This window comes from Rissa tridactyla, chromosome 6, assembly GCF_028500815.1.
Source record: "Rissa tridactyla isolate bRisTri1 chromosome 6, bRisTri1.patW.cur.20221130, whole genome shotgun sequence".
NCBI lineage: Eukaryota > Metazoa > Chordata > Aves > Charadriiformes > Laridae > Rissa > Rissa tridactyla.
This window is the reverse complement of record NC_071471.1, coordinates 14424546-14563298: the sequence shown is the minus strand read 5'-3', so window position 1 is coordinate 14563298 and position 138753 is coordinate 14424546. Positions and strand designations below refer to the sequence as shown.

At 48.9% G+C, this 138753-nt stretch overlaps 5 protein-coding genes, 1 long non-coding RNA gene and 1 pseudogene across 6 annotated transcripts; all 7 read left to right on the top strand.

Annotated features, from left to right (window-relative positions):
* The first annotated feature begins 22040 nt into the window (after window positions 1-22040).
* LOC128910818 (sentrin-specific protease 2-like) lies at window positions 22041-25601 on the top strand. Its single transcript, XM_054204613.1, has 6 exons — window positions 22041-22169; window positions 22588-22791; window positions 22911-22990; window positions 24097-24181; window positions 24880-24975; window positions 25539-25601. The coding sequence occupies exons 1-6, from the start codon at window positions 22041-22043 to the stop codon at window positions 25599-25601; spliced, it is 657 nt and encodes a 218-aa protein (XP_054060588.1).
* A 4123-nt stretch (window positions 25602-29724) lies between these two features.
* On the top strand, window positions 29725-47458 carry LOC128911069 (sentrin-specific protease 2-like). Its single transcript, XM_054205321.1, has 8 exons — window positions 29725-29736; window positions 35862-35879; window positions 43888-44019; window positions 44438-44641; window positions 44761-44843; window positions 45954-46038; window positions 46737-46832; window positions 47396-47458. Exons 1-8 carry the CDS (start codon window positions 29725-29727, stop codon window positions 47456-47458), a joined length of 693 nt encoding a protein of 230 aa, XP_054061296.1.
* Window positions 47459-57086: 9628 nt separating this feature from the next.
* LOC128911505 (uncharacterized) lies at window positions 57087-58653 on the top strand. Its single transcript, XR_008467105.1, has 3 exons — window positions 57087-57405; window positions 57554-57611; window positions 58608-58653. It is a non-coding gene; the product is annotated as an uncharacterized LOC128911505 (long non-coding RNA).
* Window positions 58654-60109: 1456 nt separating this feature from the next.
* On the top strand, window positions 60110-63297 carry LOC128911498 (sentrin-specific protease 2-like). The gene is made up of 6 exons (XM_054206497.1): window positions 60110-60238; window positions 60662-60865; window positions 60985-61064; window positions 61462-61546; window positions 62250-62345; window positions 62786-63297. Exons 1-6 carry the CDS (start codon window positions 60110-60112, stop codon window positions 62846-62848), a joined length of 657 nt encoding a protein of 218 aa, XP_054062472.1. The 3' UTR covers window positions 62849-63297.
* A 10716-nt stretch (window positions 63298-74013) lies between these two features.
* Window positions 74014-85330, top strand: LOC128911068 (sentrin-specific protease 2-like; the record flags this gene model as incomplete). Its single annotated transcript, XM_054205320.1, has 7 exons — window positions 74014-74028; window positions 81887-82018; window positions 82437-82640; window positions 82760-82834; window positions 83955-84032; window positions 84731-84826; window positions 85268-85330. Coding segments are annotated over 7 exons (663 nt in total), but the record flags the coding sequence as incomplete, so codon positions are not given.
* Window positions 85331-92110: 6780 nt separating this feature from the next.
* Window positions 92111-107343, top strand: LOC128911063 (sentrin-specific protease 2-like; annotated as a pseudogene).
* A 3646-nt stretch (window positions 107344-110989) lies between these two features.
* On the top strand, window positions 110990-129784 carry LOC128911062 (sentrin-specific protease 2-like). Its single transcript, XM_054205308.1, has 8 exons — window positions 110990-111031; window positions 118194-118211; window positions 126221-126352; window positions 126771-126974; window positions 127094-127173; window positions 128280-128364; window positions 129063-129158; window positions 129722-129784. Exons 1-8 carry the CDS (start codon window positions 110990-110992, stop codon window positions 129782-129784), a joined length of 720 nt encoding a protein of 239 aa, XP_054061283.1.
* Window positions 129785-138753: the final 8969 nt, after the last annotated feature.

Here is a 138753-nt window from a genome sequence, read left to right as displayed (position 1 = left end):
CCTCGCAGCGCACGTGGCCGCGTTCTGGACGAATGGGACTCATCTGGTGGTGGTGACATTGCACGAGTGGAACTTCTCTCACAGCACACGTGGTCACGTTATGGACAAATGGGACTCATCTGGTGGTGGCAACAGTTGTGTGAGCTGAACTTCTCTTCCCAACAACAAGGTGCTGAACTACTGTTTCCTCAAAGAGAGTTTTCTTCTGTTTCTGGAATAATCTACCATCTACTTGATGCCTACAAGTGGATTTATGATGACCATCAGAAGAAAGCATTTACCATCTTTTGATTTGCGAGAGAAACCCCTGTGGTTGGGGTTGGTTTGGTTTATTTCTGTCTCCAGGGAGTTTTATAATGTGAAAAGAGAAGTATTTATTTATTTTTATTAAAATAAATATTTAAATTATTTAAAGAGCCTTACTGGAATGAAACTTGATCTGGTAATGAGAGTGATTTAGGGTTTTTTTGTCTTTGAAAATAAGGTTGACATATCAATGTGGGTTTTAGCTCACTGACAGTGTATGGAGGAAGAAGACTCTGGCCAGGCTGGGTATCAGAGCACCAGAACCTCCAAGCGATTGTCCCAAAATGCTGAAGGGACAACCAGGACGTTGTTCAGCAGCGAGAATCCCAGTAACAGCCAAGTAGGAGATTATTGCTGCTCTGCCGCAGGCGCTGCCTCCAGGCGTCTGCCCAATGAAGAGCTTGTGTCGATCCTCGCTCTGTTACGCTCAGACCCAGCTAGATCAGTTTAAACATGGCGTTTCCCCCTTTCTTTCATTTTTTTCCCCCCTCTAGCTTGCACTCCAGAGCTGGAGTGGGATTTCAGGTCTTTCCTTGACCATCGTAGAGGAAAAATTGCCCAAGAGGTGGTTTGGAAGCCCCGTGTTGGAACGCTTGTACAAATGACCATGTGGTGTTGTTTCTGTAATGGCAGTTACCATCATGTGAGGTGATTCCTGCCCGGTGATGCGGTCTCTCCTCTCCTCGTCTTCGGGGGGAAAGCTGGTGATTTTGGGGCCATGCCCTCTGTCGCCGTCGGTGGGATCACCCTTCCGCCTTCCCGGGCTGCTCCTCGCCTGAAGGTCTGCTCTCCTGGGCCGGCTGACGCGGTGGTTTGGCTGTGGTGCGGGTCAGCAGCCGCATCGCTCTCTGCTTTCAAAGTGATGAGCTTAATCTGTCCCCAAATCAGAGGAGATTCTCCAAAGGAAGAACTATTACAAAGGCAATGTGTCGTGGTTTGTCCCTCCATGAGATACTTCATCTTCCCGGGCTCCCGGAGGACGTGGAAGATTTTAGCTGTTTATTACCGCTAGGACGCAGTAGCTGAACGCTTGAAGTGTCCTTTCCCCTTCCCTTGGGTTCTCGCTGTCTGGGGGCTGCAGTTTTGAGGCTGACCCTGTGCTCTGCTGAGTACAAAAGCAGAATTTGTGGGTTTTTTGTGGGAAAAAATCCCAATGAACCAGCAAACAAGCCCTGCAGAGGGGCGAGTGGGGTAAGGACACTGCCCAGGTCCTCCTGGGCCCCCCCCGTTAAGCAGAGGGGGCTCGGGGGTGTGATGGAAGGAGCAGGGTGATGCTGCTGTGAACACCTTACCTGGTGCCTTCTCTGTCCTCTCCGCGACCCGCCAAGGACTTGTGTGGAGTAAACCCCGTCGGGGGACACCTGCTGCTGGTCGCTTGGCAGCGCTTGTGGCTGCTGAAAGCCTCTGTGTATGAGGCGGTGGGGAAATTGTACGCGTAGCAGCCGCCGTCCCCTCTGATCCATGGCTCTGGCCCTTCAGCCGGGGCTCGTGTCCTTGTGCCCCGAGGCGGTTCCCGGAGAGCAGCCCCTGGGGAGCAACAGCCTGTTAACACTGTGCTCTGGGTGAGCAGTTGTGTGGGAGCTGGGCCTCGCTTCTCCTTAGGAAATGGCCTTTTGGAGATGACGAGCTTGCTCTTTTTCGTGCTGATGGGCGAGCGCGTGTGCGGTGTGAGTAATGCCCTGCCGCCCTCGGCGGGGCAGGGGGGACACACGCTCCTCATGGGGCTTCTTCGCACAGTTGTGACGCTGCCGGCTGCCCCGTGAGGTGGTCCTTGCTCACAGGAAGGCCGTGGAGGGGGCTCAGCCCCCAAGGCTGGCTCAGACCTGGCCTCACATGGCCAGTGACCACAGGTCTACCAGGAGCAGAGTCATCCTCGGCTGGGGATGGCGGGGGGACAGCAAAGGTGAAAACTGATGCTCTCTTTGTGATTGCTCATGCTAGAGGCAGGGAGGGGATTTATTTTGTTTCCAAAACACGTGGGCGTGACGAGTGCCCTGATTTGGTGCTTTGAAGTGTTACAGGAGCGGCACCGGAGCCTTCCCCCCTCGGGGGCCACCTCTCCGTGGCACTGTGTCCCTGGTGCCCGATGGGTGGGAGGGAAAGAGCACAGCTCTAGGGACCGTGGGGGTTCCCGTGAGAGCCCGCGTTTGGAGCACTGTATCCAGCTCTGGTGCCACCAAGAGCAGAAGGACACGGAGCTGTTGGAGCGGGGCCAGAGGAGGCCCCGGAGATGCTGGGAGGGCTGGAGCCCCTCTGCTGGGAGGACAGGCTGAGAGAGCTGGGGGGGTTCAGCCTGGAGAAGAGAAGGCTCCAGGGAGACCTTCGAGCCCCTTCCAGTCCCTAAAGGGGCTCCAGGAGAGCTGGGGAGGGACTCTGGATCAGGGAGGGGAGCGACAGAACAAGGGGTGCTGGTTTCAAAGGGACGGAGGGGAGATTTAGATAAGATCTCGGGCAGAAATTCTTTGCTGTGAGGGTGGTGAGCCCCTGGCCCAGGTTGCCCAGAGAAGCTGTGGCTGCCCCATCCCTGGAGGTGTTCAAGGCCAGGTTGGAGGGGGCTTGGAGCAAGCTGGTCTGGTGGCAGGTGTCCCTGCCCATGGGATCTCTCAGATGATCTTTAAGGTCCCTTCCAACCCAAGCCACTCTCTGCTTCTCTGATTCCACGAAAGACAGGATCCTGGCCTTGGCCCCGCTCGGCTGGGCAGGACCACCTTTTTTTCCTCATCAGCCTGTAATTTTTCAACTTATTGCAGCATCAGGAGGAGTTGTGGAGGTGATAAGGAGTTTAAATTTTTAACCTTCCCTGGAGGTGGAAAAAAAAAAAAAATTTAAGAGAACGTAATAATTCTGAGCAGGAAACTGCAGTGTCTGGCTTGGAATATGGCCTTTTCTCTTTCAGAGTCACTGTGAGAAGCTTTAATAGTACAAGTGTTTCTACTTCAGTGGAGATGAGGTTAGGAAAATTTGGTTCCCAGGAGGTTAAAAATGCTACATGGGAATGAATGCTGAAAGACAGGGATGAGAGAATAGACTCGTCCCGCCCCCGGTATCACCTCTCTGTTGATGTCTTCATGTCCTTCCTACAACTGTTATGTTTTTAGGGAGGTACTATTACTTCTGACTTGCTCGAGGTGGATTTCTGTGTGTTAGTTTTTTTATAACAAGTTGATGTAGTTGCTGTTGTGCAAGTCAACTGAAAACCAGTTCAAGACGGCAGCCGAACTTTAGTAAAGGTTTGCCAGGATAACCTGCGCTGTATTTCCAATCAGAAGGAGTGGGAACCTGAAGACCTTTCGAGCAAAGTCTTTTTGAAACACAATTGTGCAGGGTACGACAGGACAGCAATTGCTATCCCACCTGCTTCCCTACTCTCTGCTCTTCTGTTCTTCCTGCTTCCCTACTCTTCCCTTTCCTATACTTTGATTTCAAACAAAAAATAATAAAATCACGTGCGGGCAGTCTTCCCCAAGGCTTCAAATGAGCGATGGCTGAACTTTTGTGAGTCATAACTAGGTAAGGTGTACGCAATGTACGTGTTTGTAAAATTAAGAGAGAAGAGCACAGAGCTACAACCTGCTATTTCAGACTAGATCAGGGAGCGGCTTTTCTAATGCTCTTGCTAGTGTTATTTATGACATTTTTGGCTTACTTAAGGCTTCTATTTTACCGAGTCAATGGCTTTTCTACTTTTTGAAGCGGGAAGCGCTCAAGTCTCTGCAGAGTAGCAGCAGCGTTTGGATAAAGAATCTAGGATATGACTTTCCGACTGTCTGTTGAGCTGCTCCAAGTCCACGCTGCCAACAAGAATTGTGCTCCTGAAAACGTGTTCTGCTTTCTCCCTTATACTAGTGTTTGGACAGCCAGTCGGATCTGGGAATTAAATCAGCTGATTTTTTTCCCTGATTCCGTTTCCAGCTGCGTTGCTTTGCAGGCTTGACTGGATTGTGGAGCCACGAGTCCTAGTGTCAGCATTGGGGATGGAGAAGAAATACCAGGTGCTTTCGCAAGTAATGGGACTTGCTATTTCAGCAGCAAAGCAAACTGAAACTGGTTTATGTCACAGTTTAAAAAGGGAGGGGAAAACAAAAAAGAAGGGAAAAAAATTGGGAGTTCTGGAAGAAGAAGTAAGGAAGCAGTTTGAGAAGGTTCGAAACAATCTGATAGCTGGATGCCACCAAAAGGACAGGTCATTCTTTGTGTTCCTCCTTCATCAGCTGCCCTTGATCTGACTTTTTGTTGGGCTGGTCAGTACCCGAAGCTGTCAGAAAATCCTTTGCTTTTTGCTGCTGGACTAGTCTCCTGCCGGCTTGGTGGCACGGAGTGAGCCCCAGGGCCAGTGCAAGCGGCAGAGGTGGTGGGAGGAAGCTGGGCTTCCGTGCTTCTTGTCTGATAGTCTCATTTTTCAAAACACATTCTTGTCTTTTTTCACTTTTTTTTTTTTTCTTTTTGGTGGAGTGTGGGAACTGTCATGGGAAGGGACTGCTCTGCTTTCCCTCCCAGTGGATTCCCAGCCCCCCCAGCAGTGATCTGGTCTGGTGCTGGTGTGCTTCAGGGGGAGAGAGGCAAAAGCTGTTCCTTCTCTGTTGGATCGGTTGCTAAATTGAGTAGCAGGGGGGTGGAAGGAGTGTGAAGTGAGCGTAATTACACCTTGCGTAAATGTTATCGTAGATTTGATGATGTGTAATGTGGGGCTGCAGCTTTCCTTAAGAAAAAAAGTGGAACTACATAATTGTATAGGAATTTAGGATTTAAAAAATACCTCAATCCCTTTATTTGCCGGTATCTTCCACTAAGGAAGTGAAACCTGTAACTTGGGTCCCCGTGAGGAAAACCTGGATCTCGGAAGCGCAAAGAACACGTGGTCCTCACTTCCATACCTTACGGCTGCTTCTGTCCACGGAACCCTTTTCTGTCTGCTGCCCCCCAAATAATGCTGCTGCCCTGGCATTCCCTGCCTGTGGAGCAGGTGACTGTAACGCACCTTGATGAACGTGCTCCGAAATGTCATCCCTACAGCATTACCCGTTGTTTTCAATATGCTTCAAGGATGGAGAGAATGATTTGGAAACACACAAGCCTGGACTTCAGGGCTTCCACCTCGATGCCAGCAATGCCCAAGGAAGGGGAAGAACTGTTGGTAACCATCAAGGGAGCTGGTGGTTTGTAAAATGGACACGTCACAAATTCAAGGTCAGAACAAAATGGTTATTTAATACCAACACCAGTCCTGATCTGCTTACCAGCAGAGTTTGAATAGAGGGAGGATAAAGAAGTTTGGCTTTTCTTCTTTTTTCTTCCGCATTCATTCCAGGAGCCTGGTTTGGCAAGAGAGCAAGGATTAGGAAGAGAAAATGCCTGAAGAACAACAGAATGAGCTAGTAGAGACTGTGGAATTTGGGTGAGCTGTGGAAGTGGCTTGTACGAAGCCTCAATATGTGTCAGGATGCTGGGGCGTAAACTGCTTTTGGAGGGATGCAGGCTCCTGGTGTTTGACATTTTAGCCAGGGAGGATTTCCTGGGACTTGGTGGGGGGTGAGAGCTTTGCCATTGTAGGGGTTATTACCAGTCTCAGGAATAGCTGGAGCAGGTGAGGTGCCAGGAGTTCCTTGGAGGCTGGAAGTACTAAAGAAGTGGCATAATCCTGTCAAATGGGGGAGATTGAAGAGGGAGGTTTCAAAGAATGATGATCTGGAAACAAAAACGTGGGTGTTTAAAAACTGGACAACGTTGTAAAGTCCAAAAGAGCGGAATGGATCTAAGCCAGCTGTTTAATTTTCTGGTTTAGATACACGTCTCTTTCTTCTCAGATCACAGGTGTCCCGCTTCCACATCCATCTTAACGTGACAGAGCAAAGATTGTTCTAAAAATATAGCAAAGGGATGAAGACTTCAGTCATTTGCTTATGCTCATGGAATTTCTCTACTGATTTCTTCAAAGCTTATTAACTTCTAAACACTAGAAAGGGGTACGGGGTATGTCTGTGGGCAAGATCCTCCCTGCTGCTTCCCTCCGGTTGTGCATTTCTGGTGTCCTTCTCGGTATCAGACCACCCGTATTTCGACAAGGTTCCTTCTGTCTTGCCTGATCCCGCCAAGAGGGTGAAGTTTTATGAACAGAAGTCTTTTTCCCCAAAGGAAGAACAGCCTTAGTTTGGGGTTTGGGCCCTTCTTTAATCTGGCGTTGTCTAACTCTTTTACAAAGAGTTGAAGGCTGCTTACAGCGCTATTAATACATTAACTCAGAACTCATGTCTGTGGATTGTTTCCTTTGGAAGGGAATAACGCGTTGAGGTTAAATTTGTTGTTTGTAACCTAAATTAGTTCTCAGGATTTGCACTGCCCTTTGCAGGGTTAATATGTGAGGTGGCCATAGTTTAGGACACCTCCTCCAATATTTTGACGGAGAAGAATATGGCCTTGATTCTCTTGCTCCTGGAATTCACTGAAAATCTGCTTCATCCTGCGAGTTGTGTCCCACCCCGTCCCCACAGTGTTGGATGGGAGGCAATTGTAAATAGTTCTACTTGAAGTTGTTTGGAAGTGGTTTAAGCACGATCCCATGTTGGTTTAGCAAATGAATTTCGGAATGCTTAATCTGGAATGCCCATTAGGCTGAATATTCAGGTTTAAGAGATGCTACAAAGACAAACCAGGTGATTTTTGAAAAAAATCCGGTACTGCGGTGTCATGGCTGAGCGTTCTTGATCAGAATTGACACAAAATTTAGAACTGTTTGGTTTTAGGAAAAAATAGAATTCTGCTGCTGCTGAACTTGAAATGTTCTTTAATCTCTTGAAAGAAAGAAAACCTTCTGGTGTGGTCAAACCAAGCGTTTAGGCAATGGCACTGAAGTTAAGTTTTATACCGATTAAAAAAAAGTCTCCAATGCTAATGAGGGTCTGTCATTACCAAAGAAGATTGCAAGTAAATAACAGAGTAGAGGGGGTATTATTTGAGAACAGTGTCTGAGCGTGTGACACAGGATTGCATTTTCGGTCGGTGGAAAATGAGGATTTGTTTGGAAGTGTGAAGCCTGCACATGTAATGACACTTGTGCCGGTGTGTGTATATATGGATATATATGCACCACGCGGCAGGGGAGGGAGCAGAGCCCATCTCCAGGAGTGCTGGGCACCTCTCTGGTGACACCGGGAGGACAGAGCAGGGTCTCCGCACGCCTCCCCCAAAGCCATCCTCCCAGCCCAGACCAGATGTGGAGCAGACGCTGCAGCGGGGCTTCGCTGAGCTGATGTGCCACCTCCATGCAAGCCCCTGCCATGGCAATGGTGGCGGGAAGCTGAGGGACCCCTGCCCGGCACTCCTGGTCCTTCTGGGTCCACACAGATGTGGTGATGGTTTTGTATTTGCCTTTAGAAAAATGGGAATTTTTTGCCATATACAGGACAGAGAGGAGAAAAAAACCCAAAACATTTAGTGTAAGGTGCAACAAGAGACTCCACTCCAAAAAGAAAGACTCTCAGTCTAGTGGCATTAATTTAATGAAATGGTAACTTCTTGATGTGTTTGGTTATTGATGTTTAGAGAGCACAGCAGTCTTCCCACCAAACACCACCCACAAAGCAATCACATTGCATAACTCCACAGACGGAGTTCAGCGCTCCGGCTTTCTCTCCACCGTGGAGAGAAACGGGAGTGTTGCAGGTGAGTTTTGGCTTCACAGAGAGAAACCGAGAAAAACCTCGCATCTTTCCTCACCCAGGAACTCAAATGCCCTGCGCCCCCTCCAGCTCTCGGCTGCAGGATTCAGCTAACACCTGCGGGATGGGGAGAGGAGAGGGAGGCAGAAGCCGACTGAAGAGGCATCTCCAAGTCGCAGGCCCTGCGGGGGGCTGCCCTGCCCTCTGCCGGGCTGCTTCCACCGCCCACCCTGCCTGCAGCCTGCCTGCAACGCCTCTGCCATGGCCACTTCTGCCTCCAGCGCTCAGGCATCTTCCTGGGCCAGAGCCCTGAAGCATAAAGTGGAGCGGCAATTAAGTTCCTAAAGCAATGAGGAAGGTCGTTGTCATTAAACCACAGCCCACCACCACTTAAGACTCCCTGCAGGCGTCAAAAGCTAGGGGGACCTCCTGTGACAAGGGCTGTCCCAAAGGGCCATTCCTGCCCTGAGCCCTTTCATCTGCCCCCTTTGCTCCTCTTGGACTTAACCATTCATTTTCATTCCTCATGTGGAAAAGGCTCTCCAGGACGTGGCTGCAGCAGCACGGGCACATTTCCACCCCAGAGGCAACACCTGATAAACCACTAGGAAGAACCCTATTAAACCCCCCACCCCTTAACAGCGGGGCAGGGCAGAGGATGGCCCCCGAGCGCCAGCCAAGGCCACCAGGAGCCAGCTCAGCACTCGCCAGCCCCACAGCGGCCGCTTTAGCCGGGCTCCCTGCAGCGGGCCCTTGGCCGCCGCTACATCACGGTTCGTCACAATGGTCGAACGCAGCGTCCGCGTCCCTAGTTGCAGCGGAGCCATGGCGGAACCGCACGCAGCGCCTGCAGCTCCCCAGCGGAGAGGCACAAAGCGTCGCTTGGGCCGTGAGGCCAGGGCTGGGTAAGCGGGGCCTTGTGGGACCCCCCGGGGCCTGCTTGGGGGTAACAGCAGCCTCGGCCCCATGGCGTCGGCCTGAGGGGCTTGAGCCGTTAGCCGCTCTGCGGGCTGGGGCGCAGTGTGGTGTCCTGCCCCGGGGTCCCCGCCACGCTCCTGGGCTGGGCTCGGCCCCTTGAGGCTTTTCCGTGAGAGAAGGATGAACAATTACGGGCGTGAGTGGTGAAGGTGGTGGGCAAAGGAGATAAGCGTTAGCTACTCTCGTACTGCACTGCTGAAGCGCAGTCTGCGATTTTTTGGGATGGGGGGTTACCCTGTGAAAACTTGAATTTTTTACAAATTCAAATTATAAATCTTAATGAAGTGCCCTCAACGCTGGTGGGGGAGGAGGTTTTGAAAAGAGGAGGGCCTGAGCTTCTGTGGGAGCCTACAGAGTTGTTGAGTTTTCCTAATACCTTCTTTCTTTCCTGTCCTTGCTAAGGAGGCAAGTCAAATGCTGGGCGTAAATAGGTGCTGTCTCCTGTAGAGCGTGGAGAAGGACATGAATGCGTCTCTCCCTGGAGAGCGGTCTCAAGTTGCTTTTATGTTCTGGCCCGTTTTTTCGGCATGTTTCAAATACTACTCAACACTCTGTGCGCTTCCCTGTTTCTGGCGGGTCCTTGGCAAAACCCCAGTTGCAATGACACAGTTTAACCTCCTCCCGGGGTTGTGTATTCCCATGGGAGAGAGAGGTAGCTAGGCTTAGATTGATTTTTTCCTTCCCTTTTGTCCATGCACGTTCCCTGGCCATGCCCGCTTCAGAACAGCAAAGGTTTCCACGTTTATTTCTGAACTGGCAAGAGAGAATTCATCTTTTCTTGTGATCCAAGTAATTCTAGCCCTCCAAGTGTCTGTTAAAGTGAAAAAGGAGAAGACAAGGCTGTCACAGGTGTTGGGTGCTCTGGTAAAGGTGGAGAAAGAGGCACTTGTGTTCACAAACTGTGGTTATGAACCGCAGTCAGGCGTTTAAACCGTGCTTCTCTGAGGAAGTAGCCTTGAGGAGGTTGGATTGTGCCGATCCCTGCAGAAGAATGAGGCTGGAAAGCTTTCACTGAAAAGCAGCCCAGAATGAGCTAGCTCTTGCTGAAGTCGAGCAGGAGGATACCAATATTTTGGGTTCCTTAGTTTTACCTTCTGCCACGTCAAATATGCTGAGTAAGGTTGCATTTTTATTATAGTGTATTTGCCTTTCAGACCTCCCTCCCCGATATTTTCTGCCTGACTTTAACAGCATAGTAAAAGCAAATATTCTTGGTATTGTATGAAAGGTGCCGCTAAGGATATCGGTTCCTTTTTGTGCTCCTGATACAGAGAGAAGATGAGATAGTCCATGAGTGGTGATAGCAGCAGGTTTTGGGGGCCTAACAGTTTAAAAGGAATGATTTTGTGTAAGAAAGACGGAAGAATTCTTCAAAGAATCCTTGGCGTCTGTCATGGCATTTTGTGGGGCAAATAGAGGAAAAAACCAACTAGGAGCAACCTTTGTGCTCCATTCCCAAAGTAAAAATGTGTACTGGATTTTATCGTTGTTATCAAGTGATAGAATATTTGGACATACGCTTAATAAGAAAGGGTGCAGCTAAGAATCCTTTGAAGAACGAGTTCCCGAGCACTGCTTTAGCAGTAAGTTATTGCAGTGGCTGTCTGCATGAGTTGCTTTCCCACCTTTTGTTTCCTGTCCTACTTAGTCTTTTCTTTGCAACTCCGTGTAGTGACTGAGGAACTTGGAAGGCTTAGTAGTGGCTGGTATGTGGCTTTCCTTGAGGAAAGAGGAAAACTTGGCATCGTAACTTCTGCAAGATTTTGGTGATAGGAACAGATGTAAAACATTAGGAAGCATTAAGAGAATGAGGAAAAGAGGCCTAATAGGGTGTAGTGGGATAATGAGCTGTGTGTGAGCGGTCCGTTGCCTGGGAGAGGTTGTGGGGGGTTGATGGGGGATGCTCAGCGGTGTGCTCAGGTTGGGTGTGTGTGCCTGAGATGATCGCAGGGGTGCTCGGAGGGGGAAACCTTTGGGCTATGAAAAGTAACTTTGGAAGTTTGGGTCCTGTGAAGGGAAGTCAGCCTGGTAGAAGCTTCAGGAAGTTTCAAACCACTCTTCTGTGTTTTCTTTCCTCAGCATTTGTACACCTGTGGAGGATCCCGATGAGCCTCCAGCCAAAAAGAGGAGGACAGGTATTGGACGTTACAGAAGTCTTTAATAGGCCTGATTTTTCTTAGGTTTCATCTGCCTTAGAAAACTCTGGCTTTTGTACTTCTTTTTACTTTTCTACTTTTTCTATTTTAGTTTATTACTTTTGTGGTAAACACGTACACGTAATAAACTGCATGCATGTGTGGAGGGGGGAGGAGGATAAATTGCACCCTGTGCTGCTTCTCCGGAAACAGGGAATGTTCCCCAAAGCAGGGTTTTTTTGCAGATCTGGCTGGCAGACTCACGGGTGGGTTAGTCTTTGAGCTGTGGCTCTGAGGGGCTGCTCAGTGAGGCAACTAATACAAAAATTGCCACCAAGTGCTGTTGGCAGAAGGGCGTGAAACTTGAAATGGGTTACACTACTTTAGCTGTGGCTTTGGTGCCAATAGAAATCCTAATCTCCTTTCCTATCATGTTCTTATATGGCCTGTCTTTGCGTTTTTAGATTTCAACGACTCTGAGCCTGGAGAGAAACCTGGAGAAGTTTCCTCTGTGGTGAAGTTGCAACGCAAGGCAACTAAACGCCGGAGAGCGTCAGTCAGGGACGATGCTGCGAGCACAGAGTCTGGGGAAGAGGTTAGCAAGGGTTGGGAAAATAGGGCGAATCAGTGGAAGATGAAAGAGCAAGCGTCTCTCCCTGAAGCGTCCTGAAGTTGGGCCTTCCAGATACTTTCCCATCATCCCAGTTTATGGTTGTCCTGTGTTTGTAAACTGTTGTTACTCTCTTTCTCAAGCTTGTAGTTAAGGAATCAAAATACACTACTTTGCAAGAAAAACTGCGTACTTCCTCTGGATAAACCTCCTTCTGATAGGTTCATAATCCACCGTTCCGGGGGAGGATGGCTGTAGGACTGGGACTCTGTCAAAATGAGTCATGAGCTGCTTGACTTCCCAGTTTGGTTCAAGTAGTAGTGCTATTTTTCTTATTGCCCTATAGGATAAGAGGAATAAGAATCTGTCATGCTCTGACTATTAGTTCGTGAGAGAGTCATTCTCTCTTATTTGTTCAAAATATGTTTTTGAAGGGCTAAACTACCACACTTTGGACTAGTGATAACTGCGTGACAAGCTTATATTGTTTTAATCACTGCAGGTATGAGAGCCTGTATTAAAAGCCTAAAGTGTAGTCATCAGAGATCCTGCAAAGATTGGCATTCTTCCGCAGTCTGAGCGGGCAAATCATGGTCCCCAAGTCATACCAGAGTTGACTAAATTTCAGGACGTTTATGTTTGCTGACATTCACATGGAATTCACGTTTTACTCTCGTTGTTTTCCTTTTTTTTGTTTGCAGTCCACCTTTTCTGAGCCTCCAGCTAAAAGGGCAAGATGGTGTATGGGAGAAGGAGGAACGCTACGGATTGGTAAGGCTGACATGGAGTTATGAACTCGTTTCTTTTTCACCCGCCCTTGTGCACCGTACAGCTGGACCCCTAGAGTTCTGTGGGGCTTATTGCAGGCACAATACTAGGCAGCGTCTGGGAATACTTGAGTGTGAGCTCTGATTCCTGCCTGCATCCTTGCATTGCCTCTGGAGTGGAGCCAGGCGTTGATCTTGTCATCTCAGTAGACGAGCTGCCTTGGATGCAGTCCTTCAGTTCTGATATGTCCACTGTTGGCTTGCCAGAAGTCAGTAGTTTGAAAAGCTGATTTTGGGTAGTAGGTCCTGATAACCCTTTTTTATTTCGGGTTTTGGCTGGCAATCCCTTGTGTGCACAAGTTTCTGTAGTTGCCAGTATGAAACTCTGAAACTCTCCTCAAGTGACATAACACAAATAATATTATGATGTAGGAGAGAAAATGACAAGCTTTCTTTTGTGAAGCTCTTGACTGTAAACTCATAAAACCCTTCAATTTCTTTTTGTAGTTACTTCCGCAGCAGGCCGGCGCGGGGCCTATGTACCACCGGCTGCTGGGGGCCCTCGGCGTCGTCCTCGCCACCGTCGCCCGCCGCCCCGTGCCGCCCGAAGGCCTCGTTGCCCTCCAAGAGGCCACCCCCGAGGTCAGTGAGCCGCCCCACCGCCTGCGGGCCACCCACGGGCCTCTCCCCCTCCCATCGCCCCGTCCCATTGCCAGACCCCGTCCCCCATGGCCTGCCCCGGCTCTGGGGCCTTGCGGGACCCCCCCGGGGCCTGTTTGGGGGTGGCAGGAGCCTCGGCCCGAGGGGCTTGAGCCGTTAGCCGCTCTGCGGGCTGGGGCGCAGTGTGGTGTCTTGCCCTGGGGTCCCCGCCACGCTCCTGGGTTGGGCTCGGCCCCTCTGCCCGCCCAGAGCCCCCCCTGCGGGGCGGCAGGGCTCGGCGTGGGCTCCCAGGTGCCATGCGCCGCCCTCTCCCACCCTGGCACCCCTCCTCCCGGCCCGGCTCTTGCCTTGTGTGGCTGGCCATTGGTCCCGCCGCTGTCGGGTCGCCCTGTGCCCGCGGCCAGAGTTGTTCACTCGTGATGCTGAGATGAGTGTGGGTTCCAGACGTTCCCCCCGACTCGCTTTCCCTCTGCACAGTGTAGGGGTTTGAAAAGAAAGAAAAGGGGAGGAGACTTGGAGTAGGAGTGTTGAAGGAGCAGGGAACAGTCTGTATACATGTAGGGATATCTTGGGTGGAGGAGAGGCATGGCATGGGGATGTGGCAGGCATGTGGGGTGGAAGACAGGGGGATGCCTTCCCAGACGTTAAGCATTGCAGGTGCCCCAGAGCTCCCAGTGACAGATGGCTGAGCCATCTGCGTGCCTGTCACATGTGTCTCTGCAAGGAGAGGGAACATCTGGGAACACGTGCCACGTTTTGGGGAGTGTGGTTGCTCCCTCTGGGAGCAACTTGCTCCAGGAGGCTCTGCTGAGCGTCTCATGTTCCCCGGTGAATGGGAAGAGCGAAGGTCTTCTGGAAGGAGCCACTCGTTGCACAAGCAGTAGTTCACAGCTGCTGTGCAGAGCACAATCCCAAAGTGAAGAATGCGCCTTTGTGGGCGCTGCAGGCTGTCGTGTCACGGCCTGACCAGGAGACCCAGTTTTGCTAAGAGTTCACTGGGAGTGACAGGCGAAGCAATTAGGATGAAAGTGAAGCGAAAGTGTGTTAGACGGCTTGAGAAGCTGTCCTGCTGAAAATAAGTTTTCTAACAATGCTCTCCGAGATATGCAGTAAAATAGCAAAGCTCCCTTGTGTGAGTCTCTTGAAGGCAATCTAAAGCACAGGGTGGTTGTTATTGCTGCCCCTTGAGGTTTTTCCGTGATAGAAAGATGAACAATGATGGGCATGAGTGGTGAAGCTGGTGGGCAAAGGAGATAAGCATTAGCTTATCTACTACTGTAGGTAATAAACTGCATGCGTGTGGATGTATACGTAATAAACACGTACACGTGACAAACTACATGCGTGTGTGGAGGGGGGAGGAGGATGAATTGCACCCTGTGCTGCTTCTCCGGAAACAGGGAATGTTCCCCAAAGCAGGGTTTTTTTGCAGATCTGGCTGGCAGACTCACGGGTGGGTTAGTCTTTGAGCTGTGGCTCTTGAGGGGCTGCTCAGTGAGGCAACTAATACAAAAATTGCCACCAAGTGCTGTTGGCAGAAGGGCGCGTAACATGGAATGGGTTACACTGCTTTAGCTGGGACTAAGAGTAGGGGCTTTGGTGCCAATAGAAATCCTAATCCCCTTTCCTATCATGTTCTTATATGGCCTGTCTTCGGTTTTTTAGGTTATGAGAACTCTGAGCAGAGAGAGAAGGCTGAAGAAGTTGCCACTCTGGTGAAGTTGCAACGCAAGGCAACTAAACGCCCGAGAGCGTCAGCCAGCCATGATGCTACGAGCAGAGAGTCTGGGGAAGAGGTTAGCAAGGGTTGGGAAAATAGGGCGAATCTGTGGAAGATGAAAGAGCAAGCGTCTCTCCCTGAAGCGTCCTGAAGTTGGGCCTGCTCTGAGCCTGTGCAGCAGTAGGTGGTTCTTTTCCATTTCTAGCAGGCAGCTCTTGTGTGCTGGGTTTGCCTTCCTCAGCTCTGCGTCCTCTGCTCTGGCACTTGCGTCCGAGGAAGGAGCAAAGCGTTTGTTGCCTTCCAGATACTTTCCCGTCATCCCAGTTTATGGTTGTCCTGTGTTTGTAAACTGTTGTTACTCTCTCTCTCAAGCTTGTAGTTAAGGAATCAAAATACACTACTTTGCAAGAAAAACTGCGTACTTCCTCTGGATAAACCTCCTTCTGATAGGTTCATAATCCACCATTCCAGGGGAGGATTCCTGTAGATTGCCATTCTTCCGCAGTCTGAGCGGGCAAATCATGGTCCCCAAGTCAGAACAGAGTTGACTAAATTTCAGGAAGTTTATGTTTGCTGGCGTTCACATGGAATTCATGTTTTACTCTCGTTGTTTTCCTTTTTTTTGTTTGCAGTCCACCTTTTCTGAGCCTCCAGCTAAAAGACCGAGATGGTGTATGGAAGAAGGAGGAACGCTACGGATTGGTAAGGCTGACATGGAGTTATGAACTCGTTTCTTTTTCACCCGCCCTTGTGCACCGTACAGCTGGACCCCTAGAGTTCTGTAGGGCTTATTGCAGGCACAATACTAGGCAGCGTCTGGGAATACTTGAGTGTGAGCTCTGATTCCTGCCTGCATCCTTGCATTGCCTCTGGAGTGGAGCCAGGCGTTGATCTTGTCATCTCAGTAGACGAGCTGCCTTGGATGCAGTCCTTCAGTTCTGATATGTCCACTGTTGGCTTGCCAGAAGTCAGTAGTTTGAAAAGCTGATTTTGGGTAGTAGGTCCTGATAACCCTTTTTTATTTCGGGTTTTGGCTGGCAATCCCTTGTGTGCACAACTTTCTGTAGTTGCCAGTATGAAACTCTGAAACTCTCCTCAAGTGACATAACACAAATAATATTATGATGTAGGAGAGAAAATGACAAGCTTTCTTTTGTGAAGCTCTTGACTGTAAACTCATAAAACCCTTCAATTTCTTTTTGTAGTTATTGATGCCTTACGCTCACTGTCCCTTTGTGACAAGACAATTCCGCGTCTGAGGTAAAAATCCTTCCGTTTTCTTGGAGTTCTTCTCCGAAAGGTTTATTGCCTTTCTCTTTCGTTGTTGAACTTCCTCCGTATTGCCTAACATTTGTATTTGTGTCCACAGAGCAATATTCCTCCAAGGTAGCCTGGAACTCCCTCAGGCTGCTGTACTAAGGGAGGTCTCCAGCTGCTTTTTTGGTTTTTTCTCCCCCCACTGATTTTAAGCTTTTTCTTTAAATCCAGATACTTCATAGCCACAGGAGATTAGATAAAGATTAAAGGTCTGTGGTAAGAGGAAGTGTAGAACTTGAGAAGAGGCTGAGGTGACAAACAGCAGTGTATCTTCAAGGCAGTTGTTCCGATTTTCACTTTGACTTCTCTGTACTTTCCCATGAGCTAGTTGAAGACAGCAGGTCTTCATCTAAAGGTTGTAAACATCTCGCGTCTGTCTCCATCATCATCAGCGTACGTGCTTTAACACAACAGCTGTTGGTGAAGCTAGCATCGGGAGCTGCATATTTGAACCTTCTCTTGATACTATTTCTTTTGCCCTTGATGTTTTTAGCACAAGCCAGAGGGGCAAGCAGGACATCAAACCTGCCTCAGGCAGCGTCTTGACACCGAGGCCACCCATTAAGGAGCGCGCTGCGCCAGAACGCAGCACTTTGGAAGCCAGCAAAATGGGGAGGCTTTTCTGTACTGCTGAAGAGGTAACCTGAGCGCGAAATGTGTCTTTTGAATGGAAAGAACTTAGCACTGATAGCAAAACGGTGTGTAAAGGCTGAAGGAGCAGTTTGTAACAGCACAGTGGGTGTAGTGAAAGAAGTTGAAGGGATGCTTCTGGGAAATCAGCATATAGCATTTCATTTGCCTTTACGTGCATCAAGTCTTGGAACAGAGCAGTGGTTTGTTGCCAAAGGATTGAATTTTAAACCATTTTCATGGACCTGGTGTAGTGGGGGAGGACCCTGCAGCCAGTTTCCCTTGTCAGTGGAGCTGTACTGCCTTGTCACTAAGTATGTATTTGTTGCAGAGTTGTTTCACTATGTTGTCCTGAACCTAGCTCAACTCTGCTCTTTAGGTAGCAAGTCTAAAAGGATGGCGGAGGGAAAAAACCCACTGAGTTGCTGCTACTCCTTCCTTACAGGGCTATCTGAGAGGTCTTTCCCTGTCCTTTCCTTCCAATACCTGAAGGAACCATTGGAAAATTCCTGATGAGCTTACATGGGAGAAGAATGTAGGGCAAAGTGCTGGAGAAGCAGGCCATGGCAAGCTGTGGAGCATGATTAGGATACGCCCGGGGACTCATAGCAGCCAATCATGATGTCTATTGGCAGGAATGCCTATTAGCCTGAATTATTAGGCAAGGGGTGCAGACGATAGCTGAAGAGCAGAGGCCCCCAATTGAGGAAACAGTTGCAGAAGGAATTTTGAGCGTTCTGGTGGGACACGAGCTCCTAGAGCAGGGCTAACACAAAAGGAAGGTGGGAATTCCTGCTAAAGTAAATGTGAATAACGTGCCAGTATTTTGGGAGCAGCCTGTGCAGTCCACGCTATATCCGGATGACAAACGTTTGCTTCACATGCAGTGGTTCTAAGCTGTTTGTTTTTCCCTCCATTTTGCTAGGATGTTCAGCGAGGAGAAAAGGTGAAACATCAAAAGCCTTTGGAACCAGTAAAGGAAGAAGATGCTGGAAGCCGTCCTAATCCAGAGCCGACAAGGTTCCGCAAGTAATTATAGGCAAAATTACCTTTAACTTCTTGGTGGTAACTTTGTAGGTGTTGTACATGGAAGCGGAGGGGATGACTGTGTCCTACTGTGGGGGTTCTGGGCAGTGTCCCAGGGCAAGTGTTGGGGCAAAGTAATTTTTAAAAGACCGACCCCCCCGCTTCAGCTCCCTGCAATGAAGCACGAATAGTCCCTGAATGATCTGTTGGGCTCATATCTCAGAGCAGAGCTGGAGCATGTGAAGCAGATTCCTTTCAGGTGAAGCTAAACCAGAGCGTGTTCCCAGGGCACGTGCCTAATGCACTCCGACTGCTAATGAGCATGTAGTCTCTGAGGTCAGGGTAGAGCAGGTCTGAAGTAAAATGTCCTCCTCGGTGGCCTCCTCAGGTTAATCCAGCTATTTGTAGGATGTGCAAAGAATGTTTCTTTCTTTTTAAAGACAAACCAAAAAAGCCACTGATTGACTGGTGAAAAGGTAAAGGGAACAAATACCACGATTGATTGATCTCTCTTGAAATTCTGAAGAGACAGAAAATTGGACTCGTGTATCTTCAGTGTGCCCGAGTTGAAAGTGGCCGAGTTTCTGAACGTAAACTCCCCATGGAAATCCCTTTGCATTTTGTCCGGAAACTAGTGCAGGAGACAGGATGTTTCTGCCAAGGGATTAAACAGCTTAATTTTACGTTACGTATACCTGTTGCTTTACCCATGACTTCCAACTCTAACGTAGACAGTTGCGTCCGTCTGAACTGGATCTGTCCTAGTGAATTGGTATGTACTGACAAGAAATGCCCTAGGTATAAAAATAGTGATTCTCCTCTGTTGTTTTTGCTGCACCAAAGGGTTGAAGCCTATTCCAAGGAACCTGTGATGACTGACCCGGAAGAAACAAAAGGAGGAGATGTTTATCCATATCCAACGCTAAGGACTGGTGAGTATCCCCATGATTCAAATCCCTTCCAGTTTGTAGGTAGACTTCAAATGAAAATAGGGCATTTCCTATACACTCCCACATGATATTCAAAGTTCACACTGCTTGCCAGAGTTCAAACTTCCTAATTTAAATATTTTTTTTTTATTTATTTATTCCTCAGAAACGGAGAGCTACGTACATCTGATGGCAATTGAAAGTTGACTTATTTTTTTAATACTACTGCTTTTCTGTGCAGGTATCAAATTGGTAGGTGTTTGCTGCCCAGAGCTGTCTCAGGGCGATGTTGTGACCAGGTAGAGTCTCTTTTCATCACGGTTCTTGTTTCTTTTGGCTCTGTGCGCGTGTCTCTTTCCGTGCCTGTTCTTCTCCCCGCTTTAAACACTAGCGCTCTCTTTAGCCGTGCGGCACTGTTGTGTGCTTAAATTGTCAGTGGTTCACCTGAGCGTGAGGGGAGAGAAGGAAATAAAGGAACGGATAGAGTATGACGGGTTGAAGTGAAAGGAACATTTTCTTGCCTTTTTTTGTGGATTTAACTACTCAGTCAAGTCATTTGATGAAGCTTGTGAATACCTGCTCTTCCCCTGCTGGACTGAAAGTGGAGAATACTGTGAGAGTCTGCTGTAGGTCTCCCTCCTGAAAAAGGGGGTCTTTGGTGACAAGTCAAATTATCGGTTTTGAGGAAGGCACGTATATACAGACATCTTTACTGTCTGTGTATTTGTTTGCTCTTCAGAGTCTGCGTGGTTTTACTGGTAATCCTCTCCAAATGGGGACAGTCACTCTCTTGACTAGCCTATAGGAGGCAAGTAAATATCCTGTAGGTGTCCCATTTTTCATTCCCTGTGCTGGTCTTAGTTCCCGTAAGCTAACTGTATGTGGCTGCAGGTAGAGTTGCGGGTGTTCCTGTTATACCTTGCAGTATAAGCCCTAGCACGCAGCATTTATCCCCAGTAGATCCCAGAGCACTTGACAGAGGAAGTGCTGGTTGCTTCCCTGTTTTCCAAATAATGAAACTGATCAAGAGAAACCAAAGGAGTCTTGCACAGGGAGATGGGAAGGAATTTACAAAGCTCCAGCGCTTCCTTCTATGCCAGTCTTGCTGCTCCGAAAGAACCGTGCTGGAAGCGGAGACGATGCTGTCACAGGGGTGCAACCGAGGCTGTAGTCAGCATCAGCCTTGAAAAAGCATTTCTTGTCCAGAAGGTGAATTCTTGAGAATTCCGTGGGACAGTACAGGTCCACAGCTCACTGCTCTCTCTCTTTCTCTCTCCCTCTCCTCGCAGGGGCTCCCCACCAGCAGAAGAATGTCTGGAAGAGGACGGAGCGGTGAAACAAGCTGTTGCAGTTGCAGGGGTAAGCTTGTGTTATTCATGATTTCATTTTTTAGGAAAATGTATCTGGTTGTGATCAGAAATTTTTGCGCTCCTCCCTTTCATTACTTCCTCAACAATATCTGTATTCGTCCAGGTCGTTTTTCCCAAGGGAAGCGGGAGCATGATTTGTTGAGTAGCACGATCACAGAGGGTTTCCCGCTGCCGTTCATTTTGTTTCTAGACTATGATGAGCGCACTACCCTATACTATTTTTCTTCTTCCCCTTTGATGTGTTGGGTACAGCCTCAGAGTCTTTACTGCACAGGCTTGGTTGACCTGCAGAGCTGGACTGTGGTATCTTTAGTGGTGTCTTGTTTTGTGAGATAGGAAGTACATCTCTTTGACTTTCGTCTCTGGTCAGGATTGAGATCAAAATTAAATTTTAGTCCTGGAAATCAGAGCTATTAATCTCCATCTCAACCTGATACCTACCTGCGGAGGCTTTTCTGGGGTTCTTAACGCTACTCCAAGCCAAACTAACTTCCTGCCTCTCTTGCCTCCGTTTAGTTTTGAGTGCAGCACTACATGGGTGCGCAGTTGGGATGCAGTCCTCGACAAAAAGTAACTTTGGAGTCGGCTGGTTAGATGCGTGTACAAAAGCCCTTCCAGTTTTAGACATGAGCAAGATTTTCTGTGCTATCCCCTAGCAAAAAAATCTGTGCTGGATTGGTAGCTTAACGTCCTTTTGTCTCACAGGAACAGCGTGGAGCTCAGATCGCAGAAGGTGTGTTATGCCAAGTACCTCTGGCACCCGCCCAGGCCAAAAAGTCACCCGCCCTTGCCGTGAAAGGAAAGAAAGTCATAAGGCTGAGAAGAATAGGAAAAGACTTTACTCCGCTCACAGAGGTACCGTAGCTGACGGGCTGTTTGACAAAAGAGAAGGCTGTGAAACAGCTGCAAGGAACTCCATTTGTTACAGGTGGTTCTTCAGGCTTTTTGAAATCTGAAGAACTTGCATTTAAGCTGTTAGGGAGTGTCTGCAGCTGTGACTTCCCAGTGCAAAGGTCAGCACTAAAGCTGGTTTGAAGGATTGAAAGGATTTAAGCATTTGATGCTCCACGCACTCCTTCAGTTGTGCTAACCTAAGGGTTGGTGGGGCTTCTGTTACTCGGACAAAAAGGAGTCCACGTTTAACAACAGCCTCCCCTGCTTGTCTGAGTGTTGGCCGCTTTTATTCTTGGGAGTTGCAGTCTGATCGAGCGCCCCCTTTTTTGCCTCTTGAGGATTGACTTGGAAAGGGCTAGCAAGTCCAGAGTTTACAACGTCTGCGGGGTGATGCTCAGTACAAGGAAAACCAGGGGTTTTCTTATCCTGCTAGCCCACGTTCAACCGAGAAGAAGATGCTCTGGCAGTTCAGAGTATTTTATACTAACAGACCCAGTGGTTGCTTTGCATTCCCTAAGCAGAATTTCCTTTGCATGGAAACATGCAAATGACAACCAGCTGCATGCACAGCCTGGACTCCCGATTGCCTGACTGCAGTGTAGCTGCCTCGGTTTCTCCCTTTGCTGGTACTTCAGCTCCCTTGAAGTTCCCCCACCTTCCCATTCTTTCAGGCTCCTGACGTAGCTGCCTTGGCATGGAGAATGCCTGCTGCGGTTGCCTTAAACCTCAGCGTTGCGAGGGCTGCAGCATCGCATGGGAAAGGCGTTTGCTGTGTGTTTGCTCGTCCCTGCGTTTTGTCTCAGCTTCCTTGGTGAAAACAAATTGAGGCAAACCTGGGCCCTGAAGTTCCAAGTCAGGATGCTGAAACCAACCAACCAACCAAAAAGGGCGATTGCTAACCTAGCCGAAAGCCGGCAAAGGCAGTTGCTCTGTCACCTGAGCTTCATTTCCAGGCCGTGTTTGAGCTGAAAGGTGCCCACAGGTTGGCATGCTCGATGCTCTGTTTCACAAGTCCTTCCCCATTTAATTGTCCATTTCAGGCCATGGAGAGAGAGGTCGTTGCCGCATTAGGCAAAGGTGAGCCAGAGGAGATCATGAGCAGTGCCTTCAACCTAAAGGTGACTCGTGAGGACATCCACACCTTAAGGAACGGTTGCTGGCTAAATGATGAGGTAAAACTAGCTGCAGCACAGGGATCTTCTAATTGAGCATTTCTTTAAAAATACCCCTTCACCGTGTACTTTTCAAAGTTATTTGATGACCTGCACTGCAGAGGCTAGAAATCTCTGTGCAGTTCTTATTTTAGGTACTTGAGGGTCCAGTGTTCCTGGCAGTTCCTTTACTTGTTGTGTTATGTGCTTCCAGGAGTTAGTCCAGGTTCTTGGAGTGGGTGGCAGGTGTTTTTACCAAAGTGCAGTTTGATAAACAACTGTAACCAAGTGCGAAGTTCTCTCAACAAAAGCTGACAGCTGAGGCTGGAGTTCTCTCAGCTGCGTACTTCAGGGTGGCCAGAAGAGAGATGTGGCTGTATTTTTCGTTTGGTAAGCTAGCGTCTGATTTTACATCTCCAGTTTACTCTTTGTGGTACAGGTCATTAATTTCTACATGGGTCTTGTGATGGAGAGAAGTAAGAAGGCAGGATATCCATCAGTCCACGCTTTTAGTTCCTTGTTTTATGAAAAACTAGCTTCTGGGGGCTACAGGACAGTAAGAAGATTGACCAGACGCGTGGATGTCTTCCACAAGGACGTCATCTTAGTGCCCATTAATTTGAGCTTGCACTGGGCACTAGCGGTGAGTCAAACGGGCTTGTTATTTAGAGTTGGGTGGGGAGAAAAAGCTAGCAAGAAAAGTCATGGAGGTTTGTGCAGCACAAGGTGGTGCTTTGTCTAACAGTCACCTTTGAATAACAGGTCATAGACACCAGAAAGAAGACCGTCAAATACTACGACTCCCTGGGACAAGGAGGGGACAAGATTTGTGAGACTTTGCTGTAAGTAACTGCTCAGTCAGTGCTTTTGTGTTGTGAATTAGGAGAAGGGTTTTGGGTTTTGCCCCTGTGACACGACGGCAAGTTTCCACATTTCCTGTAGATAACAAACCAGAAATCTTGGATTCGCTTGCTGCGAGTTGTCTGACAGTGACTCCTTCCCTAGTCTCACGTCGTCCCCTCCACCCAGCGTCTTGGATGCCTGGGTTCTGCCACCTTCCCCCTATAGCACAGACAAAGACATGGTAGCCCCGTGGCACACGGGCACCAACTTTGTTAGTGATCAATAAAATGGGGCTATTGACGAAAGGGAAGAATTTGAGGGCAGAAGTGTTTGAGGATACCACTGGGTGCTCTTTGTAATTCTGACATTCTCGTTCAAGACAGATACCGTGTAGCCAGCTTTTGCAGCTGTGTCAGCTGGCACGCACACCTCTCCAACGTAACGGGGACAGGTTTTCCTGTTGTGCAAGCAGGCGTCCTTAGAAGTCTCTGCCACTGATGCAGAGGTAGTAAAACCCCTTAATCCAGCAGCTTTGTAGCCCAAGAGCAAGGAGAGCGGCCCCGCAGAGACAAACCAAGCGTTGGTTTAGTCCGGTGCTGTCCTGAACAGTTAAGAGCAGGTGCCTGGGAAAGGCTATAAGAACAGGTCTGCATCCAGTCCTTTTTTCCAGCAACTGGTGGCCTGGAAACTTCCTCAGCCAGAGGTGCTGGCCCAAAAGCTTTTGTATTTGTCCTTCCGGAGGCGCACGCAGTCTGTGGGATTCAGGCACGTGGTGGGCTGACGACATTAGGGTTCCTTGCTTGGTTTTTCTGTTCTTCCTCTGATAACATGGGATTTGGGGTTTTTTGACCTCTGCTAAGCAATGACCTTATTTGGAATTGTCGGAATTGTCGGTCTCATTCCTGATGGTTAGCTCGCAGCCTCTCGCAGCGTTTGTAAATTTAAGATTTGGATTTTTCCTCCAAATGCCTGAAATCAGCTGCTGTGAGGATCCTCTGACATGTTTACTCTCCTGCCATTCATCTTCCTGTGATCTTTCAGCAGCTCTTTTTTTCTCGGCCTAAATTACAGCGATGAAGAGTGGCTTTTCTTTTGTTTTCAACAGCAAATACCTGCAAGAGGAGAGCCGTGAAAAAAGACACGTGAAGCTGAATGTTTCAGAGTGGACTGTTCACAGCATGGAGCCACATGTGAGTGAGCACTGCTTGCACTTGAAATGTGAACTAGAACTCCTTGTCACAAAGCTCTTAACGCTTTCTCATAAGGCCAGGACTTCAGAGAACAGCCATAAGCATCTTCTTCTGGTCCCACATGGGGCTGCAAGTGGACCAGGAAACCGTGCTGGGATGAAATCTTTGAGCAGTGCCTCTCCTTGCTGGCCGAATACTTTGTTGGTTTTTTTTTAATTCCTCTGCCACGTGAAGGTGAATTTGGCTTTGCCCCCATTTCACAAGTCAAATTTCAAGTCTCTTTAGCAGTCGTCAGAGAACGTGGGCTGCTTGTTTGCAGCCCAAATCCTGGCACGTGACAAAGCAAAGGGTTGGGCTGATGTTTCTCAGCAATAGCGAAAAGCAGCACCGAAAGCCTCGATTTAAGGGATGTCACTTCAGAAAGACACTGTAGAAACCTCCAGACACCTTGCAGGGAGGAAGCCTGCTGTCCCTTATCAGCCTGCCAGGAATTTGGCTTGTAACATCCGAGCGTAGGAAGCCGAGGGCAGGGATGATGTGCAGTTCCTGGGGTCTGTTCCTTGTGTTGGGGAGCGGTTACTGGGGATGGTGCAAGTTCAGGAGTGTCTGGTTAGGGTATTTTTGGTAATGGGTGCTGCTTCCAAGTTGCTTTTCCTTGAAGATAGAGGCAAATTCTCCATCTTCTTTGCATTCGTTAGGAAATCCCTCAGCAATCGAATGGAAGCGACTGTGGCGTTTTCACCTGCAAATACGCAGATTACATCTCGAGAGAGAAACCGCTGACCTTTACACAGGTGAGTGAAGGTTCTAAACAGCTCCAGCCCCTTTCGCACAGAGACAAGAGCCAGGGAAGTTACGCAGCGGCTGTTAATTGCATCTGGTGCAGCGGCTGAGGTTTTGTACCTCTCTCCGTTCTTGGGAGATAGTGGCTGGGCTGGAACTTCCAAGTGGCCTCAGCAGGGCAGAGCTGTGTTCTCCATCCTGGCGTCCGGTATCTGCTCCCAGTGAGATTCCTCTTGGGCGAGGTACTGGAGCCAGGGGGTTTGTGAGATCTGGCCTTGGGATCTTTGGGAGAAATGGGTCTCAGCCTTTGACCAGTGAAGACACTGGTTCTTTTCCAAGGCAGTGCTCTTCTGTGAAAGTGCTTGTGAGCTGTTGTGTGGTCAAGGAGATCTGGTTTTGGTGGCATGTCACCCTCTTAGGAGCTGTGCGGGTGAAAGCCAGGTTGTACCGGAAGGGCAAGCGTTGGCGGTTCTTAAAAGGAAGTGTATAATAAGGAAGTAACTGGGCGTTTCTGCGTATTTTGTGTCTCTTTCTGCCATGATGTGTATTTAATGGATTTTTCTTTTCTTTTCAGATCCACATGCCTTATTTCCGCGAGAGGATGGTGTGGGAAATACTCCATCAAGAGCTGCTGTGAGGCATGCTCTACCAGAGTAACACTGTCATCACCTTTGGGTGACTACCTCTTCTTTTAGTTACTTTTCTACTACCTCATTTGAAATAGCAGCAGGCACACAAGTTTTTCTCTTTAGGTTAAGTAGTAGTGGTTAAGATTGTTATTTCCCCCCCTGCCTGCCCCTATTTTGGAGACAGTAACTCTCCTTGAAATTAGCTAACACACCTTAAGCACAAGCTGGAAAGGTTGGCGTCACCTGGGCAAGGAAATGGTTAAGAACGAATGCTGTGAACTTCCATCGCAGAGAGGGCTGCTCACACCTCGCAGCGCACGTGGCCGCGTTCTGGACGAATGGGACTCATCTGGTGGTGGTGACATTGCACGAGTGGAACTTCTCTCACAGCACACGTGGTCACGTTATGGACAAATGGGACTCATCTGGTGGTGGCAACAGTTGTGTGAGCTGACCTTCTCTTCCCAACAAGAAGGTGCTGAACTACTGTTTCCTCAAAGAGAGTTTTCTTCTGTTTCTGGAATAATCTACCATCTACTTGATGCCTACAAGTGGATTTGTGATGACCATCAGAAGAAAGCATTTACCATCTTTTGATTTGCGAGAGAAACCCCTGTGGTTGGGGTTGGTTTGTTTTATTTCTGTCTCCAGGGAGTTTTATAATGTGAAAAGAGAAGTATTTATTTATTTTTATTAAAATAAATATTTAAATTATTTAAAGAGCCTTACTGGAATGAAACTTGATCTGGTAATGAGAGTGATTTAGGGTTTTTTTGTCTTTGAAAATAAGGTTGACATATCAATGTGGGTTTTAGCTCACTGACAGTGTATGGAGGAAGACGACTCTGGCCAGGCTGGGTATCAGAGCACCAGAACCTCCAAGCGATTGTCCCAAAATGCTGAAGGGACAACCAGGACGTTGTTCAGCAGCGAGAATCCCAGTAACAGCCAAGTAGGAGATTATTGCTGCTCTGCCGCAGGCGCTGCCTCCAGGCGTCTGCCCAATGAAGAGCTTGTGTCGATCCTCGCTCTGTTACGCTCAGACCCAGCTAGATCAGTTTAAACATGGCGTTTCCCCCTTTCTTTCATTTTTTTCCCCCCTCTAGCTTGCACTCCAGAGCTGGAGTGGGATTTCAGGTCTTTCCTTGACCATCGTAGAGGAAAAATTGCCCAAGAGGTGGTTTGGAAGCCCCGTGTTGGAACGTTTGTACAAATGACCGTGTGGTGTTGTTTCTGTAATGGCAGTTACCATCGTGTGAGGTGATTCCTGCCCGGTGATGCGGTCTCTCCTCTCCTCGTCTTCGGGGGGAAAGCTGGTGATTTTGGGGCCATGCCCTCTGTCGCCGTGGGTGGGATCAGCCTTCCCGGTGCTGCTCCTCGCCTGAAGGTCTGCTCTCCTGGGCCGGCTGACGCGGTGGTTTGGCTGTGGTGCGGGTCAGCAGCCGCATCGCTCTCTGCTTTCAAAGTGATGAGCTTAATCTGTCCCCAAATCAGAGGAGATTCTCCAAAGGAAGAACTATTACAAAGGCAATGTGTCGTGGTTTGTCCCTCCATGAGATACTTCATCTTCACGGAATCCCGGAGGACGTGGAAGATTTTAGCTGTTTATTACCGCTAGGACGCAGTAGCTGAATGCTCGAAGTGTCCTTTCCCCTTCCCTTGGGTTCTCGCTGTCTGGGGGCTGCAGTTTTGAGGCTGACCCTGTGCTCTGCTGAGTACAAAAGCAGAATTTGTGGGTTTTTTGTGGGAAAAAACCCCAATGAACCAGCAAACAAGCCCTGCAGAGGGGCGAGTGGGGTAAGGACACTGCCCAGGTCCTCCTGGGCCCCCCCCCGTTAAGCAGACGGGGCTCGGGGGTGTGATGGAAGGAGCAGGGTGATGCTGCTGTGAACACCTTACCTGGTGCCTTCTCTGTCCTCTCCGCGACCCGCCAAGGACTTGTGTGGAGTAAACCCCGTCGGGGGACACCTGCTGCTGGTCGCTTGGCAGCGCTTGTGGCTGCTGAAAGCCTCTGTGTATGAGGCGGTGGGGAAATTGTACGCGTAGCAGCCGCCGTCCCCTCTGATCCATGGCTCTGGCCCTTCAGCCGGGGCTCGTGTCCTTGTGCCCCGAGGCGGTTCCCGGAGAGCAGCCCCTGGGGAGCAACAGCCTGTTAACACTGTGCTCTGGGTGAGCAGTTGTGTGGGAGCTGGGCCTCGCTTCTCCTTAGGAAATGGCCTTTTGGAGATGACGAGCTTGCTCTTTTTCGTGCTGATGGGCGAGCGCGTGTGCGGTGTGAGTAATGCCCTGCCGCCCTCGGCGGGGCAGGGGGGACACACGCTCCTCATGGGGCTTCTTCGCACAGTTGTGACGCTGCCGGCTGCCCCGTGAGGTGGTCCTTGCTCACAGGAAGGCCGTGGAGGGGGCTCAGCCCCCAAGGCTGGCTCAGACCTGGCCTCACATGGCCAGTGACCACAGGTCTACCAGGAGCAGAGTCATCCTCGGCTGGGGATGGCGGGGGGACAGCAAAGGTGAAAACTGATGCTCTCTTTGTGATTGCTCATGCTAGAGGCAGGGAGGGGATTTATTTTGTTTCCAAAACACGTGGGCGTGACGAGTGCCCTGATTTGGTGCTTTGAAGTGTTACAGGAGCGGCACCGGAGCCTTCCCCCCTCGGGGGCCACCTCTCCGTGGCACTGTGTCCCTGGTGCCCGATGGGTGGGAGGGAAAGAGCACAGCTCTAGGGACCGTGGGGGTTCCCGTGAGAGCCCGCGTTTGGAGCACTGTATCCAGCTCTGGTGCCACCAAGAGCAGAAGGACACGGAGCTGTTGGAGCGGGGCCAGAGGAGGCCCCGGAGATGCTGGGAGGGCTGGAGCCCCTCTGCTGGGAGGACAGGCTGAGAGAGCTGGGGGGGTTCAGCCTGGAGAAGAGAAGGCTCCGGGGAGACCTTCGAGCCCCTTCCAGTCCCTAAAGGGGCTCCAGGAGAGCTGGGGAGGGACTCTGGATCAGGGAGGGGAGCGACAGAACAAGGGGTGCTGGTTTCAAAGGGACGGAGGGGAGATTTAGATAAGATCTCGGGCAGAAATTCTTTGCTGTGAGGGTGGTGAGCCCCTGGCCCAGGTTGCCCAGAGAAGCTGTGGCTGCCCCATCCCTGGAGGTGTTCAAGGCCAGGTTGGAGGGGGCTTGGAGCAAGCTGGTCTGGTGGCAGGTGTCCCTGCCCATGGGATCTCTCAGATGATCTTTAAGGTCCCTTCCAACCCAAGCCACTCTCTGCTTCTCTGATTCCACGAAAGACAGGATCCTGGCCTTGGCCCCGCTCGGCTGGGCAGGACCACCTTTTTTTCCTCATCAGCCTGTAATTTTTCAACTTATTGCAGCATCAGGAGGAGTTGTGGAGGTGATAAGGAGTTTAAATTTTTAACCTTCCCTGGAGGTGGAAAAAAAAAAAAAATTTAAGAGAACGTAATAATTCTGAGCAGGAAACTGCAGTGTCTGGCTTGGAATATGGCCTTTTCTCTTTCAGAGTCACTGTGAGAAGCTTTAATAGTACAAGTGTTTCTACTTCAGTGGAGATGAGGTTAGGAAAATTTGGTTCCCAGGAGGTTAAAAATGCTACATGGGAATGAATGCTGAAAGACAGGGATGAGAGAATAGACTCGTCCCGCCCCCGGTATCACCTCTCTGTTGATGTCTTCATGTCCTTCCTACAACTGTTATGTTTTTAGGGAGGTACTATTACTTCTGACTTGCTCGAGGTGGATTTCTGTGTGTTAGTTTTTTTATAACAAGTTGATGTAGTTGCTGTTGTGCAAGTCAACTGAAAACCAGTTCAAGACGGCAGCCGAACTTTAGTAAAGGTTTGCCAGGATAACCTGCGCTGTATTTCCAATCAGAAGGAGTGGGAACATGAAGACCTTTCGAGCAAAGTCTTTTTGAAACACAATTGTGCAGGGTACGACAGGACAGCAATTGCTATCCCACCTGCTTCCCTAGTCTCTGCTCTTCTGTTCTTCCTGCTTCCCTACTCTTCCCTTTCCTATACTTTGATTTCAAACAAAAAATAATAAAATCACGTGCGGGCAGTCTTCCCCAAGGCTTCAAATGAGCGATGGCTGAACTTTTGTGAGTCATAACTAGGTAAGGTGTATGCAATGTACGTGTTTGTAAAATTAAGAGAGAAGAGCACAGAGCTACAACCTGCTATTTCAGACTAGATCAGGGAGCGGCTTTTCTAATGCTCTTGCTGGTGTTATTTATGACATTTTTGGCTTACTTAAGGCTTCTATTTTACCGAGTCAATGGCTTTTCTACTTTTTGAAGCGGGAAGCGCTCAAGTCTCTGCAGAGTAGCAGCAGCGTTTGGATAAAGAATCTAGGATATGACTTTCCGACTGTCTGTTGAGCTGCTCCAAGTCCACGCTGCCAACAAGAATTGTGCTCCTGAAAACGTGTTCTGCTTTCTCCCTTATACTAGTGTTTGGACAGCCAGTCGGATCTGGGAATTAAATCAGCTGATTTTTTTCCCTGATTCCGTTTCCAGCTGCGTTGCTTTGCAGGCTTGACTGGATTGTGGAGCCACGAGTCCTAGTGTCAGCATTGGGGATGGAGAAGAAATACCAGGTGCTTTCGCAAGTAATGGGACTTGCTATTTCAGCAGCAAAGCAAACTGAAACTGGTTTATGTCACAGTTTAAAAAGGGAGGGGAAAAAAAAAAAGAAGGGAAAAAAATTGGAAGTTGTGGAAGAAGAACTAAGGAAGCAGTTTGAGAAGGTTCGAAACAATCTGATAGCTGGATGCCACCAAAAGGACAGGTCGTTCTTTGTGTTCCTCCTTCATCAGCTGCCCTTGATCTGACTTTTTGTTGGGCTGGTCGGTACCCAAAGCTGTCAGAAAACCATTTGCTTTTTGCTGCTGGACTAGTCTCCTGCCGGCTTGGTGGCACGGAGTGAGCCCCAGGGCCAGTGCAAGCGGCAGAGGTGGTGGGAGGAAGCTGGGCTTCCGTGCTTCTTGTCTGATAGTCTCATTTTTCAAAACACATTCTTGTCTTTTTTCACTTTTTTTTTTTTTTCTTTTTGGTGGAGTGTGGGAACTGTCATGGGAAGGGACTGCTCTGCTTTCCCTCCCAGTGGATTCCCAGCCCCCCCAGCAGTGATCTGGTCTGGTGATGGTGTGCTTCAGGGGGAGAGAGCCAAAAGCTGTTCCTTCTCTGTTGGATCGGTTGCTAAATTGAGTAGCAGGGGGGTGGAAGGAGTGTGAAGTGAGCGTAATTACACCTTGCGTAAATGTTATCGTAGATTTGATGCTGTGTAATGTGGGGCTGCAGCTTTCCTTAAGAAAAAAAGTGGAACTACATAATTGTATAGGAATTTAGGATTTAAAAAATACCTCAATCCCTTTATTTGCCGGTATCTTCCACTAAGGAAGTGAAACCTGTAACTTGGGTCCCCGTGAGGAAAACCTGGATCTCGGAAGCGCAAAGAACACGTGGTCCTCACTTCCATACCTTACGGCTGCTTCTGTCCACGGAACCCTTTTCTGTCTGCTGCCCCCCAAATAATGCTGCTGCCCTGGCATTCCCTGCCTGTGGAGCAGAGGACTGTAACGCATCTTGATGAACGTGCTCCGAAATGTCATCCCTACAGCATTACCCGTTGTTTTCAATATGCTTCAAGGATGGAGAGAATGATTTGGAAACACACAAGCCTGGACTTCAGGGCTTCCACCTCGATGCCAGCAATGCCCAAGGAAGGGGAAGAACTGTTGGTAACCATCAAGGGAGCTGGTGGTTTGTAAAATGGACACGTCACAAATTCAAGGTCAGAACAAAATGGTTATTTAATACCAACACCAGTCCTGATCTGCTTACCAGCAGAGTTTGAATAGAGGGAGGATAAAGAAGTTTGGCTTTTCTTCTTTTTTCTTCCGCATTCATTCCAGGAGCCTGGTTTGGCAAGAGAGCAAGGATTAGGAAGAGAAAATGCCTGAAGAACAACAGAATGAGCTAGTAGAGACTGTGGAATTTGGGTGAGCTGTGGGAGTGGCTTGTACGAAGCCTCAATATGTGTCAGGATGCTGGGGCGTAAACTGCTTTTGGAGGGATGCAGGCTCCTGGTGTTTGACATTTTAGCCAGGGAGGATTTCCTGGGACTTGGTGGGGGGTGAGAGCTTTGCCATTGTAGGGGTTATTACCAGTCTCAGGAATATCTGGAGCAGGTGAGGTGCCAGGAGTTCCTTGGAGGCTGGAAGTACTAAAGAAGTGGCATAATCCTGTAAAATGGGGGAGATTGAAGAGGGAGGTTTCAAAGAATGATGATCTGGAAACAAAAACGTGGGTGTTTAAAAACTGGACAACGTTGTAAAGTCCAAAAGAGCGGAATGGATCTAAGCCAGCTGTTTAATTTTCTGGTTTAGATACACGTCTCTTTCTTCTCAGATCACAGGTGTCCCGCTTCCACATCCATCTTAACGTGACAGAGCAAAGATTGTTCTAAAAATATAGCAAAGGGATGAAGACTTCAGTCATTTGCTTATGCTCATGGAATTTCTCTACTGATTTCTTCAAAGCTTATTAACTTCTAAACACTAGAAAGGGGTACGGGGTATGTCTGTGGGCAAGATCCTCCCTGCTGCTTCCCTCCGGTTGTGCATTTCTGGTGTCCTTCTCGGTATCAGACCACCCGTATTTCGACAAGGTTCCTTCTGTCTTGCCTGATCCCGCCAAGAGGGTGAAGTTTTATGAACAGAAGTCTTTTTCCCCAAAGGAAGAACAGCCTTAGTTTGGGGTTTGGCCCTTCTTTAATCTGGCGTTGTCTAACTCTTTTACAAAGAGTTGAAGGCTGCTTACAGCGCTATTAATACATTAACTCAGAACTCATGTCTGTGGATTGTTTCCTTTGGAAGGGAATAACGCGTTGAGGTTAAATTTGTTGTTTGTAACCTAAATTAGTTCTCAGGATTTGCACTGCCCTTTGCAGGGTTAATATGTGAGGTGGCCATAGTTTAGGACACTTCCTCCAATATTTTGATGGAGAAGAATATGGCCTTGATTCTCTTGCTCCTGGAATTCACTGAAAATCTGCTTCATCCTGCGAGTTGTGTCCCACCCCGTCCCCACAGTGTTGGATGGGAGGCAATTGTAAATAGTTCAACTTGAAGTTGTTTGGAAGTGGTTTAAGCACGATCCCATGTTGGTTTAGCAAATGAATTTCAGAACGCTTAATCTGGAATGCCCATTAGGCTGAATATTCAGGTTTAAGAGATGCTACAAAGACAAACCAGGTGATTTTTGAAAAAAATCCGGTACTGCGGTGTCATGGCTGAGCGTTCTTGATCAGAATTGACACAAAATTTAGAACTGTTTGGTTTTAGGAAAAAATAGAATTCTGCTGCTGCTGAACTTGAAATGTTCTTTAATCTCTTGAAAGAAAGAAAACCTTCTGGTGTGGTCAAACCAAGCGTTTAGGCAATGGCACTGAAGTTAAGTTTTATACCGATTAAAAAAAAGTCTCCAATGCTAATGAGGGTCTGTCATTACCAAAGAAGATTGCAAGTAAATAACAGAGTAGAGGGGGTATTATTTGAGAACAGTGTCTGAGCGTGTGACACAGGATTGCAGTTTCGGTCGGTGGAAAATGAGGATTTGTTTGGAAGTGTGAAGCCTGCACATGTAATGACACTTGTGCCGGTGTGTGTATATATGGATATATATGCACCACGCGGCAGGGGAGGGAGCAGAGCCCATCTCCAGGAGTGCTGGGCACCTCTCTGGTGACACCGGGAGGACAGAGCAGGGTCTCCGCACGCCTCCCCCAAAGCCATCCTCCCAGCCCAGACCAGATGTGGAGCAGACGCTGCAGCGGGGCTTCGCTGAGCTGATGTGCCACCTCCATGCAAGCCCCTGCCATGGCAATGGTGGCGGGAAGCTGAGGGACCCCTGCCCGGCACCCCTAGTCCTTCTGGGTCCACAAAGAGGTGGTGATGGCCACTAATCTGGCCACTGTTATGCCACTAATTTGAAATATGCTGCTTCAGCATCCAGTTCTATGAAGCTGCTTTCACACTTTTCTCCACCGTGGACAGAAACGGGAGTGTTGCAGGTGAGTTTTGGCTTCACAGAGAGAAACCGAGAAAAACCTCGCATCTTTCTTTACCCAGGAACTCAAATGCCCTGCGCCCCCTCCAGCTCTCGGCTGCAGGATTCAGCTAACACCTGCGGGATGGGGAGAGGAGAGGGAGGCAGAAGCCGACTGAAGAGGCATCTCCAAGTCGCAGGCCCTGCGGGGGGCTGCCCTGCCCTCTGCCGGGCTGCTTCCACCGCCCACCCTGCCTGCAGCCTGCCTGCAACGCCTCTGCCATGGCCACTTCTGCCTCCAGCGCTCAGGCATCTTCCTGGGCCAGAGCCCTGAAGCATAAAGTGGAGCGGCAATTAAGTTCCTAAAGCAATGAGGAAGGTCGTTGTCATTAAACCACAGCCCACCACCACTTAAGACTCCCTGCAGGCGTCAAAAGCTAGGGGGACCTCCTGTGACAAGGGCTGTCCCAAAGGGCCATTCCTGCCCTGAGCCCTTTCATCTGCCCCCTTTGCTCCTCTTGGACTTAACCATTCATTTTCATTCCTCATGTGGAAAAGGCTCTCCAGGACGTGGCTGCAGCAGCACGGGCACATTTCCACCCCAGAGGCAACACCTGATAAACCACTAGGAAGAACCCTATTAAACCCCCCACCCCTTAACAGCGGGGCAGGGCAGAGGATGGCCCCCGAGCGCCAGCCAAGGCCACCAGGAGCCAGCTCAGCACTCGCCAGCCCCACAGCGGCCGCTTTAGCCGGGCTCCCTGCAGCGGGCCCTTGGCCGCCGCTACATCACGGTTCGTCACAATGGTCGAACGCAGCGTCCGCGTCCCTAGTTGCAGCGGAGCCATGGCGGAACCGCACGCAGCGCCTGCAGCTCCCCAGCGGAGAGGCACAAAGCGTCGCTTGGGCCGTGAGGCCAGGGCTGGGTAAGCGGGGCCTTGTGGGACCCCCCGGGGCCTGCTTGGGGGTAACAGGAGCCTCGGCCCCATGGCGTCGGCCTGAGGGGCTTGAGCCGTTAGCCGCTCTGCGGGCTGGGGCGCAGTGTGGTGTCCTGCCCCGGGGTCCCCGCCACGCTCCTGGGCTGGGCTCGGCCCCTTGAGGCTTTTCCGTGAGAGAAGGATGAACAATTACGGGCGTGAGTGGTGAAGGTGGTGGGCAAAGGAGATAAGCGTTAGCTACTCTCGTACTGCACTGCTGAAGCGCAGTCTGCGATTTTTTGGGATGGGGGGTTACCCTGTGAAAACTTGAATTTTTTACAAATTCAAATTATAAATCTTAATGAAGTGCCCTCAACACTGGTGGGGGAGGAGGTTTTGAAAAGAGGAGGGCCTGAGCTTCTGTGGGAGTCTACAGAGTTGTTGAGTTTTCCTAATACCTTCTTTCTTTCCTGTCCTTGCTAAGGAGGCAAGTCAAATGCTGGGCGTAAATAGGTGCTGTCTCCTGTAGAGCGTGGAGAAGGACATGAATGCGTCTGTCATGGCATTTTGTGGGGCAAATAGAGGAAAAAACCAACTAGGAGCAACCTTTGTGCTCCATTCCCAAAGTAAAAATGTGTACTGGATTTTATCGTTGTTATCAAGTGATAGAATATTTGGACATACGCTTAATAAGAAAGGGTGCAGCTAAGAATCCTTTGAAGAACGAGTTCCCGAGCACTGCTTTAGCAGTAAGTTATTGCAGTGGGTGTCTGCATGAGTTGCTTTCCCACCTTTTGTTTCCTGTCCTACTTAGTCTTTTCTTTGCAACTCCGTGTAGTGACTGAGGAACTTGGAAGGCTTAGTAATGGCTGGTATGTGGCTTTCCTTGAGGAAAGAGGAAAACTTGGCATCGTAACTTCTGCAAGTTTTTGGTGATAGGAACAGATGTAAAACATTAGGAAGCATTAAGAGAATGAGGAAAAGAGGCCTAATAGGGTGTAGTGGGATAATGAGCTGTGTGTGAGCGGTCCGTTGCCTGGGAGAGGTTGTGGGGGGTTGATGGGGGATGCTCAGCGGTGTGCTCAGGTTGGGTGTGTGTGCCTGAGATGATCGCAGGGGTGCTCGGAGGAGGAAACCTTTGGGCTATGAAAAGTAACTTTGGAAGTTTGGGTCCTGTGAAGGGAAGTCAGCCTGGTAGAAGCTTCAGGAAGTTTCAAACCACTCTTCTGTGTTTTCTTTCCTCAGCATTTGTACACCTGTGGAGGATCCCGATGAGCCTCCAGCCAAAAAGAGAAGAACAGGTATTGGACGTTACAGAAGTCTTTAATAGGCCTGATTTTTCTTAGGTTTCATCTGCCTTAGAAAACTCTGGCTTTTGTACTTCTTTTGACTTTCCTACTTTCTCTACTTTAGTTTATTACTTTTGTGGTAAACACGTACACGTAATAAACTGCATGCATGTGTGGAGGGGGGAGGAGGATAAATTGCACCCTGTGCTGCTTCTCCGGAAACAGGGAATGTTCCCCAAAGCAGGGTTTTTTTGCAGATCTGGCTGGCAGACTCACGGGTGGGTTAGTCTTTGAGCTGTGGCTCTGAGGGGCTGCTCAGTGAGGCAACTAATACAAAAATTGCCACCAAGTGCTGTTGGCAGAAGGGTGTGAAACTTGAAATGGGTTACACTGCTTTAGCTGTGGCTTTGGTGCCAATAGAAATCCTAATCTCCTTTCCTATCATGTTCTTATATGGCCTGTCTTTGGTTTTTTAGATTTTGACAACTCTGAGCCTGGAGAGAAACCTGAAGAAGTTTCCTCTGTGGTGAAGTTGCAACGCAAGGCAACTAAACGCCCGAGAGCGTCAGTCAGGGACGATGCTGTGAGCAGAGAGTCTGGGGAAGAGGTTAGCAAGGGTTGGGAAAATAGGGTGAATCTGTGGAAGATGAAAGAGCAAGCGTCTCTCCCTGAAGCGTCCTGAAGTTGGGCCTGCTCTGAGCCTGTGCAGCAGTAGGTGGTTCTTTTCCATTTCTAGCAGGCAGCTCTTGTGTGCTGGGTTCGCCTTCCTCAGCTCTGCGTCCTCTGCTCTGGCACTTGCGTCCGAGGAAGGAGCAAAGCGTTTGTTGCCTTCCAGATACTTTCCCGTCATCCCAGTTTATGGTTGTCCTGTGTTTGTAAACTGTTGTTACTCTCTCTCTCAAGCTTGTAGTTAAGGAATCAAAATACACTACTTTGCAAGAAAAACTGCGTACTTCCTCTGGATAAACCTCCTTCTCATAGGTTCATAATCCACCATTCCGGGGGAGGATGGCTGTAGGACTCGGACTCTGTCAAAATGAGTCATGAGCTGCTTGACTTCCCAGTTTGGTTCCAGTAGTAGTGCTATTTTTCTTATTGCCCTATAGGATAAGAGGAATAAGAATCTGTCATGCTCTGACTATTAGTTCGTGAGAGAGTCATTCTCTCTTATTTGTTCAAAATATGTTTCTGAAGGGCTAAACTACCACACTTTGGACTAGTGATAACTGCGTGACAAGTTTATATTGTTTTAATCACTGCAGGTATGAGAGCCTGTATTAAAAGCCTAAAGTGTACTCGTCAGAGATCCTGCAAAGATTGGCATTCTTCCGCAGTCTGAGCGGGCAAATCATGGTCCCCAAGTCAGAACAGAGTTGACTAAATTTCAGGAAGTTTATGTTTGCTGGCATTCACATGGAATTCATGTTTTACTCTCGTTGTTTTCCTTTTTTTTGTTTGCAGTCCATCTTTTCTGAGCCTCCAGCTAAAAGGGCAAGATGGTGTATGGAAGAAGGAGGGATGCTACAAATTGGTAAGGCTGACATGGAGTTATGAACTCGTTTCTTTTTCACCCGCCCTTGTGCACCGTACAGCTGGACCCCTAGAGTTCTGTAGGGCTTATTGCAGGCACAATACTAGGCAGCATCTGGGAATACTTGAGTGTGAGCTCTGATTCCTGCCTGCATCCTTGCATTGCCTCTGGAGTGGAGCCAGGCGTTGATCTTGTCATCTCAGTAGACGAGCTGCCTTGGATGCAGTCCTTCAGTTCTGATATGTCCACTGTTGGCTTGCCAGAAGTCAGTAGTTTGAAAAGCTGATTATGGGTAGCAGGTCCTGATAACCCTTTTTTATTTCGGGTTTTGGCTGGCAATCCCTTGTGTGCACAACTTTCTGTAGTTGCCAGTATGAAACTCTGAAACTCTCCTCAAGTGACATAACACAAATAATATTATGATGTAGGAGAGAAAATGACAAGCTTTCTTTTGTGAAGCTCTTGACTGTAAACTCATAAAACCCTTCAATTTCTTTTTGTAGTTATCGATGCCTTACGCTCACTGTCCCTTTGTGACAAGACAATTCCGCGTCTGAGGTAAAAATCCTTCCATTTTCTTGGAGTTCTTCTCCGAAAGGTTTATTGCCTTTCTCTTTTGTTGTTGAACTTCCTCCGTATTGCCTAACATTTGTATTTGTGTCCACAGAGCAATATTCCTCCAAGGTAGCCTGGAACTCCCTCAGGCTGCTGTACTAAGGGAGGTCTCCAGCTGCTTTTTTGGTTTTTTCTCCCCCGACTGATTTTAAGCTTTTTCTTTAAATCCAGATACTTCATAGACACAGGAGATTAGATAAAGATTAAAGGTCTGTGGTAAGAGGAAGTGTAGAACTTGAGAAGAGGCTGAGGTGACAAACAGCAGTGTATCTTCAAGGCAGTTGTTCTGATTTTCGCTTTGACTTCTCTGTACTTTCCCATGAGCTAGTTGAAGACAGCAGGTCTTCATCTAAAGGTTGTAAACATCTCGCGTCTGTCTCCATCATCATCAGCGTACGTGCTTTAACACAACAGCTGTTGGTGAAGCTAGCATCGGGAGCTGCATATTTGAACCTTCTCTTGATACTATTTCTTTTGCCCTTGATGTTTTTAGCACAAGACAGAGGGGCAAGCAGGACATCAAACCTGCCTCAGGCAGCGTCTTGACACCGAGGCCACCCATTAAGGAGCGCGCTGCGCCAGAACGCAGCACTTTGGAAGCCAGCAAAATGGGGAGGCTTTTCTGTACTGCTGAAGAGGTAACCTGAGCGCGAAATGTGTCTTTTGAACGGAAAGAACTTAGCACTGATAGCAAAACGGCGTGTAAAGGCTGAAGGAGCAGTTTGTAACAGCACAGTGGGTGTAGTGAAAGAAGTTGAAGGGATGCTTCTGGGAAATCAGCATATAGCATTTCATTTGCCTTTACGTGCATCAAGTCTTGGAACAGAGCAGTGGTTTGTTGCCAAAGGATTGAATTTTAAACCATTTTCATGGACCTGGTGTAGTGGGGGAGGACCCTGCAGCCAGTTTCCCTTGTCAGTGGAGCTGTACTGCCTTGTCACTAAGTATGTATTTGTTGCAGAGTTGTTTCACTATGTTGTCCTTAACCTAGCTCAACTCTGCTCTTTAGGTAGCAAGTCTAAAAGGATGGCGGAGGGAAAAAACCCACTGAGTTGCTGCTACTCCTTCCTTACAGGGCTATCTGAGAGGTCTTTCCCTGTCCTTTCCTTCCAATACCTGAAGGAACCATTGGAAAATTCCTGATGAGCTTACATGGGAGAAGAATGTAGGGCAAAGTGCTGGAGAAGCAGGCCATGGCAAGCTGTGGAGCATGATTAGGATACGCCCGGGGACTCATAGCAGCCAATCATGATGTCTATTGGCAGGAATGCCTATTAGCCTGAATTATTAGGCAAGGGGTGCAGACCATAGCTGAAGAGCAGAGGCCCCCAATTGAGGAAACAGTTGCAGAAGGAATTTTGAGCGTTCTGGTGGGACACGAGCTCCTAGAGCAGGGCTAACACAAAAGGAAGGTGGGAATTCCTGCTAAAGTAAATGTGAATAACGTGCCAGTATTTTGGGAGCAGCCTGTGCAGTCCACGCTATATCCGGATGACAAACGTTTGCTTCACATGCAGTGGTTCTAAGCTGTTTGTTTTTCCCTCCATTTTGCTAGGATGTTCAGCGAGGAGAAAAGGTGAAACATCAAAAGCCTTTGGAACCAGTAAAGGAAGAAGATGCTGGAAGCCGTCCTAATACAGAGCCGACAAGGTTCCGCAAGTAATTATAGGCAAAATTACCTTTAACTTCTTGGTGGTAACTTTGTAGGTGTTGTACATGGAAGCGGAGGGGATGACTGTGTCCTACTGTGGGGGTTCTGGGCAGTGTCCCAGGGCAAGTGTTGGGGCAAAGTAATTTTTAAAAGACCGACCCCCCCGCTTCAGCTCCCTGCAATGAAGCACGAATAGTCCCTGAATGATCTGTTGGGCTCATATCTCAGAGCAGAGCTGGAGCATGTGAAGCAGATTCCTTTCAGGTGAAGCTAAACCAGAGCGTGTTCCCAGGGCACGTGCCTAATGCACTCCGACTGCTAATGAGCATGTAGTCTCTGAGGTCAGGGTAGAGCAGGTCTGAAGTAAAATGTCCTCCTCGGTGGCCTCCTCAGGTTAATCCAGGTATTTGTAGGATGTGCAAAGAATGTTTCTTTCTTTTTAAAGACAAACCAAAAAAGCCACTGATTGACTGGTGAAAAGGTAAAGGGAACAAATACCACGATTGATTGATCTCTCTTGAAATTCTGAAGAGACAGAAAATTGGACTCGTGTATCTTCAGTGTGCCCGAGTTGAAAGTGGCCGAGTTTCTGAACGTAAGCTCCCCATGGAAATCCCTTTGCATTTTGTCCGGAAACTAGTGCAGGAGACAGGATGTTTCTGCCAAGGGATTAAACAGCTTAATTTTACGTTACGTATACCTGTTGCTTTACCCATGACTTCCAACTCTAACGTAGACAGTTGCGTCCGTCTGAACTGGATCTGTCCTAGTGAATTGGTATGTACTGACAAGAAATGCCCTAGGTATAAAAATAGTGATTCTCCTCTGTTGTTTTTGCTGCACCAAAGGGTTGAAGCCTATTCCAAGGAACCTGTGATGAGTGACCTGAAAGAAACAAAAGGAGGAGGAGATGTTTATCCATATCCAACGCTAAGGACTGGTGAGTATCCCCATGATTCAAATCCCTTCCAGTTTGTAGGTAGACTTCAAATGAAAATAGGGCATTTCCTATACACTCCCACATGATATTCAAAGTTCACACTGCTTGCCAGAGTTCAAACTTCCTAATTTAAATATATTTTTTATTTATTTATTCCTCAGAAACGGAGAGCTACGTACATCTGATGGCAATCGAAAGTTGACTTATTTTTTTAATACTGCTGCTTTTCTGTGCAGGTATCAAATTGGTAGGTGTTTGCTGCCCAGAGCTGTCTCAGGGAGATGTTGTGACCAGGTAGAGTCTCTTTTCATCACGGTTCTTGTTTCTTTTGGCTCTGTGCGCGTGTCTCTTTCCGTCCCTGTTCTTCTCCCCGCTTTAAAGCCTAGCGCTCTCTTTAGCCGTGCGGCACTGTTGTGTGCTTAAATTGTCAGTGGTTCACCTGAGCGTGAGGGGAGAGAAGGAAATAAAGGAACGGATAGAGTATGACGGGTTGAAGTGAAAGGAACATTTTCTTGCCTTTTTTTGTGGATTTAACTACCAAGGGAAGTCATTTGACAAAGCTTGTGATAGCTACTCTTACCACGCTGGACTGAAAGTGGAGAATACTGTGAGAGTCTGTTGTAGGTCTCCCTCCTGAAAAAGGGGGTCTTTGGTGACAAGGCAAATTCTTGGTTTTGAGGAAGGCACGTATAGACAGACATCTTTACTGTCTGTGTATTTGTTTGCTCTTCAGAGTCTGTGTGGTTTTACTGGTAATCCTCTCCAAATGGGGACAGTCACTCTCTTGACTAGCCTATAGGAGGCAAGTAAATATCCTGTAGGTGTCCCATTTTTCATTCCCTGTGGTGGTCTTAGTTCCCGTAAGCTAACTGTATGTGGCTGCAGGTAGAGTTGCGGGTGTTCATGTTATACCTTGCAGTATAAGCCCTAGCAAGCAGCATTTATCCCCAGTAGATCCCAGAGCACTTGACAGAGGAAGTGCTGGTTGCTTCCCTGTTTTCCAAATAATGAAACTGATCAAGAGAAACCAAAGGAGTCTTGCACAGGGAGATGGGAAGGAATTTACAAAGCTCCAGCGCTTCCTTCTATGCCAGTCTCGCTGCTCCGAAAGAATCGTGCTGGAAGCGGAGACGATGTTGTCACACGTGTGCAACCGAGGCTGTAGTCAGCAGGAGCCTTGAAAAAGCATTTCTTGTCCAGAAGGTGAATTCTTGAGAATTCCGTGGGACAGTACAGGTCCACAGCTCACTGCTCTCTCTCTTTCTCTCTCCCTCTCCTCGCAGGGGCTCCCCACCAGCAGAAGAATGTCTGGAAGAGGACGGAGCGGTGAAACAAGCTGTTGCAGTTGCAGGGGTAAGCTTGTGTTATTCATGATTTCATTTTTTAGGAAAATGTATCTGGCTGTGATCAGAACTTTTTGCGCTCCTCCCTTTCATTACTTCCTCAACAATATCTGTATTCATCCAGGTCATTTTTCCCAAGGGAAGCGGGAGCATGATTTGTTGAGTAGCACGATCACAGAGGGTTTCCCGCTGCCGTTCATTTTGTTTCTGGACTATGATGAGCGCACTACCCTATACTATTTTTCTTCTTCCCCTTTGATGTGTTGGGTACAGCCTCAGAGTCTTTACTGCACAGGCTTGGTTGACCTGCAGAGCTGGACTGTGGTATCTTTAGTGGTGTCTTGTTTTGTGAGATAGGAAGTACATCTCTTTGACTTTCGTCTCTGGTCAGGATTGAGATCAAAATTAAATTTTAGTCCTGGAAATCAGAGCTATTAATCTCCATCTCAACCTGATACCTACCTGCGGAGGCTTTTCTGGGGTTCTTAACGCTACTCCAAGCCAAACTAACTTCCTGCCTCTCTTGCCTCCGTTTAGTTTTGAGTGCAGCACTACATGGGTGCGCAGTTGGGATGCAGTCCTCGACAAAAAGTAACTTTGGAGTCGGCTGGTTAGATGTGTGTACAAAAGCCCTTCCAGTTTTAGACATGAGCAAGATTTTCTGTGCTATCCCCTAGCAAAAAAATCTGTGCTGGATTGGTAGCTTGACGTCCTTTTGTCTCACAGGAACAGCGTGGAGCTCAGATCGCAGAAGGTGTGTTATGCCAAGTACCTCTGGCACCCGCCCAGGCCAAAAAGTCACCCGCCCTTGCCGTGAAAGGAAAGAAAGTCATAAGGCTGAGAAGAATAGGAAAAGACTTTACTCCACTCACAGAGGTACCGTAGCTGACAGGCTGTTTGACAAAAGAGAAGGCTGTGAAACAGCTGCAAGGAACTCCATTTGTTACAGGTGGTTCTTCAGGCTTTTTGAAATCTGAAGAACTTGCACTTAACCTGTTAGGGAGTGTCTGCAGCTGTGACTTCCCAGTGCAAAGGTCAGCACTAAAGCTGGTTTGAAGGATTGAAAGGATTTAAGCATTTGATGCTCCACGCACTCCTTCAGTTGTGCTAACCTAAGGGTTGGTGGGGCTTCTGTTACTCGGACAAAAAGGAGTCCACGTTTAACAACAGCCTCCCCTGCTTGTCTGAGTGTTGGCCGCTTTTATTCTTGGGAGTTGCAGTCTGATCGAGCGCCCCCTTTTTTGCCTCTTGAGGATTGACTTGGAAAGGGCTAGCAAGTCCAGAGTTTACAACGTCTGCGGGGTGATGCTCAGTACAAGGAAAACCAGGGGTTTTCTTATCCTGCTAGCCCACGTTCAACCGAGAAGAAGATGCTCTGGCAGTTCAGAGTATTTTATACTAAAGACCCAGTGGTTGCTTTGCATTCCCTAAGCAGAATTTCCTTTGCATGGAAACCTGCAAATGACAACCAGCTGCATGCACAGCCTGGACTCCCGATTGCCTGACTGCAGTGTAGCTGCCTCGGTTTCCCCCTTTGCTGGTACTTCAGCTCCCTTGAAGTTCCCCCACCTTCCCATTCTTTCAGGCTCCTGACGTAGCTGCCTTGGCATGGAGAATGCCTGCTGCGGTTGCCTTAAACCTCAGCGTTGCGAGGGCTGCAGCATCGCATGGGAAAGGCGTTTGCTGTGTGTTTGCTCGTCCCTGCGTTTTGTCTCAGCTTCCTTGGTGAAAACAAATTGAGGCAAACCTGGACCCTGAAGATCCAAGTCAGGATGCTGAAACCAACCAACCAACCAACCAAAAAGGGCGATTGCTAACCTAGCCGAAAGCCGGCAAAGGCAGTTGCTCTGTCACCTGAGCTTCATTTCCAGGCCGTGTTTGAGCTGAAAGCTGCCCACAGGTTGGCATGCTCGATGCTCTGTTGCACAAGTCCTTCCCCATTTAATTGTTCATTTCAGGCCATGGAGAGAGAGGTCGTTGCCGCATTAGGCAAAGGTGAGCCAGAGGAGATCATGAGCAGTGCCTTCAACCTAAAGGTGACTCGTGAGGACATCCACACCTTAAGGAACGGTTGCTGGCTAAATGATGAGGTAAAACTAGCTGCAGCACAGGGATCTTCTAATTGAGCATTTCTTTAAAAATACCCCTTCACCGTGTACTTTTCGAAGTTATTTGATAACCTGCACTGCAGAGGCTAGAAATCTCTGTGCAGTTCTTATTTTAGGTACTTGAGGGTCCAGTGTTCCTGACAGTTCCTTTACTTGTTGTGTTATGTGCTTCCAGGAGTTAGTCCAGGTTCTTGGAGTGGGTGGCAGGTGTTTTTATCAAAGTGCAGTTTGATAACCAACTGTAACCAAGTGCGAAGTTCTCTCAACAAAAGCTGACAGCTGAGGCTGGAGTTCTCTCAGCTGCGTACTTCAGGGTGGCCAGAAAAGAGATGTGGCTGTATTTTTCGTTTGGTAAGCTAGCGTCTGATTTTACATCTCCAGTTTACTCTTTGTGGTACAGGTCATTAATTTCTACATGGGTCTTGTGATGGAGAGAAGTAAGAAGGCAGGATATCCATCAGTCCACGCTTTTAGTTCCTTGTTTTATGAAAAACTAGCTTCTGGGGGCTACAGGACAGTAAGAAGATTGACCAGACGCGTGGATGTCTTCCAGAAGGACATCATCTTTGTGCCCATTAACTTGAGCTTGCACTGGGCACTAGCGGTGAGTCAAACGGGCTTGTTATTTAGAGTTGGGTGGGGAGAAAAAGCTAGCAAGAAAAGTCATGGAGGTTTGTGCAGCACAAGGTGGTGCTTTGTCTAACAGTCACCTTTGAATAACAGGTCATAGACACCAGAAAGAAGACCGTCAAATACTTTGACTCCCGAGGACAAGAAGGAGGGGACAAGATTTGTGAGACTTTGCTGTAAGTAACTGCTCAGTCAGTGCTTTTGTGTTGTGAATGAGGAGAACGTTTTGGGTTTTGCCCCTGTGACACGACGGCAAGTTTCCACATGTCTTGTAGATAACAAACCAGAAATCTTGGATTCGCTTGCTGCGAGTTGTCTGACAGTGACTCCTTCCCTAGTCTCACGTCGTCCCCTCCACCCAGCGTCTTGGGTGCCTGGGTTCTGCCACCTTCCCCCTATAGCACAGACAAAGACATGGTAGCCCCGTGGCACACGGGCACCAACTTTGTTAGTGATCAATAAAATGGGGCTATTGACGAAAGGGGCAGAAGTTTTTTGAGGGCAGAAGTGTTTGAGGATACCGCTGGGTGCTCTTTGTAATTCTGACATTCTCGTTCAAGACAGATACCGTGTAGCCAGCTTTTGCAGCTGTGTCAGCTGGCACGCACACCTCTCCAACGTAACGGGGACAGGTTTTCCTGTTGTGCAAGCAGGCGTCCTTAGAAGTCTCTGCCACTGATGCAGAGGTAGTAAAACCCCTTAATCCAGCAGCTTTGTAGCCCAAGAGCAAGGAGAGCGGCCCCGCAGAGACAAACCAAGCGTTGGTTTAGTCCGGTGCTGTCCTGAACAGTTAAGAGCAGGTGCCTGGGAAAGGCTATAAGAACAGGTCTGCATCCAGTCCTTTTTTCCAGCAACTGGTGGCCTGGAAACTTCCTCAGCCAGAGGTGCTGGCCCAAAAGCTTTTGTATTTGTCCTTCCGGAGGCGCACGCAGTCTGTGGGATTCAGGCACGTGGTGGGCTGACGACATTAGGGTTCCTTGCTTGGTTTTTCTGTTCTTCCTCTGATAACATGGGATTTGGGGTTTTTTGACCTCTGCTAAGCAATGACCTTATTTGGAATTGTCGGAATTGTCGGTCTCATTCCTGATGGTTAGCTCGCAGCCTCTCGCAGCGTTTGTAAATTTAAGATTTGGATTTTTCCTCCAAATGCCTGAAATCAGCTGCTGTGAGGATCCTCTGACATGTTTACTCTCCTGCCATTCATCTTCCTGTGATCTTTCAGCAGCTCTTTTTTTCTCGGCCTAAATTACAGCGATGAAGAGTGGTTTTTCTTTTGTTTTCAACAGCAAATACCTGCAAGAGGAGAGCCGTGAAAAAAGACACGTGAAGCTGAGTGTTTCGGAGTGGACTGTTCACAGCATGGAGCCACATGTGAGTGAGCACTGCTTGCACTTGAAATGTGAACTAGAACTCCTTGTCACAAAGCTCTTAACGCTTTCTCATAAGGCCAGGACTTCAGAGAACAGCCATAAGCATCTTCTTCTGGTACCACATGGGGCTGCAAGTGGCCCAGGAAACCATGCTGGGATGAAATCTTTGAGCAGTGCCTCTCCTTGCTGGCCGAATACTTTGTTGGGTTTTTTTTAATTCCTCTGCCACGTGAAGGTGAATTTGGCTTTGCCCCCATTTCACAAGTCAAATTCCAAGTCTCTTTAGCAGTTGTCAGAGAACGTGGGCTGCTTGTTTGCAGCCCAGATCCTGGTACGTGACAAAGCAAAGGGTTGGGCTGATGTTTCTCAGCAATAGTGAAAAGCAGCACCGAAAGCCTCGATTTAAGGGATGTCACTTCAGAAAGACACTGTAGAAACCTCCAGACACCTTGCAGGGAGGAAGCCTGCTGTCCCTTATCAGCCTGCCAGGAATTTGGCTTGTAACATCCGAGCGTAGGAAGCCGAGGGGAGGGATGATGTGCAGTTCCTGGGGTCTGTTCCTTGTGTTGGGGAGCGGTTACTGGGGATGGTGCAAGTTCAGGAGTGTCTGGTTAGGGTATTTTTGGTAATGGGTGCTGCTTCCAAGTTGCTTTTCCTTGAAGATAGAGGCAAATTCTCCATCTTCTTTGCATTCGTTAGGAAATCCCTCAGCAATCGAATGGAAGCGACTGTGGCGTTTTCACCTGCAAATACGCAGATTACATCTCGAGAGAGAAACCGCTGACCTTTACACAGGTGAGTGAAGGTTCTAAACAGCTCCAGCCCCTTTCGCACAGAGACAAGAGCCAGGGAAGTTACGCAGCGGCTGTTAATTGCATCTGGTGCAGCGGCTGAGGTTTTGTACCTCTCTCCGTTCTTGGGAGATAGTGGCTGGGCTGGAACTTCCAAGTGGCCTCAGCAGGGCAGAGCTGTGTTCTCCATCCTGGCGTCCGGTATCTGCTCCCAGTGAGATTCCTCTTGGGCGAGGTACTGGAGCCAGGGGGTTTGTGAGATCTGGCCTTGGGATCTTTGGGAGAAATGGGTCTCAGCCTTTGACCAGTGAAGACACTGGTTCTTTTCCAAGGCAGTGCTCTTCTGTGAAAGTGCTTGTGAGCTGTTGTGTGGTCAAGGAGATCTGGTTTTGGTGGCATGTCACCCTCTTAGGAGCTGTGTGGGTGAAAGCCAGGTTGTACCGGAAGGGCAAGCGTTGGCAGTTCTTAAAAGGAAGTGTATATTAAGGAAGTAACTGGGCGTTTCTGCGTATTTTGTGTCTCTTTCTGCCATGATGTGCATTTCATGGATTTTTCTTTTCTTTTCAGATCCACATGCCTTATTTCCGCGAGAGGATGGTCTGGGAAATACTCCATCAAGAGCTGCTCTGAGGCATGCGCTACCAGAGTAACACTGTCATCACCTTTGGGTGACTACCTCTTCTTTTAGTTACTTTTCTACTACCTCATTTGAAATAGCAGCAGGCACACAAGTTTTTCTCTTTAGGTTAAGTAGTAGTGGTTAAGATTGTTATTTCCCCCCCGCCTGCCCCTATTTTGGAGACAGTAACTCTCCTTGAAATTAGCTAACACACCTTAAGCACAAGCTGGAAAGGTTGGCGTCACCTGGGCAAGGAAATGGTTAACAACAAATGCTGTGAACTTCCATCGCAGAGAGGGCTGCTCACACCTCGCAGCGCACGTGGCCGCGTTCTGGACGAATGGGAATCGTCTGGTGGTGGTGACATTGCACGAGTGGAACTTCTCTCACAGCACACATGGTCACGTTATGGACAAATGGGACTCATCTGGTGGTGGCAACAGTTGTGTGAGCTGACCTTCTCTTCCCAACAAGAAGGTGCTGAACTGCTGTTTCCTCAAAGAGAGTTTTCTTCTGTTTCTGGAGTAACCTACCATCTACTTGATGCCTACAAGTGGATTTGTGATGACCATCAGAAGAAAGCATTTACCATCTTTTGATTTGCGAGAGAAACCCCTGTGGTTGGGGTTGGTTTGTTTTATTTCTGTCTCCAGGGAGTTCTGTAATGTGAAAAGAGAAGTATTTATTTATTTTTATTAAAATAAATATTTAAATTATTTGAAGAGCCTTACTGGAATGAAACTTGATCTGGTAATGAGAGTGATTTAGGGTTTTTTTGTCATTGAAAATAAGGTTGACATATCAATGTGGGTTTTAGCTCACTCACAGTCTATGGAGGAAGACGACTCTGGCCAGGCTGGGTATCAGAGCACCAGAACCTCCAAGCGATTGTCCCAAAATGCTGAAGGGACAACCAGGACGTTGTTCAGCAGCGAGAATCCCAGTAACAGCCAAATAGGAGATTATTGCTGCTCTGCCGCAGGCGCTGCCTCCAGGCGTCTGCCCAATGAAGAGCTTGTGTCGATCCTCGCTCTGTTACGCTCAGACCCAGCTAGATCAGTTTAAACATGGTGTTTCCCCCTTTCTTTCATTTTTTTCCCCCCTCTAGCTTACACTCCGGAGCTGGAGTGGGATTTCAGGTCTTTCCTTGACCATCGCAGGGGAAAAATTGCCCAAGAGGTGGTTTGGAAGCCCCGTGTTGGAACGCTTGTACAAATGACCGTGTGGTGGTGTTTCTGTAATGGCAGTTACCATCATGTGAGGTGATTCCTGCCCGGTGATGCGGTCTCTCCTCTCCTCGTCTTCGGGGGGAAAGCTGGTGATTTTGGGGCCATGCCCTCTGTCGCCGTGGGTGGGATCAGCCTTCCCGGGCTGCTCCTCGCCTGAAGGTCTGCTCTCCTGGGCCGGCTGACGCGGTGGTTTGGCTGTGGTGCGGGTCAGCAGCCACATCGCTCTCTGCTTTCAAAGTGATGAGCTTAATCCATCCCCAAATCAGAGGAGGTTCTCCAAAGGAAGAACTATTGCAAAGGCCATTTGTCGTGGTTTGTCCCTCCATGAGATACTTCATCTTCCTGGGATCCCAGAGGACGTGGAAGATTTTAGCTGTTTATTACCGCTAGGACGCAGTAGCTGAATGCTTGAAGTGTCCTTTCCCCTTCCCTTGGGTTCTCGCCATCTGGGGGCTGCAGTTTTGAGGCTGACCCTGTGCTCTGCTGAGTACAAAAGCAGGATTTTGTCCCCCGTCCTCCGTCAGGGGATCCCTGCTGCTGGTCGCTTGGCAGCGCTGGTGGCTGCTGAAAGCCTCTGCGTCTGAGGTGGTGGGAAATGGTAGGCGTAGCAGCCACCGTCCCCTCTGTCTACAGGGTCACCTCCTGGGCTCTGGCCCTTCAGCCGGGGCTCGTGTCCTTGTGCCCCAAGGAGGTTCTCTGAGAGCAGCCCCTGGGGAGCAACAGCCTGTTAACACTGTGCTCTGCACGAGCAGTTGGGTGGGAGCTGGGCCTCGCTTCTCCTTAGGAAATGGCCTTTTGGAGGGGACGAGCCATGGGACGAGGGGGAACGGTTTTTCACTGGAAGAGGGGAGATTTAGATGAGATGTGAGGAAGCAATTCTTGGCTGTGAGGGTGGTGGGACGCTGGCCCAGGCTGCCCAGAGAAGCTGTGGCTGCCCCATCCCTGGAGGGGTTCAAGGCCAGGTTGGACGGGGCTGGGAGCAGCCTGGGCTGGTGGGAGGTGTCCCTGCCCAGGGCAGGGGGTGGCACTGGGTGGGCTTGAAGGTCCCTTCCAAGCCAAACCCTTCTCTGCTTCCATGAAAGACAGGATCCTGGCCTTGGCCCCGCTCGGGCGGGCAGGACCAGCTCCACCGGGCACCGGAGCTGTCTCTGAAGGGGCCGCTCGTCGGGTTCCGCCCCCCCGGCCCCCAGCAGCTCCCGAGCCCGGGCAGGAGGGGGCCACCCCCGGCGCCCGCCGCCAGCCGCCACGGCCTCCCGCCAGGGCCGCCGCGGGCCGGGGCCTCCCCTCAGGGCCGGCGGCGGGGGAGGCGGGGCCTGGCGCGGGGGCCCGCGCGCCGGCGGGGCGGCGTCACTTCCTCTGCGGAGGGCGCTGGCGCCGGGGACGGTCGGGTCGGGTCGGGTCGGCGGTGCCGGTGGCGGGGAGCGGCGGGACGATGAGCGACAGCGGGGAGCAGAACTACGGCGAGCGGGTAATACACGGAGCCTGAGTGCGCTGCCCGGCCGGGACAGCCCGCACTCCCCTCCATCCCTCCCTCCGCCGCCCCTCTCCGGGCGGCGCCGCGGCCCGAGGGGAGGAGCCGCCGCGGGAAGGGCCCGCCGTGGCCCCGGCGGCGGCGTCGGGGTCGGGGTGTTTTTCCTTTGGGAAATGAGTCTTGTTTTCCTTCGAGGTGTTTAGTTTTTAGAGAGAAGTGCAGTGCCGGGGTCAGCGCTGTGGTTTGGGTGCTTTTTTCCCTCATCAGCCTGTACTTCTTGAAGTTCTCGCAGCCTCAGCAGGAGTTGTGGAGGTGATGAGTAGTTTGAAGTTTTAGCCTTCACTGGAGGTGGCAAAAAATCCATTTTGAAGAGAAGGTAACAATTCTGAGCAGGAAATTGGAGTGTCTTGCTTTGGGTAGGGCCTTTTCTCTTTCAGATTCCCTGTAAGAAGCTTTAATAGTGCAAGTGTTTGTCCTTCCATGGAGCTGAGGTTAGGAGAACTTGGTCTGCGGGAGGTTAAAAATGCTGCATGGGAATGAATGCTGAAAGACAGGGATTAGAGAATAGGCTCGTGCCGCCCCCGGTCTTCCCTCTCCGTTGGTGTCTTCACGTCGTTCTTACAACTGCTGTGTTGTTGGGGAGGAACTCTTAGTTCTGACTTGCTCAAGGTGGATTTCTGTGGGTTAGTTTTTTTTATAAAAGGTTGATTGAATTGCTGTTGTGCGAGTCCACTGAAAAGCAGTTTAAGACGGCAGCCGACCTTTAGTAAAAGTTTGGCAGGATAACCTGCGCTGTATTTCCAATCAGAAGGAGTGGAAACACGAAGACCTTTCGAGCAAAGTCTTTTGGAAAGGTAACTGTGCAGGGTGTGATAGGACAGCAATTGCTATCCCACCTACTTCCTAGTCTGTACTTTCCCATTCTTCCTGCTTCCCTGTTCTTCCCTTTTCTATACTTTTATTTACAAAAATAAAATCCCGTGCAGACAGTCTTCAGCAAGGCTTAAAATGAGTTATGTCTGAACTTTTGTGAGTCATAAATAGGCAAGTTGTACGCAATGTAGGCGTTTGTAAAATTAAGAGAGAAGAGCACAGATCTACAACCTGCTATTTCAGACTAGATCAGGGAGCGGCTTTTCTAATGCTCTTGCTAGTGTTATTTATGACATTTTTGGCTTACTTAAGGCTTCTATTTTACCGAGTCAATGGCTTTTCTACTTTTTCAAGCGGGAAGCGCTCAAGTCTCTGCAGAGTAGCAGCAGCGTTTGGATAAAGAATCTAGGATATGACTTTCCGACTGTCTGTTGAGCTGCTCCAAGTCCATGCTGCCAACAAGAATTGTGCTCCTGAAAACGTGTTCTGCTTTCTCCCTTATACTAGTGTTTGGACAGCCAGTCGGATCTGGGAATTAAATCAGCTGATTTATTTTTTTTGTCCCGATTGCGTTTCCAGCTGCGTTGCTTTGCAGGCTTGACTGGATTGTGGAGCCACGAGTCCTAGTGTCAGCATTGGGGATGGAGAAGAAATACCAGGTGCTTTCGCAAGTAATGGGACTTGCTATTTCAGCAGCAAAGCAAACTGAAACTGTTTTATGTCACAGTTTAAAAAGGGAGGGGTGTGTGAAAAAAAGAAGGGAAAGAAAGAAAATCCCCGCTCAAATTCTCTTTCAGAGTTTATAGTCCATAGTGGGATTAAACTCCGGAAGCTCTTTTTAACTGAAGAGGCTCTAAGTTATTAGGTGCTACTAATACTTCGAATACTGGAACACACTTGAGATACCATCGGTATGCTGTAATAATTGCCACGTTTTTCCAAGTCGCTTTTATTGTGTTTTCCTTCATTGAAATTGTGCTCACTGGAGTGCATGTGATTCAGGCATGGGAGGGCTGGGAAGAAGACTAGTTAAAGGGAAAAGTAGTGAGTCTCGTTGTGTGAATTAGTTAATGGTGGTGGTGATTACTTGGTATGTGCCTGGTCAGCAATGATTTAATATGGTAGTCAGGTCTTTTGGTTGGTTGGTTGTTTTTTTTTAATCAGAGTAACTTGAATAGTAGAAATGCTCAACGTACAGATGTACTTACAAGATACTTAAGGCATCTATTTTTAAAAATGCTGATTTTTATTAGTAAGTTGTGGAAGAAGAACTAAGGAAGCAGTTTGAGAAGGTTCGAAACAATCTGATAGCTTGATGCCACCAAAAGGACAGGTCGTTCTTTGTGTTCCTCCTTCATCAGCTGCCCTTGATCTGACTTTTTGTTGGGCTGGTTGGTACCCGAAGCTGTCAGAAAATCCTTTGCTTTTTGCTGCTGGACTAGTCTCCTGCCGGCTTGGTGGCACGGAGTGAGCCCCAGGGCCAGTGCAAGCGGCAGAGGTGGTGGGAGGAAGGTGGGCTTCTGTGCTTCTTGTCTGATAGTCTCATTTTTCAGAACACATTCTTGTCTTTTTTTTTTTTTTTGGTGGAGTGTGGGAACTGTCATGGGAAGGGGCTGCTCTGCTTTCCCTCCCAGTGGATTCCCAGCCCCCCCAGCAGTGATCTGGTCTGGTGATGGTGTGCTTCAGGGGGAGAGAGGCAAAAGCTGTTCCTTCCAGGTGTTCCAGTCCACAAGCCTGGACTTCAGGGCTTCCACCTCAATTCCAGTAGTGGCCAAAGAAGGGGAAGAACTGTTGGTAACGATCAAGGGATCTGGTGATTTTGGGAATGTACACGTCGTCACAAATTGAAGGTTAGAATAAAATGGTTATTTAATAGCAAACGCCAGTCGTGATCTGCTTACCGGCAGAGTTTGAATATAGGGAGGGTAAAGAAGTCTGTTTTTTCTTCTTTTGTTATTGCATATTCCTTACAGGAGCCTAGTTTGGCAAAAGAGCAAAAATTAGGCAGAGAAAATGTCTGAAGAACAACCAAAGGAGGTAGTAGAAACTCTGCGATTTCAGTGAGCTGTGGGGAGTGGCTTGTAGGAACCCTCAGTATGTGTCAGGATAATGGGGCATAAACTGCTTTTGGAGTGATGCAGGCTCCTGGTGTTTGACATTTTAGGTCGGGAGGATTTCCTGGGGCTTGGGGGGCGGGTAAGAGCTTTGACATTTTAGGGGTTATTGCCAGTCTTAGCGATAGGCGGAGCAGGTGAGGTGCCAGGAATTCCTTGGAGGCTGGAAGTACTGAAGAAGTGGCATAATCCTGTAAAATGTGGTAGATTGAAGAGAGAGGTTTCAACGAATGGTGATCTGGAAACAAAAATGTGGATGTTTAAAAACTGGAAAATGTTGTAAAATCCAAAAGGGCTGAATGAATCTAAGGCAGCTGTTTAATTTTCTGGTTTAGATACACATCTGTTTCCTCTCAGATCACAGGTGTCCCGCTTCCACATCCATCTTAACGTAATGTAGCAAAGGTTGTTGTAAAAATATGTCAAAGGGATGAAGACTTCAGTCATTTGCTTAAGCTAAAATGATTTCTCTACTGATTTCTTCAAAGCTTATTAACTTCTAAACACTAGAAAGGGGTACGGGGAATGTTTGTGGGCAAGATTCTCGCTGCTGCTTCCGTCCAGTCGTGCATTTCTTGTGTCCTTCTCAGTGTCAGACCACCCGTATTTCAAATTATGATTTGTTTGGAAGTGTGAAGCCTGCATACGTAATGACGCTTGTGCAGGTGTGTATATAGATGTCTCTCTGTATTTATAACCATTGAGTATAAACGAGAAAGTTTGCTGCAGAGTTCTCTCCCCCTTGCTGGCTGCCATCCTGAGCACTCCTTGCCCCGGTGCTGGGGCCCTGAGCCCTTCCCTTCCTCCCGACGCCGCAGCGCTCGCAGGGTCCCACATTGGCTGTCCCTGCTGGGAGAGCACGGCTTCTGCTGATGGGATGGGCTGGGAATAGTCCTTGTGCATTTTCTATTGGTATCGGGATCAATACTGGTTCTTTAGTGTTCTCAATGTTAATTGTCTAGTCTTATTCTATTAAACCTGTTTGAATTTCAGTCCTCGGCTTTCCTTGTTTTTTCCCAGTTCCCCTTCCTGGGTGGGGAGGGGCCATCGGGTGAGAGAATACCTGTCTAAACGACAATAAATTGTTGTGGGTTTCTCAGAGCAGAAGAGGGAGTTACGTTGGAGCAGTTACAGGAAGAAGTTGCCACCCGCAGCCGACTGCTGAGCCGTTCCCAAACAAGCGGGGCTTTCCCAGGAAGCCCCTGTGGCCGCCCTGAAGGCGCTCGCCCTTCCCTGCCAGGTACCACGCAGCAGGGGAGGGAGCAGAGCCCATCTCCAGGAGTGCTGGGCACCTCTCTGGTGACACCGGGAGGACAGAGCAGGGTCTCCGCACGCCTCCCCCAAAGCCATCCTCCCAGCCCAGACCAGATGTGGAGCAGACGCTGCAGCGGGGCTTCGCTGAGCTGATGTGCCACCTCCATGCAAGCCCCTGCCATGGCAATGGTGGTGGGAAGCTGAGGGACCCCTGCCCGGCACTCCTAGTCCTTCTGGGTCCACAAAGTGGTGGTGATGGCGGTGTCCCTTCTGAGCTGAGTGACAAACACCACCGCGACAGCCCGTGGAGGAGGAGGAACGTCTGGGAGGGGTTGGTGGGCAGGGGAGAGGACGGGCAGGAATTCAGATGTGCCCTGCTCAGCTCAGGCAGGAGCCGAGTTCACGTTCTGCCATTTTACACCCCGAGTAAGACCGCCCAGACCCGTGCTTGGCCACGAGACGGAGTCTGCCTCCCGGAGTGCCCGTTTTGGGGTGGGAAGCAGGGACGAGCTGCGAGGTGCCTTTAGGTGCCGACCGGCTAAACACACACGAGCCATAAGGCAGCTGTGGTGACAAACTGACTCATATCCAGGGGGATGGTACCCAAGGCAAAGAACCGCCGAGATTAGCCAGCCAAAGCCCCAGCAAAGGCGCGCTGCGGGGAGTCGCAGTGCTGGTTTGGAGTCTGGGATAGCGCTGTGCCACCCGGCATCATCCCGAACACATGCGAAATAAAGAGATTGAAATGCCAGATTAAGTAGATTACGCTTTCCATACCTAAAATCAGGGGTATAGCTAAAATGACCAAGCATTCCTCCAGCCCTAAGGTTAACTGTTCAGTTTGTTATGCCACGAATTTGAAATATGCTGCTTCGGCATCCAGGTGTGTGAAGCTGCTTTCACACTGAAGCTGCTCTAAAGGCACAGACTCTGGGTAACGCACAATTAATGAGCTCAGATTCTGGAATGATCCGCATTTGCTATCGGATCGGAGATGGGACTCCAGTAATCCATGCGGATGTAAACGTCTGGTAACGGGATTCGGGATTTTCGTGCACCAAAGAGCCTAATTTTGAGTCATTACGCATCAATGTACTGAGCAAGAAGCTCAAAGGCACAGTAAGGAATTAAGTCATGACCATCAGCTGCATCAATTACAGGCACTGAGAAATGTAACTGATGTAAAACTGCACTGTAAAGACGTGCCAGGAATTACAACAGGCAGCCTCTGGCACATCCAGCTGTTGTATTTGCCTTTAGAAAAATGGGAATTTTTTGCCATATGCAGGACAGAGAGGAGGAAAAAACCCAAAACATGTAATGTAAGGTGCAACAAGAGACTCCCCTCCAAAAAGAAAGACTCTCAGTCTGGTGGCTTTAATTTAATGAAATGGTAACTTCTTGATGTGTTTGGTTATTGACGTTTAGAGATCACAACAGGCTCCACACCAAACACCACGCACAAAGGAATCCGACTGGGACAAAACCTTTGGACGGGCACCGCAGTCACACTGACCCTGTCGCCACTGTCAGGTACTTTTCTGGCACACACAAAGCCATTCACGCAGGTGTTTTCAAATCATTTAACAGCATTAAAACCCCTGTCCTGGTGAGGACAAGGAAGTGGTGTTACCAGGAAGCACAGAGGAGCTGCTTTAGAATAACCACCACAGTTCCCAGAGAAGATTTCTCATCTTTTTCTGAGCATTGTCCTGCGGTGGGTTATGCTGCAGGGTGGAAGAAACTGCGGCTGGGGGGACATGCCTGGCAGAGGAATCCTGCAGCCCCAGGGCTGGCTCCACACCTGTGCCCAGGGTAGGGGGTCCCAAGGCAGGAGAGAAGCCTCAGCATCACCCTGTGGCACAGGGCAGCTGTACGAGTCTCACGTGGGCCACATCTGCCTTGGGAGCAGGGAAGAGCCCTTCCCCAAAAGACCATCCTTGCCCCTTTCCTAGAATGGCCCCCGAGAGCCAGCCAAGGCCACCAGGAGCCAGCTCAGCACTCGCCAGCCCCACAGCGGCCGCTTTAGCCGGGCTCCCTGCAGCGGGCCCTTGGCCGCCGCTACATCACGGTTCGTCACAATGGTCGAACGCAGCGTCCGCGTCCCTAGTTGCAGCGGAGCCATGGCGGAACCGCACGCAGCGCCTGCAGCTCCCCAGCGGAGCGGCACAAAGCGTCGCTTGGGCCGTGAGGCCAGGGCTGGGTAAGCCCGGCAATGCCATTCCCTCACCGCCGCAGAGCACAGGAGGCAGTAGCGGGCGCGCAAGAGCCAGCGTCGCCGGGCGCTGTGGCCCGCCCCCGTCCTGCGGGACGCGGAACGGCTTCTCCAGCCTCTGGGTCCTCCAGGGCGCCCCTGCGGCCTCCGACGGGCCCCCCGGGCCTCTGTGGGTCCCCCGCGAGGTCCCTCCGGCCTCGGTTTGGCCCCTGCGGCCGCCCCTCCGGCCCCTGCGGGGCCTCTCCCTAAAGGGAGACGGGCCTGTCGCCCTCCACGGCCGTCCAGGGCTCGGCTCGGGGCTTTCTGGGAGGGAAAGCTCCCCGCCTGGCCGGGGGCGGGCCGGCACAGGCCCGGCCCCAGCGGGGAGGAGGCGGCGGAGGGCTGGGCGGCCGTTCCCGCCTCCCTCAGGCGGCGCCGCGCATGCGCGCGCCCCGCCGCCTGCCCGTCCCTCCCCTCCGTGTCGCAGGGGCGGGGGCCGCTCCCCGGCAGCCAATAGGGAGGCGGCGCCGGGCGCGCGGGCCGGGCGCATTTCCGGCGCGGGGTGTGTGTCCCGATGGCTGCTGGGGGCCCTCGGCGCCCTCCTCGCCGCCGCCCGCCGCCCCGCGCCGCCCGAGGGCCTTTCGCCGGAGGGGGAAACCTTTGGGCTCTGGAAAGTACCTTTGGAAGTTTGGGCCCTGTGAAGGGAAGTCAGCCTGGTAGAAGCTGAAGGAAGTTTCAAGCCGCGGTTCTGTGTGTTCTTTCCTCAGCACTTGTGCGCCTGCGGACGATCGTGCCGAGTCTGAGGCAAAAAAGAGGAGGACAGGTATTGCACGGTACAGAAGTCTTGAATGTGCCTGGTTTTCCTGAGGTTTCGTCTGCCTTAGAGAACTCTGGCTTCTGTGCTTGTTTTTACTTGAAAAGTAAAATTGCAAGTTGACGTATTTTTCTAATACTGCTGCTTTTCTGTGCAGGTATCACATGGGTGGATGTTTGCTGCCCAGAGCCGTCTCAGGGCGATGTTGTGACCAGGTAGAGTCTCTTTTCATCACGGTTCTTGTTTCTTTTGGCTCTGTGCGCGTGTCTCTTTCCGTGCCTGTTCTTCTCCCCGCTTTAAAGCCTAGCGCTCTCTTTAGCCGTGCGGCACTGTTGTGTGCTGGAATTGTCCGTGGTTCACCTGAGCTCGGGGGAGAGAAGGAAAGAAAGGAACTGAGAGGGTAGGATGGGTTCAAGTGAAAGGAACATTTTCTTGCCTTTTTTTGTGGATTTAACTACCAAGGGAAGTCATTTGACGAAGCTTGTGATGCTTACTCTTACCACGCTGGACTGAAAGGGGAGAATACTGTGAGAGTCTGTTGTAGGTCTCCCTCCTGGAAAAGGTCTCCCTGCCCTTGTCTTTGGTGACAAGGCAAATTCTTGGTTTTGAAGAAGGCACATGTGTACGGACAACTTTACTGTCTGTGTGTTTGCTCTTCAGAGTCTGCGTGGTTTTACTGGTAATCCTCTCCAAATGGGGACAGTCACTCTCTTGACTAGCCTACAGAAGGCAAGTAAATATCCTGTAGGTGTCCCATTTTTCATTCCCTGTGCTGGTCTTAGTTCCCGTAAGCTAACTGTATGTGGCTGCAGGTAGAGTTGCGGGTGTTCATGTTATACCTTGCAGTATAAGCCCTAGCACGCAGCATTTATCCCCAGTAGATCCCAGAGCACTTGACAGAGGAAGTGCTGGTTGCTTCCCTGTTTTCCAAATAACGAAACTGATCAAGAGAAACCAAAGGAGTCTTGCACAGGGAGGTGGGAAGGAATTTACAAAGCTCCCAGCGCTTCCTTCTATGCCAGTCTCGCTGCTCCGAAAGAATTGTGCTGGAAGCGGAGACGATGTTGTCACACGTGTGCAACCGAGGCTGTAGTCAGCAGGAGCCTTGAAAAAGCATTTCTTGTCCAGAAGGTGAATTCTTGAGAATTCCGTGGGACAGTACAGGTCCACAGCTCACTGCTCTCTCTCTTTCTCTCTCCCTCGCCTCGCAGGGGCGCCCCACCAGCAGAAGATACTCCGCAACAGCATGGACCAGCGAAACAAGCGGTACCCCTGGCACCTGGTGAGGCCAAAAAGTCACCTGCCTGTGAGGTGGAAGAAAAGAAACCGCCAAGGCTGCAGAAAAGAGCAGAAGGCTTTACTCCACTCACAGAGGTACCGTAGCTGACAGGCTGTTAGACAAAACTGAAGGCTGTGAAACAGCTGCAAGGAACTCCATTTGTTATAGGTGGTTCTTCAGGCTTTTTGAAGTCTGAAGAACTTGCATTTTAAGCTGTTAGGGAGTGTCTGCAGCTGTGACTTCCCAGTGCAAAGGTCAGCACTAAAGCTGGTTTGAAGGATTAAAAGGATTTAAGCATTTGATGCTCCACGCGCTCCTTGAGTTGTGCTCCAACCTAAGGGTTTCTGGGGCTTCTGTTACTCGGACAAAAATGAGTCCAGGTTTAACAGCAGTCTCCCAGAGCAGTGCTGACCTGATTCCTACAGTTATATGGGATCTGCCTCTCAACCTGTCCTAGCATGAAGATAGAACTTGAAATAGAAGCTTTTACTGCTCCGTGGTGTTGCCTTGCTTGTGGGGGACCTGAGCATCTTGCGTACGTCCTCGGGATGTCACCGAGCCGCGGATGCGCACTGGGCATGGTTGCACTGCGTGTAGCAGTGGTCACAGGAGTTCACTTAGTTACGCTATGCAACAGGGAGTGGGAGTTGACGTTCCCCTGCTTGTCTGAATTTTGGCTGCTCTTATTCTTGGGAGTTGCCGTCTAATCGAGCGCCCCCTTTTTTGCCTCTTGAGGATTGACTTGGAAAGGGCTAGCAAGTCCAGAGTTTACAACGTCTGCGGGGTGATGCTCAGTACAAGGAAAACCAGGGGTTTTCTTATCCTGCTAGCCCACGTTCAACCGAGAAGAAGATGCTCTGGCAGTTCAGAGTATTTTATTCTAACAGACCTAGTGGTTTATTTGCGTTCCTTAAGCGGACTTAGACGGAAACGTCCAAATGACAACCAGCTGCATGCAGAGCCTGGACTCCCGATTGCCTGACTGCAGTGTAGCTGCCTCGGTTTCCCCCTTTGCTGGTACTTCAGCTCCCTTGAAGTTCCCCCACCTTCCCATTCTTTCAGGCTCCTGACGTAGCTGCCTTGGCATGGAGAATGCCTGCTGCGGTTGCCTTAAACCTCAGCGTTGCGAGGGCTGCAGCATCGCATGGGAAAGGCGTTTGCTGTGTGTTTGCTCGTCCCTGCGTTTTATCTCAGCTTCCTTGGTGAAAACAAATTGAAGCAAACCTGGGCCCTGAAGTTCCAAGTCAGGATGCTGAAACCAACCAACCAACCAGAAAGGGCGATTGCTAACCTAGCCGAAAGCCGGCAAAGGCAGTTGCTCTGTCACCTGAGCTTCATTTCCAGGCCGTGTTTGAGCTGAAAGCTGCCCACAGGTTGGCATGCTCGATGCTCTGTTGCACAAGTCCTTCCCCATTTAATTGTCCATTTCAGGCCATGGAGAGAGAGGTCGTTGCCGCATTAGGCAAAGGTGAGCCGGATGAGATCCTGAGCAGTGCCTTCAAACTAAGGGTCACGCGCCAGGACGTCCACACCCTAAGGAAGCTTTGCTGGCTAAACGATGAGGTAAAAGTAGCTGCAGCACAGGGATCTTCTAATGGAGCGTTTATTTCAAAATACCCCTTCAGCGTGTACACAAGTCTTTGCAAAGTTATTTGATGACCTGCACTGCAGAGGCTAGAAATCTCTGTGCAGTTCTTATTTTAGGTACTGAAGGGTCCGGTGCTTCTGGCAGTTCCTTTACTTGTATTGTGCCGCTTCCAGGAGTTAGTCCAGGTTCTTGGAGTGGGTGGCAGGTGTTTTTACCAAAGTGCAGTTTGATAAACAACTGTAACCAAGTGGGAAATTCTCACAACAAAAGCTGGCAGCTGAGGCTGGAGTTCTCTCAGCTGCGTACTTCAGGGTGGCCAGAAAAGAGATGTCGCTGTGCTTTTCATTTGGTAAGCTAGTGTCTTGTTTTACATCTCAAGCTTACTTTTTATGGTACAGGTCATCAATTTCTACATGGGTCTTGTGATGGAAAGAAGTAAGAAGGAGGGATATCCATCAGTCCACGCTTTTAGTTCGTTCTTTTATGAAAAACTTACTTCTGGGGGCTACAAAGCCGTAGGAAGATGGACCAGGCGTGTGGATCTCTTCGACAAGGACATCATCTTAGTGCCCATTAACTTGCGTTTGCACTGGACACTAGCGGTGAGTCAAACGGGCTTGTTATTTAGAGTTGGGTGGGGAGAAAAAGCTAGCAAGAAAAGTCATGGAGGTTTGTGCAGCACAAGGTTGCGCTTTGTCTAACAGTCACCTTTGAATAACAGGTCATAGACACCAGAAAGAAGACCGTCAAATACTACGACTCCTTGGGACAAGGAGGGAACAAGATTTGTGAGACTTTGCTGTAAGTAACTGCTCAGTCAGTGCTTTTGTGTTGTGAATGAGGAGAAGGGTTTGGAATTTTGCCCCTGTGACACGACGGCAAGTTTCCACATGTCTTGTAGATAACAAACCAGAAATCTTGGATTCGCTTGCTGCGAGTTGTCTGACAGTGACTCCTTCCCTAGTGTCACGTCGTCCCCTCCACCCAGCGTCTTGGATGCCTGGGTTCTGCCACCTTCCCCCTAGAGCACAGACAAAGACATGGTAGCCCCGTGGCACATGGGCACCAACCTTGTTAGTGATCAATAAAACCCTCCTGCCATTCATCTTCCTGTGATCTTTCAGCAGCTCTTTTTTTCTCGGCCTGAATTACAGCGATGAAGAGTGATTTTTTTTTTTTCTTCTTTTGTTTTAAACAGCAAATACCTGCAAGAGGAGAGCCGTGAAAAAAGAAACATGGAGCTGAATGTTTCGGAGTGGACTGTTCACAGCATGGAGCCACATGTGAGTGAGCACTGCTTGCACTTGAAACGTGAACTAGAACTCCTTGTCACGAAGCTCTTAACGCTTTCTCATAAGGCCAGGACTTCAGAGAACAGCCATAAGCATCTTCTTCTGGTCCCACATGGGGCTGCAAGTGGACCAGGAAACCGTGCTGGGATGAAATCTTTGAGCAGTGCCTCTCCTTGCTGGCCGAATACTTTGTTGGGTTTTTTTTAATTCCTCTGCCACGTGAAGGTGAATTTGGCTTTGCCCCCATTTCACAAGTCAAATTTCAAGTCTCTTTAGCAGTTGTCAGAGAACGTGGGCTGCTTGTTTGCAGCCCAGATCCTGGCACGTGACAAAGCAAGGGCTTGGGCTGATGTTTCTTGCCAAGTTAATAGTGAAAAGCAGCACCGAAAGCCTCGATTTAAGGGATGTCACTTTAGAAAGACACTGTAGAAACCTCCAGACACCTTGCAGGGAGGAAGCCTGCTGTCCCTTATCAGCCTGCCAGGAATTTGGCTTGTAACATCCGAGCGTAGGAAGCCGAGGGCAGGGATGATGTGCAGTTCCTGGGGTCTGTTCCTTGTGTTGGGGAGCGGTTACTGGGGATGGTGCAAGTTCAGGAGTGTCTGGTTAGGGTATTTTTGGTAATGGGTGCTGCTTCCAAGTTGCTTTTCCTTGAAGATAGAGGCAAATTCTCCATCTTCTTTGCATTCCTTAGGAAATCCCTCAGCAATCAAACGGAAGCGACTGCGGCGTTTTCACCTGCAAATACGCAGATTACATCTGCAGAGACAGACCGATGACCTTTACACAGGTGAGTGAAGGTTCTAAACAGCTCCAGCCCCTTTCGCACAGAGACAAGAGCCAGGGAAGTTACGCAGCGGCTGAGGTGTCTGCTCCCAGTGAGATTCCTCTTGGGGGAGATACTGGAGCCAGTGGGTTTGTGGGATCTGGCCTTTGGATCTTTGGGAGAAATGGGTCTCAGCCTTTGACCAGTGAAGACACTGGTTCTTTTCCAAGGCAGTGCTCTTCTGTGAAAGTGCTTGTGAGCTGTTGTGTGGTCAAGGAGATCTGGTTTTGGTGGCATGTCACCCTCTTAGGAGCTGTGTGGGTGAAAGACAGGCTGTACCCGAAGGGCGAGTGTTGACAGTTCTTAAAAGGAGCTTCATAGTAAAGAATTAAGTGGGTGTTTATGCATATTTTGTGTCTCTTTCTGCCGTGAGGTGTATTTCATGGATTTTCTTTTCTTTTCAGACCCACATGCCTTACTTCCGTAAGAAGATGGTCTGGGAAATACTCCATCAGGAGCTGCTGTGAGACCTGCACGACAGGAGGAACCGTTCTTCTAGTTATTTTTCTCATACGTTATTGTTGTTAGATGTTTTTCTCCGTAGGTTAAGGAAAGAGTTTTTCTCTGTAGGTTAAGAAGTAGTGGTTAAGATTATTTCCCCCGCCCCCCGCCTGCCCCTATTTTGGAGACAGTAACTCTCTTTGAAATTAGCTAACACACCTTAAGTGCAAGCTGGAAAGGTTGGTGTCACCTGGCCAAGGGAAAGGTTAAGAACAAATGCTGTGAACTTCCATCGCAGAGAGGGCTGCTCACACCTCGCAGCGCACGTGGCCACCTTATGGACGAATGGGACTCATCTGGTGGTGGCAAGAGTTGCATGAGCTGAACTTCTCTCACAGCACACGTGGTCACGTTATGGACAAATGGGACTCATCTGGTGGTGGCAACAGTTGTGTGAGCTGAACTTCTCATCCCAACAAGAAGCTGCTGAACTACTGTTTCCTCAAAGAGAGTTTTCTTCTGTTTCTGGAATAATCTACCATCCACTTGATGCCTACAAGTGGATTTGTGATGACCATCAGAAGAAAGCATTTACCATCTTTTGATTTGCGAGAGAAACCCCTGTGGTTGGGGTTGGTTTGGTTTTTTTCTTTCTCCAGGGAGTTCTGTAATGTGAAAAGAGAAGTATTTATTTATTTTTATTAAAATAAATATTTAAATTATTTGAAGAGCCTTACTGGAATGAAACTTGATCTGGTAATGAGAGTGATTTAGGGTTTTTTTGTCTTTGAAAATAAGGTTGACATATCAATGTGGGTTTTAGCTCACTCACAGTCTATGGAGGAAGACGACTCTGGCCAGGCTGGGTATCAGAGCACCAGAACCTCCAAGCGATTGTCCCAAAATGCTGAAGGGACAACCAGGACGTTGTTCAGCAGCGAGAATCCCAGTAACAGCCAAGTAGGAGATTATTGCTGCTCTGCCGCAGGCGCTGCCTCCAGGCATCTGCCCAATGAAGAGCTTGTGTCGATCCTCGCTCTGTTACGCTCAGACCCAGCTAGATCAGTTTAAACATGGCGTTTCCCCCTTTCTTTCATTTTTTTCCCCCCTCTAGCTTACACTCCGGAGCTGGAGTGGGATTTCAGGTCTTTCCTTGACCATCGCAGGGGAAAAATTGCCCAAGAGGTGGTTTGGAAGCCCCGTGTTGGAACGCTTGTACAAATGACCGTGTGGTGTTGTTTCTGTAATGGCAGTTACCATCATGTGAGGTGATTCCTGCCCGGTGATGCGGTCTCTCCTCTCCTCAGCTTTGGGGGAAAGCTGGTGATTTTGGGGCCATGCCCTCTGTCACCGTGGGTGGGATCAGCCTTCCCGGTGCTGCTCCTCGCCTGAAGGTCTGCTCTCCTGGGCCGGCTGACGCGGTGGTTTGGCTGTGGTGCGGGTCAGCAGCCGCATCGCTCTCTGCTTTCAAAGTGATGAGCTTAATCCGTCCCCAAATCAGAGGAGGTTCTCCAAAGGAAGAACTATTGCAAAGGCCATCTGTCGTGGTTTGTCCCTCCATGAGATACTTCATCTTCCCGGGCTCCCGGAGGATGTGGAAGATTTTAGCTGTTTATTACCGCTAGGACGCAGTAGCTGAACGCTTGAAGTGTCCTTTCCCCTTCCCTTGGGTTTCCGCTGTCTGGGGGATGCAGTTTTGAGGCTGACCCTGTGCTCTGCTGAGTACAAAAGCAGAATCTGGGGTTTTTTTGGGGAAAAAACCCCAATGAACCAGCAAACAAGCCCTGCAGAGGGGCGAGTGGGGTAAGGACACTGCCCAGGTCCTCCTGGGCCCCCCCCGTTAAGCAGAGGGGGCTCGGGGGTGTGATGGAAGGAGCAGGGTGATGCTGCTGTGAACACCTTACCTGGTGCCTTCTCTGTCCTCTCCGCGACCCGCCAAGGACTTGTGTGGAGTAAACCCCGTCGGGGGACACCTGCTGCTGGTCGCTTGGCAGCGCTTGTGGCTGCTGAAAGCCTCTGTGTATGAGGCGGTGGGGAAATTGTACGCGTAGCAGCCGCCGTCCCCTCTGATCCATGGCTCTGGCCCTTCAGCCGGGGCTCGTGTCCTTGTGCCCCGAGGCGGTTCCCGGAGAGCAGCCCCTGGGGAGCAACAGCCTGTTAACACTGTGCTCTGGGTGAGCAGTTGTGTGGGAGCTGGGCCTCGCTTCTCCTTGGGAAATGGCCTTTTGGAGATGACGAGCTTGCTCTTTTTCGTGCTGATGGGCGAGCGCGTGTGCGGTGTGAGTAATGCCCTGCCGCCCTCGGCGGGGCAGGGGGGACACACGCTCCTCATGGGGCTTCTTCGCACAGTTGTGACGCTGCCGGCTGCCCCGTGAGGTGGTCCTTGCTCACAGGAAGGCCGTGGAGGGGGCTCAGCCCCCAAGGCTGGCTCAGACCTGGCCTCACATGGCCAGTGACCACAGGTCTACCAGGAGCAGAGTCATCCTCGGCTGGGGATGGCGGGGGGACAGCAAAGGTGAAAACTGATGCTCTCTTTGTGATTGCTCATGCTAGAGGCAGGGAGGTGATTTATTTTGTTTCCAAAACACGTGGGCGTGACGAGTGCCCTGATTTGGTGCTTTGAAGTGTTACAGGAGCGGCACCGGAGCCTTCCCCCCTCGGGGGCCACCTCTCCGTGGCACTGTGTCCCTGGTGCCCGATGGGTGGGAGGGAAAGAGCACAGCTCTAGGGACCGTGGGGGTTCCTGTGAGAGCCCGCGTTTGGAGCACTGTATCCAGCTCTGGTGCCACCAAGAGCAGAAGGACACGGAGCTGTTGGAGCGGGGCCAGAGGAGGCCCCGGAGATGCTGGGAGGGCTGGAGCCCCTCTGCTGGGAGGACAGGCTGAGGGAGTTGGGGGTGTCCAGCCTGGAGAAGAGAAGGCTCCAGGGAGACCTTCGAGCCCCTTCCAGTCCCTAAAGGGGCTCCAGGAGAGCTGGGGAGGGACTCTGGATCAGGGAGGGGAGCGACAGAACAAGGGGTGCTGGTTTCAAAGGGACGGAGGGGAGATTTAGATAAGATCTCGGGCAGAAATTCTTTGCTGTGAGGGTGGTGAGCCCCTGGCCCAGGTTGCCCAGAGAAGCTGTGGCTGCCCCATCCCTGGAGGTGTCCAAGGCCAGGTTGGAGGGGGCTTGGAGCAAGCTGGTCTGGTGGCAGGTGTCCCTGCCCATGGGATCTCTCAGATGATCTTTAAGGTCCCTTCCAACCCAAGCCATTCTCTGCTTCTCTGATTCCACGAAAGACAGGATCCTGGCCTTGGCCCCGCTCGGCTGGGCAGGACCACCTTTTTTTCCTCATCAGCCTGTAATTTTTCAACTTATTGCAGCATCAGGAGGAGTTGTGGAGGTGATAAGGAGTTTAAATTTTTAACCTTCCCTGGAGGTGGAAAAAAAAAAAAAATTTAAGAGAACGTAATAATTCTGAGCAGGAAACTGCAGTGTCTGGCTTGGAATATGGCCTTTTCTCTTTCAGAGTCACTGTGAGAAGCTTTAATAGTACAAGTGTTTCTACTTCAGTGGAGATGAGGTTAGGAAAATTTGGTTCCCAGGAGGTTAAAAATGCTACATGGGAATGAATGCTGAAAGACAGGGATGAGAGAATAGACTCGTCCCGCCCCCGGTATCACCTCTCCGTTGATGTCTTCATGTCCTTCCTACAACTGTTATGTTTTTAGGGAGGTACTATTACTTCTGACTTGCTCGAGGTGGATTTCTGTGTGTTAGTTTTTTTATAACAAGTTGATGTAGTTGCTGTTGTGCAAGTCAACTGAAAACCAGTTCAAGACGGCAGCCGAACTTTAGTAAAGGTTTGCCAGGATAACCTGCGCTGTATTTCCAATCAGAAGGAGTGGGAACCTGAAGACCTTTCGAGCAAAGTCTTTTTGAAACACAATTGTGCAGGGTACGACAGGACAGCAATTGCTATCCCACCTGCTTCCCTACTCTCTGCTCTTCTGTTCTTCCTGCTTCCCTACTCTTCCCTTTCCTATACTTTGATTTCAAACAAAAAATAATAAAATCACGTGCGGGCAGTCTTCCCCAAGGCTTCAAATGAGTGATGGCTGAACTTTTGTGAGTCATAAATAGGTAAGGTGTATGCAATGTACGTGTTTGTAAAATTAAGAGAGAAAAGCACAGAGCTACAACCTGCTATTTCAGACTAGATCAGGGAGCGGCTTTTCTAATGCTCTTGCTAGTGTTATTTATGACATTTTTGGCTTACTTAAGGCTTCTATTTTACCGAGTCAATGGCTTTTCTACTTTTTGAAGCGGGAAGCGCTCAAGTCTCTGCAGAGTAGCAGCAGCGTTTGGATAAAGAATCTAGGATATGACTTTCCGACTGTCTGTTGAGCTGCTCCAAGTCCACGCTGCCAACAAGAATTGTGCTCCTGAAAACGTGTTCTGCTTTCTCCCTTATACTAGTGTTTGGACAGCCAGTCGGATCTGGGAATTAAATCAGCTGATTTTTTTCCCTGATTCCGTTTCCAGCTGCATTGCTTTGCAGGCTTGACTGGATTGTGGAGCCACGAGTCCTAGTGTCAGCATTGGGGATGGAGAAGAAATACCAGGTGCTTTCGCAAGTAACGGGACTTGCTATTTCAGCAGCAAAGCAAACTGAAACTGGTTTATGTCACAGTTTAAAAAGGGAGGGGAAAACAAAAAAGAAGGGAAAAAAATTGGAAGTTGTGGAAGAAGAACTAAGGAAGCAGTTTGAGAAGGTTCGAAACAATCTGATAGCTGGATGCCACCAAAAGGACAGGTCATTCTTTGTGTTCCTCCTTCATCAGCTGCCCTTGATCTGACTTTTTGTTGGGCTGGTCAGTACCCGAAGCTGTCAGAAAATCCTTTGCTTTTTGCTGCTGGACTAGTCTCCTGCCGGCTTGGTGGCACGGAGTGAGCCCCAGGGCCAGTGCAAGCGGCAGAGGTGGTGGGAGGAAGCTGGGCTTCCGTGCTTCTTGTCTGATACTCTCGTTTTTCAAAACACATTCTTGTCTTTTTTCACTTTTTTTTTTTTTCTTTTTGGTGGAGTGTGGGAACTGTCATGGGAAGGGACTGCTCTGCTTTCCCTCCCAGTGGATTCCCAGCCCCCCCAGCAGTGATCTGGTCTGGTGCTGGTGTGCTTCAGGGGGAGAGAGGCAAAAGCTGTTCCTTCTCTGTTGGATCGATTGCTAAATTGAGTAGCAGGGGGGTGGAAGGAGTGTGAAGTGAGCGTAATTACACCTTGCGTAAATGTTATCGTAGATTTGATGATGTGTAATGTGGGGCTGCAGCTTTCCTTAAGAAAAAAAGTGGAACTACGTAATTTTATAGGAATTTAGGATTTAAAAAATACTTCAATCCCTTTATTTGCCGGTATCTTCCACTAAGGAAGTGAAACCTGTAACTTGGGTCCCCGTGAGGAAAACCTGGATCTCGGAAGCGCAAAGAACACGCGGTCCTCACTTCCATACCTTACGGCTGCTTCTGTCCACGGAACCCTTTTCTGTCTGCTGCCCCCCAAATAATGCTGCTGCCCTGGCATTCCCTGCCTGTGGAGCAGGTGACTGTAACGCATCTTGATGAACGTGCTCCGAAATGTCATCCCTACAGCATTACCCGTTGTTTTCAATATGCTTCAAGGATGGAGAGAATGATTTGGAAACACACAAGCCTGGACTTCAGGGCTTCCACCTCGATGCCAGCAATGCCCAAGGAAGGGGAAGAACTGTTGGTAACCATCAAGGGAGCTGGTGGTTTGTAAAATGGACACGTCACAAATTCAAGGTCAGAACAAAATGGTTATTTAATACCAACACCAGTCCTGATCTGCTTACCAGCAGAGTTTGAATAGAGGGAGGATAAAGAAGTTTGGCTTTTCTTCTTTTTTCTTCCGCATTCATTCCAGGAGCCTGGTTTGGCAAGAGAGCAAGGATTAGGAAGAGAAAATGCCTGAAGAACAACAGAATGAGCTAGTAGAGACTGTGGAATTTGGGTGAGCTGTGGGAGTGGCTTGTACGAAGCCTCAATATGTGTCAGGATGCTGGGGCGTAAACTGCTTTTGGAGGGATGCAGGCTCCTGGTGTTTGACATTTTAGCCAGGGAGGATTTCCTGGGACTTGGTGGGGGGTGAGAGCTTTGCCATTGTAGGGGTTATTACCAGTCTCAGGAATATCTGGAGCAGGTGAGGTGCCAGGAGTTCCTTGGAGGCTGGAAGTACTAAAGAAGTGGCATAATCCTGTAAAATGGGGGAGATTGAAGAGGGAGGTTTCAAAGAATGATGATCTGGAAACAAAAACGTGGGTGTTTAAAAACTGGACAACGTTGTAAAGTCCAAAAGAGCGGAATGGATCTAAGCCAGCTGTTTAATTTTCCGGTTTAGATACACGTCTCTTTCTTCTCAGATCACAGGTGTCCCGCTTCCACATCCATCTTAACGTGACAGAGCAAAGATTGTTCTAAAAATATAGCAAAGGGATGAAGACTTCAGTCATTTGCTTATGCTCATGGAATTTCTCTACTGATTTCTTCAAAGCTTATTAACTTCTAAACACTAGAAAGGGGTACGGGGTATGTCTGTGGGCAAGATCCTCCCTGCTGCTTCCCTCCGGTTGTGCATTTCTGGTGTCCTTCTCGGTATCAGACCACCCGTATTTCGACAAGGTTCCTTCTGTCTTGCCTGATCCCGCCAAGAGGGTGAAGTTTTATGAACAGAAGTCTTTTTCCCCAAAGGAAGAACAGCCTTAGTTTGGGGTTTGGCCCTTCTTTAATCTGGCGTTGTCTAACTCTTTTACAAAGAGTTGAAGGCTGCTTACAGCGCTATTAATACATTAACTCAGAACTCATGTCTGTGGATTGTTTCCTTTGGAAGGGAATAACGCGTTGAGGTTAAATTTGTTGTTTGTAACCTAAATTAGTTCTCAGGATTTGCACTGCCCTTTGCAGGGTTAATATGTGAGGTGGCCATAGTTTAGGACACTTCCTCCAATATTTTGACGGAGAAGAATATGGCCTTGATTCTCTTGCTCCTGGAAGTCACTGAAAATCTGCTTCATCCTGCGAGTTGTGTCCCACCCCGTCCCCACAGTGTTGGATGGGAGGCAATTGTAAATAGTTCAACTTGAAGTTGTTTGGAAGTGGTTTAAGCACGATCCCATGTTGGTTTAGCAAATGAATTTCAGAACGCTTAATCTGGAATGCCCATTAGGCTGAATATTCAGGTTTAAGAGATGCTACAAAGACAAACCAGGTGATTTTTGAAAAAAATCCGGTACTGCGGTGTCATGGCTGAGCGTTCTTGATCAGAATTGACACAAAATTTAGAACTGTTTGGTTTTAGGAAAAAATAGAATTCTGCTGCTGCTGAACTTGAAATGTTCTTTAATCTCTTGAAAGAAAGAAAACCTTCTGGTGTGGTCAAACCAAGCGTTTAGGCAATGGCACTGAAGTTAAGTTTTATACCGATTAAAAAAAAGTCTCCAATGCTAATGAGGGTCTGTCATTACCAAAGAAGATTGCAAGTAAATAACAGAGTAGAGGGGGTATTATTTGAGAACAGTGTCTGAGCGTGTGACACAGGATTGCAGTTTCGGTCGGTGGAAAATGAGGATTTGTTTGGAAGTGTGAAGCCTGCACATGTAATGACACTTGTGCCGGTGTGTGTATATATGGATATATATGCACCACGCGGCAGGGGAGGGAGCAGAGCCCATCTCCAGGAGTGCTGGGCACCTCTCTGGTGACACCGGGAGGACAGAGCAGGGTCTCCGCACGCCTCCCCCAAAGCCATCCTCCCAGCCCAGACCAGATGTGGAGCAGACGCTGCAGCGGGGCTTCGCTGAGCTGATGTGCCACCTCCATGCAAGCCCCTGCCATGGCAATGGTGGCGGGAAGCTGAGGGACCCCTGCCCGGCACCCCTAGTCCTTCTGGGTCCACAAAGAGGTGGTGATGGCCACTAATCTGGCCACTGTTATGCCACTAAGTTGAAATATGCTGCTTCAGCATCCAGTTCTGTGAAGCTGCTTTCACACTTTTCTCCACCGTGGACAGAAACGGGAGTGTTGCAGGTGAGTTTTGGCTTCACAGAGAGAAACCGAGAAAAACCTCGCATCTTTCTTTACCCAGGAACTCAAATGCCCTGCGCCCCCTCCAGCTCTCGGCTGCAGGATTCAGCTAACACCTGCGGGATGGGGAGAGGAGAGGGAGGCAGAAGCCGACTGAAGAGGCATCTCCAAGTCGCAGGCCCTGCGGGGGGCTGCCCTGCCCTCTGCCGGGCTGCTTCCACCGCCCACCCTGCCTGCAGCCTGCCTGCAACGCCTCTGCCATGGCCACTTCTGCCTCCAGCGCTCAGGCATCTTCCTGGGCCAGAGCCCTGAAGCATAAAGTGGAGCGGCAATTAAGTTCCTAAAGTAATGAGGAAGGTCGTTGTCATTAAACCACAGCCCACCACCACTTAAGACTCCCTGCAGGCGTCAAAAGCTAGGGGGACCTCCTGTGACAAGGGCTGTCCCAAAGGGCCATTCCTGCCCTGAGCCCTTTCATCTGCCCCCTTTGCTCCTCTTGGACTTAACCATTCATTTTCATTCCTCATGTGGAAAAGGCTCTCCAGGACGTGGCTGCAGCAGCACGGGCACATTTCCACCCCAGAGGCAACACCTGATAAACCACTAGGAAGAACCCTATTAAACCCCCCACCCCTTAACAGCGGGGCAGGGCAGAGGATGGCCCCCGAGCGCCAGCCAAGGCCACCAGGAGCCAGCTCAGCACTCGCCAGCCCCACAGCGGCCGCTTTAGCCGGGCTCCCTGCAGCGGGCCCTTGGCCGCCGCTACATCACGGTTCGTCACAATGGTCGAACGCAGCGTCCGCGTCCCTAGTTGCAGCGGAGCCATGGCGGAACCGCACGCAGCGCCTGCAGCTCCCCAGCGGAGAGGCACAAAGCGTCGCTTGGGCCGTGAGGCCAGGGCTGGGTAAGCGGGGCCTTGTGGGACCCCCCGGGGCCTGCTTGGGGGTGGCAGGAGCCTCGGCCCCATGGCGTCGGCCTGAGGGGCTTGAGCCGTTAGCCGCTCTGCGGGCTGGGGCGCAGTGTGGTGTCCTGCCCCGGGGTCCCCGCCACGCTCCTGGGCTGGGCTCGGCCCCTTGAGGCTTTTCCGTGAGAGAAGGATGAACAATTACGGGCGTGAGTGGTGAAGGTGGTGGGCAAAGGAGATAAGCGTTAGCTACTCTCGTACTGCACTGCTGAAGCGCAGTCTGCGATTTTTTGGGATGGGGGGTTACCCTGTGAAAACTTGAATTTTTTACAAATTCAAATTATAAATCCTAATGAAGTGTCCTCAACACTGGTGGGGGAGGAGGTTTTGAAAAGAGGAGGGCCTGAGCTTCTGTGGGAGCCTACAGAGTTGCTGAGTTTTCCTAATACCTTCTTTCTTTCCTGTCCTTGCTAAGGAGGCAAGTCAAATGCTGGGCGTAAATAGGTGCTGTCTCCTGTAGAGCGTGGAGAAGGACATGAATGCGTCTCTCCCTGGAGAGCGGTCTCAAGTTGCTTTTATGTTCTGGCCCGTTTTTTCGGCATGTTTCAAATACTACTCAACACTCTGTGCGCTTCCCTGTTTCTGGCGGGTCCTTGGCAAAACCGCAGTTGCAATGACACAGTTTAACCTCCTCCTGGGGTTGTGTATTCCCATGGGAGAGAGAGGTAGCTAGGCTTAGATTGATTTTTTCCTTCCCTTTTGTCCATGCACGTTCCCTGGCCATGCCCGCTTCAGAACAGCAAAGGTTTCCACGTTTATTTCTGAACTGGCAAGAGAGAATTCATCTTTTCTTGTGATCCAAGTAATTCTAGCCCTCCAAGTGTCTGTTAAAGTGAAAAAGGAGAAGACAAGGCTGTCACAGGTGTTGGGTGCTCTGGTAAAGGTGGAGAAAGAGGCACTTGTGTTCACAAACTGTGGTTATGAACCGCAGTCAGGCGTTTAAACCGTGCTTCTCTGAGGAAGTAGCCTTGAGGAGGTTGGATTGTGCCGATCCCTGCAGAAGAATGAGGCTGGAAAGCTTTCACTGAAAAGCAGCCCAGAATGAGCTAGCTCTTGCTGAAGTCGAGCAGGAGGATACCAATATTTTGGGTTCCTTAGTTTTACCTTCTGCCACGTCAAATATGCTGAGTAAGGTTGCATTTTTATTATAGTGTATTTGCCTTTCAGACCTCCCTCCCCGATATTTTCTGCCTGACTTTAACAGCATAGTAAAAGCAAATATTCTTGGTATTGTATGAAAGGTGCCGCTAAGGATATCGGTTCCTTTTTGTGCTCCTGATACAGAGAGAAGATGAGATAGTCCATGAGTGGTGATAGCAGCAGGTTTTGGGGGCCTAACAGTTTGAAAGGAATGATTTTGTGTAAGAAAGACGGAAGAATTCTTCAAAGAATCCTTGGCGTCTGTCATGGCATTTTGTGGGGCAAATAGAGGAAAAAACCAACTAGGAGCAACCTTTGTGCTCCATTCCCAAAGTAAAAATGTGTACTGGATTTTATCGTTGTTATCAAGTGATAGAATATTTGGACATACGCTTAATAAGAAAGGGTGCAGCTAAGAATCCTTTGAAGAACGAGTTCCCGAGCACTGCTTTAGCAGTAAGTTATTGCAGTGGGTGTCTGCATGAGTTGCTTTCCCACCTTTTGTTTCCTGTCCTACTTAGTCTTTTCTTTGCAACTCCGTGTAGTGACTGAGGAACTTGGAAGGCTTAGTAATGGCTGGTATGTGGCTTTCCTTGAGGAAAGAGGAAAACTTGGCATCGTAACTTCTGCAAGTTTTTGGTGATAGGAACAGATGTAAAATGTTAGGAAGCATTAGGAGAATGAGGAAAAGAGGCCTAATAGGGTGTAGTGGGATAATGAGCTGTGTGTGAGCGGTCCGTTGCCTGGGAGAGGTTGTGGGGGGTTGATGGGGGATGCTCAGCGGTGTGCTCAGGTTGGGTGTGTGTGCCTGAGATGATCGCAGGGGTGCTCGGAGGAGGAGACCTTTGGGCTATGAAAAGTAACTTTGGAAGTTTGGGCCCTGTGAAGGGAAGTCAGCCTGGTAGAAGCTGAAGGAAGTTTCAAACCACTCTTCTGTGTGTTCTTTCCTCAGCATTTCTACACCTGTGGAGGATCCCGATGAGCCTCCAGCCAAAAAGAGAAGAACAGGTATTGGACGTTACAGAAGTCTTTAATAGGCCTGATTTTTCTTAGGTTTCATCTGCCTTAGAAAACTCTGGCTTTTGTACTTCTTTTTACTTTTCTACTTTTTCTATTTTAGTTTATTACTTTTGTAATAACCACGTACACGTAATAAACTACATGCGTGTGTGGAGGTGGGAGGAGGATGAATTGCACCCTGTGCTGCTTCTCCGGAAACAGGGAATGTTCCCCAAAGCAGGGTTTTTTTGCAGATCTGGCTGGCAGACTCACGGGTGGGTTAGTCTTTGAGCTGTGGCTCTGAGGGGCTGCTCAGTGAAGCAACTAATACAAAAATTGCCACCAAGTGCTGTTGGCAGAAGGGTGTGAAACTTGAAATGGGTTACTCTGCTTTAGCTGTGGCTTTGGTGCCAATAGAAATCCTAATCTCCTTTCCTATCATGTTCTTATATGGCCTGTCTTTGCTTTTTTAGATTTTGACAACTCTGAGCCTGGAGACAAACCTGAAGAAGTTTCCTCTGTGGTGAAGTTGCAACGCAAGGCAACTAAACGCCCGAGAGCGTCAGTCAGGGACAATGCTGTGAGCAGAGAGTCTGGGGAAGAGGTTAGCAAGGGTTGGGAAAATAGGGTGAATCTGTGGAAGATGAAAGAGCAAGCGTCTCTCCCTGAAGCGTCCTGAAGTTGGGCCTTCCAGATACTTTCCCATCATCCCAGTTTATGGTTGTCCTGTGTTTGTAAACTGTTGTTACTCTCTTTCTCAAGCTTGTAGTTAAGGAATCAAAATACACTACTTTGCAAGAAAAACTGCGTACTTCCTCTGGATAAACCTCCTTCTGATAGGTTCATAATCCACCGTTCCGGGGGAGGATGGCTGTAGGACTCGGACTCGGTTAAAATGAGTCATGAGCTGCTTGACTTCCCAGTTTGGTTCAAGTAGTAGTGCTATTTTTCTTATTGCCCTATAGGATAAGAGGAATAAGAATCTGTCATGCTCTGACTATTAGTTCGTGAGAGAGTCATTCACTCTTATTTGTTCAAAATATGTTTTTGAAGGGCTAAACTACCACACTTTGGACTAGTGATAACTGCGTGACAAGCTTATATTGTTTTAATCACTGCAGATATGAGAGCCTGTATTAAAAGCCTAAAGTGTACTCGTCAGAGATCCTGCAAAGATTGCCATTCTTCCGCAGTCTGAGCGGGCAAATCATGGTCCCCAAGTCAGAACAGAGTTGACTAAATTTCAGGACGTTTATGTTTGCTGACATTCACATGGAATTCACGTTTTACTCTCGTTGTTTTCCTTTTTTTTGTTTGCAGTCCATCTTTTCTGAGCCTCCAGCTAAAAGACCAAGATGGTGTATGGAAGAAGGAGGAACGCTACGGATTGGTAAGGCTGACATGGAGTTATGAACTCGTTTCTTTTTCACCCGCCCTTGTGCACCGTACAGCTGGACCCCTAGAGTTCTGTAGGGCTTATTGCAGGCACAATACTAGGCAGCGTCTGGGAATACTTGAGTGTGAGCTCTGATTCCTGCCTGCATCCTTGCATTGCCTCTGGAGTGGAGCCAGGCGTTGATCTTGTCATCTCAGTAGACGAGCTGCCTTGGATGCAGTCCTTCAGTTCTGATATGTCCACTGTTGGCTTGCCAGAAGTCAATTGTTTGAAAAGCTGATTTTGGGTAGTAGGTCCTGATAACCCTTTTTTATTTCGGGTTTTGGCTGGCAATCCCTTGTGTGCACAACTTTCTGTAGTTGCCAGTATGAAACTCTGAAACTCTCCTCAAGTGACATAACACAAATAATATTATGATGTAGGAGAGAAAATGACAAGTTTTCTTTTGTGAAGCTCTTGACTGTAAACTCATAAAACCCTTCAATTTCTTTTTGTAGTTATCGATGCCTTACGCTCACTGTCCCTTTGTGACAAGACAATTCCGCGTCTGAGGTAAAAATCCTTCCGTTTTCTTGGAGTTCTTCTCCGAAAGGTTTATTGCCTTTCTCTTTCGTTGTTGAACTTCCTCCGTATTGCCTAACATTTGTATTTGTGTCCACAGAGCAATATTCCTCCAAGGTAGCCTGGAACTCCCTCAGGCTGCTGTACTAAGGGAGGTCTCCAGCTGCTTTTTTGGTTTTTTCTCCCCCGACTGATTTTAAGCTTTTTCTTTAAATCCAGATACTTCATAGGCACAGGAGATTAGATAAAGATTAAAGGTCTGTGGTAAGAGGAAGTGTAGAACTTGAGAAGAGGCTGAGGTGACAAACAGCAGTGTATCTTCAAGGCAGTTGTTCTGATTTTCGCTTTGACTTCTCTGTACTTTCCCATGAGCTAGTTGAAGACAGCAGGTCTTCATCTAAAGGTTGTAAACATCTCGCGTCTGTCTCCATCATCATCAGCGTACGTGCTTTAACACAACAGCTGTTGGTGAAGCTAGCATCAGGAGCTGTATATTTGAACCTTCTCTTGATACTATTTCTTTTGCCCTTGATGTTTTTAGCACAAGCCAGAGGGGCAAGCAGGACATCAAACCTGCCTCAGGCAGCGTCTTGACACCGAGGCCACCCATTAAGGAGCGCGCTGCGCCAGAACGCAGCACTTTGGAAGCCAGCAAAATGGGGAGGCTTTTCTGTACTGCTGAAGAGGTAACCTGAGTGCGAAATGTGTCTTTTGAACGGGAAGAACTTAGCACTGATAGCAAAACGGCGTGTAAAGGCTGAAGGAACAGTTTGTAACAGCACAGTGGGTGTAGTGAAAGAAGTTGAAGGGATGCTTCTGGGAAATCAGCATATAGCATTTCGTTTGCCTTTACGTGCATCAAGTCTTGGAACAGAGCAGTGGTTTGTTGCCAAAGGATTGAATTTTAAACCATTTTCATGGACCTGGTGTAGTGGGGGAGGACCCTGCAGCCAGTTTCCCTTGTCAGTGGAGCTGTACTGCCTTGTCACTAAGTATGTATTTGTTGCAGAGTTGTTTCACTATGTTGTCCTTAACCTAGCTCAACTCTGCTCTTTAGGTAGCAAGTCTAAAAGGATGGCGGAGGGAAAAAACCCACTGAGTTGCTGCTACTCCTTCCTTACAGGGCTATCTGAGAGGTCTTTCCCTGTCCTTTCCTTCCAATACCTGAAGGAACCATTGGAAAATTCCTGATGAGCTTACATGGGAGAAGAACGTAGGGCAAAGTGCTGGAGAAGCAGGCCATGGCAAGCTGTGGAGCATGATTAGGATACGCCTGGGGACTCATAGCAGCCAATCATGATGTCTATTGGCAGGAATGCCTATTAGCCTGAATTATTAGGCAAGGGGTGCAGACCATAGCTGAAGAGCAGAGGCCCCCAATTGAGGAAACAGTTGCAGAAGGAATTTTGAGCGTTCTGGTGGGACACGAGCTCCTAGAGCAGGGCTAACACAAAAGGAAGGTGGGAATTCCTGCTAAAGTAAATGTGAATAACGTGCCAGTATTTTGGGAGCAGCCTGTGCAGTCCACGCTATATCCGGATGACAAACGTTTGCTTCACATGCAGTGGTTCTAAGCTGTTTGTTTTTCCCTCCATTTTGCTAGGATGTTCAGCGAGGAGAAAAGGTGAAACATCAAAAGCCTTTGGAACCAGTAAAGGAAGAAGATGCTGGAAGCCGTCCTAATCCAGAGCCGACAAGGTTCCGCAAGTAATTATAGGCAAAATTACCTTTAACTTCTTGGTGGTAACTTTGTAGGTGTTGTACATGGAAGCGGAGGGGATGACTGTGTCCTACTGTGGGGGTTCTGGGCAGTGTCCCAGGGCAAGTGTTGGGGCAAAGTAATTTTTAAAAGACCGACCCCCCCGCTTCAGCTCCCTGCAATGAAGCACGAATAGTCCCTGAATGATCTGTTGGGCTCATATCTCAGAGCAGAGCTGGAGCATGTGAAGCAGATTCCTTTCAGGTGAAGCTAAACCAGAGCGTGTTCCCAGGGCACGTGCCTAATGCACTCCGACTGCTAATGAGCATGTAGTCTCTGAGGTCAGGGTAGAGCAGGTCTGAAGTAAAATGTCCTCCTCGGTGGCCTCCTCAGGTTAATCCAGGTATTTGTAGGATGTGCAAAGAATGTTTCTTTCTTTTTAAAGACAAACCAAAAAAGCCACTGATTGACTGGTAAAGGGAACAAATACCACGATTGATTGATCTCTCTTGAAATTCTGAAGAGACAGAAAATTGGACTCGTGTATCTTCAGTGTGCCCGAGTTGAAAGTGGCCGAGTTTCTGAACGTAAACTCCCCATGGAAATCCCTTTGCATTTTGTCCAGAAACTAGTGCAGGAGACAGGATGTTTCTGCCAAGGGATTAAACAGCTTAATTTTACGTTACGTATACCTGTTGCTTTACCCATGACTTCCAACTCTAACGTAGACAGTTGCGTCCGTCTGAACTGGATCTGTCCTAGTGAATTGGTATGTACTGACAAGAAATGCCCTAGGTATAAAAATAGTGATTCTCCTCTGTTGTTTTTGCTGCACCAAAGGGTTGAAGCCTATTCCAAGGAACCTGTGATGACTGACCCGGAAGAAACAAAAGGAGGAGATGTTTATCCATATCCAACGCTAAGGACTGGTGAGTATCCCCATGATTCAAATCCCTTCCAGTTTGTAGGTAGACTTCAAATGAAAATAGGGCATTTCCTATACACTCCCACATGATATTCAAAGTTCACACTGCTTGCCAGAGTTCAAACTTCCTAATTTAAATATTTTTTTTTTATTTATTTATTCCTCAGAAACGGAGAGCTACGTACATCTGATGGCAATTGAAAGTTGACTTATTTTTTTAATACTACTGCTTTTCTGTGCAGGTATCAAATTGGTAGGTGTTTGCTGCCCAGAGCTGTCTCAGGGAGATGTTGTGACCAGGTAGAGTCTCTTTTCATCACGGTTCTTGTTTCTTTTGGCTCTGTGCGCGTGTCTCTTTCCGTGCCTGTTCTTCTCCCCGCTTTAAACACTAGCGCTCTCTTTAGCCGTGCGGCACTGTTGTGTGCTTAAATTGTCAGTGGTTCACCTGAGCGTGAGGGGAGAGAAGGAAATAAAGGAACGGATAGAGTATGACGGGTTGAAGTGAAAGGAACATTTTCTTGCCTTTTTTTGTGGATTTAACTACCAAGGGAAGTCATTTGACAAAGCTTGTGATAGCTACTCTTACCACGCTGGACTGAAAGGGGAGAATACTGTGAGAGTCTGTTGTAGGTCTCCCTCCTGAAAAAGGGGGTCTTTGGTGACAAGGCAAATTCTTGGTTTTGAGGAAGGCACGTATAGACAGACATCTTTACTGTCTGTGTATTTGTTTGCTCTTCAGAGTCTGTGTGGTTTTACTGGTAATCCTCTCCAAATGGGGACAGTCACTCTCTTGACTAGCCTACAGAAGGCAAGTAAATATCCTGTAGGTGTCCCATTTTTCATTCCCTGTGCTGGTCTTAGTTCCCGTAAGCTAACTGTATGTGGCTGCAGGTAGAGTTGCGGGTGTTCATGTTATACCTTGCAGTATAAGCCCTAGCACGCAGCATTTATCCCCAGTAGATCCCAGAGCACTTGACAGAGGAAGTGCTGGTTGCTTCCCTGTTTTCCAAATAATGAAACTGATCAAGAGAAACCAAAGGAGTCTTGCACAGGGAGATGGGAAGGAATTTACAAAGCTCCAGCGCTTCCTTCTATGCCAGTCTCGCTGCTCCAAAAGAATCGTGCTGGAAGCGGAGACGATGTTGTCACACGTGTGCAACCGAGGCTGTAGTCAGCATCAGCCTTGAAAAAGCATTTCTTGTCCAGAAGGTGATTTCTTGAGAATTCCGTGGGACAGTACAGGTCCACAGCTCACTGCTCTCTCTCTTTCTCTCTCCCGCTCCTCGCAGGGGCTCCCCACCAGCAGAAGAATGTCTGGAACAGGACGGAGCGGTGAAACAAGCTGTTGCAGTTGCAGGGGTAAGCTTGTGTTATTCATGATTTCATTTTTTAGGAAAATGTATCTGGTTGTGATCAGAAATTTTTGCGCTCCTCCCTTTCATTACTTCCTCAACAATATCTGTATTCCTCCAGGTCGTTTTTCCCAAGGGAAGCGGGAGCATGATTTGTTGAGTAGCACGATCACAAAGGGTTTCCCGCTGCCGTTCATTTTGTTTCTAGACTATGATGAGCGCACTACCCTATACTATTTTTCTTCTTCCCCTTTGATGTGTTGGGTACAGCCTCAGAGTCTTTACTGCACAGGCTTGGTTGACCTGCAGAGCTGGACTGTGGTATCTTTAGTGGTGTCTTGTTTTGTGAGATAGGAAGTACATCTCTTTGACTTTCGTCTCTGGTCAGGATTGAGATCAAAATTAAATTTTAGTCCTGGAAATCAGAGCTATTAATCTCCATCTCAACCTGATACCTACCTGCGGAGGCTTTTCTGGGGTTCTTAACGCTACTCCAAGCCAAACTAACTTCCTGCCTCTCTTGCCTCCGTTTAGTTTTGAGTGCAGCACTACATGGGTGCGCAGTTGGGATGCAGTCCTCGACAAAAAGTAACTTTGGAGTCAGCCGGTTAGATGTGTGTACAAAAGCCCTTCCAGTTTTAGACATGAGCAAGATTTTCTGTGCTATCCCCTAGCAAAAAAATCTGTGCTGGATTGGTAGCTTAACGTCCTTTTGTCTCACAGGAACAGCGTGGAGCTCAGATCGCAGAAGGTGTGTTATGCCAAGTACCTCTGGCACCCGCCCAGGCCAAAAAGTCACCCGCCCTTGCCGTGAAAGGAAAGAAAGTCATAAGGCTGAGAAGAATAGGAAAAGACTTTACTCCGCTCACAGAGGTACCGTAGCTGACAGGCTGTTTGACAAAAGAGAAGGCTGTGAAACAGCTGCAAGGAACTCCATTTGTTACAGGTGGTTCTTCAGGCTTTTTGAAATCTGAAGAACTTGCATTTAAGCTGTTAGGGAGTGTCTGCAGCTGTGACTTCCCAGTGCAAAGGTCAGCACTAAAGCTGGTTTGAAGGATTGAAAGGATTTAAGCATTTGATGCTCCACGCACTCCTTCAGTTGTGCTAACCTAAGGGTTGGTGGGGCTTCTGTTACTCGGACAAAAAGGAGTCCACGTTTAACAACAGCCTCCCCTGCTTGTCTGAGTGTTGGCCGCTTTTATTCTTGGGAGTTGCAGTCTGATCGAGCGCCCCCTTTTTTGCCTCTTGAGGATTGACTTGGAAAGGGCTAGCAAGTCCAGAGTTTACAACGTCTGCGGGGTGATGCTCAGTACAAGGAAAACCAGGGGTTTTCTTATCCTGCTAGCCCACGTTCAACCCAGAAGAAGATGCTCTTGCAGTTCAGAGTATTTTATACTAACAGACCCAGTGGTTGCTTTGCATTCCCTAAGCAGAATTTCCTTTGCATGGAAACATGCAAATGACAACCAGTTGCATGCACAGCCTGGACTCCCGATTGCCTGACTGCAGTGTAGCTGCCTCGGTTTCCCCCTTTGCTGGTACTTCAGCTCCCTTGAAGTTCCCCCACCTTCCCATTCTTTCAGGCTCCTGACGTAGCTGCCTTGGCATGGAGAATGCCTGCTGCGGTTGCCTTAAACCTCAGCGTTGCGAGGGCTGCAGCATCGCATGGGAAAGGCGTTTGCTGTGTGTTTGCTCGTCCCTGCGTTTTGTCTCAGCTTCCTTGGTGAAAACAAATTGAAGCAAACCTGGGCCCTGAAGTTCCAAGTCAGGATGCTGAAACCAACCAACCAACCAAAAAGGGCGATTGCTAACCTAGCCGAAAGCCGGCAAAGGCAGTTGCTCTGTCACCTGAGCTTCATTTCCAGGCCGTGTTTGAGCTGAAAGCTGCCCACAGGTTGGCATGCTCGATGTTGTGTTTCACAAGTCCTTCCCCATTTAATTGTTCATTTCAGGCCATGGAGAGAGAGGTCGTTGCCGCATTAGGCAAAGGTGAGCCAGAGGAGATCATGAGCAGTGCCTTCAACCTAAAGGTGACTCGTGAGGACATCCACACCTTAAGGAACGGTTGCTGGCTAAATGATGAGGTAAAACTAGCTGCAGCACAGGGATCTTCTAATTGAGCATTTCTTTAAAAATACCCCTTCACCGTGTACTTTTCAAAGTTATTTGATGACCTGCACTGCAGAGGCTAGAAATCTCTGTGCAGTTCTTATTTTAGGTACTTGAGGGTCCAGTGTTCCTGGCAGTTCCTTTACTTGTTGTGTTATGTGCTTCCAGGAGTTAGTCCAGGTTCTTGGAGTGGGTGGCAGGTGTTTTTACCAAAGTGCAGTTTGATAAACAACTGTAACCAAGTGCGAAGTTCTCTCAACAAAAGCTGACAGCTGAGGCTGGAGTTCTCTCAGCTGCGTACTTCAGGGTGGCCAGAAGAGAGATGTGGCTGTATTTTTCGTTTGGTAAGCTAGCGTCTGATTTTACATCTCCAGTTTACTCTTTGTGGTACAGGTCATTAATTTCTACATGGGTCTTGTGATGGAGAGAAGTAAGAAGGCAGGATATCCATCAGTCCACGCTTTTAGTTCCTTGTTTTATGAAAAACTAGCTTCTGGGGGCTACAGGACAGTAAGAAGATTGACCAGACGCGTGGATGTCTTCCAGAAGGACATCATCTTTGTGCCCATTAATTTGAGCTTGCACTGGGCACTAGCGGTGAGTCAAACGGGCTTGTTATTTAGAGTTGGGTGGGGAGAAAAAGCTAGCAAGAAAAGTCATGGAGGTTTGTGCAGCACAAGGTGGTGCTTTGTCTAACAGTCACCTTTGAATAACAGGTCATAGATATGAGAAAGAAGACCGTCAAATACTTTGACTCCCGGGGACAAGAAGGAGGGGACAAGATTTGTGAGACTTTGCTGTAAGTAACTGCTCAGTCAGTGCTTTTGTGTTGTGAATGAGGAGAACGTTTTGGGATTTTGACCCTGTGACACGGCTGCAAGTTTCCACATGTCTTGTAGATAACAAACCAGAAATCTTGGATTCGCTTGCTGCGAGTTGTCTGACAGTGACTCCTTCCCTAGTCTCACGTCGTCCCCTCCACCCAGCGTCTTGGGTGCCTGGGTTCTGCCACCTTCCCCCTATAGCACAGACAAAGACATGGTAGCCCCGTGGCACACGGGCACCAACCTTGTTAGTGATCAATAAAATGGGGCTATTGACGAAAGGGAAGAATTTGAGGGCAGAAGTGTTTGAGGATACCGCTGGGTGCTCTTTGTAATTCTGACATTCTCGTTCAAGACAGATACCGTGTAGCCAGCTTTTGCAGCTGTGTCAGCTGGCACGCACACCTCTCCAACGTAACGGGGACAGGTTTTCCTGTTGTGCAAGCAGGCGTCCTTAGAAGTCTCTGCCACTGATGCAGAGGTAGTAAAACCCCTTAATCCAGCAGCTTTGTAGCCCAAGAGCAAGGAGAGCGGCCCCGCAGAGACAAACCAAGCGTTGGTTTAGTCCGGTGCTGTCCTGAACAGTTAAGAGCAGGTGCCTGCGAAAGGCTATAAGAACAGGTCTGCATCCAGTCCTTTTTTCCAGCAACTGGTGGCCTGGAAACTTCCTCAGCCAGAGGTGCTGGCCCAAAAGCTTTTGTATTTGTCCTTCCGGAGGCGCACGCAGTCTGTGGGATTCAGGCACGTGGTGGGCTGACGACATTAGGGTTCCTTGCTTGGTTTTTCTGTTCTTCCTCTGATAACATGGGATTTGGGGTTTTTTGACCTCTGCTAAGCAATGACCTTATTTGGAATTGTCGGAATTGTCGGTCTCATTCCTGATGGTTAGCTCGCAGCCTCTCGCAGCGTTTGTAAATTTAAGATTTGGATTTTTCCTCCAAATGCCTGAAATCAGCTGCTGTGAGGATCCTCTGACATTTTACTCTCCTGCCATTCATCTTCCTGTGATCTTTCAGCAGCTCTTTTTTTCTCGGCCTAAATTACAGCGATGAAGAGTGGTTTTTCTTTTGTTTTCAACAGCAAATACCTGCAAGAGGAGAGCCGTGAAAAAAGACACCCGAAGCTGAATGTTTCAGAGTGGACTGTTCACAGCATGGAGCTACACGTAAGCGAACACTACTTGCACTTGAAATGTGAACTAGAACTCCTTGTCACAAAGCTCTTAACGCTTTCTCATAAGGCCAGGACTTCAGAGAACAGCCATAAGCATCTTCTTCTGGTCCCACATCGGGCTGCAAGTGGACCAGGAAACAGTGCTGGGATGAAATCTTTGAGCAGTGCCTCTCCTTGCTGGCCGAATACTTTGTTGGGTTTTTTTTAATTCCTCTGCCACGTGAAGGTGAATTTGGCTTTGCCCCCATTTCACAAGTCAAATTTCAAGTCTCTTTAGCAGTTGTCAGAGAACGTGGGCTGCTTGTTTGCAGCCCAGATCCTGGGACGTGACAAAGCAAGGGCTTGGGCTGATGTTTCTCAGCAATAGTGAAAAGCAGCACCGAAAGCCTCGATTTAAGGGATGTCACTTCAGAAAGACACTGTAGAAAGCTCCAGACACCTTGCAGGGGGGAAGCCTGCTGTCCCTTATCAGCCTGCCAGGAATTTGGCTTGTAACATCCGAGCGTAGGAAGCCGAGGGGAGGGATGATGTGCAGTTCCTGGGGTCTGTTCCTTGTGTTGGGGAGCGGTTACTGGGGATGGTGCAAGTTCAGGAGTGTCTGGTTAGGGTATTTTTGGTAATGGGTGCTGCTTCCAAGTTGCTTTTCCTTGAAGATAGAGGCAAATTCTCCATCTTCTTTGCATTCGTTAGGAAATCCCTCAGCAATCAAACGGAAGCGACTGCGGCGTTTTCATCTGCAAATACGCAGATTACATCTGCAGAGACAGACCGATGACCTTTACACAGGTGAGTGAAGGTTCTAAACAGCTCCAGCCCCTTTCGCACAGAGACAAGAGCCAGGGAAGTTACGCAGCGGCTGAGGTGTCTGCTCCCAGTGAGATTCCTCTTGGGGGAGATACTGGAGCCAGTGGGTTTGTGGGATCTGGCCTTTGGATCTTTGGGAGAAATGGGTCTCAGCCTTTGACCAGTGAAGACACTGGTTCTTTTCCAAGGCAGTGCTCTTCTGTGAAAGTGCTTGTGAGCTGTTGTGTGGTCAAGGAGATCTGGTTTTGGTGGCATGTCACCCTCTTAGGAGCTGTGCGGGTGAAAGCCAGGCTGTACCCGAAGGGCAAGTGTTGACAGTTCTTAAAAGGAACTTCATAGTAAAGAATTAAGTGGGTGTTTCTGCGTATTTTGTGTCTCTTTCTGCCATGATGTGTATTTAATGGATTTTTCTTTTCTTTTCAGATCCACATGCCTTATTTCCGCGAGAGGATGGTGTGGGAAATACTCCATCAAGAGCTGCTGTGAGGCATGCTCTACCAGAGTAACACTGTCATCACCTTTGGGTGACTACCTCTTCTTTTAGTTACTTTTCTACTACCTCATTTGAAATAGCAGCAGGCACACAAGTTTTTCTCTTTAGGTTAAGTAGTAGTGGTTAAGATTGTTATTTCCCCCCCTGCCTGCCCCTATTTTGGAGACAGTAACTCTCCTTGAAATTAGCTAACACACCTTAAGCACAAGCTGGAAAGGTTGGCGTCACCTGGGCAAGGAAATGGTTAACAACAAATGCTGTGAACTTCCATCGCAGAGAGGGCTGCTCACACCTCGCAGCACACGTGGCCGCGTTCTGGACGAATGGGACTCATCTGGTGGTGGTGACATTGCACGAGTGGAACTTCTCTCACAGCACACGTGGTCACGTTATGGACAAATGGGACTCATCTGGTGGTGGCAACAGTTGTGTGAGCTGAACTTCTCTTCCCAACAAGAAGGTGCTGAACTACTGTTTCCTCAAAGAGAGTTTTCTTCTGTTTCTGGAGTAACCTACCATCTACTTGATGCCTACAAGTGGATTTGTGATGACCATCAGAAGAAAGCATTTACCATCTTTTGATTTGCGAGAGAAACCCCTGTGGTTGGGGTTGGTTTGTTTTATTTCTGTCTCCAGGGAGTTCTGTAATGTGAAAAGAGAAGTATTTATTTATTTTTATTAAAATAAATATTTAAATTCTTTAAAGAGCCTTACTGGAATGAAACTTGATCTGGTAATGAGAGTGATTTAGGGTTTATTTGTCTTTGAAAATAAGGTTGACATATCAATGTGGGTTTTAGCTCACTCACAGTCTATGGAGGAAGACGACTCTGGCCAGGCTGGGTATCAGAGCACCAGAACCTCCAAGCGATTGTCCCAAAATGCTGAAGGGACAACCAGGACGTTGTTCAGCAGCGAGAATCCCAGTAACAGCCAAGTAGGAGATTATTGCTGCTCTGCCGCAGGCGCTGCCTCCAGGCGTCTGCCCAATGAAGAGCTTGTGTCGATCCTCGCTCTGTTACGCTCAGACCCAGCTAGATCAGTTTAAACACGGCGTTTCCCCCTTTCTTTCATTTTTTTCCCCCCTCTAGCTTACACTCCAGAGCTGGAGTGGGATTTCAGGTCTTTCCTTGACCATCGCAGGGGAAAAATTGCCCAATAGCTGGTTTGGTGTTGCGTGATACGGCGGGTCCGTAGACCCCTTGACAGAAGAGATAGAGATTGCAGTGTACCCCTAAGAAGGCTGAGAGTTGCGTCATATAAGGACAATGTAACAGAAAGGAGAAAGAAGAAGATTGCTTCAGAGAACAAGGAGAGTTAGGCTGTGAGAATGCCAGATTTTGAGCAATGCGAACAGGATTTCAATAACCAATCGTATTGTAGCTACGAGCGCGTGTGCTATGTAACCTAACCAATTGAAAGCGTCGAAAGAACGCGTGAACGGAGCGTGAACAAAAGATTAGATATATAAGAAAGCCAAGTTTGTAGTAAAGAGAGAGCTTAACTTCACTCTTCAAGGAGGGTCTTGTCGTTTGTCCGTCCCGACTGAAACGACAGTTTTGAAGCCCCGTGTTGGAACGCTTGTACAAATGACCGTGTGGTGTTGTTTCTGTAATGGCAGTTACCATCATGTGAGGTGATTCCTGCCCGGTGATGCGGTCTCTCCTCTCCTCGTCTTCGGGGGGAAAGCTGGTGATTTTGGGGCCATGCCCTCTGTCGCCGTGGGTGGGATCAGCCTTCCCGGGCTGCTCCTCGCCTGAAGGTCTGCTCTCCTGGGCCGGCTGACGCGGTGGTTTGGCTGTGGTGCGGGTCAGCAGCCACATCGCTCTCTGCTTTCAAAGTGATGAGCTTAATCCGTCCCCAAATCAGAGTAGATTCTCCAAAGGAAGAACTATTGCAAAGGCCATTTGTCGTGGTTTGTCCCTCCATGAGATACTACATCTTCCCGGGCTCCCGGAGGACGTGGAAGATTTTAGCTGTTTATTACCGCTAGGACGCAGTAGCTGAACGCTTGAAGTGTCCTTTCCCCTTCCCTTGGGTTCTCGCTGTCTGGGGGATGCAGTTTTGAGGCTGCTGAGTACAAAAGCAGAATCTGGGTTTTTTTTGGGGAAAAAACGCCAATGAACCAGCAAACAAGCCCTGCAGAGGGGCGAGTGGGGTAAGGACACTGCCCAGGTCCTCCTGGGCCCCCCCCGTTAAGCAGAGGGGGCTCGGGGGTGTGATGGAAGGAGCAGGGTGATGCTGCTGTGAACACCTTACCTGGTGCCTTCTCTGTCCTCTCCGCGACCCGCCAAGGACTTGTGTGGAGTAAACCCCGTCGGGGGACACCTGCTGCTGGTCGCTTGGCAGCGCTTGTGGCTGCTGAAAGCCTCTGTGTATGAGGCGGTGGGGAAATTGTACGCGTAGCAGCCGCCGTCCCCTCTGATCCATGGCTCTGGCCCTTCAGCCGGGGCTCGTGTCCTTGTGCCCCGAGGCGGTTCCCGGAGAGCAGCCCCTGGGGAGCAACAGCCTGTTAACACTGTGCTCTGCACGAGCAGTTGGGTGGGAGCTGGGCCTCGCTTCTCCTTAGGAAATGGCCTTTTGGAGATGACGAGCTTGCTCTTTTTCGTGCTGATGGGCGAGCGCGTGTGCGGTGTGAGTAATGCCCTGCCGCCCGCGGCGGGGCAGGGGGGACACACACTCCCCATGGGGCTCGGCACAGTTGTGACGCTGCCGGCTGCCCCGTGAGGTGGTCCTTGCTCACAGGAAGGCCGTGGAGGGGGCTCAGCCCCCAAGGCTGGCTCAGACCTGGCCTCACATGGCCAGTGACCACAGGTCTACCAGGAGCAGAGTCATCCTCGGCTGGGGATGGCGGGGGGACAGCAAAGGTGAAAACTGATGCTCTCTTTGTGATTGCTCATGCTAGAGGCAGGGAGGGGATTTATTTTGTTTCCAAAACACGCGGGCGTGACGAGTGCCCTGATTTGGTGCTTTGAAGTGTTACAGGAGCGGCACCGGGGCCTTCCCCCCTCGGGGGCCACCTCTCCGTGGCACTGTGTCCCTGGTGCCCGATGGGTGGGAGGGACAGAGCACAGCTCTAGGGACCGTGGGGGTTCCCATGAGAGCCCGCGTTTGGAGCACTGCATCCAGCTCTGGTGCCACCAAGAGCAGAAGGACACGGAGCTGTTGGAGCGGGGCCAGAGGAGGCCCCGGAGATGCTGGGAGGGCTGGAGCCCCTCTGCTGGGAGGACAGGCTGAGGGAGTTGGGGGTGTCCAGCCTGGAGAAGAGAAGGCTCCGGGGAGACCTTAGAGCCCCTTCCAGTCCCTAAAGGGGCTCCAGGAGAGCTGGGGAGGGACTCTGGATCAGGGAGGGGAGCGACAGAACAAGGGGTGCTGGTTTCAAAGGGACGGAGGGGAGATTTAGATAAGATCTTGGGCAGAAATTCTTTGCTGTGAGGGTGGTGAGCCCCTGGCCCAGGTTGCCCAGAGAAGCTGTGGCTGCCCCATCCCTGGAGGTGTCCAAGGCCAGGTTGGACGGGGCTTGGAGCAAGCTGGTCTGGTGGGAGGTGTCCCTGCCCATGGGATCTCTCAGATGATCTTTAAGGTCCCTTCCAACCCAAGCCATTCTCTGCTTCTCTGATTCCACGAAAGACAGGATCCTGGCCTTGGCCCCGCTCGGCTGGGCAGGACCACCTTTTTTTCCTCATCAGCCTGTAATTTTTTAACTTATTGCAGCATCAGGAGGAGTTGTGGAGGTGATAAGGAGTTTAAATTTTTAACCTTCCCTGGAGGTGGAAAAAAAAAAATATTAAAGAGAACGTAATAATTCTGAGCAGGAAACTGCAGTGTCTGGCTTGGAATATGGCCTTTTCTCTTTCAGAGTCACTGTGAGAAGCTTTAATAGTACAAGTGTTTCTACTTCAGTGGAGATGAGGTTAGGAAAATTTAGTTCCCAGGAGGTTAAAAATGCTACATGGGAATGAATGCTGAAAGACAGGGATGAGAGAATAGACTCGTCCTGCCCCCGGTATCACCTCTCCGTTGATGTCTTCATGTCCTTCCTACAACTGTTATGTTTTTAGGGAGGTACTATTACTTCTGACTTGCTCAAGGTGGATTTCTGTGTGTTAGTTTTTTTATAACAAGTTGATGTAGTTGCTGTTGTGCAAGTCAACTGAAAACCAGTTCAAGACGGCAGCCGAACTTTAGTAAAGGTTTGCCAGGATAACCTGCGCTGTATTTCCAATCAGAAGGAGTGGAAACACGAAGACCTTTCGAGCAAAGTCTTTTTGAAACACAATAGTGCAGGGTACGACAGGACAGCAATTGCTATCCCACCTGCTTCCCTAGTCTCTGCTCTTCTGTTCTTCCTGCTTCCCTATTCTTCCCTTTCCTATACTTTGATTTCAAACAAAAAATAATAAAACCACGTGCGGGCAGTCTTCCCCAAGGCTTCAAATGAGCGATGGCTGAACTTTTGTGAGTCATAACTAGGTAAGGTGTATGTGTGGCGGTGTGCTCTCCCCTTTTCCCCCCCCGGCTCCTGCTCAAGCCATGGCCATCAGCGGGAGTTGTTATGAGTTGCACTTGAACTGTGGGAGATGGCTGGCGACACAACCAAAGCACTGTCTGGAGTGGGACCCTAGGTACCCTGTTCCCATGAGCATATGACTATAGGTCCATTATCTTACTCCAGAAAGAGTGGACAGCCCAAGAGCCCTTTGAGCTCTCCTGCATGGCAGCGGGCTGCACGACAGGATCTCCCCTTGAGTGGGGACGCTCGCTTAAGGTTCTTCTCCTCGAGGCTGAGCGATTCCTTGCCGCAACAGATTCTCGGTAAGTGACTGACAGCATGCTAAACTTTGCATTCTTAGCTAAGTGATCTAAGGATGGATTGCGCATACATAATCCTTTAGACATAAACCGTCGAGCAGGTCTGGGACTAGGATTGGATCCAGCCGCACCTCGACTCCTCTCTGAGAAGGAGTTTAGAAAGCAAGGGGGTCCTTTCTGAACCTCGTGACTCAACGGGAGGGTCTCCCTGAGAGCTTGTCTGACCCTGGCCTCTATGCAGTGACTAACCCAGTGTACCCTGGCATCGCATCGCGTAAAACACTGTCGCATTCACTACTAACTTTGTTACATCACTGTTTTATGTTAACAAACGTTTCACTACTCTCTTACAAGTGAAGTTATTCACTCCACCCGTGACAGTATGCAATGTACGTGTTTGTAAAATTAAGAGAGAAAAGCACAGAGCTACAACCTGCTATTTCAGACTAGATCAGGGAGCGGCTTTTCTAATGCTCTTGCTAGTGTTATTTATGACATTTTTGGCTTACTTAAGGCTTCTATTTTACCGAGTCAATGGCTTTTCTACTTTTTGAAGCGGGAAGCGCTCAAGTCTCTGCAGAGTAGCAGCAGCGTTTGGATAAAGAATCTAGGATATGACTTTCCGACTGTCTGTTGAGCTGCTCCAAGTCCACGCTGCCAACAAGAATTGTGCTCCTGAAAACGTGTTCTGCTTTCTCCCTTATACTAGTGTTTGGACAGCCAGTCGGATCTGGGAATTAAATCAGCTGATTTTTTTCCCTGATTCCGTTTCCAGCTGCGTTGCTTTGCAGGCTTGACTGGATTGTGCAGCCACGAGTCCTAGTGTCAGCATTGGGGATGGAGAAGAAATACCAGGTGCTTTTGCAAGTAACGGGACTTGCTATTTCAGCAGCAAAGCAAACTGAAACTGGTTTATGTCACGGTTTAAACAGGGAGGGGAAAAAAAAAAAAGAAGGGAAAAAAAATTGGAAGTTGTGGAAGAAGAACTAAGGAAGCAGTTTGAGAAGGTTCGAAACAATCTGATAGCTGGATGCCACCAAAAGGACAGGTCGTTCTTTGTGTTCCTCCTTCATCAGCTGCCCCTGATCTGACTTTTTGTTGGGCTGGTCGGTACCCGAAGCTGTCAGAAAATCCTTTGCTTTTTGCTGCTGGACTAGTCTCCTGCCGGCTTGGTGGCACGGAGTGAACCCCAGGGCCAGTGCAAGCGGCAGAGGTGGTGGGAGGAAGCTGGGCGTCCGTGCTTCTTGTCTGATAGTCTCATTTTTCAAAACACATTCTTGTCTTTTTTTGGCTTTTTTTTTTCTTTTTGGTGGAGTGTGGGAACTGTCATGGGAAGGGGCTGCTCTGCTTTCCCTCCCAGTGGATTCCCAGCCCCCCCAGCAGTGATCTGGTCTGGTGCTGGTGTGCTTCAGGGGGAGAGAGCCAAAAGCTGTTCCTTCTCTGTTGGATCGGTTGCTAAATTGAGTAGCAGGGGGGTGGAAGGAGTGTGAAGTGAGCGCAATTACACCTTGCGTAAATGTTATCGTAGATTTGATGATGTGTAATGTGGGGCTGCAGCTTTCCTTAAGAAAACAAGTGGAACTACATAATTGTATAGGAATTTAGGATTTAAAAAATACTTCAATCCCTTTATTTGCCGGTATCTTCCACTAAGGAAGTGAAACCTGTAACTTGGGTCCCCGTGAGGAAAACCTGGATCTCGGAAGCGCAAAGAACACGCGGTCCTCACTTCCATACCTTACGGCTGCTTCTGTCCACGGAACCCTTTTCTGTCCGCTGCCCCCCAAATAATGCTGCTGCCCTGGCATTCCCTGCCTGTGGAGCAGATGACTGTAACGCACCTTGATGAACGTGCTCCGAAATGTCATCCCTACAGCATTACCCGTTGTTTTCAATATGCTTCAAGGATGGAGAGAATGATTTGGAAACACACAAGCCTGGACTTCAGGGCTTCCACCTCGATGCCACCAATGCCCAATGAAGGGGAAGAACTGTTGGTAACCATCAAGGGAGCTGGTGGTTTGTAAAATGGACACGTCACAAATTCAAGGTCAGAACAAAATGGTTATTTAATACCAACACCAGTCCTGATCTGCTTACCAGCAGAGTTTGAATAGAGGGAGGATAAAGAAGTTTGGCTTTTCTTCTTTTTTCTTCTGCATTCATTCCAGGAGCCTGGTTTGGCAAGAGAGCAAGGATTAGGAAGAGAAAATGCCTGAAGAACAACAGAATGAGCTAGTAGAGACTGTGGAATTTGGGTGAGCTGTGGAAGTGGCTTGTACGAAGCCTCAATATGTGTCAGGATGCTGGGGCGTAAACTGCTTTTGGAGGGATGCAGGCTCCTGGTGTTTGACATTTTAGCCAGGGAGGATTTCCTGGGACTTGGTGGGGGGTGAGAGCTTTGCCATTGTAGGGGTTATTACCAGTCTCAGGAATAGCTGGAGCAGGTGAGGTGCCAGGAGTTCCTTGGAGGCTGGAAGTACTAAAGAAGTGGCATAATCCTGTAAAATGGGGGAGATTGAAGAGGGAGGTTTCAAAGAATGATGATCTGGAAACAAAAACATGGGTGTTTAAAAACTGGACAACGTTGTAAAGTCCAAAAGAGCGGCATGGATCTAAGCCAGCTGTTTAATTTTCTGGTTTAGATACACGTCTCTTTCTTCTCAGATCACAGGTGTCCCGCTTCCACATCCATCTTAACGTGACAGAGCAAAGATTGTTCTAAAAATATAGCAAAGGGATGAAGACTTCAGTCATTTGCTTATGCTCATGGAATTTCTCTACTGATTTCTTCAAAGCTTATTAACTTCTAAACACTAGAAAGGGGTACGGGGTATGTCTGTGGGCAAGATCCTCCCTGCTGCTTCCCTCCGGTTGTGCATTTCTGGTGTCCTTCTCGGTATCAGACCACCCGTATTTCGACAAGGTTCCTTCTGTCTTGCCTGATCCCGCCAAGAGGGTGAAGTTTTATGAACAGAAGTCTTTTTCCCCAAAGGAAGAACAGCCTTAGTTTGGGGTTTGGCCCTTCTTTAATCTGGCGTTGTCTAACTCTTTTACAAAGAGTTGAAGGCTGCTTACAGCGCTATTAATACATTAACTCAGAACTCATGTCTGTGGATTGTTTCCTTTGGAAGGGAATAACGCGTTGAGGTTAAATTTGTTGTTTGTAACCTAAATTAGTTCTCAGGATTTGCACTGCCCTTTGCAGGGTTAATATGTGAGGTGGCCATAGTTTAGGACACCTCCTCCAATATTTTGACGGAGAAGAATATGGCCTTGATTCTCTTGCTCCTGGAAGTCACTGAAAATCTGCTTCATCCTGCGAGTTGTGTCCCACCCCGTCCCCACAGTGTTGGATGGGAGGCAATTGTAAATAGTTCAACTTGAAGTTGTTTGGAAGTGGTTTAAGCACGATCCCATGTTGGTTTAGCAAATGAATTTCGGAATGCTTAATCTGGAATGCCCATTAGGCTGAATATTCAGGTTTAAGAGATGCTACAAAGACAAACCAGGTGATTTTTGAAAAAAATCCGGTACTGCGGTGTCATGGCTGAGCGTTCTTGATCAGAATTGACACAAAATTTAGAACTGTTTGGTTTTAGGAAAAAATAGAATTCTGCTGCTGCTGAACTTGAAATGTTCTTTAATCTCTTGAAAGAAAGAAAACCTTCTGGTGTGGTCAAACCAAGCGTTTAGGCAATGGCACTGAAGATAAGTTTTATACCGATTAAAAAAAAGTCTCCAATGCTAATGAGGGTCTGTCATTACCAAAGAAGATTGCAAGTAAATAACAGAGTAGAGGGGGTATTATTTGAGAACAGTGTCTGAGCGTGTGACACAGGATTGCAGTTTCGGTCGGTGGAAAATGAGGATTTGTTTGGAAGTGTGAAGCCTGCACATGTAATGACACTTGTGCCGGCGTGTGTATATATGGATATATATGCACCACGCGGCAGGGGAGGGAGCAGAGCCCATCTCCAGGAGTGCTGGGCACCTCTCTGGTGACACCGGGAGGACAGAGCAGGGTCTCCGCACGCCTCCCCCAAAGCCATCCTCCCAGCCCAGACCAGATGTGGAGCAGACGCTGCAGTGGGGCTTCGCTGAGCTGATGTGCCACCTCCATGCAAGCCCCTGCCACGGCAATGGTGGCGGGAAGCTGAGGGACCCCTGCCCGGCACTCCTAGTCCTTCTGGGTCCACACAGAGGTGGTGATGGTTTTGTATTTGCCTTTAGAAAAATGGGAATTTTTTGCCATATACAGGACAGAGAGGAGAAAAAAACCCAAAACATTTAGTGTAAGGTGCAACAAGAGACTCCACTCCAAAAAGAAAGACTCTCAGTCTGGTGGCATTAATTTAATGAAATGGTAACTTCTTGATGTGTTTGGTTATTGATGTTTAGAGAGCACAGCAGTCTTCCCACCAACCACCACCCACAAAGCAATCAGATTGCATAACTCCACAGCCCGAGTTCAGCGCTCCGGCTTTCTCTCCACCGTGGACAGAAACGGGAGTGTTGCAGGTGAGTTTTGGCTTCACAGAGAGAAACCGAGAAAAACCTCGCATCTTTCTTTACCCAGGAACTCAAATGCCCTGCGCCCCCTCCAGCTCTCGGCTGCAGGATTCAGCTAACACCTGCGGGATGGGGAGAGGAGAGGGAGGCAGAAGCCGACTGAAGAGGCATCTCCAAGTCGCAGGCCCTGCAGGGGGCTGCCCTGCCCTCTGCCGGGCTGCTTCCACCGCCCACCCTGCCTGCAGCCTGCCTGCAACGCCTCTGCCATGGCCACTTCTGCCTCCAGCGCTCAGGCATCTTCCTGGGCCAGAGCCCTGAAGCATAAAGTGGAGCGGCAATTAAGTTCCTAAAGTAATGAGGAAGGTCGTTGTCATTAAACCACAGCCCACCACCACTTAAGACTCCCTGCAGGCGTCAAAAGCTAGGGGGACCTCCTGTGACAAGGGCTGTCCCAAAGGGCCATTCCTGCCCTGAGCCCTTTCATCTGCCCCCTTTGCTCCTCTTGGACTTAACCATTCATTTTCATTCCTCATGTGGAAAAGGCTCTCCAGGACGTGGCTGCAGCAGCACGGGCACATTTCCACCCCAGAGGCAACACCTGATAAACCACTAGGAAGAACCCTATTAAACCCCCCACCCCTTAACAGCGGGGCAGGGCAGAGGATGGCCCCCGAGCGCCAGCCAAGGCCACCAGGAGCCAGCTCAGCACTCGCCAGCCCCACAGCGGCCGCTTTAGCCGGGCTCCCTGCAGCGGGCCCTTGGCCGCCGCTACATCACGGTTCGTCACAATGGTCGAACGCAGCGTCCGCGTCCCTAGTTGCAGCGGAGCCATGGCGGAACCGCACGCAGTGCCTGCAGCTCCCCAGCGGAGAGGCAAAAAGCGTCGCTTGGGCCGTGAGGCCAGGGCTGGGTAAGCGGGGCCTTGTGGGACCCCCCGGGGCCTGCTTGGGGGTAACAGGAGCCTCGGCCCCATGGCGTCGGCCTGAGGGGCTTGAGCCGTTAGCCGCTCTGCGGGCTGGGGCGCAGTGTGGTGTCCTGCCCCGGGGTCCCCGCCACGCTCCTGGGCTGGGCTCGGCCCCTTGAGGCTTTTCCGTGAGAGAAGGATGAACAATTACGGGCGTGAGTGGTGAAGGTGGTGGGCAAAGGAGATAAGCGTTAGCTACTCTCGTACTGCACTGCTGAAGCGCAGTCTGCGATTTTTTGGGATGGGGGGTTACCCTGTGAAAACTTGAATTTTTTACAAATTCAAATTATAAATCTTAATGAAGTGCCCTCAACACTGGTGGGGGAGGAGGTTTTGAAAAGAGGAGGGCCTGAGCTTCTGTGGGAGCCTACAGAGTTGCTGAGTTTTCCTAATACCTTCTTTCTTTCCTGTCCTTGCTAAGGAGGCAAGTCAAATGCTGGGCGTAAATAGGTGCTGTCTCCTGTAGAGCGTGGAGAAGGACATGAATGCGTCTCTCCCTGGAGAGCGGTCTCAAGTTGCTTTTATGTTCTGGCCCGTTTTTTCGGCATGTTTCAAATACTACTCAACACTCTGTGCGCTTCCCTGTTTCTGGCGGGTCCTTGGCAAAACCCCAGTTGCAATGACACAGTTTAACCTCCTCCCGGGGTTGTGTATTCCCATGGGAGAGAGAGGTAGCTAGGCTTAGATTGATTTTTTCCTTCCCTTTTGTCCATGCACGTTCCCTGGCCATGCCCGCTTCAGAACAGCAAAGGTTTCCACGTTTATTTCTGAACTGGCAAGAGAGAATTCATCTTTTCTTGTGATCCAAGTAATTCTAGCCCTCCAAGTGTCTGTTAAAGTGAAAAAGGAGAAGACAAGGCTGTCACAGGTGTTGGGTGCTCTGGGAAAGGTGGAGAAAGAGGCACTTGTGTTCACAAACTGTGGTTATGAAGCGCAGTCAGGCGTTTAAACCGTGCTTCTCTGAGGAAGTAGCCTTGAGGAGGTTGGATTGTGCCGATCCCTGCAGAAGAATGAGGCTGGAAAGCTTTCACTGAAAAGCAGCCCAGAATGAGCTAGCTCTTGCTGAAGTCGAGCAGGAGGATACCAATATTTTGGGTTCCTTAGTTTTACCTTCTGCCACGTCAAATATGCTGAGTAAGGTTGCATTTTTATTATAGTGTATTTGCCTTTCAGACCTCCCTCCCCGATATTTTCTGCCTGACTTTAACAGCATAGTAAAAGCAAATATTCTTGGTATTGTATGAAAGGTGCCGCTAAGGATATCGGTTCCTTTTTGTGCTCCTGATACAGAGAGAAGATGAGATAGTCCATGAGTGGTGATAGCAGCAGGTTTTGGGGGCCTAACAGTTTGAAAGGAATGATTTTGTGTAAGAAAGACGGAAGAATTCTTCAAAGAATCCTTGGCGTCTGTCATGGCATTTTGTGGGGCAAATAGAGGAAAAAACCAACTAGGAGCAACCTTTGTGCTCCATTCCCAAAGTAAAAATGTGTACTGGATTTTATCGTTGTTATCAAGTGATAGAATATTTGGACATACGCTTAATAAGAAAGGGTGCAGCTAAGAATCCTTTGAAGAACGAGTTCCCGAGCACTGCTTTAGCAGTAAGTTATTGCAGTGGGTGTCTGCATGAGTTGCTTTCCCACCTTTTGTTTCCTGTCCTACTTAGTCTTTTCTTTGCAACTCCGTGTAGTGACTGAGGAACTTGGAAGGCTTAGTAGTGGCTGGTATGTGGCTTTCCTTGAGGAAAGAGGAAAACTTGGCATCGTAACTTCTGCAAGTTTTTGGTGATAGGAACAGATGTAAAACGTTAGGAAGCATTAAGAGAATGAGGAAAAGAGGCCTAATAGGGTGTAGTGGGATAATGAGCTGTGTGTGAGCGGTCCGTTGCCTGGGAGAGGTTGTGGGGGGTTGATGGGGGATGCTCAGCGGTGTGCTCAGGTTGGGTGTGTGTGCCTGAGATGATCGCAGGGGTGCTCGGAGGAGGAGACCTTTGGGCTATGAAAAGTAACTTTGGAAGTTTGGGTCCTGTGAAGGGAAGTCAGCCTGGTAGAAGCTTCAGGAAGTTTCAAACCACTCTTCTGTGTTTTCTTTCCTCAGGATTTCTACACCTGTGGAGGATCCCGATGAGCCTCCAGCCAAAAAGAGAAGAACAGGTATTGGACGTTACAGAAGTCTTTAATAGGCCTGATTTTTCTTCGGTTTCATCTGCCTTAGAAAACTCTGGCTTTTGTACTTCTTTTGACTTTTCTACTTTTTCTACTTTAGTTTATTACTTTTGTGGTAAACACGTACACGTAATAAACTGCATGCATGTGTGGAGGGGGGAGGAGGATAAATTGCACCCTGTGCTGCTTCTCCGGAAACAGGGAATGTTCCCCAAAGCAGGGTTTTTTTGCAGATCTGGCTGGCAGACTCACGGGTGGGTTAGTCTTTGAGCTGTGGCTCTGAGGGGCTGCTCAGTGAGGCAACTAATACAAAAATTGCCACCAAGTGCTGTTGGCAGAAGGGCGCGTAACATGGAATGGGTTACACTGCTTTAGCTGGGACTAAGAGGAGGGGCTTTGGTGCCAATAGAAATCCTAATCTCCTTTCCTATCATGTTCTTATATGGCCTGTCTTTGGTTTTTTAGATTTTGACGACTCCGAGCATGGAGAGAAACCTGAACAAGTTGCCACTGTGGGCAAGTTGCAAACCAAGGCAACTAAACGAAGGAGAGTATCAGTGAGCAACAATGCTGCGAGCACAGAGTCTGGGGAAGAGGTTAGCAAGGGTTGGGAAAATAGGGCGAATCTGTGGAAGATGAAAGAGCAAGCGGCTCTCCCTGAAGCGTCCTGAAGTTGGGCCTGCTCTGAGCCTGTGCAGCAGTAGGTGGTTCTTTTCCATTTCTAGCAGGCAGCTCTTGTGTGCTGGGTTTGCCTTCCTCAGCTCTGCGTCCTCTGCTCTGGCACTTGCAGCCGAGGAAGGAGCAAAGCGTTTGTTGCCTTCCAGATACTTTCCCATCATCCCAGTTTATGGTTGTCCTGTGCTTGTAAACTGTTGTTACTCTCTCTCTCAAGCTTGTAGTTAAGGAATCAATATACACTACTTTGCAAGAAAAACTGCGTACTTCCTCTGGATAAACCTCCTTCTGATAGGTTCATAATCCACCGTTCCGGGGGAGGATGGCTGTAGGACTCGGACTCGGTTAAAACGAGTCATGAGCTGCTTGACTTCCCAGTTTGGTTCAAGTAGTAGTGCTATTTTTCTTATTGCCCTATAGGATAAGAGGAATAAGAAGCCGTCGTGCTGTAATTATTTGTTCGTGAGAGAGTCATTCTCTCTTATTTGTTCAAAATATCTTTTTGAAGGGCTAAACTACCACACTTTGGACTAGTGATAACTGCGTGACAAGCTTATATTGTTTTAATCACTGCAGGTATGAGAGCCTGTATTAAAAGCCTAAAGTGTACTCGTCAGAGATCCTGCAAAGATTGGCATTCTTCCGCAGTCTGAGCGGGCAAATCATGGTCCCCAAGTCAGAACAGAGTTGACTAAATTTCAGGAAGTTTATGTTTGCTGGCATTCACATGGAATTCACATTTTACTCTCGTTGTTTTCCTTTTTTTGTTTGCAGTCCACCTTTTCTGAGCCTCCAGCTAAAAGGGCAAGATGGTGTATGGAAGAAGGAGGAACGCTACGGATTGGTAAGGCTGACATGGAGTTATGAACTCGTTTCTTTTTCACCCGCCCTTGTGCACCGTACAGCTGGACCCCTAGAGTTCTGTAGGGCTTATTGCAGGCACAATACTAGGCAGCGTCTGGGAATACTTGAGTGTGAGCTCTGATTCCTGCCTGCATCCTTGCATTGCCTCTGGAGTGGAGCCAGGCGTTGATCCTGTCATCTCAGTAGACGAGCTGCCTTGGATGCAGTCCTTCAGTTCTGATATGTCCACTGTTGGCTTGCCAGAAGTCAGTAGTTTGAAAAGCTGATTTTGGGTAGTAGGTCCTGATAACCCTTTTTTATTTCGGGTTTTGGCTGGCAATCCCTTGTGTGCACAACTTTCTGTAGTTGCCAGTATGAAACTCTGAAACTCTCCTCAAGTGACATAACACAAATAAAATTATGATGTAGGAGAGAAAATGACAAGTTTTCTTTTGTGAAGCTCTTTACCGTAAACTCATAAAACCCTTCAATTTCTTTTTGTAGTTATCGATGCCTTACGCTCACTGTCCCTTTGTGACAAGATAATTCCGCGTCTGAGGTAAAAATCCTTCCGTTTTCTTGGAGTTCTTCTCCGAAAGGTTTATTGCCTTTCTCTTTTGTTGTTGAACTTCCTGCGTATTGCCTAACATTTGTATTTGTGTCCACAGAGCAATATTCCTCCAAGGTAGCCTGGAACTCCCTCAGGCTGCTGTACTAAGGGAGGTCTCCAGCTGCTTTTTTGGTTTTTTCTCCCCCGACTGATTTTAAGCTTTTTCTTTAAATCCAGATACTTCATAGCCACAGGAGATTAGATAAAGATTAAAGGTCTGTGGTAAGAGGAAGTGTAGAACTTGAGAAGAGGCTGAGGTGACAAACAGCAGTGTATCTTCAAGGCAGTTGTTCTGATTTTCGCTTTGACTTCTCTGTACTTTCCCATGAGCTAGTTGAAGACAGCAGGTCTTCATCTAAAGGTTGTAAACCTTTAAATGTGAATTGGTATGTACTGATAACAAACGCCCTGTGTATAAAAATTGTGATTCTCCTCTGTTGTTTTTGCTGCACCAAAGGGTTGAAGCCTATTCCAAGGAACCTGTGATGAGTGACCCGGAAGAAACAAAAGGAGGAGGAGATGTTTATCCATATGCAACGCTAAGGACTGGTGAGTATCCCCATGATTCAAATCCCTTCCAGTTTGTAGGTAGACTTCAAATGAAAATAGGGCATTTCCTATACACTCCCACATGATATTCAAAGTTCACACTGCTTGCCAGAGTTCAAACTTCCTAACCGTACAGTCGTCATTTAAATGTATTTTTTTTATTTATTCCTCAGAAATGGAGAGCTACGTACATCTGATGGCAATCGAAAGTTGACTTATTTTTTTAATACTACTGCTTTTCTGTGCAGGTATCAAATTGGTAGGTGTTTGCTGCCCAGAGCTGTCTCAGGGAGATGTTGTGACCAGGTAGAGTCTCTTTTCATCACGGTTCTTGTTTCTTTTGGCTCTGTGTGCGTCTCTTTCCGTCCCTGTTCTTCTCCCCGCTTTAAAGCCTAGCGCTCTCTTTAGCCGTGCAGCACTGTTGTGTGCTTAAATTGTCAGTGGTTCACCTGAGCGTGAGGGGAGAGAAGGAAATAAAGGAACGGATAGAGTATGACGGGTTGAAGTAAAAGGAACATTTTCTTGCCTTTTTTTGTGGATTTAACTACTCAGTGAAGTCATTTGATGAAGCTTGTGAATACCTGCTCTTCCCCTGCTGGACTGAAAGTGGAGAATACCATGAGAGTCTGCTGTAGGTCTCCCTCCTGAAAAAGGGGGTCTTTGGTGACAAGGCAAATTATCGGTTTTGAGGAAGGCACATATATACAGACATCTTTACTGTCTGTGTATTTGTTTGCTCTTCAGAGTCTGCGTGGTTTTACTGGTAATCCTCTCCAAATGGGGACAGTCACTCTCTTGACTAGCCTATAGGAGGCAAGTAAATATCCTGTAGGTGTCCCATTTTTAGTTCCCTGTGCTGGTCTTAGTTTCCGTAAGCTAACTGTATGTGGCTGCAGGTAGAGTTGCGGGTGTTCCTGTTATACCTTGCAGTATAAGCCCTAGCACGCAGCATTTATCCCCAGTAGATCCCAGAGCACTTGACAGAGGAAGTGCTGGTTGCTTCCCTGTTTTCCAAATAATGAAACTGATCAAGAGAAACCAAAGGAGTCTTGCACAGGGAGATGGGAAGGAATTTACAAAGCTCCAGCGCTTCCTTCTATGCCAGTCTCGCTGCTCCAAAAGAATCGTGCTGGAAGCGGAGACGATGTTGTCACACGTGTGCAACCGAGGCTGTAGTCAGCATCAGCCTTGAAAAAGCATTTCTTGTCCAGAAGGTGATTTCTTGAGAATTCCGTGGGACAGTACAGGTCCACAGCTCACTGCTCTCTCTCTTTCTCTCTCCCGCTCCTCGCAGGGGCTCCCCACCAGCAGAAGAATGTCTGGAACAGGACGGAGCGGTGAAACAAGCTGTTGCAGTTGCAGGGGTAAGCTTGTGTTATTCATGATTTCATTTTTTAGGAAAATGTATCTGGTTGTGATCAGAAATTTTTGCGCTCCTCCCTTTCATTACTTCCTCAACAATATCTGTATTCCTCCAGGTCGTTTTTCCCAAGGGAAGCGGGAGCATGATTTGTTGAGTAGCACGATCACAAAGGGTTTCCCGCTGCCGTTCATTTTGTTTCTAGACTATGATGAGCGCACTACCCTATACTATTTTTCTTCTTCCCCTTTGATGTGTTGGGTACAGCCTCAGAGTCTTTACTGCACAGGCTTGGTTGACCTGCAGAGCTGGACTGTGGTATCTTTAGTGGTGTCTTGTTTTGTGAGATAGGAAGTACATCTCTTTGACTTTCGTCTCTGGTCAGGATTGAGATCAAAATTAAATTTTAGTCCTGGAAATCAGAGCTATTAATCTCCATCTCAACCTGATACCTACCTGCGGAGGCTTTTCTGGGGTTCTTAACGCTACTCCAAGCCAAACTAACTTCCTGCCTCTCTTGCCTCCGTTTAGTTTTGAGTGCAGCACTACATGGGTGCGCAGTTGGGATGCAGTCCTCGACAAAAAGTAACTTTGGAGTCAGCCGGTTAGATGTGTGTACAAAAGCCCTTCCAGTTTTAGACATGAGCAAGATTTTCTGTGCTATCCCCTAGCAAAAAAATCTGTGCTGGATTGGTAGCTTAACGTCCTTTTGTCTCACAGGAACAGCGTGGAGCTCAGATCGCAGAAGGTGTGTTATGCCAAGTACCTCTGGCACCCGCCCAGGCCAAAAAGTCACCCGCCCTTGCCGTGAAAGGAAAGAAAGTCATAAGGCTGAGAAGAATAGGAAAAGACTTTACTCCGCTCACAGAGGTACCGTAGCTGACAGGCTGTTTGACAAAAGAGAAGGCTGTGAAACAGCTGCAAGGAACTCCATTTGTTACAGGTGGTTCTTCAGGCTTTTTGAAATCTGAAGAACTTGCATTTAAGCTGTTAGGGAGTGTCTGCAGCTGTGACTTCCCAGTGCAAAGGTCAGCACTAAAGCTGGTTTGAAGGATTGAAAGGATTTAAGCATTTGATGCTCCACGCACTCCTTCAGTTGTGCTAACCTAAGGGTTGGTGGGGCTTCTGTTACTCGGACAAAAAGGAGTCCACGTTTAACAACAGCCTCCCCTGCTTGTCTGAGTGTTGGCCGCTTTTATTCTTGGGAGTTGCAGTCTGATCGAGCGCCCCCTTTTTTGCCTCTTGAGGATTGACTTGGAAAGGGCTAGCAAGTCCAGAGTTTACAACGTCTGCGGGGTGATGCTCAGTACAAGGAAAACCAGGGGTTTTCTTATCCTGCTAGCCCACGTTCAACCCAGAAGAAGATGCTCTTGCAGTTCAGAGTATTTTATACTAACAGACCCAGTGGTTGCTTTGCATTCCCTAAGCAGAATTTCCTTTGCATGGAAACATGCAAATGACAACCAGTTGCATGCACAGCCTGGACTCCCGATTGCCTGACTGCAGTGTAGCTGCCTCGGTTTCCCCCTTTGCTGGTACTTCAGCTCCCTTGAAGTTCCCCCACCTTCCCATTCTTTCAGGCTCCTGACGTAGCTGCCTTGGCATGGAGAATGCCTGCTGCGGTTGCCTTAAACCTCAGCGTTGCGAGGGCTGCAGCATCGCATGGGAAAGGCGTTTGCTGTGTGTTTGCTCGTCCCTGCGTTTTGTCTCAGCTTCCTTGGTGAAAACAAATTGAAGCAAACCTGGGCCCTGAAGTTCCAAGTCAGGATGCTGAAACCAACCAACCAACCAAAAAGGGCGATTGCTAACCTAGCCGAAAGCCGGCAAAGGCAGTTGCTCTGTCACCTGAGCTTCATTTCCAGGCCGTGTTTGAGCTGAAAGCTGCCCACAGGTTGGCATGCTCGATGTTGTGTTTCACAAGTCCTTCCCCATTTAATTGTTCATTTCAGGCCATGGAGAGAGAGGTCGTTGCCGCATTAGGCAAAGGTGAGCCAGAGGAGATCATGAGCAGTGCCTTCAACCTAAAGGTGACTCGTGAGGACATCCACACCTTAAGGAACGGTTGCTGGCTAAATGATGAGGTAAAACTAGCTGCAGCACAGGGATCTTCTAATTGAGCATTTCTTTAAAAATACCCCTTCACCGTGTACTTTTCAAAGTTATTTGATGACCTGCACTGCAGAGGCTAGAAATCTCTGTGCAGTTCTTATTTTAGGTACTTGAGGGTCCAGTGTTCCTGGCAGTTCCTTTACTTGTTGTGTTATGTGCTTCCAGGAGTTAGTCCAGGTTCTTGGAGTGGGTGGCAGGTGTTTTTACCAAAGTGCAGTTTGATAAACAACTGTAACCAAGTGCGAAGTTCTCTCAACAAAAGCTGACAGCTGAGGCTGGAGTTCTCTCAGCTGCGTACTTCAGGGTGGCCAGAAGAGAGATGTGGCTGTATTTTTCGTTTGGTAAGCTAGCGTCTGATTTTACATCTCCAGTTTACTCTTTGTGGTACAGGTCATTAATTTCTACATGGGTCTTGTGATGGAGAGAAGTAAGAAGGCAGGATATCCATCAGTCCACGCTTTTAGTTCCTTGTTTTATGAAAAACTAGCTTCTGGGGGCTACAGGACAGTAAGAAGATTGACCAGACGCGTGGATGTCTTCCAGAAGGACATCATCTTTGTGCCCATTAATTTGAGCTTGCACTGGGCACTAGCGGTGAGTCAAACGGGCTTGTTATTTAGAGTTGGGTGGGGAGAAAAAGCTAGCAAGAAAAGTCATGGAGGTTTGTGCAGCACAAGGTGGTGCTTTGTCTAACAGTCACCTTTGAATAACAGGTCATAGATATGAGAAAGAAGACCGTCAAATACTTTGACTCCCGGGGACAAGAAGGAGGGGACAAGATTTGTGAGACTTTGCTGTAAGTAACTGCTCAGTCAGTGCTTTTGTGTTGTGAATGAGGAGAACGTTTTGGGATTTTGACCCTGTGACACGGCTGCAAGTTTCCACATGTCTTGTAGATAACAAACCAGAAATCTTGGATTCGCTTGCTGCGAGTTGTCTGACAGTGACTCCTTCCCTAGTGTCACGTCGTCCCCTCCACCCAGCGTCTTGGATGCCTGGGTTCTGCCACCTTCCCCCTATAGCACAGACAAAGACATGGTAGCCCCGTGGCACACGGGCACCAACCTTGTTAGTGATCAATAAAATGGGGCTATTGACGAAAGGGAAGAATTTGAGGGCAGAAGTGTTTGAGGATACCGCTGGGTGCTCTTTGTAATTCTGACATTCTCGTTCAAGACAGATACCGTGTAGCCAGCTTTTGCAGCTGTGTCAGCTGGCACGCACACCTCTCCAACGTAACGGGGACAGGTTTTCCTGTTGTGCAAGCAGGCGTCCTTAGAAGTCTCTGCCACTGATGCAGAGGTAGTAAAACCCCTTAATCCAGCAGCTTTGTAGCCCAAGAGCAAGGAGAGCGGCCCCGCAGAGACAAACCAAGCGTTGGTTTAGTCCGGTGCTGTCCTGAACAGTTAAGAGCAGGTGCCTGGGAAAGGCTATAAGAACAGGTCTGCATCCAGTCCTTTTTTCCAGCAACTGGTGGCCTGGAAACTTCCTCAGCCAGAGGTGCTGGCCCAAAAGCTTTTGTATTTGTCCTTCCGGAGGCGCACGCAGTCTGTGGGATTCAGGCACGTGGTGGGCTGACGACATTAGGGTTCCTTGCTTGGTTTTTCTGTTCTTCCTCTGATAACATGGGATTTGGGGTTTTTTGACCTCTGCTAAGCAATGACCTTATTTGGAATTGTCGGAATTGTCGGTCTCATTCCTGATGGTTAGCTCGCAGCCTCTCGCAGCGTTTGTAAATTTAAGATTTGGATTTTTCCTCCAAATGCCTGAAATCAGCTGCTGTGAGGATCCTCTGACATTTTACTCTCCTGCCATTCATCTTCCTGTGATCTTTCAGCAGCTCTTTTTTTCTCGGCCTAAATTACAGCGATGAAGAGTGGTTTTTCTTTTGTTTTCAACAGCAAATACCTGCAAGAGGAGAGCCGTGAAAAAAGACACGTGAAGCTGAGTGTTTCGGAGTGGACTGTTCACAGCATGGAGCCACATGTGAGTGAGCACTGCTTGCACTTGAAATGTGAACTAGAACTCCTTGTCACGAAGCTCTTAACGCTTTCTCATAAGGCCAGGACTTCAGAGAACAGCCATAAGCATCTTCTTCTGGTCCCACATTGGGCTGCCAGTGGACCAGGAAACAGTGCTGGGATGAAATCTTTGAGCAGTGCCTCTCCTTGCTGGCCGAATACTTTGTTGGGTTTTTTAAAATTGCTCTGCCACGTGAAGGTGAATTTGGCTTTGCCCCCATTTCACAAGTCAAATTTCAAGTCTCTTTAGCAGTTGTCAGAGAACGTGGGCTGCTTGTTTGCAGCCCAGATCCTGGCACGTGACAAAGCAAGGGCTTGGGCTGATGTTTCTCAGCAATAGTGAAAAGCAGCACCGAAAGCCTCGATTTAAGGGATGTCACTTCAGAAAGACACTGTAGAAAGCTCCAGACACCTTGCAGGGGGGAAGCCTGCTGTCCCTTATCAGCCTGCCAGGAATTTGGCTTGTAACATCCGAGCGTAGGAAGCCGAGGGGAGGGATGATGTGCAGTTCCTGGGGTCTGTTCCTTGTGTTGGGGAGCGGTTACTGGGGATGGTGCAAGTTCAGGAGTGTCTGGTTAGGGTATTTTTGGTAATGGGTGCTGCTTCCAAGTTGCTTTTCCTTGAAGATAGAGGCAAATTCTCCATCTTCTTTGCATTCGTTAGGAAATCCCTTAGCAATCGAATGGAAGCGACTGTGGCGTTTTCACCTGCAAATACGCAGATTACATCTCGAGAGAGAAACCGCTGACCTTTACACAGGTGAGTGAAGGTTCTAAACAGCTCCAGCCCCTTTCGCACAGAGACAAGAGCCAGGGAAGTTACGCAGCGGCTGTTAATTGCATCTGGTGCAGCGGCTGAGGTTTTGTACCTCTCTCCGTTCTTGGGAGATAGTGGCTGGGCTGGAACTTCCAAGTGGCCTCAGCAGGGCAGAGCTGCGTTCTCCATCCTGGCGTCCGGTATCTGCTCCCAGTGAGATTCCTCTTGGGCGAGGTACTGCAGCCAGGGGGTTTGTGAGATCTGGCCTTGGGATCTTTGGGAGAAATGGGTCTCAGCCTTTGACCAGTGAAGACACTGGTTCTTTTCCAAGGCAGTGCTCTTCTGTGAAAGTGCTTGTGAGCTGTTGTGTGGTCAAGGAGATCTGGTTTTGGTGGCATGTCACCCTCTTAGGAGCTGTGCGGGTGAAAGCCAGGTTGTACCGGAAGGGCAAGCGTTGGCAGTTCTTAAAAGGAAGTGTATATTAAGGAAGTAACTGGGCGTTTCTGCGTATTTTGTGTCTCTTTCTGCCATGATGTGTATTTAATGGATTTTTCTTTTCTTTTCAGATCCACATGCCTTATTTCCGCGAGAGGATGGTGTGGGAAATACTCCATCAAGAGCTGCTGTGAGGCATGCTCTACCAGAGTAACACTGTCATCACCTTTGGGTGACTACCTCTTCTTTTAGTTACTTTTCTACTACCTCATTTGAAATAGCAGCAGGCACACAAGTTTTTCTCTTTAGGTTAAGTAGTAGTGGTTAAGATTGTTATTTCCCCCCCTGCCTGCCCCTATTTTGGAGACAGTAACTCTCCTTGAAATTAGCTAACACACCTTAAGCACAAGCTGGAAAGGTTGGCGTCACCTGGGCAAGGAAATGGTTAACAACAAATGCTGTGAACTTCCATCGCAGAGAGGGCTGCTCACACCTCGCAGCGCACGTGGCCGCGTTCTGGACGAATGGGAATCGTCTGGTGGTGGTGACATTGCACGAGTGGAACTTCTCTCACAGCACACGTGGTCACGTTATGGACAAATGGGACTCATCTGGTGGTGGCAACAGTTGTGTGAGCTGAACTTCTCTTCCCAACAAGAAGGTGCTGAACTGCTGTTTCCTCAAAGAGAGTTTTCTTCTGTTTCTGGAATAATCTACCATCTACTTGATGCCTACAAGTGGATTTGTGATGACCATCAGAAGAAAGCATTTACCATCTTTTGATTTGCGAGAGAAACCCCTGTGGTTGGGGTTGGTTTGGTTTTTTTCTTTCTCCAGGGAGTTTTATAATGTGAAAAGAGAAGTATTTATTTATTTTTATTAAAATAAATATTTAAATTATTTAAAGAGCCTTACTGGAATGAAACTTGATCTGGTAATGAGAGTGATTTAGGGTTTTTTTGTCTTTCAAAATAAGGTTGACATATCAGTGTGGGTTTTAGCTCACTCACAGTCTATGGAGGAAGACGACTCTGGCCAGGCTGGGTATCAGAGCACCAGAACCTCCAAGCGATTGTCCCAAAATGCTGAAGGGACAACCAGGACGTTGTTCAGCAGCGAGAATCCCAGTAACAGCCAAGTAGGAGATTATTGCTGCTCTGCCGCAGGCGCTGCCTCCAGGCGTCTGCCCAATGAAGAGCTTGTGTCGATCCTCGCTCTGTTACGCTCAGACCCAGCTAGATCAGTTTAAACATGGCGTTTCCCCCTTTCTTTCATTTTTTTCCCCCCTCTAGTTTATGCTCCAGAGCTGGAGTGGGATTTCAGGTCTTTCCTTGACCATCGCAGAGGAAAAATTGCCCAAGAGGTGGTTTGGAAGCCCCGTGTTGGAACGCTTGTACAAATGACCGTGTGGTGTTGTTTCTGTAATGGCAGTTACCATCGTGTGAGGTGATTCCTTCCCGGTGATGCGGTCTCTCCTCTCCTCGTCTTCGGGGGGAAAGCTGGTGATTTTGGGGCCATGCCCTCTGTCGCCGTCGGTGGGATCAGCCTTCCCGGTGCTGCTCCTTGCCTGAAGGTCTGCTCTCCTGGGCCGGCTGACGCGGTGGTTTGGCTGTGGTGCGGGTCAGCAGCCACATCGCTCTCTGCTTTCAAAGTGATGAGCTTAATCCGTCCCCAAATCAGAGGAGGTTCTCCAAAGGAAGAACTATTTCAAAGGCAATGTGTCGTGGTTTGTCCCTCCATGAGATACTTCATCTTCCTGGGATCCCAGAGGACGTGGAAGATTTTAGCTGTTTATTACCGCTAGGACGCAGTAGCTGAATGCTTGAAGTGTCCTTTCCCCTTCCCTTGGGTTCTCGCCATCTGGGGGATGCAGTTTTGAGGCTGACCCTGTGCTCTGCTGAGTACAAAAGCAGAATCTGGGTTTTTTTTGGGGAAAAAACGCCAATGAACCAGCAAACAAGCCCTGCAGAGGGGCGAGTGGGGTAAGGACACTGCCCAGGTCCTCCTGGGCCCCCCCCGTTAAGCAGAGGGGGCTCGGGGGTGTGATGGAAGGAGCAGGGTGATGCTGCTGTGAACACCTTACCTGGTGCCTTCTCTGTCCTCTCCGCGACCCGCCAAGGACTTGTGTGGAGTAAACCCCGTCGGGGGACACCTGCTGCTGGTCGCTTGGCAGCGCTTGTGGCTGCTGAAAGCCTCTGTGTATGAGGCGGTGGGGAAATTGTACGCGTAGCAGCCGCCGTCCCCTCTGATCCATGGCTCTGGCCCTTCAGCCGGGGCTCGTGTCCTTGTGCCCCGAGGCGGTTCCCGGAGAGCAGCCCCTGGGGAGCAACAGCCTGTTAACACTGTGCTCTGGGTGAGCAGTTGTGTGGGAGCTGGGCCTCGCTTCTCCTTAGGAAATGGCCTTTTGGAGATGACGAGCTTGCTCTTTTTCGTGCTGATGGGCGAGCGCGTGTGCGGTGTGAGTAATGCCCTGCCGCCCTCGGCGGGGCAGGGGGGACACGCACTCCTCATGGGGCTTCTTCGCACAGTTGTGACGCTGCCGGCTGCCCCGTGAGGTGGTCCTTGCTCACAGGAAGGCCGTGGAGGGGGCTCAGCCCCCAAGGCTGGCTCAGACCTGGCCTCACATGGCCAGTGACCACAGGTCTACCAGGAGCAGAGTCATCCTCGGCTGGGGATGGCGGGGGGACAGCAAAGGTGAAAACTGATGCTCCCTTTGTGATTGCTCATGCTAGAGGCAGGGAGGGGATTTATTTTGTTTCCAAAACACGTGGGCGTGACGAGTGCCCTGATTTGGTGCTTTGAAGTGTTACAGGAGCGGCACCGGAGCCTTCCCCCCTCGGGGGCCACCTCTCCGTGGCACTGTGTCCCTGGTGCCCGATGGGTGGGAGGGAAAGAGCACAGCTCTAGGGACCGTGGGGGTTCCCGTGAGAGCCCGCGTTTGGAGCACTGTATCCAGCTCTGGTGCCACCAAGAGCAGAAGGACACGGAGCTGTTGGAGCGGGGCCAGAGGAGGCCCCGGAGATGCTGGGAGGGCTGGAGCCCCTCTGCTGGGAGGACAGGCTGAGGGAGTTGGAGGTGTCCAGCCTGGAGAAGAGAAGGCTCCGGGGAGACCTTCGAGCCCCTTCCAGTCCCTAAAGGGGCTCCAGGAAAGCTGGGGAGCAGGGAGGGGAGCGACAGAACAAGGGGTGCTGGTTTCAAAGGGATGGAGGGGAGATTTAGATAAGATCTCGGGCAGAAATTCTTTGCTGTGAGGGTGGTGAGCCCCTGGCCCAGGTTGCCCAGAGAAGCTGTGGCTGCCCCATCCCTGGAGGTGTCCAAGGCCAGGTTGGAGGGGGCTTGGAGCAAGCTGGTCTGGTGGGAGGTGTCCCTGCCCATGGGATCTCTCAGATGATCTTTAAGGTCCCTTCCAACCCAAGCCATTCTCTGCTTCACTGATTCCACGAAAGACAGGATCCTGGCCTTGGCCCCGCTCGGTTGGGCAGGACCACCTTTTTTACCTCATCAGCCTGTAATTTTTCAACTTATTGCAGCATCAGGAGGAGTTGTGGAGGTGATAAGGAGTTTAAATTTTTAACCTTCCCTGGAGGTGGAAAAAAAAAAAATATTAAAGAGAACGTAATAATTCTGAGCAGGAAACTGCAGTGTCTGGCTTGGAATATGGCCTTTTCTCTTTCAGAGTCACTGTGAGAAGCTTTAATAGTACAAGTGTTTCTACTTCAGTGGAGATGAGGTTAGGAAAATTTGGTTCCCAGGAGGTTAAAAATGCTACATGGGAATGAATGCTGAAAGACAGGGATGAGAGAATAGACTCGTCCCGCCCCCAGTATCACCTCTCCGTTGATGTCTTCATGTCCTTCCTACAACTGTTATGTTTTTAGGGAGGTACGATTACTTCTGACTTGCTCGAGGTGGATTTCTGTGTGTTAGTTTTTTTATAACAAGTTGATGTAGTCGCTGTTGTGCAAGTCAACTGAAAACCAGTTCAAGACGGCAGCCGAACTTTAGTAAAGGTTTGCCAGGATAACCTGCGCTGTATTTCCAATCAGAAGGAGTGGGAACATGAAGACCTTTCGAGCAAAGTCTTTTTGAAACACAATTGTGCAGGGTACGACAGGACAGCAATTGCTATCCCACCTGCTTCCCTACTCTCTGCTCTTCTGTTCTTCCTGCTTCCCTACTCTTCCCTTTCCTATACTTTGATTTCAAACAAAAAATAATAAAATCACGTGCGGGCAGTCTTCCCCAAGGCTTCAAATGAGTGATGGCTGAACTTTTGTGAGTCATAACTAGGTAAGGTGTATGCAATGTACGTGTTTGTAAAATTAAGAGAGAAGAGCACAGAGCTACAACCTGCTATTTCAGACTAGATCAGGGAGCGGCTTTTCTAATGCTCTTGCTAGTGTTATTTATGACATTTTTGGCTTACTTAAGGCTTCTATTTTACCGAGTCAATGGCTTTTCTACTTTTTGAAGCGGGAAGCGCTCAAGTCTCTGCAGAGTAGCAGCAGCGTTTGGATAAAGAATCTAGGATATGACTTTCCGACTGTCTGTTGAGCTGCTCCAAGTCCACGCTGCCAACAAGAATTGTGCTCCTGAAAACGTGTTCTGCTTTCTCCCTTATACTAGTGTTTGGACAGCCAGTCGGATCTGGGAATTAAATCAGCTGATTTTTTTCCCTGATTCCGTTTCCAGCTGCGTTGCTTTGCAGGCTTGACTGGATTGTGCAGCCACGAGTCCTAGTGTCAGCATTGGGGATGGAGAAGAAATACCAGGTGCTTTCGCAAGTAATGGGACTTGCTATTTCAGCAGCAAAGCAAACTGAAACTGGTTTATGTCACAGTTTAAAAAGGGAGGGGAAAAAAAAAAAGAAGGGAAAAAAATTGGAAGTTGTGGAAGAAGAACTAAGGAAGCAGTTTGAGAAGGTTCGAAACAATCTGATAGCTGGATGCCACCAAAAGGACAGGTCGTTCTTTGTGTTCCTCCTTCATCAGCTGCCCTTGATCTGACTTTTTGTTGGGCTGGTCAGTACCCGAAGCTGTCAGAAAATCCTTTGCTTTTTGCTGCTGGACTAGTCTCCTGCCGGCTTGGTGGCACGGAGTGAGCCCCAGGGCCAGTGCAAGCGGCAGAGGTGGTGGGAGGAAGCTGGGCTTCCGTGCTTCTTGTCTGATAGTCTCATTTTTCAAAACACATTCTTGTCTTTTTTCACTTTTTTTTTTTTTCTTTTTGGTGGAGTGTGGGAACTGTCATGGGAAGGGACTGCTCTGCTTTCCCTCCCAGTGGATTCCCAGCCCCCCCAGCAGTGATCTGGTCTGGTGCTGGTGTGCTTCAGGGGGAGAGAGGCAAAAGCTGTTCCTTCTCTGTTGGATCGGTTGCTAAATTGAGTAGCAGGGGGGTGGAAGGAGTGTGAAGTGAGCGTAATTACACCTTGCATAAATGTTATCGTAGATTTGATGATGTGTAATGTGGGGCTGCAGCTTTCCTTAAGAAAAAAAGTGGAACTACGTAATTGTATAGGAATTTAGGATTTAAAAAATACCTCAATCGCTTTATTTGCCGGTATCTTCCACTAAGGAAGTGAAACCTGTAACTTGGGTCCCCGTGAGGAAAACCTGGATCTCGGAAGCGCAAAGAACACGCGGTCCTCACTTCCATACCTTACGGCTGCTTCTGTCCACGGAACCCTTTTCTGTCTGCTGCCCCCCAAATAATGCTGCTGCCCTGGCATTCCCTGCCTGTGGAGCAGGTGACTGTAACGCACCTTGATGAACGTGCTCCGAAATGTCATCCCTACAGCATTACCCGTTGTTTTCAATATGCTTCAAGGATGGAGAGAATGATTTGGAAACACACAAGCCTGGACTTCAGGGCTTCCACCTCGATGCCAGCAATGCCCAAGGAAGGGGAAGAACTGTTGGTAACCATCAAGGGAGCTGGTGGTTTGTAAAATGGACACGTCACAAATTCAAGGTCAGAACAAAATGGTTATTTAATACCAACACCAGTCCTGATCTGCTTACCAGCAGAGTTTGAATAGAGGGAGGATAAAGAAGTTTGGCTTTTCTTCTTTTTTCTTCCGCATTCATTCCAGGAGCCTGGTTTGGCAAGAGAGCAAGGATTAGGAAGAGAAAATGCCTGAAGAACAACAGAATGAGCTAGTAGAGACTGTGGAATTTGGGTGAGCTGTGGAAGTGGCTTGTACGAAGCCTCAATATGTGTCAGGATGCTGGGGCGTAAACTGCTTTTGGAGGGATGCAGGCTCCTGGTGTTTGACATTTTAGCCAGGGAGGATTTCCTGGGACTTGGTGGGGGGTGAGAGCTTTGCCATTGTAGGGGTTATTACCAGTCTCAGGAATATCTGGAGCAGGTGAGGTGCCAGGAGTTCCTTGGAGGCTGGAAGTACTAAAGAAGTGGCATAATCCTGTAAAATGGGGGAGATTGAAGAGGGAGGTTTCAAAGATCCTCCCTGCTGCTTCCCTCCGGTTGTGCATTTCTGGTGTCCTTCTCGGTATCAGACCACCCGTATTTCGACAAGGTTCCTTCTGTCTTGCCTGATCCCGCCAAGAGGGTGAAGTTTTATGAACAGAAGTCTTTTTCCCCAAAGGAAGAACAGCCTTAGTTTGGGGTTTGGCCCTTCTTTAATCTGGCGTTGTCTAACTCTTTTACAAAGAGTTGAAGGCTGCTTACAGCGCTATTAATACATTAACTCAGAACTCATGTCTGTGGATTGTTTCCTTTGGAAGGGAATAACACGTTGAGGTTAAATTTGTTGTTTGTAACCTAAATTAGTTCTCAGGATTTGCACTGCCCTTTGCAGGGTTAATATGTGAGGTGGCCATAGTTTAGGACACTTCCTCCAATATTTTGACGGAGAAGAATATGGCCTTGATTCTCTTGCTCCTGGAATTCACTGAAAATCTGCTTCATCCTGCGAGTTGTGTCCCACCCCGTCCCCACAGTGTTGGATGGGAGGCAATTGTAAATAGTTCAACTTGAAGTTGTTTGGAAGTGGTTTAAGCACGATCCCATGTTGGTTTAGCAAATGAATTTCAGAACGCTTAATCTGGAATGCCCATTAGGCTGAATATTCAGGTTTAAGAGATGCTACAAAGACAAACCAGGTGATTTTTGAAAAAAATCCGGTACTGCGGTGTCATGGCTGAGCGTTCTTGATCAGAATTGACACAAAATTTAGAACTGTTTGGTTTTAGGAAAAAATAGAATTCTGCTGCTGCTGAACTTGAAATGTTCTTTAATCTCTTGATAGAAAGAAAACCTTCTGGTGTGGTCAAACCAAGCCTTTAGGCAATGGCACTGAAGTTAAGTTTTATACCGATTAAAAAAAAGTCTCCAATGCTAATGAGGGTCTGTCATTACCAAAGAAGATTGCAAGTAAATAACAGAGTAGAGGGGGTATTATTTGAGAACAGTGTCTGAGCGTGTGACACAGGATTGCAGTTTCGGTCGGTGGAAAATGAGGATTTGTTTGGAAGTGTGAAGCCTGCACATGTAATGACACTTGTGCCGGTGTGTGTATATATGGATATATATGCACCACGCGGCAGGGGAGGGAGCAGAGCCCATCTCCAGGAGTGCTGGGCACCTCTCTGGTGACACCGGGAGGACAGAGCAGGGTCTCCGCACGCCTCCCCCAAAGCCATCCTCCCAGCCCAGACCAGATGTGGAGCAGACGCTGCAGCGGGGCTTCGCTGAGCTGATGTGCCACCTCCATGCAAGCCCCTGCCATGGCAATGGTGGCGGGAAGCTGAGGGACCCCTGCCCGGCACTCCTAGTCCTTCTGGGTCCACAAAGAGGTGGTGATGGCCACTAATCTGGCCACTGTTATGCCACTAAGTTGAAATATGCTGCTTCAGCATCCAGTTCTATGAAGCTGCTTTCACACTTTTCTCCACCGTGGACAGAAACGGGAGTGTTGCAGGTGAGTTTTGGCTTCACAGAGAGAAACCGAGAAAAACCTCGCATCTTTCTTTACCCAGGAACTCAAATGCCCTGCGCCCCCTCCAGCTCTCGGCTGCAGGATTCAGCTAACACCTGCGGGATGGGGAGAGGAGAGGGAGGCAGAAGCCGACTGAAGAGGCATCTCCAAGTCGCAGGCCCTGCGGGGGGCTGCCCTGCCCTCTGCCGGGCTGCTTCCACCGCCCACCCTGCCTGCAGCCTGCCTGCAACGCCTCTGCCATGGCCACTTCTGCCTCCAGCGCTCAGGCATCTTCCTGGGCCAGAGCCCTGAAGCATAAAGTGGAGCGGCAATTAAGTTCCTAAAGTAATGAGGAAGGTCGTTGTCATTAAACCACAGCCCACCACCACTTAAGACTCCCTGCAGGTGTCAAAAGCTAGGGGGACCTCCTGTGACAAGGGCTGTCCCAAAGGGCCATTCCTGCCCTGAGCCCTTTCATCTGCCCCCTTTGCTCCTCTTGGACTTAACCATTCATTTTCATTCCTCATGTGGAAAAGGCTCTCCAGGACGTGGCTGCAGCAGCACGGGCACATTTCCACCCCAGAGGCAACACCTGATAAACCACTAGGAAGAACCCTATTAAAACCCCAACCCTTAACAGCGGGGCAGGGCAGAGGATGGCCCCCGAGCGCCAGCCAAGGCCACCAGGAGCCAGCTCAGCACTCGCCAGCCCCACAGCGGCCGCTTTAGCCGGCCTCCCTGCAGCGGGCCCTTGGCCGCCGCTACATCACGGTTCGTCACAATGGTCGAACGCAGCGTCCGCGTCCCTAGTTGCAGCGGAGCCATGGCGGAACCGCACGCAGCGCCTGCAGCTCCCCAGCGGAGAGGCACAAAGCGTCGCTTGGGCCGTGAGGCCAGGGCTGGGTAAGCGGGGCCTTGTGGGACCCCCCGGGGCCTGCTTGGGGGTAACAGGACCCTCGGCCCCATGGCGTCGGCCTGAGGGGCTTGAGCCGTTAGCCGCTCTGCGGGCTGGGGCGCAGTGTGGTGTCCTGCCCCGGGGTCCCCGCCACGCTCCTGGGCTGGGCTCGGCCCCTTGAGGCTTTTCCGTGAGAGAAGGATGAACAATTACGGGCGTGAGTGGTGAAGGTGGTGGGCAAAGGAGATAAGCGTTAGCTACTCTCGTACTGCACTGCTGAAGCGCAGTCTGCGATTTTTTGGGATGGGGGGTTACCCTGTGAAAACTTGAATTTTTTACAAATTCAAATTATAAATCTTAATGAAGTGCCCTCAACACTGGTGGGGGAGGAGGTTTTGAAAAGAGGAGGGCCTGAGCTTCTGTGGGAGCCTACAGAGTTGCTGAGTTTTCCTAATACCTTCTTTCTTTCCTGTCCTTGCTAAGGAGGCAAGTCAAATGCTGGGCGTAAATAGGTGCTGTCTCCTGTAGAGCGTGGAGAAGGACATGAATGCGTCTCTCCCTGGAGAGTGGTCTCAAGTTGCTTTTATGTTCTGGCCCGTTTTTTCGGCATGTTTCAAATACTACTCAACACTCTGTGCGCTTCCCTGTTTCTGGCGGGTCCTTGGCAAAACCCCAGTTGCAATGACACAGTTTAGCCTCCTCCCGGGGTTGTGTATTCCCATGGGAGAGAGAGGTAGCTAGGCTTAGATTGATTTTTTCCTTCCCTTTTGTCCATGCACGTTCCCTGGCCATGCCCGCTTCAGAACAGCAAAGGTTTCCACGTTTATTTCTGAACTGGCAAGAGAGAATTCATCTTTTCTTGTGATCCAAGTAATTCTAGCCCTCCAAGTGTCTGTTAAAGTGAAAAAGGAGAAGACAAGGCTGTCACAGGTGTTGGGTGCTCTGGTAAAGGTGGAGAAAGAGGCACTTGTGTTCACAAACTGTGGTTATGAAGCGCAGTCAGGCGTTTAAACCGTGCTTCTCTGAGGAAGTAGCCTTGAGGAGGTTGGATTGTGCCGATCCCTGCAGAAGAATGAGGCTGGAAAGCTTTCACTGAAAAGCAGCCCAGAATGAGCTAGCTCTTGCTGAAGTCGAGCAGGAGGATACCAATATTTTGGGTTCCTTAGTTTTACCTTCTGCCACGTCAAATATGCTGAGTAAGGTTGCATTTTTATTATAGTGTATTTGCCTTTCAGACCTCCCTCCCCGATATTTTCTGCCTGACTTTAACAGCATAGTAAAAGCAAATATTCTTGGTATTGTATGAAAGGTGCCGCTAAGGATATCGGTTCCTTTTTGTGCTCCTGATACAGAGAGAAGATGAGATAGTCCATGAGTGGTGATAGCAGCAGGTTTTGGGGGCCTAACAGTTTGAAAGGAATGATTTTGTGTAAGAAAGACGGAAGAATTCTTCAAAGAATCCTTGGCGTCTGTCATGGCATTTTGTGGGGCAAATAGAGGAAAAAACCAACTAGGAGCAACCTTTGTGCTCCATTCCCAAAGTAAAAATGTGTACTGGATTTTATCGTTGTTATCAAGTGATAGAATATTTGGACATACGCTTAATAAGAAAGGGTGCAGCTAAGAATCCTTTGAAGAACGAGTTCCCGAGCACTGCTTTAGCAGTAAGTTATTGCAGTGGGTGTCTGCATGAGTTGCTTTCCCACCTTTTGTTTCCTGTCCTACTTAGTCTTTTCTTTGCAACTCCGTGTAGTGACTGAGGAACTTGGAAGGCTTAGTAATGGCTGGTATGTGGCTTTCCTTGAGGAAAGAGGAAAACTTGGCATCGTAACTTCTGCAAGTTTTTGGTGATAGGAACAGATGTAAAATGTTAGGAAGCATTAGGAGAATGAGGAAAAGAGGCCTAATAGGGTGTAGTGGGATAATGAGCTGTGTGTGAGCGGTCCGTTGCCTGGGAGAGGTTGTGGGGGGTTGATGGGGGATGCTCAGCGGTGTGCTCAGGTTGGGTGTGTGTGCCTGAGATGATCGCAGGGGTGCTCGGAGGAGGAGACCTTTGGGCTATGAAAAGTAACTTTGGAAGTTTGGGTCCTGTGAAGGGAAGTCAGCCTGGTAGAAGCTTCAGGAAGTTTCAAACCACTCTTCTGTGTTTTCTTTCCTCAGGATTTCTACACCTGTGGAGGATCCCGATGAGCCTCCAGCCAAAAAGAGAAGAACAGGTATTGGACGTTACAGAAGTCTTTAATAGGCCTGATTTTTCTTCGGTTTCATCTGCCTTAGAAAACTCTGGCTTTTGTACTTCTTTTGACTTTTCTACTTTTTCTACTTTAGTTTATTACTTTTGTGGTAAACACGTACACGTAATAAACTGCATGCATGTGTGGAGGGGGGAGGAGGATAAATTGCACCCTGTGCTGCTTCTCCGGAAACAGGGAATGTTCCCCAAAGCAGGGTTTTTTTGCAGATCTGGCTGGCAGACTCACGGGTGGGTTAGTCTTTGAGCTGTGGCTCTGAGGGGCTGCTCAGTGAGGCAACTAATACAAAAATTGCCACCAAGTGCTGTTGGCAGAAGGGCGCGTAACATGGAATGGGTTACACTGCTTTAGCTGGGACTAAGAGGAGGGGCTTTGGTGCCAATAGAAATCCTAATCTCCTTTCCTATCATGTTCTTATATGGCCTGTCTTTGCCTTTTTAGATTATGACGACTCCGAGCATGGAGAGAAACCTGAACAAGTTGCGACTGTGGGCAAGTTGCAAACCAAGGCAACTAAACGACGGAGAGTATCAGTGAGCAACGATGCTGCGAGCAGAGAGTCTGGGGAAGGGGTTAGCAAGGGTTGGGAAAATAGGGCGAATCTGTGGAAGATGAAAGAGCAAGCGTCTCTCCCTGAAGCGTCCTGAAGTTGGGCCTGCTCTGAGCCTGTGCAGCAGTAGGTGGTTCTTTTCCATTTCTAGCAGGCAGCTCTTGTGTGCTGGGTTTGCCTTCCTCAGCTCTGCGTCCTCTGCTCTGGCACTTGTGGCCGAGGAAGGAGCAAAGCGTTTGTTGCCTTCCAGATACTTTCCCATCATCCCAGTTTATGGTTGTCCTGTGCTTGTAAACTGTTGTTACTCTCTCTCTCAATCTTGTAGTTAAGGAATCAAAATACACTACTTTGCAAGAAAAACTGCGTACTTCCTCTGGATAAACCTCCTTCTGATAGGTTCATAATCCACCGTTCCGGGGGAGGATGGCTGTAGGACTCGGACTCGGTTAAAACGAGTCATGAGCTGCTTGACTTCCCAGTTTGGTTCAAGTAGTAGTGCTATTTTTCTTATTGCCCTGTAGGATAAGAGGAATAAGAAGCCGTCGTGCTGTAATTATTTGTTCGTGAGAGAGTCATTCTCTCTTATTTGTTCAAAATATCTTTTTGAAGGGCTAAACTACCACACTTTGGACTAGTGATAACTGCGTGACAAGCTTATATTGTTTTAATCACTGCAGATATGAGAGCCTGTATTAAAAGCCTAAAGTGTACTCGTCAGAGATCCTGCAAAGATTGCCATTCTTCCGCAGTCTGAGCGGGCAAATCATGGTCCCCAAGTCAGAACAGAGTTGACTAAATTTCAGGACGTTTATGTTTGCTGACATTCACATGGAATTCACGTTTTACTCTCGTTGTTTTCCTTTTTTTTGTTTGCAGTCCACCTTTTCTGAGCCTCCAGCTAAAAGACCAAGATGGTGTATGGAAGAAGGAGGAACACTACGGATTGGTAAGGCTGACATGGAGTTATGAACTCGTTTCTTTTTCACCCGCCCTTGTGCACCGTACAGCTGGACCCCTAGAGTTCTGTAGGGCTTATTGCAGGCACAATACTAGGCAGCGTCTGGGAATACTTGAGTGTGAGCTCTGATTCCTGCCTGCATCCTTGCATTGCCTCTGGAGTGGAGCCAGGCGTTGATCTTGTCATCTCAGTAGACGAGCTGCCTTGGATGCAGTCCTTCAGTTCTGATATGTCCACTGTTGGCTTGCCAGAAGTCAATTGTTTGAAAAGCTGATTTTGGGTAGTAGGTCCTGATAACCCTTTTTTATTTCGGGTTTTGGCTGGCAATCCCTTGTGTGCACAACTTTCTGTAGTTGCCAGTATGAAACTCTGAAACTCTCCTCAAGTGACATAACACAAATAATATTATGATGTAGGAGAGAAAATGACAAGTTTTCTTTTGTGAAGCTCTTGACTGTAAACTCATAAAACCCTTCAATTTCTTTTTGTAGTTATCGATGCCTTACGCTCACTGTCCCTTTGTGACAAGACAATTCCGCGTCTGAGGTAAAAATCCTTCCGTTTTCTTGGAGTTCTTCTCCGAAAGGTTTATTGCCTTTCTCTTTCGTTGTTGAACTTCCTCCGTATTGCCTAACATTTGTATTTGTGTCCACAGAGCAATATTCCTCCAAGGTAGCCTGGAACTCCCTCAGGCTGCTGTACTAAGGGAGGTCTCCAGCTGCTTTTTTGGTTTTTTCTCCCCCGACTGATTTTAAGCTTTTTCTTTAAATCCAGATACTTCATAGCCACAGGAGATTAGATAAAGATTAAAGGTCTGTGGTAAGAGGAAGTGTAGAACTTGAGAAGAGGCTGAGGTGACAAACAGCAGTGTATCTTCAAGGCAGTTGTTCTGATTTTCGCTTTGACTTCTCTGTACTTTCCCATGAGCTAGTTGAAGACAGCAGGTCTTCATCTAAAGGTTGTAAACATCTCGCGTCTGTCTCCATCATCATCAGCGTACGTGCTTTAACACAACAGCTGTTGGTGAAGCTAGCATCGGGAGCTGCATATTTGAACCTTCTCTTGATACTATTTCTTTTGCCCTTGATGTTTTTAGCACAAGCCAGAGGGGCAAGCAGGACATCAAACCTGCCTCAGGCAGCGTCTTGACACCGAGGCCACCCATTAAGGAGCGCGCTGCGCCAGAACGCAGCACTTTGGAAGCCAGCAAAATGGGGAGGCTTTTCTGTACTGCTGAAGAGGTAACCTGAGTGCGAAATGTGTCTTTTGAACGGAAAGAACTTAGCACTGATAGCAAAACGGCGTGTAAAGGCTGAAGGAGCAGTTTGTAACAGCACAGTGGGTGTAGTGAAAGAAGTTGAAGGGATGCTTCTGGGAAATCAGCATATAGCATTTCATTTGCCTTTACGTGCATCAAGTCTTGGAACAGAGCAGTGGTTTGTTGCCAAAGGATTGAATTTTAAACCATTTTCATGGACCTGGTGTAGTGGGGGAGGACCCTGCAGCCAGTTTCCCTTGTCAGTGGAGCTGTACTGCCTTGTCACTAAGTATGTATTTGTTGCAGAGTTGTTTCACTATGTTGTCCTTAACCTAGCTCAACTCTGCTCTTTAGGTAGCAAGTCTAAAAGGATGGCGGAGGGAAAAAACCCACTGAGTTGCTGCTACTCCTTCCTTACAGGGCTATCTGAGAGGTCCTTCCCTGTCCTTTCCTTCCAATACCTGAAGGAACCATTGGAAAATTCCTGATGAGCTTACATGGGAGAAGAATGTAGGGCAAAGTGCTGGAGAAGCAGGCCATGGCAAGCTGTGGAGCATGATTAGGATACGCCCGGGGACTCATAGCAGCCAATCATGATGTCTATTGGCAGGAATGCCTATTAGCCTGAATTATTAGGCAAGGGGTGCAGACCATAGCTGAAGAGCAGAGGCCCCCAATTGAGGAAACAGTTGCAGAAGGAATTTTGAGCGTTCTGGTGGGACACGAGCTCCTAGAGCAGGGCTAACACAAAAGGAAGGTGGGAATTCCTGCTAAAGTAAATGTGAATAACGTGCCAGTATTTTGGGAGCAGCCTGTGCAGTCCACGCTATATCCGGATGACAAACGTTTGCTTCACATGCAGTGGTTCTAAGCTGTTTGTTTTTCCCTCCATTTTGCTAGGATGTTCAGCGAGGAGAAAAGGTGAAACATCAAAAGCCTTTGGAACCAGTAAAGGAAGAAGATGCTGGAAGCCGTCCTAATCCAGAGCCGACAAGGTTCCGCAAGTAATTATAGGCAAAATTACCTTTAACTTCTTGGTGGTAACTTTGTAGGTGTTGTACATGGAAGCGGAGGGGATGACTGTGTCCTACTGTGGGGGTTCTGGGCAGTGTCCCAGGGCAAGTGTTGGGGCAAAGTAATTTTTAAAAGACCGACCCCCCTGCTTCAGCTCCCTGCAATGAAGCACGAATAGTCCCTGAATGATCTGTTGGGCTCATATCTCAGAGCAGAGCTGGAGCATGTGAAGCAGATTCCTTTCAGGTGAAGCTAAACCAGAGCGTGTTCCCAGGGCACGCGCCTAATGCACTCCGACTGCTAATGAGCATGTAGTCTCTGAGGTCAGGGTAGAGCAGGTCTGAAGTAAAATGTCCTCCTCGGTGGCCTCCTCAGGTTAATCCAGGTATTTGTAGGATGTGCAAAGAATGTTTCTTTCTTTTTAAAGACAAACCAAAAAAGCCACTGATTGACTGGTAAAGGGAACAAATACCACGATTGATTGATCTCTCTTGAAATTCTGAAGAGACAGAAAATTGGACTCGTGTATCTTCAGTGTGCCCGATTTGAAAGTGGCCGAGTTTCTGAACGTAAACTCCCCATGGAAATCCCTTTGCATTTTGTCCGGAAACTAGTGCAGGAGACAGGATGTTTCTGCCAAGGGATTAAACAGCTTAATTTTACGTTACGTATACCTGTTGCTTTACCCATGACTTCCAACTCTAACGTAGACAGTTGCGTACGTCTGAACTGGATCTGTCCTAGTGAATTGGTATGTACTGACAAGAAATGCCCTAGGTATAAAAATAGTGATTCTCCTCTGTTGTTTTTGCTGCACCAAAGGGTTGAAGCCTATTCCAAGGAACCTGTGATGACTGACCCGGAAGAAACAAAAGGAGGAGATGTTTATCCATATCCAACGCTAAGGACTGGTGAGTATCCCCATGATTCAAATCCCTTCCAGTTTGTAGGTAGACTTCAAATGAAAATAGGGCATTTCCTATACACTCCCACATGATATTCAAAGTTCACACTGCTTGCCAGAGTTCAAACTTCCTAATTTAAATATTTTTTTTTTATTTATTTATTCCTCAGAAACGGAGAGCTACGTACATCTGATGGCAATTGAAAGTTGACTTATTTTTTTAATACTACTGCTTTTCTGTGCAGGTATCAAATTGGTAGGTGTTTGCTGCCCAGAGCTGTCTCAGGGAGATGTTGTGACCAGGTAGAGTCTCTTTTCATCACGGTTCTTGTTTCTTTTGGCTCTGTGCGCGTGTCTCTTTCCGTGCCTGTTCTTCTCCCCGCTTTAAACACTAGCGCTCTCTTTAGCCGTGCGGCACTGTTGTGTGCTTAAATTGTCAGTGGTTCACCTGAGCGTGAGGGGAGAGAAGGAAATAAAGGAACGGATAGAGTATGACGGGTTGAAGTGAAAGGAACATTTTCTTGCCTTTTTTTGTGGATTTAACTACCAAGGGAAGTCATTTGACAAAGCTTGTGATACCTACTCTTACCACGCTGGACTGAAAGTGGAGAATACTGTGAGAGTCTGTTGTAGGTCTCCCTCCTGAACAAGGGGGTCTTTGGTGACAAGGCAAATTCTTGGTTTTGAGGAAGGCACGTATAGACAGACATCTTTACTGTCTGTGTATTTGTTTGCTCTTCAGAGTCTGCGTGGTTTTACTGGTAATCCTCTCCAAATGGGGACAGTCACTCTCTTGACTAGCCTACAGAAGGCAAGTAAATATCCTGTAGGTCTCCCATTTTTCATTCCCTGTGCTGGTCTTAGTTCCCGTAAGCTAACTGTATGTGGCTGCAGGTAGAGTTGCGGGTGTTCATGTTATACCTTGCAGTATAAGCCCTAGCACGGAGCATTTATCCCCAGTAGATCCCAGAGCACTTGACAGAGGAAGTGCTGGTTGCTTCCCTGTTTTCCAAATAATGAAACTGATCAAGAGAAACCAAAGGAGTCTTGCACAGGGAGATGGGAAGGAATTTACAAAGCTCCAGCGCTTCCTTCTATGCCAGTCTCGCTGCTCCGAAAGAATCGTGCTGGAAGCGGAGACGATGTTGTCACACGTGTGCAACCGAGGCTGTAGTCAGCATCAGCCTTGAAAAAGCATTTCTTGTCCAGAAGGTGAATTCTTGAGAATTCCGTGGGACAGTACAGGTCCACAGCTCACTGCTCTCTCTCTTTCTCTCTCCCGTTCCTCGCAGGGGCTCCCCACCAGCAGAAGAATGTCTGGAAGAGGACGGAGCGGTGAAACAAGCTGTTGCAGTTGCAGGGGTAAGCTTGTGTTATTCATGATTTCATTTTTTAGGAAAATGTATCTGGTTGTGATCAGAAATTTTTGCGCTCCTCCCTTTCATTACTTCCTCAACAATATCTGTATTCATCCAGGTCGTTTTTCCCAAGGGAAGCGGGAGCATGATTTGTTGAGTAGCACGATCACAAAGGGTTTCCCGCTGCCGTTCATTTTGTTTCTAGACTATGATGAGCGCACTACCCTATACTATTTTTCTTCTTCCCCTTTGATGTGTTGGGTACAGCCTCAGAGTCTTTACTGCACAGGCTTGGTTGACCTGCAGAGCCGGACTGTGGTATCTTTAGTGGTGTCTTGTTTTGTGAGATAGGAAGTACATCTCTTTGACTTTCGTCTCTGGTCAGGATTGAGATCAAAATTAAATTTTAGTCCTGGAAATCAGAGCTATTAATCTCCATCTCAACCTGATACCTACCTGCGGAGGCTTTTCTGGGGTTCTTAACGCTACTCCAAGCCAAACTAACTTCCTGCCTCTCTTGCCTCCGTTTAGTTTTGAGTGCAGCACTACATGGGTGCGCAGTTGGGATGCAGTCCTCGACAAAAAGTAACTTTGGAGTCGGCTGGTTAGATGCGTGTACAAAAGCCCTTCCAGTTTTAGTCATGAGCAAGATTTTCTGTGCTATCCCCTAGCAAAAAAATCTGTGCTGGATTGGTAGCTTAACGTCCTTTTGTCTCACAGGAACAGCGTGGAGCTCAGATCGCAGAAGGTGTGTTATGCCAAGTACCTCTGGCACCCGCCCAGGCCAAAAAGTCACCCGCCCTTGCCGTGAAAGGAAAGAAAGTCATAAGGCTGAGAAGAATAGGAAAAGACTTTACTCCGCTCACAGAGGTACCGTAGCTGACGGGCTGTTTGACAAAAGAGAAGGCTGTGAAACAGCTGCAAGGAACTCCATTTGTTACAGGTGGTTCTTCAGGCTTTTTGAAATCTGAAGAACTTGCATTTAAGCTGTTAGGGAGTGTCTGCAGCTGTGACTTCCCAGTGCAAAGGTCAGCACTAAAGCTGGTTTGAAGGATTGAAAGGATTTAAGCATTTGATGCTCCACGCACTCCTTCAGTTGTGCTAACCTAAGGGTTGGTGGGGCTTCTGTTACTCGGACAAAAAGGAGTCCACGTTTAACAACAGCCTCCCCTGCTTGTCTGAGTGTTGGCCGCTTTTATTCTTGGGAGTTGCAGTCTGATCGAGCGCCCCCTTTTTTGCCTCTTGAGGATTGACTTGGAAAGGGCTAGCAAGTCCAGAGTTTACAACGTCTGCGGGGTGATGCTCAGTACAAGGAAAACCAGGGGTTTTCTTGTCCTGCTAGCCCACGTTCAACCGAGAAGAAGATGCTCTGGCAGTTCAGAGTATTTTATACTAACAGACCCAGTGGTTGCTTTGCATTCCCTAAGCAGAATTTCCTTTGCATGGAAACCTGCAAATGACAACCAGTTGCATGCACAGCCTGGACTCCCGATTGCCTGACTGCAGTGTAGCTGCCTCGGTTTCTCCCTTTGCTGGTACTTCAGCTCCCTTGAAGTTCCCCCACCTTCCCATTCTTTCAGGCTCCTGACGTAGCTGCCTTGGCATGGAGAATGCCTGCTGTGGTTGCCTTAAACCTCAGCGTTGCGAGGGCTGCAGCATCGCATGGGAAAGGCGTTTGCTGTGTGTTTGCTCGTCCCTGCGTTTTATCTCAGCTTCCTTGGTGAAAACAAATTGAGGCAAACCTGGGCCCTGAAGTTCCAAGTTGGGATGCTGAAACCAACCAACCAACCAAAAAGGGCGATTGCTAACCTAGCCGAAAGCCGGCAAAGGCAGTTGCTCTGTCACCTGAGCTTCATTTCCAGGCCGTGTTTGAGCTGAAAGGTGCCCACAGGTTGGCATGCTCGATGCTCTGTTTCACAAGTCCTTCCCCATTTAATTGTCCATTTCAGGCCATGGAGAGAGAGGTCGTTGCCGCATTAGGCAAAGGTGAGCCAGAGGAGATCATGAGCAGTGCCTTCAACCTAAAGGTGACTCGTGAGGACATCCACACCTTAAGGAACGGTTGCTGGCTAAATGATGAGGTAAAACTAGCTGCAGCACAGGGATCTTCTAATTGAGCATTTCTTTAAAAATACCCCTTCACCGTGTACTTTTCAAAGTTATTTGATGACCTGCACTGCAGAGGCTAGAAATCTCTGTGCAGTTCTTATTTTAGGTACTGAAGGGTCCAGTGTTCCTGGCAGTTCCTTTACTTGTTGTGTTATGTGCTTCCAGGAGTTAGTCCAGGTTCTTGGAGTGGGTGGCAGGTGTTTTTACCAAAGTGCAGTTTGATAAACAACTGTAACCAAGTGCGAAGTTCTCTCAACAAAAGCTGACAGCTGAGGCTGGAGTTCTCTCAGCTGCGTACTTCAGAGTGGCCAGAAGAGAGATGTGGCTGTATTTTTCGTTTGGTAAGCTAGCGTCTGATTTTACATCTCCAGTTTACTCTTTGTGGTACAGGTCATTAATTTCTACATGGGTCTTGTGATGGAGAGAAGTAAGAAGGCAGGATATCCATCAGTCCACGCTTTTAGTTCCTTGTTTTATGAAAAACTAGCTTCTGGGGGCTACAGGACAGTAAGAAGATTGACCAGACGCGTGGATGTCTTCCACAAGGACGTCATCTTAGTGCCCATTAACTTGAGCTTGCACTGGGCACTAGCGGTGAGTCAAACGGGCTTGTTATTTAGAGTTGGGTGGGGAGAAAAAGCTAGCAAGAAAAGTCATGGAGGTTTGTGCAGCACAAGGTGGTGCTTTGTCTAACAGTCACCTTTGAATAACAGGTCATAGACACCAGAAAGAAGACCGTCAAATACTACGACTCCCTGGGACAAGGAGGGGACAAGATTTGTGAGACTTTGCTGTAAGTAACTGCTCAGTCAGTGCTTTTGTGTTGTGAATGAGGAGAAGGGTTTTGGGTTTTGCCCCTGTGACACGACGGCAAGTTTCCACATTTCCTGTAGATAACAAACCAGAAATCTTGGATTCGCTTGCTGCGAGTTGTCTGACAGTGACTCCTTCCCTAGTGTCACGTCGTCCCCTCCACCCAGCGTCTTGGATGCCTGGGTTCTGCCACCTTCCCCCTATAGCACAGACAAAGACATGGTAGCCCCGTGGCACACGGGCACCAACCTTGTTAGTGATCAATAAAATGGGGCTATTGACGAAAGGGAAGAATTTGAGGGCAGAAGTGTTTGAGGATACCGCTGGGTGCTCTTTGTAATTCTGACATTCTCGTTCAAGACAGATACCGTGTAGCCAGCTTTTGCAGCTGTGTCAGCTGGCACGCACACCTCTCCAACGTAACGGGGACAGGTTTTCCTGTTGTGCAAGCAGGCGTCCTTAGAAGTCTCTGCCACTGATGCAGAGGTAGTAAAACCCCTTAATCCAGCAGCTTTGTAGCCCAAGAGCAAGGAGAGCGGCCCCGCAGAGACAAACCAAGCGTTGGTTTAGTCCGGTGCTGTCCTGAACAGTTAAGAGCAGGTGCCTGGGAAAGGCTATAAGAACAGGTCTGCATCCAGTCCTTTTTTCCAGCAACTGGTGGCCTGGAAACTTCCTCAGCCAGAGGTGCTGGCCCAAAAGCTTTTGTATTTGTTCTTCCGGAGGCGCACGCAGTCTGTGGGATTCAGGCACGTGGTGGGCTGACGACATTAGGGTTCCTTGCTTGGTTTTTCTCTTCTTCCTCTGATAACATGGGATTTGGGGTTTTTTGACCTCTGCTAAGCAATGACCTTATTTGGAATTGTCGGAATTGTCGGTCTCATTCCTGATGGTTAGCTCGCAGCCTCTCGCAGCGTTTGTAAATTTAAGATTTGGATTTTTCCTCCAAATGCCTGAAATCAGCTGCTGTGAGGATCCTCTGACGTGTTTACTCTCCTGCCATTCATCTTCCTGTGATCTTTCAGCAGCTCTTTTTTTCTCGGCCTAAATTACAGCGATGAAGAGTGGCTTTTCTTTTGTTTTCAACAGCAAATACCTGCAAGAGGAGAGCCGTGAAAAAAGACACGTGAAGCTGAATGTTTCAGAGTGGACTGTTCACAGCATGGAGCCACATGTGAGTGAGCACTGCTTGCACTTGAAATGTGAACTAGAACTCCTTGTCACAAAGCTCTTAACGCTTTCTCATAAGGCCAGGACTTCAGAGAACAGCCATAAGCATCTTCTTCTGGTCCCACATGGGGCTGCAAGTGGCCCAGGAAACCGTGCTGGGATGAAATCTTTGAGCAGTGCCTCTCCTTGCTGGCCGAATACTTTGTTGGTTTTTTTTTAATTCCTCTGCCACGTGAAGGTGAATTTGGCTTTGCCCCCATTTCACAAGTCAAATTTCAAGTCTCTTTAGCAGTTGTCAGAGAACGTGGGCTGCTTGTTTGCAGCCCAAATCCTGGCACGTGACAAAGCAAGGGCTTGGGCTGATGTTTCTCAGCAATAGCGAAAAGCAGCACCGAAAGCCTCGATTTAAGGGATGTCACTTCAGAAAGACACTGTAGAAACCTCCAGACACCTTGCAGGGAGGAAGCCTGCTGTCCCTTATCAGCCTGCCAGGAATTTGGCTTGTAACATCCGAGCGTAGGAAGCCGAGGGGAGGGATGATGTGCAGTTCCTGGGGTCTGTTCCTTGTGTTGGGGAGCGGTTACTGGGGATGGTGCAAGTTCAGGAGTGTCTGGTTAGGGTATTTTTGGTAATGGGTGCTGCTTCCAAGTTGCTTTTCCTTGAAGATAGAGGCAAATTCTCCATCTTCTTTGCATTCGTTAGGAAATCCCTCAGCAATCGAATGGAAGCGACTGTGGCGTTTTCACCTGCAAATACGCAGATTACATCTCGAGAGAGAAACCGCTGACCTTTACACAGGTGAGTGAAGGTTCTAAACAGCTCCAGCCCCTTTCGCACAGAGACAAGAGCCAGGGAAGTTACGCAGCGGCTGTTAATTGCATCTGGTGCAGCGGCTGAGGTTTTGTACCTCTCTCCGTTCTTGGGAGATAGTGGCTGGGCTGCAACTTCCAAGTGGCCTCAGCAGGGCAGAGCTGTGTTCTCCATCCTGGCGTCCGGTATCTGCTCCCAGTGAGATTCCTCTTGGGCGAGGTACTGGAGCCAGGGGGTTTGTGAGATCTGGCCTTGGGATCTTTGGGAGAAATGGGTCTCAGCCTTTGACCAGTGAAGACACTGGTTCTTTTCCAAGGCAGTGCTCTTCTGTGAAAGTGCTTGTGAGCTGTTGTGTGGTCAAGGAGATCTGGTTTTGGTGGCATGTCACCCTCTTAGGAGCTGTGCGGGTGAAAGCCAGGTTGTACCGGAAGGGCAAGCGTTGGCGGTTCTTAAAAGGAAGTGTATAATAAGGAAGTAACTGGGCGTTTCTGCGTATTTTGTGTCTCTTTCTGCCATGATGTGTATTTAATGTATTTTTCTTTTCTTTTCAGATCCACATGCCTTATTTCCGCGAGAGGATGGTGTGGGAAATACTCCATCAAGAGCTGCTGTGAGGCATGCGCTACCAGAGTAACACTGTCATCACCTTTGGGTGACTACCTCTTCTTTTAGTTACTTTTCTACTACCTCATTTGAAATAGCAGCAGGCACACAAGTTTTTCTCTTTAGGTTAAGTAGTAGTGGTTAAGATTGTTATTTCCCCCCCTGCCTGCCCCTATTTTGGAGACAGTAACTCTCCTTGAAATTAGCTAACACACCTTAAGCACAAGCTGGAAAGGTTGGCGTCACCTGGGCAAGGAAATGGTTAACAACAAATGCTGTGAACTTCCATCGCAGAGAGGGCTGCTCACACCTCGCAGCGCACGTGGCCGCGTTCTGGACGAATGGGACTCATCTGGTGGTGGTGACATTGCACGAGTGGAACTTCTCTCACAGCACACGTGGTCACGTTATGGACAAATGGGACTCATCTGGTGGTGGCAACAGTTGTGTGAGCTGAACTTCTCTTCCCAACAACAAGGTGCTGAACTACTGTTTCCTCAAAGAGAGTTTTCTTCTGTTTCTGGAATAATCTACCATCTACTTGATGCCTACAAGTGGATTTATGATGACCATCAGAAGAAAGCATTTACCATCTTTTGATTTGCGAGAGAAACCCCTGTGGTTGGGGTTGGTTTGGTTTATTTCTGTCTCCAGAGAGTTTTATAATGGGAAAAGAGAAGTATTTATTTATTTTTATTAAAATAAATATTTAAATTATTTAAAGAGCCTTACTGGAATGAAACTTGATCTGGTAATGAGAGTGATTTAGGGTTTTTTTGTCTTTGAAAATAAGGTTGACATATCAATGTGGGTTTTAGCTCACTCACAGTCTATGGAGGAAGAAGACTCTGGCCAGGCTGGGTATCAGAGCACCAGAACCTCCAAGCGATTGTCCCAAAATGCTGAAGGGACAACCAGGACGTTGTTCACCAGCGAGAATCCCAGTAACAGCCAAGTAGGAGATTATTGCTGCTCTGCCGCAGGCGCTGCCTCCAGGCGTCTGCCCAATGAAGAGCTTGTGTCGATCCTCGCTCTGTTACGCTCAGACCCAGCTAGATCAGTTTAAACATGGCGTTTCCCCCTTTCTTTCATTTTTTTCCCCCCTCTAGCTTGCACTCCAGAGCTGGAGTGGGATTTCAGGTCTTTCCTTGACCATCGTAGAGGAAAAATTGCCCAAGAGGTGGTTTGGAAGCCCCGTGTTGGAACGCTTGTACAAATGACCATGTGGTGTTGTTTCTGTAATGGCAGTTACCATCATGTGAGGTGATTCCTGCCCGGTGATGCGGTCTCTCCTCTCCTTGTCTTCGGGGGGAAAGCTGGTGATTTTGGGGCCATGCCCTCTGTCGCCGTGGGTGGGATCAGCCTTCCCGGTGCTGCTCCTCGCCTGAAGGTCTGCTCTCCTGGGCCGGCTGACGCGGTGGTTTGGCTGTGGTGCGGGTCAGCAGCCGCATCGCTCTCTGCTTTCAAAGTGATGAGCTTAATCTGTCCCCAAATCAGAGGAGATTGTCCAAAGGAAGAACTATTACAAAGGCAATGTGTCGTGGTTTGTCCCTCCATGAGATACTTCATCTTCCCGGGCTCCCGGAGGACGTGGAAGATTTTAGCTGTTTATTACCGCTAGGACGCAGTAGCTGAATGCTCGAAGTGTCCTTTCCCCTTCCCTTGGGTTCTCGCTGTCTGGGGGATGCAGTTTTGAGGCTGACCCTGTGCTCTGCTGAGTACAAAAGCAGAATTTGTGGGTTTTTTGCGGGAAAAAACCCCAATGAACCAGCAAACAAGCCCTGCAGAGGGGCGAGTGGGGTAAGGACACTGCCCAGGTCCTCCTGGGCCCCCCCTGTTAAGCAGAGGGGGCTCGGGGGTGTGATGGAAGGAGCAGGGTGATGCTGCTGTGAACACCTTACCTGGTGCCTTCTCTGTCCTCTCCGCGACCCGCCAAGGACTTGTGTGGAGTAAACCCCGTCGGGGGACACCTGCTGCTGGTCGCTTGGCAGCGCTTGTGGCTGCTGAAAGCCTCTGTGTATGAGGCGGTGGGGAAATTGTACGCGTAGCAGCCGCCGTCCCCTCTGATCCATGGCTCTGGCCCTTCAGCCGGGGCTCGTGTCCTTGTGCCCCGAGGCGGTTCCCGGAGAGCAGCCCCTGGGGAGCAACAGCCTGTTAACACTGTGCTCTGGGTGAGCAGTTGTGTGGGAGCTGGGCCTCGCTTCTCCTTAGGAAATGGCCTTTTGGAGATGACGAGCTTGCTCTTTTTCGTGCTGATGGGCGAGCGCGTGTGCGGTGTGAGTAATGCCCTGCCGCCCTCGGCGGGGCAGTGGGGACACACACTCCTCATGGGGCTTCTTCGCACAGTTGTGACGCTGCCGGCTGCCCCGTGAGGTGGTCCTTGCTCACAGGAAGGCCGTGGAGGGGGCTCAGCCCCCAAGGCTGGCTCAGACCTGGCCTCACATAGCCAGTGACCACAGGTCTACCAGGAGCAGAGTCATCCTCGGCTGGGGATGGCGGGGGGACAGCAAAGGTGAAAACTGATGCTCTCTTTGTGATTGCTCATGCTAGAGGCAGGGAGGGGATTTATTTTGTTTCCAAAACACGTGGGCGTGACGAGTGCCCTGATTTGCTGCTTTGAAGTGTTACAGGAGCGGCACCGGAGCCTTCCCCCCTCGGGGGCCACCTCTCCGTGGCACTGTGTCCCTGGTGCCCGATGGGTGGGAGGGAAAGAGCACAGCTCTAGGGACCGTGGGGGTTCCCGTGAGAGCCCGCGTTTGGAGCACTGTATCCAGCTCTGGTGCCACCAAGAGCAGAAGGACACGGAGCTGTTGGAGCGGGGCCAGAGGAGGCCCCGGAGATGCTGGGAGGGCTGGAGCCCCTCTGCTGGGAGGACAGGCTGAGAGAGCTGGGGGGGTTCAGCCTGGAGAAGAGAAGGCTCCAGGGAGACCTTCGAGCCCCTTCCAGTCCCTAAAGGGGCTCCAGGAGAGCTGGGGAGGGACTCTGGATCAGGGAGGGGAGCGACAGAACAAGGGGTGCTGGTTTCAAAGGGACGGAGGGGAGATTTAGATAAGATCTCGGGCAGAAATTCTTTGCTGTGAGGGTGGTGAGCCCCTGGCCCAGGTTGTCCAGAGAAGCTGTGGCTGCCCCATCCCTGGAGGTGTCCAAGGCCAGGTTGGACGGGGCTTGGAGCAAGCTGGTCTGGTGGGAGGTGTCCCTGCCCATGGGATCTCTCAGATGATCTTTAAGGTCCCTTCCAACCCAAGCCACTCTCTGCTTCTCTGATTCCACGAAAGACAGGATCCTGGCCTTGGCCCCGCTCGGCTGGGCAGGACCACCTTTTTTTCCTCATCAGCCTGTAATTTTTCAACTTATTGCAGCATCAGGAGGAGTTGTGGAGGTGATAAGGAGTTTAAATTTTTAACCTTCCCTGGAGGTGGAAAAAAAAAAAAAATTTAAGAGAACGTAATAATTCTGAGCAGGAAACTGCAGTGTCTGGCTTGGAATATGGCCTTTTCTCTTTCAGAGTCACTGTGAGAAGCTTTAATAGTACAAGTGTTTCTACTTCAGTGGAGATGAGGTTAGGAAAATTTGGTTCCCAGGAGGTTAAAAATGCTACATGGGAATGAATGCTGAAAGACAGGGATGAGAGAATAGACTCGTCCCGCCCCCGGTATCACCTCTCTGTTGATGTCTTCATGTCCTTCCTACAACTGTTATGTTTTTAGGGAGGTACTATTACTTCTGACTTGCTCGAGGTGGATTTCTGTGTGTTAGTTTTTTTATAACAAGTTGATGTAGTTGCTGTTGTGCAAGTCAACTGAAAACCAGTTCAAGACGGCAGCCGAACTTTAGTAAAGGTTTGCCAGGATAACCTGCGCTGTATTTCCAATCAGAAGGAGTGGGAACCTGAAGACCTTTCGAGCAAAGTCTTTTTGAAACACAATTGTGCAGGGTACGACAGGACAGCAATTGCTATCCCACCTGCTTCCCTAGTCTCTGCTCTTCTGTTCTTCCTGCTTCCCTACTCTTCCCTTTCCTATACTTTGATTTCAAACAAAAAATAATAAAATCACGTGCGGGCAGTCTTCCCCAAGGCTTCAAATGAGTGATGGCTGAACTTTTGTGAGTCATAACTAGGTAAGGTGTATGCAATGTACGTGTTTGTAAAATTAAGAGAGAAGAGCACAGAGCTACAACCTGCTATTTCAGACTAGATCAGGGAGCGGCTTTTCTAATGCTCTTGCTAGTGTTATTTATGACATTTTTGGCTTACTTAAGGCTTATATTTTACCGAGTCAATGGCTTTTCTACTTTTTGAAGCGGGAAGCGCTCAAGTCTCTGCAGAGTAGCAGCAGCGTTTGGATAAAGAATCTAGGATATGACTTTCCGACTGTCTGTTGAGCTGCTCCAAGTCCATGCTGCCAACAAGAATTGTGCTCCTGAAAACGTGTTCTGCTTTCTCCCTTATACTAGTGTTTGGACAGCCAGTCGGATCTGGGAATTAAATCAGTTGATTTATTTTTTTTTCCCTGATTCCGTTTCCAGCTGCATTGCTTTGCAGGCTTGACTGGATTGTGGAGCCATGAGTCCTAGTGTCAGCATTGGGGATGGAGAAGAAATACCAGGTGCTTTCGCAAGTAATGGGACTTGCTATTTCAGCAGCAAAGTAAACTGAAACTGGTTTATGTCACAGTCTAAAAAGGGAGGGGAAAACAAAAAAGAAGGGAAAAAAATTGGAAGTTGTGGAAGAAGAACTAAGGAAGCAGTTTGAGAAGGTTCGAAACAATCTGATAGCTGGATGCCACCAAAAGGACAGGTCGTTCTTTGTGTTCCTCCTTCATCAGCTGCCCTTGATCTGACTTTTTGTTGGGCTGGTCAGTACCCGAAGCTGTCAGAAAATCCTTTGCTTTTTGCTGCTGGACTAGTCTCCTGCCGGCTTGGTGGCACGGAGTGAGCCCCAGGGCCAGTGCAAGCGGCAGAGGTGGTGGGAGGAAGCTGGGCTTCCGTGCTTCTTGTCTGATACTCTCATTTTTCAAAACACATTCTTGTCTTTTTTTGGCTTTTTTTTTTCTTTTTGGTGGAGTGTGGGAACTGTCATGGGAAGGGGCTGCTCTGCTTTCCCTCCCAGTGGATTCCCAGCCCCCCCAGCAGTGATCTGGTCTGGTGATGGTGTGCTTCAGGGGGAGAGAGCCAAAAGCTGTTCCTTCTCTGTTGGATCGGTTGCTAAATTGAGTAGCAGGGGGGTGGAAGGAGTGTGAAGTGAGCGTAATTACACCTTGCGTAAATGTTATCATAGATTTGATGATGTGTAATGTGGGGCTGCAGCTTTCCTTAAGAAAACAAGTGGAACTACATAATTGTATAGGAATTTAGGATTTAAAAAATACCTCAATCCCTTTATTTGCCGGTATCTTCCACTAAGGAAGTGAAACCTGTAACTTGGGTCCCCGTGAGGAAAACCTGGATCTCGGAAGCGCAAAGAACACGCGGTCCTCACTTCCATACCTTACGGCTGCTTCTGTCCACGGAACCCTTTTCTGTCTGCTGCCCCCCAAATAATGCTGCTGCCCTGGCATTCCCTGCCTGTGGAGCAGAGGACTGTAACGCATCTTGATGAACGTGCTCCGAAATGTCATCCCTACAGCATTACCCGTTGTTTTCAATATGCTTCAAGGATGGAGAGAATGATTTGGAAACACACAAGCCTGGACTTCAGGGCTTCCACCTCGATGCCAGCAATGCCCAAGGAAGGGGAAGAACTGTTGGTAACCATCAAGGGAGCTGGTGGTTTGTAAAATGGACACGTCACAAATTCAAGGTCAGAACAAAATGGTTATTTAATACCAACACCAGTCCTGATCTGCTTACCAGCAGAGTTTGAATAGAGGGAGGATAAAGAAGTTTGGCTTTTCTTCTTTTTTCTTCCGCATTCATTCCAGGAGCCTGGTTTGGCAAGAGAGCAAGGATTAGGAAGAGAAAATGCCTGAAGAACAACAGAATGAGCTAGTAGAGACTGGAATTTGGGTGAGCTGTGGGAGTGGCTTGTACGAAGCCTCAATATGTGTCAGGATGCTGGGGCGTAAACTGCTTTTGGAGGGATGCAGGCTCCTGGTGTTTGACATTTTAGCCAGGGAGGATTTCCTGGGACTTGGTGGGGGGTGAGAGCTTTGCCATTGTAGGGGTTATTACCAGTCTCAGGAATATCTGGAGCAGGTGAGGTGCCAGGAGTTCCTTGGAGGCTGGAAGTACTAAAGAAGTGGCATAATCCTGTAAAATGGGGGAGATTGAAGAGGGAGGTTTCAAAGAATGATGATCTGGAAACAAAAACGTGGGTGTTTAAAAACTGGACAACGTTGTAAAGTCCAAAAGAGCGGAATGGATCTAAGCCAGCTGTTTAATTTTCTGGTTTAGATACACGTCTCTTTCTTCTCAGATCACAGGTGTCCCGCTTCCACATCCATCTTAACGTGACAGAGCAAAGATTGTTCTAAAAATATAGCAAAGGGATGAAGACTTCAGTCATTTGCTTATGCTCATGGAATTTCTCTACTGATTTCTTCAAAGCTTATTAACTTCTAAACACTAGAAAGGGGTACGGGGTATGTCTGTGGGCAAGATCCTCCCTGCTGCTTCCCTCCGGTTGTGCATTTCTGGTGTCCTTCTCGGTATCAGACCACCCGTATTTCGACAAGGTTCCTTCTGTCTTGCCTGATCCCGCCAAGAGGGTGAAGTTTTATGAACAGAAGTCTTTTTCCCCAAAGGAAGAACAGCCTTAGTTTGGGGTTTGGCCCTTCTTTAATCTGGCGTTGTCTAACTCTTTTACAAAGAGTTGAAGGCTGCTTACAGCGCTATTAATACATTAACTCAGAACTCATGTCTGTGGATTGTTTCCTTTGGAAGGGAATAACGCGTTGAGGTTAAATTTGTTGTTTGTAACCTAAATTAGTTCTCAGGATTTGCACTGCCCTTTGCAGGGTTAATATGTGAGGTGGCCATAGTTTAGGACACTTCCTCCAATATTTTGACGGAGAAGAATATGGCCTTGATTCTCTTGCTCCTGGAATTCACTGAAAATCTGCTTCATCCTGCGAGTTGTGTCCCACCCCGTCCCCACAGTGTTGGATGGGAGGCAATTGTAAATAGTTCAACTTGAAGTTGTTTGGAAGTGGTTTAAGCACGATCCCATGTTGGTTTAGCAAATGAATTTCAGAACGCTTAATCTGGAATGCCCATTAGGCTGAATATTCAGGTTTAAGAGATGCTACAAAGACAAACCAGGTGATTTTTGAAAAAAATCCGGTACTGCGGTGTCATGGCTGAGCGTTCTTGATCAGAATTGACACAAAATTTAGAACTGTTTGGTTTTAGGAAAAAATAGAATTCTGCTGCTGCTGAACTTGAAATGTTCTTTAATCTCTTGAAAGAAAGAAAACCTTCTGGTGTGGTCACACCAAGCGTTTAGGCAATGGCACTGAAGTTAAGTTTTATACCGATTAAAAAAAAGTCTCCAATGCTAATGAGGGTCTGTCATTACCAAAGAAGATTGCAAGTAAATAACAGAGTAGAGGGGGTATTATTTGAGAACAGTGTCTGAGCGTGTGACACAGGATTGCAGTTTCGGTCGGTGGAAAATGAGGATTTGTTTGGAAGTGTGAAGCCTGCACATGTAATGACACTTGTGCCGGTGTGTGTATATATGGATATATATGCACCACGCGGCAGGGGAGGGAGCAGAGCCCATCTCCAGGAGTGCTGGGCACCTCTCTGGTGACACCGGGAGGACAGAGCAGGGTCTCCGCACGCCTCCCCCAAAGCCATCCTCCCAGCCCAGACCAGATGTGGAGCAGACGCTGCAGCGGGGCTTCGCTGAGCTGATGTGCCACCTCCATGCAAGCCCCTGCCATGGCAATGGTGGCGGGAAGCTGAGGGACCCCTGCCCGGCACCCCTAGTCCTTCTGGGTCCACAAAGAGGTGGTGATGGCCACTAATCTGGCCACTGTTATGCCACTAAGTTGAAATATGCTGCTTCAGCATCCAGTTCTATGAAGCTGCTTTCACACTTTTCTCCACCGTGGACAGAAACGGGAGTGTTGCAGGTGAGTTTTGGCTTCACAGAGAGAAACCGAGAAAAACCTCGCCATGTTTCCTCACCCAGGAACTCAAATGCCCTGCGCCCCCTCCAGCTCTCGGCTGCAGGATTCAGCTAACACCTGCGGGATGGGGAGAGGAGAGGGAGGCAGAAGCCGACTGAAGAGGCATCTCCAAGTCGCAGGCCCTGCGGGGGGCTGCCCTGCCCTCTGCCGGGCTGCTTCCACCGCCCACCCTGCCTGCAGCCTGCCTGCAACGCCTCTGCCATGGCCACTTCTGCCTCCAGCGCTCAGGCATCTTCCTGGGCCAGAGCCCTGAAGCATAAAGTGGAGCGGCAATTAAGTTCCTAAAGTAATGAGGAAGGTCGTTGTCATTAAACCACAGCCCACCACCACTTAAGACTCCCTGCAGGCGTCAAAAGCTAGGGGGACCTCCTGTGACAAGGGCTGTCCCAAAGGGCCATTCCTGCCCTGAGCCCTTTCATCTGCCCCCTTTGCTCCTCTTGGACTTAACCATTCATTTTCATTCCTCATGTGGAAAAGGCTCTCCAGGACGTGGCTGCAGCAGCACGGGCACATTTCCACCCCAGAGGCAACACCTGATAAACCACTAGGAAGAACCCTATTAAACCCCCCACCCCTTAACAGCGGGGCAGGGCAGAGGATGGCCCCCGAGCGCCAGCCAAGGCCACCAGGAGCCAGCTCAGCACTCGCCAGCCCCACAGCGGCCGCTTTAGCCGGGCTCCCTGCAGCGGGCCCTTGGCCGCCGCTACATCACGGTTCGTCACAATGGTCGAACGCAGCGTCCGCGTCCCTAGTTGCAGCGGAGCCATGGCAGAACCGCACGCAGCGCCTGCAGCTCCCCAGCGGAGAGGCACAAAGCGTCGCTTGGGCCGTGAGGCCAGGGCTGG

What these genes read in the sequence shown, in the direction of transcription:
- LOC128910818 (XM_054204613.1), top strand. Translation starts at nt 22,041, where the DNA reads ATGGAGAGAGAGGTCGTTGCCGCATTAGGCAAAGGTGAGCCAGAGGAG. An exon ending in GTTGCTGGCTAAATGATGAG is followed by an intron (nt 22,170 to 22,587) that starts GTAAAACTAGCT and finishes TTTGTGGTACAG; the next exon opens with GTCATTAATTTCTACATGGG. An exon ending in GCTTGCACTGGGCACTAGCG is followed by an intron (nt 22,792 to 22,910) that starts GTGAGTCAAACG and finishes TTTGAATAACAG; the next exon opens with GTCATAGACACCAGAAAGAA.
- LOC128911069 (XM_054205321.1), top strand. An exon ending in GTTGCTGGCTAAATGATGAG is followed by an intron (nt 44,020 to 44,437) that starts GTAAAACTAGCT and finishes TTTGTGGTACAG; the next exon opens with GTCATTAATTTCTACATGGG. An exon ending in TTCACAGCATGGAGCCACAT is followed by an intron (nt 46,039 to 46,736) that starts GTGAGTGAGCAC and finishes TGCATTCGTTAG; the next exon opens with GAAATCCCTCAGCAATCGAA.
- LOC128911498 (XM_054206497.1), top strand. Translation starts at nt 60,110, where the DNA reads ATGGAGAGAGAGGTCGTTGCCGCATTAGGCAAAGGTGAGCCGGATGAG. An exon ending in TTTGCTGGCTAAACGATGAG is followed by an intron (nt 60,239 to 60,661) that starts GTAAAAGTAGCT and finishes TTTATGGTACAG; the next exon opens with GTCATCAATTTCTACATGGG. An exon ending in AAGATTTGTGAGACTTTGCT is followed by an intron (nt 61,065 to 61,461) that starts GTAAGTAACTGC and finishes TGTTTTAAACAG; the next exon opens with CAAATACCTGCAAGAGGAGA.
- LOC128911062 (XM_054205308.1), top strand. Translation starts at nt 110,990, where the DNA reads ATGTCTTCATGTCCTTCCTACAACTGTTATGTTTTTAGGGAG. An exon ending in GCTTGCACTGGGCACTAGCG is followed by an intron (nt 126,975 to 127,093) that starts GTGAGTCAAACG and finishes TTTGAATAACAG; the next exon opens with GTCATAGACACCAGAAAGAA. An exon ending in AAGATTTGTGAGACTTTGCT is followed by an intron (nt 127,174 to 128,279) that starts GTAAGTAACTGC and finishes TGTTTTCAACAG; the next exon opens with CAAATACCTGCAAGAGGAGA.